The sequence below is a fragment of the Leopardus geoffroyi genome, chromosome B4, assembly GCF_018350155.1.
Source record: "Leopardus geoffroyi isolate Oge1 chromosome B4, O.geoffroyi_Oge1_pat1.0, whole genome shotgun sequence".
In the NCBI taxonomy this organism is placed as follows: Eukaryota; Metazoa; Chordata; class Mammalia; order Carnivora; family Felidae; genus Leopardus; species Leopardus geoffroyi.
In genome coordinates, this window is record NC_059341.1 from 44839621 (window position 1) to 44983799 (window position 144179).

The 144179-nt window shown below is 38.4% G+C and overlaps 2 protein-coding genes across 3 annotated transcripts in view; both read right to left on the minus strand.

Annotated features, from left to right (window-relative positions):
- Window positions 1–5687: 5687 nt before the first annotated feature.
- Window positions 5688–70469, minus strand: LOC123591787 (NKG2-D type II integral membrane protein-like). The gene is made up of 7 exons (XM_045466459.1): window positions 70165–70469; window positions 68283–68423; window positions 67922–68005; window positions 20023–20130; window positions 17531–17688; window positions 8272–8381; window positions 5688–5814 (listed from the first exon to the last, which is right to left on the minus strand). The coding sequence occupies exons 2-7, from the start codon at window positions 68314–68316 to the stop codon at window positions 5688–5690; spliced, it is 621 nt and encodes a 206-aa protein (XP_045322415.1). The 5' UTR covers window positions 68317–68423; window positions 70165–70469.
- A 60133-nt stretch (window positions 70470–130602) lies between these two features.
- The window catches only part of LOC123590716 (killer cell lectin-like receptor 2), a 16522-nt gene continuing 2945 nt past the window's right edge, over window positions 130603–144179 (minus strand). The window contains exons 1-8 of one of the 2 annotated variants that reach the window (XM_045464150.1): window positions 142382–144179; window positions 141909–141945; window positions 140721–140837; window positions 139060–139149; window positions 137688–137894; window positions 135620–135762; window positions 133436–133542; window positions 130603–130777 (exon numbers count right to left, since the gene is read on the minus strand). The exon at window positions 142382–144179 is cut by the window's right edge and continues 2945 nt beyond it. In XM_045464150.1, the coding sequence (XP_045320106.1) occupies window positions 130618–130777; window positions 133436–133542; window positions 135620–135762; window positions 137688–137894; window positions 139060–139149; window positions 140721–140835 (822 nt within the window). In that variant the 5' untranslated portion in view covers window positions 140836–140837; window positions 141909–141945; window positions 142382–144179 and the 3' untranslated portion in view covers window positions 130603–130617. The remainder of the gene's footprint in view (window positions 130778–133435; window positions 133543–135619; window positions 135763–137687; window positions 137895–139059; window positions 139150–140720; window positions 140838–141908; window positions 141946–142381) is intronic. The other variant, XM_045464149.1, reaches the window with a different exon arrangement.

The window sequence follows — 144179 nt, forward strand, 5'->3', positions numbered from 1 at the left end:
AAAAGCCATTTATGAAAAGCCCACAGCTAATATCATCCTCAATGGAAAAAAAACTGAGAGCTTTCCCCCTGAGGCCTAGGAACACGACAGGGACGTCCACTCTCCTCGCTGCTGTTTAACATAGTGTTGGAAGTGCTAGCATCAGCAATCAGACAACAAAAGGAAGTCAAAGGCATCAAAATTGGCAATGATGATGTCAAGCATTCACTTTTTTCAGATGACATGATATTATAGGTGGAAAACCCGATAGATTCCACCAAACGTCTGATAGAACTGATACATGAATTCAGCAAAGTCGCAGGATACAAAATCAATGTACAGACATCAGTTGCATTCTTATATACTAATAATGAAGCAACAGAAAGACAAAGAAACTGATCCCATTCACAATTGCACCAAGAAGCATAAAATACCTAGGAATAAACCTAACCAAGGATGTAAAAGATCTGTATGCTGAAAACTATAGAAAGCTTATGAAGGATATTGAAAAAGACATAAAGAAATGGAAAAACATTCCATGCTCATGGATTGGAAGCATAAATATTGTTAAAATGTTAATACTACCCAAAGCTATGTACACATTCCATGCAATCCCAATCAAAATTGCACCAGCATTCTTCTCGAAGCTAGAACAAGCAATCCTAAAATTTGTATGGAACCACAAAAGACCCCGAATAGCCAAAGCAATTTTGAAGAAGAAGACCAAAGCGGGAGGCATCACAGTCCCAGACTTTACCCTCTACTACAAAGCTGTATTCATCATGACTGCATGGTATTGGCACAAAAACAGACACATAGACCATAGGAATAGAATAGAAACCCCGGAATTAAACACACAAAAGTATAGCCAATTCATCTTTGACAAAACAAGAAAGAATATCCAATGGAAAAAAGACAGTGTCTTTAACAAATGATGCTGGGAGAACTGCACAGCAACATGCAGAAGATGAAACTAGACCACTTTCTTACACCATTCACAAGAACAAACTCAAAATGGATAAAGGACCTGAATGTGAAACAGGAAACCATCAAAACCCTGGAGGAGAAAGCAGGAAAAAACCTCTCCGACCTCAGCCACAGCAATTTCTTACTTGACACATCCCCAAAGGCAAGGGAATTAAAAGCAAAAAGGAACTACTGGGACCTCATGAAGATGAAAAGTTTCTGCACTGCCAAGGAAACAATCAACAAAACTAAAAGGCAACCAACGGAATGGCAATAGAGATTGGCAAATGACATATCGGACAAAGGGCTAGTATCCAAAATCTATAAAGAGCTCACCAAACTCCACACCCGAAAAAACAAATAATCCAATGAAGAAATGGGCAGAAAACATGAATAGACACTTCTCTAAAGAAGACATCCAGATGGCCAACAGGCACGGGAAAAGATGCTCAACGTCGCTCCTCATTAGGGAAATACAAATCAAAACCACACTCAGATATCCCTGCACGCCAGTCAGAGTGGCCAAAATGAACAAATCAGGAGACTATAGATGCTGGCGAGGATGTGGAGAAACGGGAACCCTCTGGCACTGTTGGTGGGAATGCAAACTGGTGTAGCCGCTCTGGAAACAGTGTGGAGGTTCCTCCAAAAATTAAAAATAGAATTACGCTATGACCCAGCAATAGCACTGCTAGGAATTTACCCATGGGATACGGGAGTACTGATGCATAGGGGCACTTGTACCCCAATGTTTAGAGCAGCACTTTCAACAATAGCCAAATTATGGAAAGAGCCTAAATGTCCATCAACTGAGGAATGGCTAAAGCAATTATGGTTTATATACACAATGGAATAGTACGTGACAATAAGAATGAAATATGGCCTTTTGTAGCAACGTGGATGGAACTGGAGGTGTTATGCTATGTGAAATAAGTCATAGAGAGAAAGACAGATACCATATGTTTCACTCTTATGTGGATCCTGAGAAACTTAACAGAAGACCATGGGGGAGGCGAAGGGAAAAAAGTTACAGAGAGGGAAGGAGGCAAACCATGTGAGACTCTTAAACACTGAGAACAAAAAACTGAGGTTTGATGGGGGGTGGCAGGGAGAGGAGAGTGGGTGATGAGTATTGAGGAGAGCACCTCTTGGGATAAGCACTGGGTGTTGTATGGAAACCAGTTTAACAATAAATTTCACATTAAATAAGGTAATAATAATAACAAGTTCTAGGCTCTCGGCTCCGAGCTGTCAGCAGAGAGCCCGACTCGGAGCTCGAACTCACAAACCATGAGATCACGACCTGAGCCGAAGTGGGACGCTCAACAGACTGAGCCACCCAGGTGCCCCTTCTTTTTTTTTGATATAGGATGAAAAAGAGGATCCACATCACCATAGGTGGAGGAGGGCCTGAGGTCACACATGCACCTCAAGGAAACAGGCCTCCACAACACCGTGTGTTGTGTAAATAAGGCTTATGATAAGGCTTGTGGTCCTCCTTGGGTCAAGATTTTAGAATTATAATGAGGTAAAGGTACCATCAATCACTCTAGAGGTCACTCCATGGTCCATCTGAGCAGGTGTGAGTCAGGATGACACTCAAACTGTCCCCGGAGGATCTGGGCAGGCTGAAGGTTTGGTCAAGACAGTCACTATTGTTTGAGGGATGCTATTGCTTTCCACTTGCCAGAGTTAGGAGAGACACTGGTAAGAGGATTTGCTTAAGGAAAAATGTGGGATGAAGGTGGGTGAGTATAAGTTCGTGGGCAGTAAAGGTCACATCTTGGGGTCTAGCAAGTGACAATACTAACGTAAATGGCATTTTTGTTCATTTCAATTTCCAATAGCTTACTTTTAGCATATAGACACATTACTAAATTTTAACATACTGTCCTTGATCTGGAACCAAATTAAACTCACATATTAGTGTTAGGAGGAATGAGGCGAAACCCTGGGATTTTCTATGTTGGCAATTATGTCCTTTGCAAATGGGTGTCGTTCCTTTTTGCATTCCAATCTGTATCCCTTTTTTATTTCTTGCGTATCGAACTGAAATGGCCTCCCTTGGGATGGTCAAGAGGGGTGATGAGTCCAGATATCTTTGCTTCTTTACCGGTGTTAAGGGAAAGCACTCAATCTTTCACTGCTCAGTAGATTCCTAACTGGAGGGTTTGTTTCTTTCTAATGTCATTATCATATTGAGGAAAATCTCATTCCTACTTTACTTATTCCTAGTTTACTGAGACGATTTATCATGAAATGATGGCGACTTTGGGGTGCTTTATCTGCATCCACTACGGCTATCATGTGGTTTTCCTTCCTCAGCCTATCATTCAGGTAAATCACCCTAATTCATTAATCTTGCACATGTGGAATAAACCCCACTCCATCATGATGTATAATCTTCTCAATAAATTGCTCTATGCAGTTCAATGTGCAACTATTTGTTAGGAATTTTTGCTTGTTTGGTGCACATGGGCTGTGGATTCTTGGCTATCTGGTTACACTATCCAAGTAACACTGGCCTCACAGAATAAGTTGGAACATTTTCAATTTTCTTCTGTCTCCTGGAACACTTTTTTTTTTCCTTTTTAAATTGTATTCTCTATTCAGTAAATATTTACCAGAATTCACCAGAGAACCCATCTGGGGTTCTCTCCAGAATGTTTTAACTACAAATTGAATAGCTCATCTTAGATGTACACTGAGTTCAAGTTATCAAATTCTTCTTAAGTGTGTTTTGAAAGATCAATTTTTTCCAGAAATCAATGTCTTTTAGGTTTTAGAATTCATTGGCAAAAAATTCTTCATCGTGTTCCCTTATAATCATCAGTAAATCCTTCAATGTCTGTAATAATGCTGCTCATTCATGCTTCAAATTGGCCATTTATGCCTATTCTTGATCGGTCCAGCCAGAGGTTTATCACTGTTGTCGGCCTTTGCAAAACTCACTGTTATATTTGTTTTATTATTTCTTTTATCTCCAACTTCACTGATTTCAGCTCTTCATTTTGTGATTTCCACCTTTATTTGATTTGGGTTTTATTTCTTTTCCTCATTCTACTTTCTCAAGGCAGAAGTTGTGATTCTTGATTGGAAAAGCTGCTTCCAATGTAAGCATTTTCCCTGTGAACACTGATCGAACTGCCTCCACATATTTTGATCTCTTGGTGATTTGCTTTCATCCAGTTCAAACTATGCCAAATTTATCCTTTAGAACAAACAACGGCAAAAATATTTTTTTTAATTTTCTTCATGACTTAATCTGAGGCGAGGAAGAATTTATTCCAACGGAGTAAACAAAAGAGTTTCAAAGGGAGCTTGACCTTGCCACCTCACTTTTAAACTTCTTGCCTCCACAACAATGAAAAAATGAATGTATGTTGTTCAAAGACACCCAGGTTGTGGTAGTTGTCATGGCAGCCCAAGGGATCACTACAACACCCTGTAACCAGCACCCAGATTGTTACACTCCATATTATCAGCACCTGAGATGCACCTTGGACATGGTTTCTTTCCAAGCATAACGTTGCACCATAGTAAAGACGAGTCATTTCCCATTACTATTCATTTTAAGAATAAATCCATATGGCAGGAAATTTTGTCCTCATTTCTAATAGCATAGGTTAGACTTACCTGGTGTAGAACCTTATAAATAACTGCAATGTTATAGGAGGAGTGATTTTGTGTCTGGGTTTTTTTCTTGCTCAAACTTAAGTTTGTGATATTAATCCACAAAGACACGGACAGAATGAAAAGAAATACCACAAACAGATGCTCAGAGACACAAATAACAGGACATCATAAATTGAAGTGAATCAAATAAACATTTTTTTTTAATTGGTGAAGATATTTTGGTGAAACCAAACAGACTGATAACACGTTGCGGTGGTAACCAAGATATGAAGCAGGAATTCTTGAATGCTGCTGACTGCAGATAGAGATGTAGAGCATCTATTGTAATATTCAACGTCTATGCAATATTAATGTGGACACATTTTGACACAGAAATGACACTGCTAGACATTTACCCTATATATACACTCTATGGCAAGTAATACAGTATTAAGTGCTTTCATTCACACAATTCTAAAATTCTGGGAGAAACTTAAACATCCATTGGAAATAAAACATTTATCAGTGCGACATTTGCGAAATTTATACAAAGTAATGCAGCTACCTATGTACTGATGTGGAACACACGCGTGGTACATTTTCAACAGAAACATAAAGGATCGTTACTGTCGTTTGTGGCACATAACATTTTGTTTAGCAGACGGCCTGTGTATACTTATACTTTACTAGAATACCTCTGGAATACTATATAAAACAGTTACATGTGTGCCTCTGAGGTGGCAACTAGGTGAATAGAGGACAAGATGGTTGGGAGCATGTGTTCATTGTTTAGGACCTCTTCTACTGTGAACATTGCAAATGTATTCACAACCTATTTGAATCAAGATCTTTTAGTTATATTTTAAATGCAAAATCTTACACTCAAACTTTTTTCACATTCTCTGATGGAATGGTTCTTGAAATTTCAAAAAAAAAAAGAAGCTTCATTTCTGGATGGTTGATTTTACTATTTCTAAAATTTACTCTTTTATCCATGCTGAGGGATGTGTGAAAGATCATAATCCTTCATACGCCAAGCACAGTTGACTAATTTGAGTCAATACCCTGTGTTTTTCCTTACAACTGTTAAAGAATGAAAATAGTGAACATTTGGCCACAGTGCTTCTTTAAATATCAGGGCCAGAGAACTCCTTTTCACAAATGTAACGGAAGCTTTTACTACAATCAGCACTATAAATATTTGATGGTTTCAGGTGTCCACATTTCACAGGAGATAAACTCTGTTGGAAATTCCTGCACCAGAAAATAAATTCATTTTAGAAAGACATTTCTCAGGCAAAATTTATCACAAATTGAAAACATACGGGCACTTATTTCAATGGCCATACAAATGTTGAGAGGGACATAGACCGTTAAGATCAGGAAGCATAATTGTATCTAAACCGAATGAAATGTTGCCAATGGACCATTGGAACTAGTGAAGAAGTACAAAGGGTAGTGTAGACTGCGAGGTAGAAGGAGTTATACATATACACTTGAAATATGCTCCTAAGACTCCTGACACGTCTGGGAAGTGATCAAATAAAGAATGTGTATGAAGAGATACACTGAAATTACATATAAACATATTTCCAAGTGCGTATAATTCAGATCGATGTGCCCAGAGCAAGCAATTCCACTGCTAGCCTCACTTTCAGCAAAAAAGGTGCTGATTTGCACTTAAAATAGTGTGCACTTTTTCTCCACTGAGCCTAAATTCCACACCAAACGAAGCATTAGACTTCGGTGAAATTGGACAATGAGAATAAGGAACCTGGATTTTAAATATGAAGTCTGGGCTACACTGCCCAGAAAAAAAAATGTTTCTTAGTTTTAATTTTCACCCAAATCCTCAGGAATCTGATGGCAAGTAACCATTTCAAGAAATAAAATGGAGGTGTCCCCAACTTTTTACATTCAGCTGTTGTTTCAGTAGAACTTCTTTGTAGGGGGTTCCATTGCCCTCGCTGCCCCTTCATGGGTTTCCTTCTGTCTCTTGAAGCACTTTTCTCGGTGATGTTTTCTGGTTATCCTCTTGTCCCCTTATCTTAACATGACCTTAAACATGAGGGTGTCCGAGGGCTCAGCCCTTCGATTCCCGAGCATCAACCCAGCCTCGCACTTGTCACACTGTCTATTCACTGCTGCACACAACATTTGCATCCCAGGCACAGACCTCTCACCTGATCGGCATGATCATCTATCACAAGGCCCATGCGACACCCCTGTACATACCTAAATGCTTAACAGTTTTACTAATATTGTATCCAAAACTGAATTCCAAATATGCCTTATTAGCATTAATGGGAACGTCATTCTTACCACTCCTGGACCAAAAACCTTGACACCATCCCTGACTTGTCCGTCTCACACACATCTGTGGAACAAGTGTAGGATCTGGCCACATGGCCATCTCAGCTCAACAGACTGTCCAGAGTGCGTCTCCAAAGCAGAAGCCAGCTTTTGTCTCTCCTCTGCTTAAAACCCTCTAATAGCTTCTCTTGACCCTCATGAACCAATCCAAGGTCTTACATTTTTCTGATCCCCACATGCTCTCATCGTCATTCCCTCTCTGACCTACTTCTCTCCCACCTCGTTCCCCTTGCTCCAGCATCCCAGGCCCTCTTGCTATTTCCTCAGGAATGCTAAGGACACTCCTACCTCTGAGTCTTGACCACAATTGTTGTTACTTCTGGGATGCATTTGTATCATCTAATCCACATGCCCTGCTCACTCAACATGCTGTACGAACTTCATTTCTCAAGGAGTCTGTCCTGACCACTCCACTGAAAGCAGTGAAATCTCTCCCTCTTTCCTTCATACACAAAAGACACTTTGCACTGTAGCAAAAAGGAAGAGATTTCACATTACTCCATAGCATGTATCACCCCCTAATGTGCCCTGTAATTCACTTGACACGTTGAGATTGTCGTCACTCATCACCAAGAGCTCCATCAAGCCTGCATTGGAATGTAGTATCCACAACGGCAGAAGACTGTAGCGTGTTTCATTCACCACTATAGCTTCAGTGGCTAGAAGGGTGCCTGGCACATTGTGGGCCATCCATAAACAGCCTGTTAAGTAGCCCATGTTTCCCATACTGTCCCCCATGTTACCTAGATTTAGTTACCTTGGATCACTTTTCTTCATTTTCTAAACTCATTTCGTAGACATCAACTGACAAACCCATGTGATTTATTAATGAAACAGGGCTACTAGAAATTCTTGTGGACTTGTGCTAGACAATGACATGTATGATATTAAACACCACATTAGAGCTGCAAGATTACTAAATGACTCCTTTGGAAAAAGCTCTTTGTTGTTGTTGTTCTCGAATGATACCAAGCAAACAGGTACAAATTTCATGTACAGAGGAGGCTGGCTGTAGCCACTTTTCTTTCCTCATTACCTTTTTACCATTTCCTGCAACCATATCTGTGGACGTGCTTGTATCATAACATACAAGATACAAAAGCAAAATGTCATTTCACTGGGTTTGGAAGGACCTTCATTAAAGACCATGGAATAAATCATGCTCTTTGGGTCTCTTGAGGTCTCAGATTTGCATTCAGTTGCTGATCTAAGAAGCGAGATCAAATGGAATGAACAATATTCCCTAAGTCACCAAGGATCTGTTCCTCTTCTTCACCAATAATCTACCAATCAGTTACTGAGCAGGAAAGGGAGCAAAGCCATGAAATGAAAACTTACAGCTTCTGAGATAAGGGTGAGCCATCCAGCCATTGCCAGGGATACCTGCCTTCTTGAACCCTAATTAATCCAATCCAATGATTATATTTTATTTTTGATTGAACAAGGACCTGTGAGAATATTGGAATTATTAGTATTATTCATAGCATCAGTGAAAACATCTTACCCACAGAGGACTCATAATTAAAATACTGGGCACTTTTATCTGCAAACACTTTTATGATAAATGAAACAGGCAGGTTCATTTCTGCATGGGAGGGGAAGACACAGGAATGGAAATGCTTCAGTGAAGCACTCACCCAAGTCTTTGTGACTGGATCCAAGATATCAGCAAAGGGGCAGGATGGACTTAGAAAAAACAAATCTCCCCATACGATCAAGTGGAGAGATAAATATGATGGCACTAAATCAGGAACTTTCTTCATCATAACACGCCTTAAAACATGTAAAAGACAAGCCTCAAGTCTGGAGATATATGCAATAATTTACAGATTAAATATGTATTTCTAGAAATAAACAAGGAAAGAACTATCCAATAAGAAAAAAAAATGGACAGGGGGATCCTGGGAAGATGGAGGGGTAGGAGGACGCTGGGCTCACTCGCGTCCTGCTGATCACTTAGATTCCACCTACACCTGCCTAAATAACCTAGAAACCCGCCAGAAGACTAGCAGAACGGAGTCTCCAGAGCCAAGTGCAGACGACAGGCCCACGGAAGAGGGTAGGAAGGGCGGAGAGGCGGTGCACGCTCCAGGGACTGGTGGGAGGGAGCCGGGGTGGAGGGGCGGCCCTCAGGCCAAGCAGAGCCCCCGAGTCTGGCTGGCAAAGCAGAGGGGCCTGACAGAGTGTGTTCCGACAGCAAGCGGGACCTGACATCAGGAAGGTTATAAGCTAACAGCTCTGCTCAGAGAATGGGAGGGCTGGAGGACAATGGGAGAGAGAGTTGTTGAGCCCCAGACGACAGAGCTCAGCGTGGCGGGGAACAAAGGCACTCGCCAGTGACATCTCCCTCGCCCATCCCCCAGCCAAAATCCCAAAGGGAACCAGTTCCTGCCAGGGAACTTGCTTCCACTGCGCAAACACCCAAAGCTGTGCTTCTGCAGATCCGTCCCTCGGGCGGGTCTGACACCCTCCTGGTGCCGCAGGGCCCCTCCCGAAGCATATCTCTGAAGAAAAGGTGAGCTGAGCCTGTCCACCGTGCCCCCGTGCACCTTGCCGATCCACTCCAGCTAATACACCAGATCCCCAGCACCACAAGCCTGGCAGTGTGCAAGTAGCCAAGATGGGCCATGCCACCCCACAGTGAGTCCCGCCACTAGGAGAGGGGAAGAGAAGGTACACACCAGTCTGACTGTGGCCCCAGCAGTGAGCTGGGGCACAAATCAGGTCTGACTGCGGCCCCGCCCACCAACACATGTTATTCAAGACAGCACAGGGGAAGTGCCCCGCAGTCCTGCACCACTCCAGGGAGTATCCAAAATGACGAAACGGAAGAATTCCCCTCAGAAAAACGTCCAGGACATAACAACAGCTAACGAACTGATCAAAAATGACTTAAACAATATAACAGAAAGTGAATTTAGAATAATAGTCATAAAATTAATTGCTGGGCTTGAAAACAGTATAAAGGACAGCAGAGAATCTCTTGCTACAGAGATCAAGGGACTAAGGAACAGCCAGGAGGAGCTAAAAAAGGCTATCAACAAGCTGCAAAATAAAATGGAGACAACTATGGCTCGGATTGAAGAGGCAGAGGAGAGAATAGGTGAACTAGAAGATAAAATTATGGAAAAAGAAGAAGCTGAGAAAAAGATTAAAAAAAATCCAGGAGTATGAGGGGAAAATTAGAGAACTAAGTGATGCACTAAAGAGAAATAATATACGCATAATTGGTATTCCAGAGGAGGAAGAGAGAGGGAAAGGTGCTGAAGGTGTACTTGAAGAAATAATAGCTGAGTACTACCTGGATCTGGGGAAAGAAAAAGGCATTGACATCCAAGAGGCACAGAGAACTCCCTTCAGACGGAACTTGAATCGATCTTCTGCAGGACATATCACAGTGAAACTGGCAAAATACAAGGATAAAGAGAAAATTCTGAAAGCAGCTAGAGATAAACGTGCTGTAACATATAAAGGGAGACCTATAAGACTCGTGACTGATCTCTGTACTGAAACTTGGCAGGCCAGAAAGAAATGGCAGGAGATCTTCAATGTGATCAACAGAAAAAATATGCAGCCGAGAATCCTTTATCCAGCAAGTCAGTCATTTAGAATACAAGGAGAGATAAAGGTCTTCCCAAACAAACAAAAACTGAAGGAATTCGTCACCACTACACCAGCCCTACAAGAGACCCTAAGGGGGATCCTGTGAGACAAAGTACCAGAGACATCGCTACAAGCATGAAACCTACAGACATCACAATGACTCTAAACCCGTATCTTTCTATGATAACACTGAATGTAAATGGACTAAATGCGCCAATCAAAAGACATAGGGTATCAGAATGGATAAAAAAACAAGACCCATCTATTCGCTGTCTACAAGAGACTCATTTTAGACCTGAGGACACCTTCAGATTGAGAGTAAAGGGATGGAGAACTATTTATCATGCCACTGGAAGTCAAAAGAAAGCTGGAGTAGCCATACTTCTATCAGACAAACGAGACTTTAAAGGCTGTAACAAGAGATGAAGAAGGGCATTGTATAATAATCACGGGGTCTACCCATCAGGAAGGGCTAACAATTATAAATGTCCATGTGCCGAATACAGGAGCCCCCAAATATATAAAACAATTACTCACAACCATAAGCAACCTTATTGATAAGAATGTGGTAATTGCAGGGGACTTTACCACTCCACTTACAGACGGATAGATCATCTAGACACACGGTCAATAAAGAAACAAGGTCCCTGAGTGATACATTGGATCAGGTGGACTTGACAAATATATTTAGAACTCTGCATCCCAAAGCAACAGTATATACTTTCTTCTGAGTGCACATGGAACATTCTCCAAGATAGGTCACATACTGGGTCACAAAACAGCCCTTCATAAGTATACAAGAATTGAAATCATACCAAGCATACTTTCAGACCACAATGCTATGAAGCTTGAAATCAACCAGAGGAAAAAGTCTGGAAAACCTCCAAAAGCGTGGAGGTTAAAGAACACCCTACTGAAGAATGAATGCGTGAACGAGGCAATTAGAGAAGAAATTAAAAAATATATGGAAACAAATGAAAATGAAAATACAACAGTCCAAACGCTTTGGGATGGAGTGAAGGCAGTCCTGAGAGGAAAATACATTGCAATCCAGGCCTATCTCAAGAAACATAAAAATCCTAAATACAAAATCTAAGAGCACACCTAAAGGCAGAACAGCAAACACAGCCTAAATCCAGCAGAAGAAGAGAAATAATAAAGATCAGAGCAGAAATAAGCAATATTGAATCTAAAAAAAAAAAAAACAGTAGAGCAGATCAACAAAACCAAGAGTTAGTTTTTTGAAAAAATAAACAAAATTGATCAACCTCTAGCCAGGATACTCAAAAAGAAAAGGGAGGTGACCCAAATAGATAAAATCATGAATGAAAGTGGAATTATTACAACCAATCCCTCAGAGATACAAGCAATTATCAGGGAATACTATGAAAAAGTATATGCCAAAACTGGACAACCTGGAAGAAATGGACAAATTCCTAAACACCCACACGCTTCCAAAATTCAATCAGGAGGAAATAGAAAGCTTGAACAGACCGATAACCAGCGAAGAAATTGAATCAGTCATCAAAAATCTCCCAACAAATACAAGTCCAGGACCAGATGGCTTCCCAGGGGAGTTCTACCAGACATTTAAAGCAGAGATAATACCTATCCTTCTCAAGCTATTCCAAAAAATAGAAAGGGAAATAAAACTTCCAGACTCATTCTATGAAGCCAGCATTACTTTGATTCCTAAACCAGACAGAGACCCAGTAAAAAAAAGAGAACAAGAGGCCAATATCCCTGATGAATATGGATGCAAAAATTCTCAATAAGATACTAGCAAATCGAATTCAACAGCATATAAAAAGAATTATTCACCATGATCAAGTGGGATTCATTCCTGGACTGCAGGGCTGGTTCAACATTCGCAAATCAATCAATGTGATACATCACATTAATAAAAGAAAAGATAAGAACCATATGATCCTGTCTATCGATGCAGAAAAGGCCTTTGACAAAATTCAGCAACCTTTCTTAATAAAACCCTCGAGAAAGTCGGGATAGAAGGAACATACTTAAAGATCATCAAAGCCACTTATGAAAAGCCCACAGCTAACATCATCCTCATTGGGGAAAACCTGAGAGCTTTTTCCCTGATATCAGGAACACGACAGGTGTGTCCACTCTCACCGCAATTGTTTAACATAGTGTTGGAAGCTCTAGCATCAGCAATCAGACAACAAAAGGAAATCAAAGGTATCAAAATTGGCAAAGATGAAGTTAAGCTTTCACTTTTTGCAGATGACATGATATTATACATGGAAAACCCGATAGACTCCACCAGAAGTCTGCTAGAACGGATACATGAATTTAGCAAAGTTGCAGGATACAAAATCAATGTACAGAAATCAGTTGCATTCTTATACACTAATAATGAAGCAGCAGAAAGACAAATAAAGAAACTGATCCCATTCACAATTGCACCAAGAAGCATAAAATACCTAGGAATAAATCTAACCGAAGATGTAAAAGATCTCTATGCTGAAAACTATAGAAAGCTTATGAAGGTAATTGAAGAAGATATAAAGAAATGGAAAAACATTCCGTGCCCATGGATTGGAAGAATAAATATTGTCAAAATGTCAATAATACCCAAAGCTATCTACACATTCCATGCAATCCCAATCAAAATTGCACCAGCATTCTTCTCGAAACTAGAACAAGCAATCCTAAAATTCATATGGAACCACAAAAGGCCCCGAATAGCCAAAGTAATTTTGAAGAAGAAGACCAAAGCAGGAAGCATCACAATCCCAGATTTTAGCCTCTACTACAAAGCGGTAATCATCAAGACAGCATGGTATTGGCACAAAAACAGACACATAGACCAATGGAATAGAATAGAAACCCCAGAACTAGACCCACAAACGTATGGCCAACTCATCTTTGACAAAGAAGGAAAGAACATCCAATGGAAAAAAGACAGTCTCTTTAACAAATGGTGCTGGGAGAACTGGAGAGCAACATGCAAAAGGTTGAAACTAGACCACTTTCTCACACCATTCACAAAAATAAACTCAAAATGGATAAAGGACCTGAATGTGAGACAGGAAACCATCAAAACCCTAGAGGAGAAAGCAGGAAAAGACCTCTCTGACCTCAGCCACAGCAATTTCTTACTTGACACATCCCTAAAGGCAAGGGAATTAAAAGCAAAAAGGAACTACTGGGACCCTATGAAGAAAAAAGCTTCTGCACAGCAAAGGAAACAACCAACAAAACTAAAAGGCAACCAACGGAATGGGAAAAGATATTTGCAGATGACATATCAGACAAAGGGCTAGTATCCAAAATCTATAAAGAGCTCACCAAACTCCACACCTAAAAAACAAATAACCCAGTGAAGAAATGGGCAGAAAACATGAAAAGACACTTCTCTAAAGAAGACATCCAGATGGCCAACAGGCACGGGAAAAGATGCTCAACGTCACTCCTCATCAGGGAAATACAAATCAAAACCACACTCAGGTATCACCTCACGCCAGTCAGAGTGGCCAAAATGAACAAATCAGGAGACTATAGATGCTGGCGAGGATGTGGAGAAATGGGAACCCTCTTGCACTGTAGGTGGGAATGCAAATTGGTGCAGCCACTCTGGAAAACAGTGTGGACGTTCCTCCAAAAATTAAAAATAGACCTACCCTATGACCCAGCAATAGCTCTGCTAGGAATTTACCCAAGGGGTACAGGAGTACTGATGCATAGGGGCACTTGTACCCCAATGTTTATAGCAGCACTCTCAACAATAGCCAAATTATGGAAAGAGCCTAAATGTCCATCAACTGAGGAATGGATAAAACAAATTGTGGTTTATATACGCAATGGAGTACTATGTGGCAATGAGAAAGAATGAAATATGGCCCTTTGTAACAACGTGGATGGAACTGGAGAGTGTGATGCTAAGTGAAATAAGCCATACAGAGAAAGACAGATACCATATGGTTTCACTCTTATGTGGATCCTGAGAAACTTAACAGAAACCCATGGGGGAGGGGAAGAAAAAAAAAAAGGTTAGAGTGGGAGAGAGCCAAAGCAGGAGACTCTTAAAAACTAAGAACAAACTGAGATTTGATGGGGGGTGGGAGGGAAGGAAGGATGGGTGATGGGTGTTGAGGAGGGCACCTTTTGGGATGAGCACTGGGTGTTGTATGGAAACCAATTTGACAATAACTTTCATATATTGAGAAAAAAACAAAAAAAAAACAGAAAAAAGAACAAAACAAAACAAAAACAAGGAAAAAAGGACAACAAATGAGAACATATTTCAAATAAATGGGGAGTATAGCCAAGAAATAGAGAAAGATGCCAAGCTCATTAGAGATCAGGAAAATTCAAGTCAAGGCCTCCAGGATATATTTTACTACTATGAACTGGCAGAAATTAAAAATAACAACACCAAGTTTGTGGGATGGTAGATATCACATCCATCTTTTAAAATGTTGCTAAAGTCGTATTGATATGTAACTTTAATTTATCGCATGAAAAGGGAACTTTAGGAACACTGTTCCCAATGATTTGTGGACGATTTGTGACCAAGAGAAGTGAGGACACACAAAACAGATTTGCACTGAGACACATCTAAGAATGATTAATGAAGGACTATTCCTAACCACAAAAGGTGGAAACAACCCACTTCCATCTACTAGAGATTCTTAGCCACACTGGGGAATATTATACAGTAGTGAAAATGAAGAGACTATAGCTACAAGCGGTAAAACACTGTATCCCATTAATTTGCTATACACACCTCAGGAAATAAAACTTCCTTGAGAATTTTCCTTCTGTATGCAGTGGATATCATACAGTCTGTTTTAACAGTGTGTGCACTGAATAATGCATACAGTGTCTAAAATATCTCTAACATAAAAATTCTGTAAGTTCTTTGTAATCATTATTCCAATTGGCATATTGAATGGAAAGTAACAAATTAATGTCCTTTGCTAGAACCAATGTAATTGAATCTCTCTCAGTCTCTCTCTCTCTCAAACACAAACGTACCCAAAAACACACACATGCAACAATATTTCTTCACAGTAATTACATTATATCAGACAAATTTGAAGAGTGTGTATTGAATGCCTAAGGAAAACAAATGGGAATTACAGAAGTGTGACAAAAATAGTTGTTATCATTTCTAAGTCTCTGAATAAACACTGATGTTCAATGTCCCTTGATTCTTTCACTCACATAATTTTGCTAGATGCTAGGGGTATGCATAGGTATCAAACCCAATTTCAGTTTGCAGTATCAATGGACTTATGCCACTGTGTCATTGCACTCCTGAGATTGGTAAAGCAGCAAAACATGGGAAATCCTAAACCACCAGTGTAAGAGTAATGCTGTTTGTAGCAAAGTCAATCTTCGGTTCAGAGAGTGTATCAGCAGCCCAGTTCAGATACTGACACCAAGCTCTCATCAAATGAGGTACTAGACTGTGAAACTCAGATTTTGCTGTAAACAATGACAAAAGTCTCAGGGAATTTCAAAGGCTCTAGATACTTCCTGGAAAAACGGGAAAACAAGTATAAGAAGTTTCTTGAAACTCTGAAGTCCATATACTTCAATGGCAGGATTGAAACTGAAGAAAACTGAATTGGAAATGACAGGGGAAATACGGATTAAAAATAAACTTAATTTGTGAAAGAAGCAAACTCCAACCATTTGGAAGTTGATTGATAACAGCTGAGGTTGAAATTAATGAAGGTACTTATAAGCGGTCTTGAATTTTTAAAATTTGTTTGAACCAATGTGCTAATTTGTACTTCATTTCTTTCTCATATTTACGAGTGAATCATTCATAATCATATCGTTATTTTAATAAGAATTTTATCAACAAGAAACACAGGGTTATTTTTTTTTTAGGTAAGCTTTACATGCAACATGGGATTGAACTCACAACCCCAATATCAGGAGGCACATGGCCCACCAACTGGGCCAACCACATGCCCCTGAGTATTGGCCTGCTTTGGGTTTTATTTTGTTTTCTTTTTTGAAAACATAGGGCTTTTAACTCATCCTTCACAAGACACTTATAGAAATATCAATGCTAGAACTAGATGATGTAACTAGAACTCAGTGCCTACATGGAACATTTATGGAATCAATAGAAGGAACCCCACAGAATCCATTCTACTCACTTTATATTCCCAAACATTAAAAGTAATGGCAAATGTGATCTACATTGTCTCTTCTAGAAAAGAGATGCTTTCTCTGTCATTCTGGATTACAAGCAAAAGAAAAAATTCATTTCCAAAGAATCATTCCAGGGTGCCTGGGTGACTCCATCGGTTGAGTGTCTGACTTTGACTCAGGTCATGATCACATGATATGTGAGTTCGAGCCCCGCGTCGGGCTCTGTGCTGACAGGTAAGAGCCTGGAGCCTGCTTCAGATTCTGTCTTCCTCTCTCTCTGCCCCTACCCCACTCACATTCTGTCTCTCTGTCTCTTAAAAAGTGAATAAATGTTAAAAAATAATTTAAAAAAAAAAGAATCATTCTAGCTACATTCAACCTCTTCATTTTTCAACCTCTTTTCCCATGGCCATGAAGGGAGAGATTCATCTTTCCTTTGAAGTTTAATCCCTCCCATATACTGAGGAAGGAACAACACAACTCAGCACAATGAGAAATTATCTCTTGAGAAGGCTCATACCCTTGAAGCAGTTGTTCTTTTGCCCTGTATTAGCCCTGAGAAGATAATGCTGAGCCGTCTGAAGCATACTAAGTGTTAAGATGCAATATATACAATACTAAAGACTGAAAATCATTGCATGGCATGCCCAGAATGGCTGTTTTTCTTGATTTAAATCAATGGTTCTTCTTGGTCACTGTTACACCTATGTGTCTTCCACAGAGAAATCTGCGCCAGTTAACAAAGTGCTTCAAAACAACATGCCAAATAATATTGCAGGAAAGTCCAAACAATTATCTGAACTCCAGACATGCTTTGCATACTCAAAGCGTTTACTCAGGTTTAGGAAAGTAGACATACCTGCTCCTCTTTAGTATCAATCTTCAGGAGACTAGCCTGCAGATCTTGGCATGACACCATGCTCCTCTCCCAAGTTTTCTCCTCTTCTGAAAAGTGGTAACAGCTTTTTCCACAGCAGTACCATTTTCCTTGAAATGTGTCATCGTCTTCATTCCGTGCTCATGGATTGGAAAACAAACATTGTTAAAATGTTGATACTACCCAAAGCAATCTACACATTCGATACAATTTCTATCAAAATAACACCAGCATTCTTCGCAGAGCTAGAACAACCCAAAATTTGTACGGAACCACAAAAGACACTGAATAGCCAAAGGAATGTTAAAAAAGAAAACCAAAGCTGGACACATCACAATCCTGGATCAAGCTGTTTTACAAAGCTGTTTTCATCAAAACGTATGGTATTGGTACAAAAGTAAACACACAGATCAATGGAACAGAACGGAGAACCCAGAAAGGGACCCACAAATGTGCGGCCAGCTAATCTTTGACCAAGCAGGAAACAATATCCAATGGAAAGAAGACAGTCTTTTCAGCAAATGGTGTTGGGAAAACTGGACAGCAACATATAGAATGAACCTTGACCACATTCTTACATCATACACAAAAACAACTCAAAATGGATGACAGACCTAAAAGTCAAAACCATCAAAATCCTAGAGTAGAAAACAGGCAACAACCTCTTTGACCTCACCTGCAAGACCTTCTTACTCAACATGTCTTCAGGGGCAAGGGAAACAAAAGCAAAAACGAACTATTGGGACCTCATCAAGATAAAAAGCTTCTACACCGCGAAGGAAACAATCAGCAAAACTAAAAGGCAACCAACGGAATGGAAGAAAATATTTGCAAATGAAATATCAGACAAAGGATTAGTATCCAAAATCTATAAATAACTTATGGAACTCAACACTCAAAAGGCAAATAATCCAGTGAAGAGATGGGCCAAAGGCATGAACAGACACTTTTCCAAAGAAGACATCCAGATGGCCTACAGACACATGAAAAGATGCTCCATATCACTCATCATCAGGGAAATACAAATCAAAACCACAATGAGATACTACCTCACACCTGCCAGAATGGCTAAAATGAACAATTTGGGCAAGAACAGATGTTGGCAAGGATGTGGAAAAGGGGGAACATTTTCGCACTGCTGGTGGGAATGCAACCTGGTCCAGTCACTCTGGAAAACAGCATGGCTGTTTCTCAAAAAATGAAACATAGAGCTACCCTATAATTAGAAACAATAATGGCACTACTAGGCATTTGGCCAAAGGACACACAAATGCTAATTTGAAGTGTCACATGCACCCCAATGTTTTTCACCAGTATCAATAATAGCTAAATCATGGAAGGAGCCCAAATGGCCATCACCGATGAATGGGTAAAGACGGTATATTCTACAATGGAATATCACTCAGCCACCAAAAGGAATGAAGTCTTGCATTTGCAACAATGTGGGTGCAAGTAGAGTATATCGTGCTAAGCAAAATCAGCCAGTCAGAGAAAGAGAAATATAAGATTTTACTCATATGTGGAATTTAAGAAACAAAATAGATAAACATAGGGGAAGATAAGGAAAAATAAGCTAAAAACATAAAGGGAGGCAAACCATAAGAGGCAAACCAGAAGAGACTCTTCAATACAGAGAACAAACTGAGGGTTGCTGGAGGGCTGTTGGGTGAGAGGAGGACCAAATGGGTGATTGGCATTAAGGAGGGCACTTGTTGGGATGAGCACTAGGTGTTGTATATAAGTGACGATTTCCTAAATTCTACTCCTGAATGAATTACCAGACTGTATGTTAACCAGCTGGGATTTAATAATTTTTTTTGAAAAAGTAATGCGTCATGGTCTTTATCTTGCAAACTAAAGCCACATGATCCTCAACCACAAGACCACTTAGAGACCTATGCTTTCTTTATGTATGTGTATATATATATATATATATATATATATATATACACACACACACACACACACATACATGTATGCATACATCTTTCTTACACCAGACTGAATGACTAAAAAATAGGTGGTTCTCCTGTATCCCAAAAGCCTCATGTTGAGAATAGCTTTGGGGTCAAATTGTGGAGCCAGAGACTGACAGACATCAGACCATCGTTAAGATGACACTGAGAAATCTTGACTTCCCAAGTACAGATAATCTGCTAAAATAGGAAGCAGTTCTCCCTTGTGGAGAAATCCACCTCAATGAATATAAGAGGATGGTATTAATTCCAAGAGAAATAGACTGGAGAAAATTCATCCACAAGCAGAAATTATCAAGTCAACATGACTTTGTGAAAGTCAAGAGTTCAATTAGCTAGAAGAAAGAAAATGGATTTAATTTTAAAAAGTGAGCAAAATTAAAGGACTTGACAAAATACAACGTAAAGTTTTAAAATGATACATTAAAATGGAACAGAATGAGATAATTCCATCCAGGAAACAACTGTAAACTATCAGTATAATCATTCAGTACATACCTGTAGTGGGTAGTAAAATTAAGTGATCTTCAACTTCTGCTAAGGAAGCATTCTTGTCTTCTAGTGTTTTCATATCTTGCCTGATTTCTCCAGAACACCTGTGAAAAACTTCAATTCATTTTATAAAATTAAGGTCTTGAACGCTTGCAATAGATCATTTTATTACAATCACTTACTCTAATTCTAAATGGCACAGTAAGTGGCGCTGACTAATTGAAAGTACGATCAGAGAAAATGCCAGGTTACAATATGTCGAAGTGTCAGAACATAAAACAGATTTTTAAATAAAATGATAACTTGCCATACATTATTTTGGACGTACGTGAGAGAGGAATCAACTTCTATAAAACAGAAATGTAAACAGGAAATGAAATATACTTTTAGTTTCTATGCCACCTACTCTCCAAATAATGATTACAAAGTTGGTGAAATGAAGTAGCCAGTATTTTATTTAGCATGTAGTATTTGCACAGGAAGCTAAACACCAGGGATTTGACTCTCCTCTAGTACAAGCTTATAATTAATTCACTGAGTATACATAGAGGAAGAGCACACATGGCGACTTCTAATTTGCAAAAAGTAAGTGAAAAATCTCTGAGCAATTTGGCAGTATCTTCTCCAAACTCACAAATGAAAAAGTGTAAAATCACGTAGTATATGGCTCTTTAAGTGTACAAACACGAAATGAAAGGTCCCTTAAGGATTTGTTAGGCAGCTAGGAATCGTCATTTCCAGCTCTCTACCACCCATCACTGAACCAAATGCAACATCCACCTGTAAAACTCCAACATCAATTGCACAGTCTCCTGATGTACTCCATTGCAATAAGTATAACTACTGCTCAACTCAGTCATCCATTCCAGTGTTCCTATACTGGATCTGAATTGAAAAGACACCTTAAGGGGCTCCTTGGAAGGCTCAGGTGGTTAAGCGTCTGACCTGGGCTCAAGTCATGATCTCACGGTTCATGAGTTGGACCCCGTGTCTGGATCACTGTTATCGGCACAGAGGCCACTTCGGATCCTCTGTCCCCCTCTCCCTGTGTCCCTGTGACCCCCCACCCCTCCTGTGCTCTATCTATCTCTTTCTCTCAACCATAAATAAAAACCATTTAAAAAACCACCCACATTAAGACCTCCTGTACCTAAATACTACCATTTCTTGGCACCAATCAATTCCCTTGTCCTTCCCTTTTTGTCCATCCAAGGACACGTAGTACAGAACCAATTTTGGCAGAACCACCAAGAAGCTTGCAGCATAGTCTTTACACACATCTAAAATAGCCAGCTTCACTGGGGCTCTTGGCTAACACTGCACTGAGCAAGCCACTCTTGATCTCAGGGTCGTGAGGTCAGACCCAACTTGGGTGGGGAGCCTCCTTGAAAATTTAAAAAAAAAATTTTTTTAATGTATAAAATGGCCAATTTTGGAGCACACTTGTCATTCACCATCTCATCTCCCCTCCAGGTTCTGAAACTCAAGTGAAAAAAAAAAGATCACAAAATTGTACACATACAAACTAATGCTGACCAATGCTTAGATTTTCTTCACCATTTCACCTCTCATTATAACACAGTTAGTTCTTGAATCACGCTCTTTTCTCAATTCAACTGCTATTTCAAGTATTTATACATTGCCTAAATTATCTGGAGCACCTCCTTGACTCTCCCTCTCAGAACATGGCCTCATCTGCTCCTTCGCATGGAAACCGTCACCAGCATGGATACGTTCTCCTCACCTTCCTGCACCTCCTCCTATAGATACACAGGTATCTCTCACTCTACCCCAGAAAAAAATGTGCTTTGCATTGAACAAGTGTGAAACTCTCACCCCTGCTCTGGATTTCATCCTATATCGAATCTTTGGTGATCTTGATCTCCTACTGTCAATTTCTCTCTTGAACCCTCCACAGTTTCCTTCTCATGGTTCCCTTCTCTTGCATATGATCATCTCAAGTCAGCTTTGCCACAAAGTTCCTGTCCTTTCTTTACATATTGTTTATAACAGAGTTCTTTTCTTTACTCTCAGATTGGGTGCTAACATAAGATTGTTCACATTCCTTCATTCATGAGACACTTACCACATTGCTCTCAGAACTGGTTTTTCTTCCTTAGTTAACAAGTTGTTAGCTACCCCAAATTGTAGCCAGGACCTTCACCATTACATTTATTTACTTTATAGTCATTTCATCTCATCTCCCTACTTCTCTCACATCCTATAACTAATGCACATTTCAATTACTCCCTTCATATATTTTATATAATGTGTTATTGCCTCTTTGTGTATTTCCTGAAATATTACTATTTATTGTATTTGTTTTGCACTGTTTCATCTTATAAAAGTGTATGGTGACATGCACAAACTTTTGTGCTCTTGCTTTCTTTTTCCATTTCATATGCTCTTGCTAAAATTCATGCCTATTGTTGGATACCATTGTCGTTGTCTTGACTGTCACATACATTCCATTGGCAAATCAATTGCAGAGATCTCAATTACTCTCCCATCAATGATCATTTGAGTAGTTGTGAGATGTTCGACGTTGTGAATGGCACTGCTACAAACTGTCCTGTAGAAGTTCATTTCTGTGTATGTGCAAGTATATCTGTTGGATATACACTTAGGGTGAGAATTACTGAATCATGTTGAGTTTTAGAAGATAGTACCAAACTGACAAAGTGCTTGTATCAGGTTATACTCCCTTTAACAATGTTCGAGATCGTATAGATCCACTAACTTACAAGGCTTGGTAAATGTTTCACTTAGTCATAATTGAAAAAATACTTTTCTGTATTCACTGTCTCTGCTTCCTAATGTTTGAATGAGTTTAGCGATTACAGTCAGGCTTTGACCATACCCACTATCCCACTGGAGCTACTCTAGAAAATATCCTTTCGGCCTCTCTCTTGCCAAATTTAATAAGCATATCTCTAGCCATTATAATACCTGATCCTCCAGTACTAGTTGGAGCCCTTGACTACCTCTGCCTTCTCTCCATGATACCATAATGTTTTGGACTCCCACCTACTTGTTTAACTAAGCATCATTGCTTGCCACTGTTGACTCATCTTCTACCTACTTCTAAATGTTGATTTACCCTGAGATCCCCCGCCTCACCCTTGTTCTTCTAGCATAATCTACTCTCCCTGGGTTCACAAGATAGAGCGTGGTATAGCTTCTGCTTTCCTCTGCTATCTTGTCCCAGACTTGTACAATAATCGGTGAATCCACAATTCATGTCTCTAATCTAGGCGTTCTCTTGATCTCCAGACTTCTAATTCTACCCTGTACATGCTGATGATCTGTGTCTTCCGCCAAAGCTCACTCTAACAGACACAGACCAATCTCATTCTTTCTGGTCATCTCCACTGATATGTCACAAGCACCTCACTCTTCACCATTATTCACATGCACGCACCCACACAGTCACACAAACACACACACACACACACACACACACACACACACACGCATACACATCCCAAATCACAGCCTTCTGTTCTTGTAATTTCTATAACATTTAATGGAATATATTTGCCAAGATGTATAAACTTCATGTCAATGGAATCACTGATTCACTTGTTTGCCTCACACACTCAATAAAATGTACATCTTAGCAATTCTACATTTTAAATATTTCTCAAGTGTGGTCCCTAACCCTTTATTACTTCTTTCATAGCACTAATTCAGTCATTCTAACTAACCCTTAATCCTGAAACATTCTCCTATTTTGTCCCCCCATGCACTTTCCAGTTGATTCAGATTGACCTTTCCCAAATCCCAAATCTTCCAAGTTTCTTTTGTTTTGAGAACAAATCTAATGTATCTTAACATGATATTAATATTATACAGCTTCCGGACAAATAAAAGAAGTAGCTAGAAATGGGTTTGACGGTCAAACCCATTTCTAGCTACTTCTTTTATTTGTCCGGAAGCTGTAATTTCCTGGCACATCAATATGTTCTGTGGTTCATGTTGTTTTCTGCCTGGATGAGACTTCTCTACCCTGAGTGTCCTGGTTAACTCCGCCTATCCTTTACCTCATATCAATTATTATCTCCTACAGGAAAGCTTTCTTGACCTCAGCATAGAATATGCCATCCACCTGATACCTTCACGCCAGTATCCCAGCACTAATAATATTTCATTTTAAAACTGCTTCTTATAAAAAAAAAAAGTCCCCTTTTAACTGATCTTATTAAGAGCTGACTTTTTAAAATCCCTGTTTCTTGCGCCAGAGAAGATAATCAAAATTGTTGCTCACAGAATGAAACAAAGAATAATAACCATCAGGAGACTCATATTAAAAACAAGTGTTGCATACACATTTGTTTAAAAATTGACAGGGAATATATAAAAACTGATAGAGAAAACAAATAAGCTTTTTATTCCTCTATATTTTAAGCAGTGTTGCACTATAAGGAATATAAAATTCAAATCAAGATTTTTCCAATTCTCTGTTCACATGGAAAAACTCCCCCAATACAAAATATAAGGAGGAAAATATATATAATATATGTAGGCCTCAAGGTACAAAATTTTGTGCCAACACAGCTATCACATACACTAGTTTGCGTGGTAGAAAGGTTAAGTGATAGCAAAATAATAAAATCACATCGCCAATATTATCATCAACAGCATCATGATTACTACCATTTCTATAGGACTCCATAGTTTCTAAAGTTTCTGTAGGCTTTCAGTAGTTACAGCATTTCCTTTATCAGTCTGGCTCATTGTTCTTGTGAAATGTGTGTGCCTGATACTCACACATATATCCTAAGCCTGTGATTCCCAGCAGGAGGAACAAACATAGAAATCCCAGGGTTAATGCAACGATATGCCATGGAAACCCTGTCCAAAATCAGAGAGCAAAATATATAGTAAGCATTGAGCACAGCAAAGGCCTCGGAATTAGAACAAAATGGAACCTCATTCTGGAATTTAAAATGAATAGCGCTATTTACGGTGGTCACAAATCCCATTGCTTATTACATTTAAGTACACCCACTGACATATTGAGCACCAGACAGAGAGTATCAAATATGTGCAGACACCATTATCACGATTTCACTATTTTTTACTTGACATCGTAGTGTTTTCAGATATCAGGAAAACAAACTAAAAACCTTTACCTCTCCTTTTAACCATTGGACGTCTTTTCTCCTGTTGCCTTGAATGGACTGATTTCAGATCTGTGTATGTTACTCCCTCCTCGCTCATTTCTGAGGGCTGCAGTCAAACGACACGGCTCGATTCCTACGCAATAGTCCATGAGGCACAAAAAATGACAGTATTCATCATGAAGTAACAGGGACAGCTACATGAATGGTAAGCATTTTCATCTGACATAAGCAAAGTAAATGTTTATCTGCGAATATTAGGAAAAACTTTATTTCAGTTTTTCTTTGTACTACCTTTAAACAGATGGTTAATAATGGTCCACTATGCTTACAAGCATGTTATGTTAAGCTCTTGCTGTGTTTAAAATAACTGAATTCATTGCCAAATTTTTAAAAAGGATATATTCCAGCCTCACCTAAAAATCTACATTTATATCATCATTTGAAAATTCATGTTTCACCACTTAGTGTCTAGGTTATGGCAATGCCTAATGGCAAGTATATTGACACCAAATAGACTAAGCTCCTGCTTAGTAAGGACACACACACACCAGTTGGACAAAAACCGTGCCTGCCACATTGCTTATGTCCGAGTCTGCTCATTCATTCACATTATCCCTTGAACTTCATAATCAGTGGTTCTTGATTCCTTTTTACAGTGTAAGGAAAATGTGGAGACCATAAGATTCAAGGAAACGGAGGTTAGGACTACATAAAATGAGGGAGGCATAACTCGTCCTTCTAACAACAGTGCTGCACAGTGATGCTCTTCTTTCTAGATGCGGAAAACTGAGGCTCTGGGAGCATAAACAGTATTCTCAAGGTCAGAAGGCTAGTAAATGGTACTCTTGAGATACAATAAATATATATAAGTAAATACTTATACAATATATTAAATGTAGTCTAGATCAAATATAGATAAAATATAACATATTATACATTATATTTAACTATACAATAAATATATATTTAGTTCAAGTATCTATATTACATGCAACTTATTTATATGGACCCAAATTATGATCCTTCACCTACCCTTTGCTTATATAAATCATACTTTCTAAAAAATACCTAATAATCTCTTTCTCCTAGAAAAATATTTATATACATAGGGATTACAAGTGAGAAAGCGTTTTTCCCAAAAGAATATTTTGATACATGTGTAAACAACCAGATAACTGTTCTTCCTAAATAGATCTGACTCTTGGGTTTTGAAAATATCTTAATATTTCCCCATTTAATTACTTTCAAATGTCAGTGAACCTGAACAATCATCAAATAATGATAAAATGTATAAACATATTGTCATTAGTTTTTCAGAAAAAGATTCTCTCTACCAAAGTGGCAACTTATAAGGGAAATCTTGTCATAAGGTCGTTTTCCAAGCTAACACATTTTTGTTTAATTGTATTTTAATTAAATATCTGTATAATAAAATAACAAGAAAATAAATTTATGAATAGAAACCTGGGTTTATTTTGATAGAAAAGTAATCATACTCTCAAAGCATTAAACTTTTTTATGACACTTAATGAAGAAGAGGGACTTGCCAATCAGTTTAGGAGATAAGAGAAAAAACCCCACAGATTTATATTGTCTGAAAAAGGATTAAATATTCTTTAAAACATCTAAGGATTAAAAAAGTCATATCAGCATAGGAAATATTTTGACCCAACTCATTCTCATCCACTCGTTTCTCACTTGCAGAATAAAGTTAACGTTCGATATGGATTAACACGGATCCAGGAGTCGGTTCTTGGGACAACAATGCAAAGCCCTCCCAACTTTGTCCACAGCTTTCCCATAGCAAATGCTACTTTATCCCTCTCTGCTGGACAATGTGACAGCACAGGCACGGGTCACCCAACCTCGCTGGCTGCAATACCTCATCGTACCTGGGATTTCACAGCCGGAAAAGAGCTTGGTCAGGATCACAGCTACGATCATGTGCTGGCTCTGGGGGCCTTTCGCCTCTGCTTTGACTCCACAAGGTACTAGTTGATGTGCTTGACTGACTCTCAGAGAGACCGTGTCAGGAGAAAGATAGCCGATGGCCATGTGACATTAGATACTCCCCCGCATGGTTTCCACTGGCCTCAGGGTCTCCTTTACTCCTGCACTCTGTGTCAGACAGGAGTCCTAGAGACCTCAAATGCTGAAGTTTTCAGACATTCTGTGGATCAGTACAAACCTGAGCTTTAGCAGTTACCTTGAAGCATAAAAACAAAAAGGCACTCTCAAAATCTCATGAGGTTAGGTAATGCTTAACAATAAAATTTAAAGATTATAAAAATAAAAGGGAAATATCCATATTCTACCTGGCATGATTTATACGTCTTCTTTTTATAGAATGAAGATACGTTCCCAATTATAAATATATATATATATGGCAAAATATATATTTATAGAATGAAGATAAGTTCCCAATTATAAATATATATATATACATATATACGCACACACACACACACACACACACACACACACACATATATATATGGCAAAAGTAGATAAATAGCAAAGTGTGCATAAATATTAGCCTGTTTTTTTTTTCAACAAAATCCTAAGGATATCCAGATTGCTTAATATATTACAAATCCTAAATACCTAAAAATTGAGATGAATGATTTGAAAAATATCACATTTCTACTTATTTCTGTGTTCTCTAAATTGCTTGAAGAAGCAAGCTCTTTGCATAAAAAAAAAACTTAGGACAAAACAAAGACACATGATTAAAATATTGAATACATTTGACCATACTCCTTTGAAAGCATCAAAGCCAAATTCATCTGTTCCACTATTTGTAGCAAATACTATCAGAACATGTTTGTTTTTTTAAATAATGAGTGTAAGCAATTATATTTATTGTATACAGGTAGAATTGACAAGATTAACATTAAGAATGTTGTCGAGGGGCGCCTGGGTGGCGCAGTCGGTTAAGCGTCCGACTTCAGCCAGGTCACGATCTCGCTGTCCGTGAGTTCGAGCCCCGCGTCGGGCTCTGGGCTGATGGCTCGGAGCCTGGAGCCTGTTTCCGATTCTGTGTCTCCCACTCTCTCTGCCCCTCCCCCGTTCGTGCTCTGTCTCTCTCTGTCCCAAAAAATAAATAAACGTTGAAAAAAAAAAAATTAAAAAAAAAAAAAAAGAATGTTGTCGAACTTCAACACTTGTAAGACAGTGGCAATATCTACCTTTTGTTACATTTATATGATTTTTAAGTACAAAAGTAAATATACACACACCGACACATACCCTAAAGCTGAGCAATGTGCTGTTTTTCAGATTGTTTATGAAATGCTTTTATTTTGTTTCTTAAATATAAAAATATATGGTTATAATATAAAAGTACACATTTATGCATATTATAAAATAGGTTTTATATATGAAAAATTGTATGTAATTTAAAGTTTATAACGTGGGTTACCTTGTATTATCCCTGTTGGATTGTATAGTCTGTTTATGCTGTTACACAACAAATACAGATATCTTACCCAGTGTGAGTTAGCCTGTTTGCTTGAAGGCAGCTCAAAGCAGCCATTTAGAATAGAGCAAAAAATAAACTCTCTGAAAGCAAGTTTTAAAATACATTATTTGTGGGGTGCCTGGGTGGCTCAGTCGGTTAAGCATCTGACTTCGGCTCAGGTCATGATCTCACAGTTTCTGAGTTCAAACCGCACGTCAGGCTCTGGGCTGACAGCTCAGAGCCTGGAGCCTGCTTCACATTCTGTCTCTCTCTCTCTCTCTCTGCTCTTCCCCTACTTGCTCTCTCTCTCTCACTTTCAAAAATAAATAAACAATAAAAGACATTATTTGTTTAATGCAGTGAGCAGCTCTATGCCCTGTTTAACCCTACAAGTAAGTGTTAGGCAGGAACAAAAGCAGGAACCATATGATACGGTTTTGTCATATCAACCACATTGATCTGTCCATCTGAAAGGCCCCCAATGCTGTGAAGCTTCAAGAGTCTTCTTAGAAATGTGCACTAATAACAATAAATCCACCTCGATGCCAGCCACACAGGGGAAGTCTTTTCAAAAGCACTGTCTCCTGGTTGGAGCTCCCTTTTCCATCACTCCCAAAGCACAACTGTCTCATCCTCTTCTAAATACTGGTGGGAACACATGTGAAGTCTCTAGCTTTCTTTTTTCTGGTTTGCCTTTGGCTCACGCTGTTTCTTTTTAAGATCTAGCTCATTGCTTTCAGGAAGTAGGTTTCTGACATAAATAGAGATAAGAAAGCATTCTACAAATTTCCCAGGCGACAGGGCTCTCTCTTAAAGGCAAACACGGTTTTCAAGCATGCCTATGGACTGTGATCTGCCAGGCCCGGGGTGTCATTCCTCTGCACGGCAGCCAGACATCTCTATCTATGGCTTATGTCAAATTCCCCAGTGCCAAACGACGTCATTTAACAGAAATGTATTTCATCATTTCTTTTGCTACCAACTATTATATACCTCACTGGTAAGGAATGATTAAGCCAGCACATAGACTTTGGACGTGTATTTTAGAGGGTGAAGAGTACGACCTCTAAACTCTCAGGGCAGCACTGTCTTCCGGGTTGTGGGGTGATAAGACCGGCTGCAGTTTATTCCCCGTGTGCTTCCGAAGCAGCAGCTGAGTGAAGTGACTGACTTTGGAAGTCCCATGCTCTTCAGCAGCATCCAGCAGACCTTCTATGCAAATGAGTCTGCTGGGAGATTGGGCTTCAGGATCAGAATCTATTAGGTGGTATTGAAAAACAGGTGTGTATGTCAGGAACCAAGCAGAAAATGGACTCTAAAAGTTAGCCCAGGTTCCAGGAATGTGTTGCCTCTGATCTTTTACAAAGCTGTAGAGATGACATTTATTTTTGTTTCATATTAACAAATCATCTGATACATCTATATCCCTAAAAATTTGGAACAAACATCCAATGAGAAGGAATTATTAGCAATTTTTGTTCTTAGGGCTTTTTTTTAATATATTTTTTTCGTTCATTTATTTATTTTTGAGAGACAGAGTGAGACAGAGCACTATTGGCGGAGGGGCAGAAGACGAGACACAGAATCTGAAGCAGTCTCCAGGCTTCATGCAAATGTTCAGCACAGAGCCCGACATGGGGCTCGAACCCACAAACAGTGAGATCATGACCTGAGCCAAAGTCAGTCACTTAACCGACGGCGCCACCCAGGCGCCCCAATTCTTAGGGCTTTTGAAATAAGATGCCAGCTTTATCATACCTAAAATAGATAGAATAGGTTCTAGAATACCTTTCAAACCATATAGCTTTAAATATTTTATCAATAGTATTACAGCAAGTAAAAAGATAAAGTATTATGGTCAGAATATACGTATATTACTATATTTTTAAGATTGACATTTTAATTTTCTATTTTGAGGGATGAGGCTATTTTTAATAACCTCATTATAAAGACATTATCCCCAAAGGCCTTTCTGTCTTTAAAACACCCACACACTTTTTTACCTCGATGTCAGAGTATTTTTAGTGCTTCTTAAAATGTTTCTTATACCTCTTTTCTACTTCGACTTTTATTTTTCCTATAAGGTTTCACTGAAACATCACTCATGCGCACTGTCTTTACATTCACCAAGCCTTGCCTGCATCAAAGAAAAGTACCTACAATAGTGGCATTGAGCAAAAAAGAATAAGGTAGTAGACACCACGATATAACTGCAAGATGAAATAATAAGTAAGTAAAATGAGAGGGAGAGAGAGAGAAAGGATGATGATAACATAAGTCAAGAGAACAAGCAGTGTGGTAGCAGAATCTAACTAAATTCAAGTGAAATTTATGATAAAGCAGGCAGACTGCATAAAATTTTAAAATAATTTGGGGCGCCTGGGTGGCTCAGTCGGTTGAGCATCCGTCTTCAGCTCAGGTCATGCTCTCACACTCCGTGAGTTCGAGCCCCAAGTCGGGCTCTGTGCTGACAGCTCAGAGCCTGGAGCCCGCTTCAGATTCTGTGTCCCCACCTCTCTCTGCCCCTCCCCTGCTCATGCTCTGTCTCTCTCTGTCTCAAAAATAAATAAATAAAAATTTTAAAAAAATATTTTGAAATAATATTCCAAGAGCAAAGGTGCAAGAGGAAACAGGTTTCCATTTTTATTTTTCAAAGTATGTGCTTCTTATATACTATTCTCACTTATTTCTTCTTGTATACTAAAATTGGTAAAGGTAAGAGGGATAGGAGTTTGTGTGAACAGAAATGAAAGGCATGAAGGGAGACAGTTTGCTTAGAGTATTTCCGTGTGTAATTGTCAATAACATACATTAGTGCATTAAATCTAAAATTATTTGGGAGAATTTCTTTTATACTTGTGCCTTTAGTAGCTAAAGATTTTTCCTTCTCCAGTCACTGCTTCTCTTGAAATTTTTTCTTACCTTAGTTTCAAGTACAGTGTCTAGTTCAGTAAACCGTCAATAGAAACAGAACTATCATTTTAAAAAAGCATGATTTCTGCTTAATGGGGTTTATGAGCAATGGGCAAAGAAGGAATTCTTGAGACACCTGTGATGCAAAAAGGCGATTTTATTAAAGCACGGGGACAGGACCTGTGGGCAGAGAGAGCTATCCTGGGATTGGGAGAAGTGGCTGATTATATATTTTTTAGTTAGTGGGGATTAAGGAGAGCGTAAGCCTCTAAGGAATTTGGAAGCAAGGTTTTCAGGGCCATGAGGAGCTAGCCACACTTAAGATAAGGTTAGTTTTAGTTTTTAAAAAGACAAAAACATGAAGGAAGGCAGCCATGAGTTCCTCAAGGAAGGTCACACTCTGCATGTCTCAGGCGTCTATCCGTGGGCTGCTAGCTGGAAGGAAATTTAATTTCGACTGTATTACCCCTGCCTTTGTTTCACTCTCATGCTTCCCATTTTTGCTGTTTCCTGTCATATAGCCTATTTCCAACAATTACGAAATAGTATTACGTTATGCTTTTTACAGGAAAGATCAAAGTAGACTCCCCGGTTACTAGTCACCTATCTTTAGTGCCATTTTAGTAGAGGCAGCAATGCAAACCAGACCTCTCTAAGAATTTGAGTTACCTAAAAATGTGAGAGGGACTGAGTTCATTATCACTTGAGATTTTTAACCAGAAGTAAGATGGAAGGCCAGAGGGGGAGCAAAGGTGGCGGCACAGTGCCAGGACTCTAGGCTTGTCTGGTCCCTGGAAAACACTAGAGGACTATAAAGTCATTCTGAATTCCCAAGAAATTGACCTGACAACTCACAGAACACCCTCCACCACTAGAGGGAGAGGAGAAACCACATCAAGGAAGGTAGGAAGTGCAGAAACGTGGTTTGGGGCAGAAGCCGGTCATGGATGCTGTGGAGGGGAGGGGCCCCGGGTACAGAGAGAGGCTAGAGAGAGAAGCACACAGGGGAATACACAGGAGACACTCCCCCAAAGCCATTACCTGGGAAGAGGAGAGGGACTGATTTTCCTGACTCTTTGGAACCAGCGGGACCTGAAGACTGGACTTCTAGAGGTCACTGGGCGTGGCTGCAATAGAGCCCAGAGGACACTGCCCACCACAGGTGGCATGATCTGGGGATCGCCTGGAGCACCCGGAGAAAGACAGTTCGCTCTTCTTGAAGCGCATCTGTGAGAGGTGACACGGGCAGAGTCGCCTCTCCAGGGACAAAGGGGCTGCCAGGTCCCATCTCCCTCCTGTTCCCCTCAGCACAGTCCCAGAGACACCTGATGAAGGCAGTCAACCCAGACACTGACTGCCCAGCCAGCTGGCTCCTAGCCCCACCCCACTATGCTCTGGTGCCACTGCCCTTCTGAAGAACACCCCGGGCACCTGCCCACACCAGGTCCCTAAGGCGCAGAGTTTTAAGTCAGCAGTCTCAGCTGGGATAGAGCCGGGAGGGCACTGCGCTGCTCCTGGAGAGAAGACAGGCAAACATCCTAGAGGCACACAGCTTGAAACTGTCTTGCCCGGGGTGGGGATTATTCGGTCTTCTCACAGTGCCTCCCTGAGATCAGCAAGCACAGAGACCCCTCTCTGGGGACAGGGGAGCTGGTGGCCATGCCCCACCTGCCCCTCAGCCCAAGCAGGGAAGCCCCTGCAGTGAACAGCAGAGCAGTGACGCTGGCTGGCTGACCTCCTGACACCAAACCCCACACCCTGTGCCCCCGCAGTGCTGCCCCATAGGGAAACCTCTTCATGCATATTTATAGCTTATGTGCTTTCCCAGGACAATATGAATATGACGCGGTAACCACATCTCTGGTGTCATCTTCAGAGACAAAAGACCAGCCAGTTTCCTCAGAAGCGAAAACTTACACTGCACCCGCCAACCCGACAAAGATAACAAAAAAATAGAATCATCTAAAGAAGAAGGTGAAGTGTACATAGAGGACCTAGGTCACCCGTTCTCCCCGTTCTCCCCTCGGATACCCTGTGTGTGCGTGAGTCAAGTAACTAAAACAGAAGCCACTGGCTCCAAACTGAGACAGTCAGTTTCATGAGGTTGCCTGATCTACACAAAAAGCAGTGTGAAAATCCAAATGCCCGTGGTTATTATACTCCAGAGAATTGAAGTCGTTTGGATGCTATCGTCATACTTTCGTAACTGATTCAAGTATAGAAATCGGTTCTTCTCAATTGGTTTGGAAACAGGATGCCTCCAGATGTACAACTGACTCCTTCTGTGACGCTTCCAGGAATAACACTTGATTGACACTATTTGATACATGTTTGGGGTTATAATTTCTTCTGTGTCATAGCTGTGCCTATCCTACTGCGGAAATCAGTAGTGAGGCTCCACTGAGAAAACTGTGGATGTTTGTACATGTATGAAACCATGTGATGTTGCAAACTCATAAATACCTTCTGACGGCCGGTCAAGAAAAGTGATTTGAACAGATACATTTTCAAAGCATGTTTACGTTCTTAAAACCAATTCCATATATCTAATATTCCACTTTGAATTCCTAAGTTATTGAGATAAATCAAGCAATTTTTTTGTATAAGTAGAATAAGACGTGGTAACAGACAAGGTAGTCGAACCCAGGCATGTAACTCTGGGTTCACTGTTGTTTCCAACTGATCAATGTTCTTCTCAATTTATAATTACCGGTTTGAAGACATTTAAGAGTTAGGGTCTTGAATTTGTGGGATAGTCCCGGTCAAAACACTGGTCTATTTTTTTATGGCTCTTTTTTTTTTTTTTAAGTTTATTCATTTATTTTGAGAGAGAGAAAGACAGAGAGGGAGAGGGGCAGAGAGAATCCTAGGCAGGCACAGGGTGAGTGCAGAGCACCACATAGGGCTCAAACCCACAAACCCTGAGGTCATGACCTGAACCAAAACCAAGAGTTGGAGGAGGCTTAACTGACTGAGCCACCCAGGTGTCCCAAAACTCTGCTCTTTAATTCAGTGTTTTCTCTGCTGACCTCTTCTGTGTCTCATTTTCTCCCTGGGCAGGGTTTTCAGTGCCATTTGCCTGGTGTTTCACTGTAGTGATTCTTGGAATCTTCTGTTTTCTTTCTCCTTAACAGCTAAAGTCTTGGGATTCACTGGTAAGTTAAACAAGATCTGTGCCCTGAAACATATATCTCCCTCTTTAGGGATTACCGTTTTCACTTGTCTTCCTTTTCTGCTAGTTCCAAGCTGTGATCTCTAGTTCTACCCAGGAAGCCATGCCACCTTCACCACTAATGTAATTACCTGACCATTTACAAAATTCCTCAGGCGTTTCTGATGTCTCCTGTACGTACAAAGCCAGGATCATATTTGAGGTTTTGGATGGTCCAATGAATTGGACCAGGAAAGGATGTATTTGAGGTTTTGTAGATGGTCAAGCATGCTGGGTACAGAATAAATTTCTCTCCCCTCTCTGACACCTCCTTTCAATAAATTGTCCTGTCCTCTTGGGTGTACCTCCATGACTCCATTCTGCAGCTCATATGAAGTTTTTAAATCGTTCATTCTCAGAAACATTTAATACAATCACCAATACTTTTTCTTCTGTACTATTTCAATCACCTCCTGAAGTCAACAGACTTTCAAACTCCTATTTGAATTGAATTGAACTTCTGCAAATATATCTCTGATCATGTGGCCAAATGCCAAGAAACCATTAATGGTTCTGCCTTCTTTCCTGCATCAAGGTAAAGTTCCACTACTTATATCTGTTTTCATGAATCATAATCTGATTCCAACCAAATAATTATAAGCTCAAGAGCCATGGCTCAAGGGCTATAGACTCTCACTGTGCTTATCAAGATCTAATACCTTTCCTTAAGTATATATTTCTTAATTTAAGATATGCCCTTAAGACAAGCTCCAAAGACTCTAAATGGTTGATTTTTTTTATAATAGTGGTTTTCTTTAGTTATAATTGTTTTACTGAGGAGCAGTTCTACAGAGATTATTATGTCACGATTCTGCAAGGAAGACTCCTATATGTGCATTTTAATATAGTCTTTCGAGGTGAAAACCTCTACATTCGCTAGCCATGATACTTTCTGGGAGTCTTACACATCATGGATGCTTATTTAGTCTTTTCTGGATTCAACTATAGCTTACATCTCAATCCTGCATCTGACAAATCATAGCAATGTGAGACAAGAAATTGTGCTATAATTGTGTGAGCTCAATTGTCTAACCTCAAACAGAGGAAGTTGAGGAATAACTTTAGGATGATTCAAGTTACATAATCAGAGTGCCTCACAATGCCCTAATCCAAGTGTTTTATTCCCTATTAATTAATTATTTTTTTCATTATTCTCTCTTCCCAGGCTCTGGGAGATGATTTTCATGTGAAGGTTTGTTTTATCTAGTTCTTATTTGCTTATTTAGTTACTTAGTTGTTGTTTTCCTTTCAAGTTTTTATCTAAATACCAGCTGTTAACGTATAGCGTAATTTTAGTTTCAGTAGCACAATTTTGTGATTCATCACTTACATACAACACCCAGTGCTCATCACAACAAGTGCTCTCCTTAATGCCCATCACCTATCTGACCCATCCCCCCGCCACCTTTTCTCTGGTAACCTTCAGTTCGTTCTCTATTGCTAAGAGACTGTTTCTTGGTTTGCCTCTCTTTTTTGTCCCAGTGTTTACTTGTTTTGCTTCCTAAATTTCACTAGGAAATTTGTCTGTCTTTCTCTGGCTGATTTCTTTCACTTAGTGTAATATGCTCTAACTCCTTGTCATTGCAAATGGCAAGGTTTCATTCATTTTATAGCTGAGTAGTATCTCATTATATGTATATATACCACTTCTTTATTAATTCATCAGTTGATAGACATTTGTGCTGCATCACAGGAGAGTTCTACTATTGACTTTGTGAGGAATCTCCATACTGTTTTCCAGATGGCTTGACCAGTTTGCATTCACACCAACAGTGCAAATCAGATCCCCTTTCTCTGCATCCTCGCTGACACCAGTTGTATCTCATGTTGATGATTTTAGCCATTCTGACAGGCGGGACGTGATATCTAACTGTAGTTTTGATTTGTATTTCCCTGATGATGAATGATGTTGAGCATCTTTCCATGTGTCTGTTGGCCATCTGTGACTTCTATGAACAATGTCTATTCATGTCTCCTGCCCATTTTTGATTGGATTTGATTGGATTATTCACTTTCTGGGTGTTCAGTTTTATAAGTTCTTTAAATATTTTTAATATTAACCCTTAGCAGATATGTCACTTGCAAATATGTCCTCCCGTTCCAAAGGTTGCCATTCAGTTTTTTTGAGGGTTTCCTTTACTGTGTAGAAGCCTTTTATTTTGATGAGGTCCCAATAGTTCACTTTTGCTTTTGTTTTCCTTGCCTCTGGAGACATGTCTAGTAAGAAGTTGTTACAGCCAATGTCAAAGAAGTTACTACCTGTGTTCTCTTCTAGGATTTTGTTGGTTTTCTGTCTTACATTTAAGTCTAATCAATCTTGAAATTGTTTTGTATGGTGTGAAAAAAGTGATCCAGTTTCATTCTTTTGCAAAAAATACCATTTGTTGAAGAGACATTCTTCTTACCATTGGATATTCTTTCCTGTTTTGTCGAAGATTCATTGACCACATACTTTTTGAGATCATTTCTGAGTTTCCAATGCTGTTCCGTTGATCGATGTGTCCATTTTGGTGCCAGTTACCACACTGTTTTAGTTACTTCAACTTTGTGATATAAGTTGAAGTCTGGAATAGTGATACCTCCAGTTCTTCTTTTCTTTTCCAAAGTTGCTTTGGAGTGTTTCATGGCTGTATACAAATTTTAGGATTCTTTCTTCTAGCTAACTCTGTGAAAAATGCTGTTGGTATTTTTTTTTTATTTGTTAAAATTTACAGCCAAATTAGTTAGCATACAGTGCAACAATGATTTTAGGAGTAGATTCCTTAATGACCCTTACCCATTTCACCCATCCCCCCTCCCACAACCCCTCCAGTAACTCTCTGTTTGTTCTCCATATTTAAGAGTCTCTTATGTTTTGTCCCCTTCCCTGTTTTTTTATTATTTTTGTTTCCCTTCCCTTATGTTTATCTGTTTTGTCTCTTAAAGTCCTCACATGAGTGAAGTCATATGATATTTATCTTTCTCCAACTAATTTCACTTAGCATAATACCCTCCAGTTCCATCCACTTAGTTGCAAATGGCAAGATTTCATTCTTTTTGATTGCCAAGCAATACTCCATTATGTGTGTGTGTGTGTGTGTGTGTGTGTGTGTGTGTGTGTGTGTATACCACATCTTCTTTATCCATTCATCAGTTGATGGACATTTGGGCTCTTCCCATACTTTGGCTATTGCTGATAGTGCTGCTATAAACATGGGAGTGTGGGTGTCCCTTCAAAACAGCACACCTGTATCCCTTGGATAAATGCCTAGTAGTGCAATTGCTGAGTCGTAGGGTAGTTCTATTTTAGTTTTGTGAGAAACCTCCATACTGTTTTCCAGAGTGGCTGCACCAACTTTCATTCCCACCAACAATGCAAAAGAGATCCTCTTTCTCCTCATCCTCGCCAACAATGTTGTTGCCTGAGATGTTAATGTTAGCTGTTCTGACAGGTATGAGGTGGTATTTCATTGTGGTTTTGGTTTTTATTTCCCTGATAATGAGTGATGTGGAGCATTTTTTCATGTGTCAGTTGGCCATCTGGATGTCTTCTTTGGAGAAGTGTCTATTCATGCCTTTTGCCCATTTCTTCACTGGATCATTTGTTTTTTGGGTGTTGAGTTTGATAAGTTCTTTGTAGATTTTGGATACTAGCCCTTTATATGATATGTCATTTGCAAATATCTTCTCCCATTCTGTCGGTTGCCTTTTAGTTTTGCTGATTGTTTCCTTCGCTGTGCAGAAGTTTTTATTTTGATGAGGTCCCAGTAGTTCATTTTTGCTTTTGTTTCCCTTGCCTCCAGAGATGTGTTGAGTAAGAAGTTGCTGCAGCCAAGATCAAAGAGGTTTTTGCCTGCTTTCCCCTCGAGAATTTTGATGGCTTCCTGTCTTATATTGAGCTCTTTCATCCACTTTGAGTTTATTTTTGTGTATGGTGTAAGACAGTGGTCCAGGTTCATTCTTCTGCATGTCACTGTCCAGTTTTCGCAGTACCACTTGCTTAAGAGACTGTCTTTATTCCCTTGGATATTCTTTCCTGCTTTGTCAAACATTAGTTGGCCATATGTTTGTGGGTCCATTTCTGGGTTCTCTATTCTATTCCACTGATCTGAGTGTCTGTTCTTATGCCAGTACCATACTGTCTTGATGATTACAGCTTTGTAGTATAGCTTGAAGTCTGGGATTGTGATGCCTCCGGCTTTGGTTTTCTTTTTCAAGATACTTTGGCCATTCGAGGTCTTTTCAGGTTCCGTACAAATTTTAGGATTATTTGTCCTAGCTCTGTGAAGAATGTTGGTGTTACTTTGATAGGGATTGCATTGAATATGTAGATTGCTTTGGGTAGTGTGGACATTTTAACAATGTTTGTTCTTCCTGTCCAGGAGCATGGAATCTTTTTCCATTTCTTTGTGTCTTCTTCCATTTCTTTAATAAGCTTTCTATAGTTTTCAGTGTAGAGATTTTTCACCTCTTTGCCTAGATTTATTCCTAGGTATTTTATGGGTTTTGGTGCAACTGTAAATGGGATTGATTCCATCATTTCTCCTTCTGTCGCTTCATTGTTGGTGTATAGGAATGCAACCAATTTCTGTGCATTGATGTTATATCCTGCAACTTTGCTGAATTCATGAATCAGTTCTAGAAGTTTTTTGGTGGGATCTTCTGGGTTTTCCATATACAGTATCATGTCATCTGTGAAGAGTGAAAAGTTGACCTCCTCCTGGCCGATTTGGATGCCTTTTATTTCTTTGTGTTGTCTGATTGCAGAGGCTAAGACTTCCAATACTACGGTGAATAACAGTGGTGAGAGTGGACATCCCTGTCTTGTTCCTGACCTTAGGGGGAAAGCTCTCCGATTTTCCCCATTGAGGATGATATTAGCATTGGGTCGCTCGTATATGGCTTTTATCATCTTGTGGTATGATCCTTCTATCCCTACTTTCTTGAGGGATTTTATCAAGAAAGGATGCTGTATTTTGTCAAATGCTTTCTCTGCATCTATTAAGAGGATCATATGATTCGTGTCCTTTCTTTTATTGATGTGATGAATCACGTTAATTATTTTGTAGATATAGAACCAGCCCTGCATCCCAGGTATAAATCCCACTTGGTCGTGGTGAATAATTTTTTTAATGTATTGTTGGAGTCGGTTGGCTAATATCTTGTTGAGGATTTTTGCATCCATGTTCATCAGGGAAATTGGTCTATAGTTCTCCTTTTTAGTGGGGTCTCTGTCTGGTTTCGGAATCAACGTAATGCTGGCTTCGTAGAAAGCGTTTGGAAGTTTTCCTTCCATTTCTATTTTTTGGAACAGTTTCAAGAGAATAGGTGTTAACTCTTCCTTAAATGTTTGGTAGAATTCCCCCTGGAAAGACATCTGGCCCTGGACTCTTGTTTTTTGGCAGATTTTTGATTACTAATTCAATTTCCTTACTGGTTATGGGTCTGTTCAAATTTTCTATTTCTTCCTGTTTCGGTTTTGGTAGTGTAAATGTTGCGAGGAATTTGTCTATTTCTTCCAGATTGCCCATTTTATTGACATATAATTGCTCATAATATTCTCTTATTATTGTTTTTGTTTCTGTTGTGTTGGTTGTAATTTCTCTTCTTTCATTCTTGATTTACTTATTTGGGTCCTTTCCTTTTTCTTCTTGATCAAACTGGCTAGTGGTTTATCAATTTTGTTAATTCTTTCAAAGAACCACCTTCTGGTTTCATTGATATGTTCTACTGTTTTGTTTTTTTTGTTTTTGTTTTTTTTTTTTTTTTTGGTTTCGATAGCATTAATTTCTGCTCTAATCTTTATTATTTCCTGTCTTCTGCTGGTTGTGGGTTTTATTTCTGTTCCTTTTCCAGCTCCTTAAGGTGTAAGGTTAGGTTGTGTATCTGAGATCTGTCTTCCTTCTTTAGGAAGGCCTGGATTGCTGTCTTTCCTCTTATGACTGCCTTTGCTGCGTCCCAGAGGTTTTGGGATGTGGTGTGATCATTTTCATTGACTTCCATATACTTTTTAATTTCTTCTTTAACTGCTTGATTAGCCCATTCATTCTTTAGTAGGATGTTTTTCAGTCTCCAAGTATTTGTTACCTTTCCAAATTTTTTCTTGTGGTTGATTTCAAGTTTCATAGCATTGTGGTCTGAAAATATGCATGGTATGATCTCAACCTTTTTGTACTTACTTAGGGCTGGTTTGTGTCCCAGTATATGGTCTATTCTGGAAAACGTTCCATGTGCACTAGAGAAGAATGTATATTCTGCTGCTTTAGGATGACATGTTCTGAATATATCTGTTAAGTCCATCTGGTCCAGTGTGTTGTTCAAAGCCATTGTTTCCTTGTTGAGTTTTTGATTAGATGATCTGTCCATTGTTATGAGTGGGGTTTTGAAGTCTCCTAGTATTATGGTATTACTATCGATGAGTTTCTTTATGTTTGTGATTAATTGATTTATATATTTGGGTGCTGCCACATTTGGCGCATAAATGTTTACAATTGTTAGGTCTTCTTGGTCTATAGACCCCTTGATTATGATATAATTCCCTTCTGCATCTCTTGATACGGTCTTTATTTTAAAGTCTAGATTCTCTGATATAAGTATGGCTACTCTGGCTTTCTTTTGTTGACCATTAGCATGATAGATGGTTCTCCATCCCCTTATTTTCAATCTGTAGGTGTCTTTAGGTCTAAAGTGGGTCTCTTGTAAACAGCATAGAGATGGGTCTTCTTTTCTTATCCATTCTGTTACCCTATGTCTTTTGATTGGAGCATTGAGTCCATTGATGTTTAGAATGAGTACTGAAAGATATGAATTCATTGCCATTATGATGCTTGTAGAGTTGGAGTTTCTGGTGGTGTTCTCTGGACCCTCATAATCTTTTGTTGCTTTTGGTATATACATATATATATTTTTTTTTTTCATCTTTTCTCCCCTAAGAGATTTCCCCTTAAAATTCCTTCCAGGGCTGGTTTAGCGGTCACAAAATCCTTTAATTTTTGTTTGTCTGGGAAACTTTTTATCTCTCCTTCTATTTTGAATGACAGTCTTGCTGGATAAAGAATTCTTGGCTGCATATTTTTCTGATTCAGCACATTGAATATATCCTGCCACTCCTTTCTGGCCTGCCAAGTTTCTGTGGATAGGTCTGTTGCAAACCTGATTTCTCTTCCCTTGTAGGTTAGGGACTTTTTTTCCTTGCTGCTTTCATGATTCTTTCTTTGCCTGAGTATTTTGTGATTTTGACTATGATATGCCTTGTTGATGGTCAGTTTTTGTTGAATCTAATGGGAGTCCTCTTTGCTTTCTGGGTTTCTATGTCTGTGTCTTTCCCCAGGTTAGGAAAGTTTTCTGCTATGATTTACTCACATAACCCTTCTACCCCTATTTCTCTCTCTTCTTCCTCTGGGACCCCTATGATTCTGATGTTGTTCCTTTTTAATGAGTCACTGATTTCTCTAATTCTTAAATCGTGCTCTTTTGCCTCAATCTCCCTCTTTTTTTTCTGCTTCGTTATTCTCTGTAAGTTTGTCCTCTGTATCGCTTATTCTCTGTTCTGCCTTATCCATCCTTGCCGCCGCTGCATCTATCCGTGATTGCAGCTCAGTTATAGTATTTTTAATTTCATTCTGGCTATTTTTTACTTCTTTTATATCTGCAGAAAGGGATTCTAATCTATTTTCGACTCCACCTAGTATTCTTATTATCGTGATTCTAAATTCTGGTTCAGACATCTTGCTTGTGTCTGTGTTGGTTAAATCCCTGGCTGTCATTTCTTCGTGTTCTTTCTTTTGGGGTGAATTCCTTTATTTTGTCATTTTGAAGGGAGAAAAGGAATTAGTGAGGTAGAAAAATTGAAATTAAAGAAATTAAACTTAAAAAAATATTACAATTAAAAATTAAAAAGACACACACAAAAATCGAATAGATGATGCTAGATCCTAGGTGTGTTTTGGTCTGGGTGTAGAAAGTGGTTTGACAGACTAGAGAAACAAACAAACAAACAAAAACAAAAACAAAAAAAGAAGGGGAAAGAGCAAAAAAAAAAAGGAAATCGTTTGAGAATTTGAAAAAATGAATACACTAAAGTAGACTAATATACACAAAAGTAGATAATATAGTAGAAAAAATTATAGAAAAATATTTTTAATAAAAATTAAAAAGAAATATGAAATTTTTTGTTTTTTGTATTTAAGAAAAAAGAAAAGAAATGAAAAAGAGAAAAAAATGTAAAAAAGAAAAGACAAAAAAATAAATCGTTTGAAAATTTGAAAAAGTGAATACACTATAGTAGACTGAAATAAAATGATGGGAGTAAGATAAAAATTTTTAAAATTTACATAAAAGCAAAAAATATAGTAATAAAAATTAAATAAAAATATTTTTAAAAGAAATTGAAAGTAAAAATGAAATTTTTCTGCATTCAAGAAAAAGAAAAGAAGTGAAAAAGAGAAAAAAGAAAAAGAAAAAAAGGAAATTGTTTGAAAATTTGAAAAGGTGAGTACACTGAAGTAGATTAAAATAAAATGATGGAAGTAAAGTAGAATTTGAAAAAATTTACACAAAAATAAAAAATATAGTAATAAAAATTAAAGACAGATATTTTTAATAAAAATTGAAAATAAAAATGAGTTTTTTCTCTTTCTGTATTCAAGGAAAAGAAAAGAATTGTAAAAGAGAAAAAGGAAAAAGAGAGGGAAAAAAAATTGAATAGATGCACCTAACAAATTGAAGTAGGACTGAAATTGCTTCGTTTTCCCCTAGAGGTGAGTCCATGTAGCTCTTTATAGTCCATAAATTAAGCCAGCGGTGAAATTTGTGTTCTTGAAGAGCGAAGTTGGCCCAGTTGGGCAGGGCTCGGTGTAACAGCTCCGCTCTCCACTAGATGGCACTGCTAGCCTACTGGGGTGGATTGTTGCGGTGCTCGTCAGTGCGCATGCGCATGACGGTGAAAATTGGCGCCACCCAGCCTGTTCTCCTGGATCAGCGATGGTGCACCTGCCCTCCGTCTTCAGCTCTCATCCACTCCCCGCTTTTCCACTCTCCGTGACCAGGCCCCAGGCAGTACCTCTCTCCCGAGTTTTGCCTCGGATGGGGCTGTTTTCCCAGGCCCCTTACTTCTGAAGGACTGCGGCTTTGACCCGCTCCGCCCCTCTGCGGGAGGGTCTCACCGAGCAATGGCCGAATTCCTGCACCCAGGAACTTCCGCTGGACCCTGCTACTGCCAGTGCCCCGAGACTGCGGCTAGGTGCCAGCCTGCCCCCAAAAAAGATGGCAAGACAGTGTAGCCTCAGCGTTTCAGGGACCATGGAAAATCGCAACACACATCTGGCACCAGGCTTCACCCTCAATGACCTTGTTCCAGCACCAGCGAATGTGGCCACCTTCCGGGGTCTGCTGGGACCAGGTGGCTTCAACAGTCTCTACCAAATGTCCTTCAAGCAGTGGAACTGCTTTTCCCCGCGTGGCCCGAGAGCCTCCCGGACCCCACTCTGCTCCTGGGGATTCACCTTTCCCACCAGAGCACCGCCAGGTATCGAGCTGCGGAGTTGCAGCCTTTGCACGCTCCTTATTTACAGTCTTAATGGAATGTAAACCCTCTTGTTTCTCCTTTCTCCCTGTTTAGTTTAGTCTGTGTGGCTGTTTCCAATTTTCCACTTTCTCTCCAGCTGCTTTTGGGGAGGGGTGCTTTTCCCGTATTCTCTGCACCCCCCCCCCGCCCAGTCTCCATCCTCTCTCCGCCCTCAAAGGGGTTCCCTACCTTTCGGGGCTCTTGCTCCCCAAGTTCAGCTCTTCGTGTCGCGTACCTGCTGAGTTCTGTGGTTCAGGTTGTGCAGACTGTTGTGTTCATCTTCCCATCAGTTTTCTAGGTGTGTAGGATGGTTTAGGGTTGGTCTGGCTGTATTTCATGGACGCGAGACACACAAAAAACTTCCATGCTGTTCCACAGTCTTGCCTCCTCCCCGACAATATTTTTTTTATAAAGAACCAGACTTCTTAAAGTCCTAGAGTCTTCCTCTCTCATTTCAGAATGTCCTTGCTTTTTTATGGGCTGTACCAATATGCCAGCCTCTGGCAGAGATGATGCTGGAATATTGGGTGCACCAGCGTGAGCAACATCAGACCCCTCACCTCTGCCCTTTCACGTGGAGACAGCCACGTTATGAGCACAGGTTGGTGGAGTAAGAGAGTACCAGCTCTCCAGATGAGGATTAAGAGGCAAACATCCCCACACTGTTTCTGCAACTCACATGGATTTAGGAAGACCTGAGTTAAGATCAAGAGTCACACTTAACTGACTGAGGCACCCAGGTGCCCAGCACTATCTTGATCATTGTGTCTTTGTATAAGTCTTCAAGTACGATCATGTGAGTTCTCCTACTTTGTCCTTTCTCAAATTTGTTTTGACAATTTTTTTTGAAATTCAGTTAGTGGCCATATTTTTATTAGAATTCCAATACCCGCTAAAGGGAATCTGGGCTCCTTGGAGAGATGGTTGATATTTAGTCTGGGGTAGGAAATACACAAGATGAGCCTGGAGCATGTGTACTGCTAGAAAATAGGGGAGTGCTTAAACTAATGGGGGTGTGTCCAAGGGATCGAGGGACCAGGTGAACGAATTCCCAATGGCTAAAGCAACAGCAATTTAAGCAACAAAATAAATGAAATACTACTGGACTATAAACCAAAATATAAAATAAATATCCATCAGTCCACAATAACATAAAATAATTGATCAAATAAATAAATGGGGGTAATGAGACAAACTTTTCATGCAGAAGAATTCCAAATATAATTCCAAGTATAATTTTACCCCCGCTTCAAGGAGAAGGGCCTAACTCATCGCTCTGTAAGTATGCATTGCACATAATGATTTCCTTCCAAAAAATCATTATAGAATCATATGGAAGGGAAAACAAAGAATAGCTTTACAATGGAAAACCTGACAAATACTACCACACTGAACAAAGTTATCAACAGTGACAGGCCATATTCATAGCATGCACTCTTGATACAATGTGATAAAAGTGGCTCTGGACCTGTGTCGGCTTCCACCCCAAACTTATGGCCCCAGTCTACTCATGAGAAAAATATCAGACTGAGGGATATTTTTTAAATACCCAGAAAGTCCTCCTCAAAACTTTCAATATTGTCAAGAACAAGGAAAATCTGTAACACCAAGGGGGAACTTAAGAAGACAGGGCAGCTAACTGGGATGTGGTAACCTGGATGGGATCCTGGAATAGAAAATCTGAGTAAATTATGCATTTTAAGTAATAAAAAGATATTAGTTTTTGTTTCTTAATTATAACTAATATACAATACTAATATAGCATGTAAATATAGATTGCGTGCAGAGTATTCGGGCACTCTGTACTATCTTTGCATTTTTTTCTGTACATTTAAAATGATTCTAAAAACAAAGTATTTTAAAAAGTAAAATCAGTATGTAAGTTTCTACCAAATAAAATCTTACTGGGTTTCTGATTTGGATTGACTTAAATCATAGATTAGTTTAGGGAGAAGTGAAGTTATAACCATATTGAGGCTTCCCATCTAGGAACATAGTATAGTTATCAATTTATTTATCGTCTTTTTTTTTAATGTTTTTAATGTTTATTTATTTTTGAGAGACAGAGACAGAGTGTGAGCAGGGAAGGGTCAGAGAGAGAGAGGGAGACACAGAATCCAAAGCAGGCTCCAGGGCTATCAGCACAGAGCCTGATGTGGGGCTTGAATTTACGGACTGAGAGATCATGACCTGAGCTGAAGTCAGACTCTTAACTGACTGAGCCACCCAGGTGCCTCTATTTGTCTTCTTTAATTTCTCTTATTGGTGTTTTATAATTTTCAGCATATAGATGGTACATATGTTTTGGTATATATGCACTTTACTTTATGTGATACTGTACCCAAACCAAAGTGAGTTTGCTCCTTGGTGAGTCACAGATAGAAACTACACCAAGTGAGTTGTCACACAAAGGAAACTTTATTTGCAGCAAATAAGGACATCATGGGGAGTAACTAAAGTCATGACACGCAAAGCAATGGAGAATAGGTTCCTTTTTTTTTAGAGCTAGGATGAGAAAGAGGATCCACATCACCATATGTAGAGAAGCACACGAGGTCACACATGCACCTTAAGGAAACAGGCCTCCACACACACTGTGTGTTACGTAAATAAGGCTTGTGCTCCTCCTTGGGGGAAGATTTTAGCATTATGAGGTACAGATATTATCAATCATTCTAGACGTCACTCCATGGTCCGTCTGAGCAGGCGTGAGTCGGGTTACACTCAAACCGGTCCAGGTGATCTAGGCAGACCGAAGGTTTTGTCAAGACAGTCGCTATTGCTTGGGGGGGGTGGTATTGCTTTCCACCTGCCAGAGTTAAGAGAGAAATTGGAAAGAAGATTTGCTTAGGGGAAATGTGGGACAAAGGTCGGGGAGTATAAGCTGATGGGCAGTAAAGGTCAGATCTTGGGGTCTAGCATGTGACAATACTATTGTAAATGGTATTTTTGTTTATTTCAATTTCCAATAGCTTAATTTTAGCATATGGAAACAAACTGATTTTACATACTGTCCTTGATCTGAAACTGGACTAAACCCACTTATTAGTTTTAGGGGGATATGGGCAAAACTTTAAGGTTTTCTATGTTGGCAATTATGTCATTTTGCATTCCAATCTGTATCCCTTTTTTATTTCTTGCTTTGAACTGAAATGGCCTCCCTTAGGATGGTGAAGAGGGGTGGTGAGTGCAGATATCTTTGCCTCATTACCAGTGTTAAGGGAAAGTACTTAATCTTTCACTGCTAAGTATAATATTACCTGGAGGGTTTGTTTTCTTAAATGTCATTATCATGTTAAGGAAAATCTCACTTATTCCTAGTTTACTGAGATGATGTATCATGAAATGATGGTGAATTTGTGGTGCTTTATCTGCATCTTCTAAGGTTATCCTGCAGTTTTCCTTCCTTAGCCTATCAATCAGGTAAATCACCCCAATTCGTTAATCTTGCGTATGTGGAGTAAATCTGACTCCATCACGATGCGTAATCTTTTAAATAAGTTGCTCTATGAGATTCAATGAACTATTTGTTAAGGATTTTTGCCTATGTTTTGTGCATACAGGCTGTGGATTCTTGTCTATTGGGTTTCACTATCCAAGTAACACTGGCCTCACATAATGAGTTGGAATATTTTCTAATTTTGTCTGTTTCCTGGAAGAGGTTTTTTTTTTCTTTTTAAATTTTATTTTTATTCCGTAAGTATTTCCTGGAATCCACCATTGAAGCCATCTGGGGTTCTCTCTGGAATGTTTTAACTACAAATTGAATAGCTCATTTTAGATATACAATGACATCCAGATTATCAAATTGTTCTTGAGTGTGTTTTGAAACATCAATTTTTTCAAGAAATCAATGTCTTTTAGGTTTTAGAATTTATTGGCAAAAGCTTCTGTATAATATTCCCCTATAATTGTCAGTGAATCCTTCAATGTCTGTAATAATGTTGCTCTTTTATTCCTCGTATTGGTGATTTATGCCTGTTCTTTCTCTTGATCAGCCTGGCTATGGGTTTATCAATGTTTTGGGCCTTTTCAAAGCTTACTGTACATTTGTTTTATTATTTCTTTTATTTCCGACTTCACTGATTCCTGCTCTTCATTTTATGACTTCTTCCCTTCACTTGATTTGGGTTTTATTTCCTTTTCTTATTCTAGGTTTTCAAGGCAGAAGTTGCAATTATTTATTTTTAATGTTTATTTATTCTTGAAAGACAGAGCATGAGCAGGGGAGGGGCAGAGAGAGAGGGAGACGCAGAATCTGAAGCAGGCTCCAGGCTCTGAGCTGTCAGCACAGAGTCCGATGCGGGGCCCAAATCTGCGAACCGCGAGATCAAGACCTGAGCCGAAGTGGGACGCTCAACCCACTGAACCACCCAGGTGCCCCCATAGAAGTTGTGATTATATTTGCAGCAACGAGGATGGAACTGGAGGGTATTATGCTAAGTGAAATAAGTCAGTCAGAGAAAGATATATGTTTTCACTTATATGTGGAACTTGAGGGACTTAACAGAAGACCATGGGGGAAGGGAAGGGGAAAAAAATAGTTAAAAACAGAGGGAGGGAGGAAAACCATGAAAGACTCTTAAATCCAGAGAACAAACTGAGGGTTGATGGGAGGGGCAGAGGAGAGGAGAAAATGGGTGATGGGCATTGAGGAGGGCACTTGCTGAGGTGAGCACTGGGTGTTGAATGCAAGGGATGAATCATGGGCATCTACCCCCAAAACCAAGAGCACACTGTATACACTATATATTAGCCAACTTGACAATAAATTATATTTTGAAAATAAAATAAAAGCACCTCAGTAAAAATTAAAAGAAGTTGCAATTATTGATTGATTAGAAAAATTACTTCAAATGTAAGCATTGAATGTTATACATTTCCCTGTAAACGTTGATTTCACTGCATCCCACATATTTTAATATCTTGTTGATTTCTTTTCATCCAATTCAAACTATTCAAAATGTTTCCTCTAAAACAAACAGAAAAGATATTGTTTAAATTTTCTTCATGATTTTGTCTGACCTATGCATTATTTCAAAAGGTATTGTTTAATTGTCAAACATTGTGAGACTTTTCAAATATTTTTCTGTTATTGGTTCTAGAATGAATCCACTGAGTGATCTCTAATCTGTGTGACTTCATTTTTTTTTTTAATTTGTTGAGACTACTATTAAGGACTAACCATGGTTTAAAAATATTTTAATGTTCTATGTGCTTTCAACAGAGTGTGCATTCTTCTATTGTTGACTGGAGAATTCCATAAATGCCATTCAGGTCAGTTTGGCAGATAACATTATCCAAGTCCTCACTATCCTTACTGGTTTTGTGAATGTAATTATTGAGTATTAAGAAAGGAGTCTTGGGGCGCCTAGGTGGCTCCGTCAGTTAAACATCTGACTTTGGCTCCAGTCATGATCTCCTGCTTCTTGAGTTTGCCCCACATAGGGCTCTGTGCTGACAGCTCAGAGCCGGGAGGCTTCTTTGGATTCTGTGTGTCCCTCTCTCCCTGCCCATCCTCTGCTCAAGCTCTGTCTGTCTCTCTCTCTCTCAAAAAAAAAAAAATAATAAACATTGAAAAACTTTAAAAAATAAATTTAATTTTTAATTATAGTTTCCAGCTATAATTGTAGATGTGTCTATTTTTCCTCTTAATTATATCAAGGTTATATTTTGTTACTTAAAACTATTTCTAACACAGAGAAGGCATAAAAAGCCATATAACAAACACAGGTACTAACTTTAAATGTGGAATAGATACTGTTATTGTTCCATGTGCTTTAGATCCAGATCTAGTGGGAAGGACCTTGAACTCATTCCCAAGCCCATTTCCCTACCTCTATAGGGAAAACCTGCTCTTGAAGTTTATGTGTATCCTTTGTCTTCTTTTTCAAGATTGTTTTGACTACTGATGGTCATACAGATTCTATATATTATCTTAGAGAAGTTCCATGTGCACTTGAGAAAAATATGGATTCTGTTGTGGGTAGACTGTTGTCTACAAGACTCCTAGGTGTGTTTGATCAAAGTGTTTTTCTTTTTTTTTTTTTTTCAACGTTTATTTATTTTTGGGACAGAGAGAGACAGAGCATGAACGGGGGAGGGGCAGAGAGAGAGGGAGACACAGAATCGGAAACAGGCTCCAGGCTCTGAGCCATCAGCCGAGAGCCTGACGTGGGGCTCGAACTCACGGACCGCGAGATCGTGACCTGGCTGAAGTCGGACGCTTAACCGACTGCGCCACCCAGGCACCCCAGATCGAAGTGTTTTTCAAGACTTCTGTTTTCTTTACTGATCTTCTGTCTGATTTCTCTGCAAGCCAAGTCTAGTAGTGAAGAACTCCCTTAGGTTTTGTTTGTATGGGAAAGTCTATCTCTCTCATTTCTTTTTTTTTTTTTTTTTAAGTTGATTTACTTACTTTGCTAGAGTGAGAGATCTCAAGTGGGAGAGAGAGGAGAAAGAGGGAGAGAGAGAGAATTCCAAGCAGACTTCACACTGTCAGCACAGAGCCTGATATGGGGCTTGAACCCACAAACCTTGACATCATGACCTGAGCAGATACCAAGAGACAGAGGCTTAACCTTTGTCTATGACAAAGGAAACATACAACAACAACCTCAAAAAGCCATGCACACATTCAGTGTAATCCCTATCGAATTTCTAATGGCATATTCACAGAGACAGAGAAGACAATCCTAAAATTTATTTGAAACAACAAAAGAACTTCAGTAGACAAAGCATTCCTGAGACGAAGAACAAAACTGGAGGCATCCCAATTCCTGATTTTAAACTATACTACAAAGCAATGATAATCAAAATAGCATGGTACTGGCATAAAAATAGACTAATGGAACAGAATCAAGGGCCCCAAAACAAACCCATGCATATAGACCCTACTGATATTGACAAGTAAGCCAAGAAAACTCAGTGGAAAAAGGATAATCTCTTCAGTAAATGGTGTTGGGAAAACTGGACAAACAAGCAGAACACTGAAACTGGACCCCTATCTTAAACTCAAAATTGACTCAAAATGAATTAAAGGCCAAAACATAAGACCTGACACTGTAAACTGCATGGAGAAAACCTAGAGTAAAAGCTCCTGGCCTTGGTCATGGTAATGACTTTTTTAGATAGGACACCAAAAGCACAAGAAACAAAGGTAAAAATAAATATGCTGAAATTCTAGTTCCCACTACCTGTGAGTATGACCTTATTTGGAAATAAGGTCTTTAGAGATGTAATCAAGTTAAAATGAGGTCATTAGGAAGGGGGCGAATCAAATATGGTGAGTCTCCTTATAAGGAGGAGGACATGTGAACAGTGACAGGGCAGAAGAATGCCCTGCAATGACAAGGGAAAGATGGGGTGACACAGAGACAAACCAAGAAACACCAAGGATCGCCCACAACCACCAGAAGCTGGGAAGAGGTGAGGAAGAATTTACTCCAATGGAGTAAAATAGTCTCAAATGGAGCTTGGCCCTGCCACTGCAATTCTAAACTTCTCACCTCCACAACAATGAAAAACTAAATGCACGTTGTTCAAAGACACCCAGATTGTGGTAGTTGTCATGGCAGCCCAAGGGATCACTACAACACCCTGTAACCAGCACCCAGATTATTACGCTCCATATTATCAGCACCTGAGAAATGCACCTTGGACATGGTTTCTTTCCAAGCATAACTCTGCACTATGGTAAAGATGAGTCATTCCCCCATTATTATTCTTCTTAGGAATAAATCCATACAGCGGGAATTTTGACCTCATTTCTTTCTTTTTATATATTTTTTAAATATTTATTTATTTTTGAGAGAGAAATGGAGTGTGAGTGGGGGATGGGACAGAGAGTGAGGGAGACACAGAATCGGAAGCAGGCTCCAAGCTCTGAGCTGTCAGCACAGAGCCGAATGCAGGGCTCGAACCCGTGAACCATGAGATCACGACCTGAGCTGAGGTTGGTTGTTTAACTGATGAAGCCACCCAGATGCCTCTGTCCTCATTTCTAATAACATAGATTAGATTTGCCTGGTGAGGAACCTTATGAAAAAAGTATAATTTTATAGGATGAACGATTTTATGTCTGGTTTCTTTGCTCAAACTTAGGTTTGTAATATTAATCCACAATGACATGGACAGATAGTTTAAATGAAAAAAATACCCTAAACATATGCTCAGCCTCACCAATACCAGGAAATTATAAATTGAAATGAGACAAATAAACCTTTTTTTCAATTAGTGAAGATTTTATTGGGAAAACCAAGCAGATTGATAACACACTATGGTGGGGAAGTGGGGAAGCAGGAATTCTTGGACGTTGCTGTCTGCAGATATAGACGTACAGCCTCTATTGAAATATGAAATGGTCTATTAAAATGTAATGTATCCACACTTCGATGCTGAAAGTACACTGCTAGACATTTACCCTACATTTACCCTATATCTATCCATGATGGTAAATGAGACTGTATTAAGTGCTATTCATTCCACCATTGTGTAACAACTGTAAACTTTTAGGACAAACCTCAATATCCATTGGAAACAACACTGGTAAATAAAGTGTTGGCACATCCATTTGGCGTATCATTTGCTGCAGCTTACAAAAAGTGAGGCACCTTCTTATGTACTGATACGAAATAAACCATGTGACATATTTTTAAGCAAAAACATAAAGAAGCAATACAACGGTTTGTAGTTGTGTAACATTTTGTTTCGCCGATAGCATGCCTTTGGTGGTACTTTTCTAGAATATCTCCAGAATACTATCAAAACTAGTTACATTTTTGCCTCTCAGATGGCAACTAGGTGCATAGGGGTCAAGATGGGGTGAGAGAATTTGTTCATCAGTTCGTACCTCTTATGTTTTCAACAATGTGAATGCATTAATCACCTATTTGAATCAAGATCTTTTATTTACTTTTTAAATGTAAAATCTTATACTCAATCAAAATGAATTTGTTTCATATTCTCTGATGGCTTGGTTCTTGAAATTTCAAAAAAAATGTATTTTTAAATGTATAATTTTGCTATTCTTGTATCCTTACTGAGGGATGTTTGAAACATCACAATCCTACATAAATCATACATAATTGACTAATCTGAGTGAAAACCCTTTGTTTTTTCTGAATACCTGTTAAAGAATGGAAATGTTAAAACTTTGATCACAGTACTTCCTTTAATTATCAGGGCCAGAGAACTCCTTTTCACAAATGTAACGGAAGAGTCTGCTACAATTAGTAGTAAAAATAATTGATGGCTTGAGGCATGCACATTTTACGGTCGGTCCACGGTGTTCTAAATTCCTGCACCAGAAAATAAATTTATTTTAGAAAGACATTTCTCAGGCAAAATTTATCACAAATTGAAAACATATGTGCAGTTTTTACAATGGCCATTCAAATGTTGAGAGGGACATACAGCCTTAAGATTATGAAGCGTAATTGTATCTAAACCTAATGAAATGTTGCCAATGGACCATTGGAACTAGTGAAGAATTACAAAGGGTAGTGTAGACTGCGAGGTAGAGGGAGTTATACATATACACTTGAAATATGCTCCTAAGACCCCTGACACATCTGGGAAGTGAACAGATAAAGAATGTGTATGAAGTGATACACTGCAATTACGTATAAACATATTTCTAAGTGCCTATAATTCAGATTGACGTGCCCAGAGCAAGCAATTCCACTGCTGGCCTCACTTTGAGCAAAAAAGGTGCTGATTTGCATTTAAAACAGAGTGCACTTTTTCTCCACTGAGCCTAATGTCTTCCACACCAAACGAAGCATTAGACTTCGGTGAAATTGGGCCATGAGCCTAAGGTACCTGGATTTTAAATGTGAAAGCTGGGCTACACTGTCCAGATAAAGACGTTTCTTAGTTTTAATTTTCACCCAAATCCTCAGGAATCTGATGGGAAGTAACCATTTCAAGAAATAAAATGGAGACGTCCCCAACTTTTTACATTTAGCTGTTGTTTCAGTAGAACTTCTTTGTAGGGGGTTCCATTGCCCTCCCTGCCCCTTCATGTTTTTCCTTCTGTCTCTTGAAGCACTTTTCTCTGTGATTTTTTCTGTTATCCTCTTGTCCCCTTATCTTAACATGAACTTAAACATGAGGGTGTCCAAGGGCTCAGCCCTTAGATTCCCAAGAATCAACCCAGCCTCGCAATTGTCACACTGTCTATTCACTGCTGCACACAACATTTGCATCCCAGGCACAGACCTCTCACCTGATCGGCATGATCATCTATCACCAGGCCCATGCGACACCCCCATACATACCTAAATGCTTAACAGTTTTACTACCATTGTATCTAAAACTGAATTCCAAATATGCCTTATTAATGTTAATGGGAACGTCATTCTTACCACTCTTGGACCAAAAACCTTGACACCATCCCTGATTTGTCCGTCTCACACACATCTGTGGAACAAGTGTAGAATCTGGCCACTTGGCCATCTCAGCTCAACAGACTGTCCAGAGTGCGTCTCCAAAGCAGGAGCCAGCTTTTGTCCCTCCTCCGCTTAAAACCCTCTAATATCTTCTCTTGACCCTCATGAAGAAATCCAAGATCTTACATTTTTCTGATCCCCACATGCTCTCACCGTCATTCCCTCTCTGACTTACTTTTCTCCCACCTCATTCCCCTTGCTCCAGCATCCCAGGCCCCCTTGCTATTTCCTCAGGAATGCTAAGGACACTCCTACCTCTGAGTCTTGACCACAGCTGTTGTTACTGCCGGGATGCATTTGTATCAACTAATCCACATGCCCTGCTCATTCAAGATACTGAACAACACAGGGGCGCCTGGGTGGCTCAGTGGGTTACGCATCTGACTCTTAGTTTTGGCTCAGGTCATGATTTCATGGTTTGTGAGTTTGAGCCCTGTGTTGGGCTCTGCACTGGCAGTGTGGAGTTGATTTGGGATTATTGCTCCCCTCTTTCTCTGCCCCTCCCCTGCTCACTCATGCACGCTCCCTCTCTCTCAAAAATAAAAATAAAAAATAAAAACAGATACTGTACAAACATCGGTTCTCAAGGAGTCTGTCTCTGACCACTGCATTTAAAGCAGTGAAATCTCTTCCTCTTAATTTCATAGACAAAAGATACCTTGTGATAGAGCTAAAAGTAAGACCTCACACCACCACGTAGCTTTTATCATCCTCTAATGTGCCATGTAATTTACTTGGCATATTGGGATTGTCGTCACTCATCACCAAGAGCACTATGATGTTTGCATTGGAATGTAATATCCATAAGGGCGGGACACTGTAGCGTGTTTCATTCACCACTATAGCTTCAGCGGCTAGAAGGGTGCCTCGCACATCGTGGGCCATCAATAAACAGCATGTCAAATAGCCTGTTTCTCATGGTGTCCCCATGCTACTTAGATTCAGTTAAAACAGATCACTTTTCTACATTTTCTGAACTCGTTTCCTGGACATCAACCAACAAATCTATGTGATTTACTAATGAGACAGGGCTTCCAGAAATTATGTGGACTTCTGCTAAATAATACCATTGAAGATTTTAATGACCACGTTAGAGTGCAACATTATTAGATGACTTATTGGGATAAGCTCTTTTTTTGTTGTTGTTCTTGAATGATACCAAAAAACAGGTACAGATGTCACTTCCAGAGAGAACTGGCTTTATAAATACAACTTTTCTTTCCTCGTTGTATTTTTAACATTTCCTGCAACCGTACATGTGTACCTGCTAGTACTGTAGAACATACAAGAGAAAGATACAAAAGCAAAATATCATTTTACTGTGTTTGGAAGGACCCTCCATTAAAGAACATGGAATAAATCATGCTCTTTGGGTCTACTGAGGTCTCAGATTTGCATTCAGTTGCCTATCTAAGAAGCGAGATCAAATGGAATTAAAGATATTCCCTAAGTCCCCAAGGATCTGTTCCTCTTGTTCACCAATAATCTACCAATCAGTTACTGAGCAGGAAAGAGGGCAGGAAGACAGTGAAATAAAAACTTACAGATTCTGAGATACGATTGAGCCATCCAGCCACTTTCGGGGATTCTTGGGTCCTACCTTTAATCCAATCCAATAATTGTATGTTATTTTTGATTGAATGAAGATCTGTGTGTAAACCAGAATAATTAGGATTATTCACAACATCAATGAAAATGCCTTACCCACAGAGGACTCCTAAAATACTGAGCATTTAGATCTCCAAATGCCACTATGATAAATGAAGGAGGCGGGCTAATTTCTCCATGGGGCAGAGAGACATTGAAATGCTTCAGTGAAGGAATCACTCAATTCTTGGTGACTGGATGAAAGATATACAGAAAGGGAGACAATGAACTTTAAAAATATCTCCATGTATGATGAAGTCGATAGGTAAATATGACTGCACTAAACCTGGAACTTCTCTTCATAAGACATCTTCTCTTCTCTTCTCTAAGACACCTTAGAGATTGTATAATACAAGCTTCAAATATGGAGATATCTGCAATAATTTAAAGAACAAATACATGTTTCTAGAAATCAACAAGAAAACAAAATTATCCAATAAGAAAAAATGGACAAAAAAATGAGAACATATTTCAAATAAATAAGGCATCATCTCAGTTGGTTGTGTCCAACTTTGGCTCAGGTCACGATCTCCCGGTTCCTGAGTTCAAGCCCCACCTTGGGCTCTGTGCTGACAGCTCAGAGCCTGGAGTTTGCTTTGAATTCTGTGTGTGTGTGTGCGTGTGTGTGTGTGTGTGTGTGTGTGTCTGCCCCTTCCCCACTCAAACTCTGTGTCTCTCAAAAATAAACTTAAAAAAAGTTGTTCAAGTAAATAAGGAATATAGCCATATGTATAGAAAGGTACCAAGCTCACTAGAGATCAGAAAAGTGCAAATCAGGGCACCTGAGTGGCTCAGCTGGTTAAGCATCCGGCTCTTGATTTCAGCTTAGGTCATAGTCTCATGATTTTTGAGATTGAGCCCCACATCAGGCTCTGCGCTGACAGTGCACAGCCTGCTTGAGATTCTCTCTCTCTGACCCTCTCTTAAGCTCTCTCTTTCTCTTTCTGTCTCTCAAAATAAGTAAACATTTTAAAAATGCAATTCAATTCCACAAGGATATATCTTACAACTATTCAAGTGGCAGAAATTAAAATTAACACCAAGTTTGTGTGATGATAGAGATCAAACATATCTTTTAAGCTGTTGCTCAAATCATATTGAAAAATAATTTGGAACTATCGTATAAAATTAAACTGTTACAAACGTTGCCCAGTGATTCCACTCCTAGGATGATATGATAAATAGAAGTGAGGACACACAGAACAATTTTTCACAGAAGGGTGCCTAAGCATGTTTAATGAAGGAATGTTCATAACAACAAAAGGTGGAAACAACCCAAATTCCCATCACCTAGAGAATGGATGAAGTATATCCACACTGTGGAATATTATATGGCAGTGAAAAATGAAGAAACTATACCTACATGTTAACACAGCATTTCCCACTTATTTGCTTTGTGCCCTTAAGCAAATAAAACTTCTTTGAACGTTTTCTTATCTATACAGTGGGAATCCCTATCTCTTTTAAGATTTTGTGGACTGGATAATGTATGCAGTCTCTAAAATATCTTTAACATAAAAATACTATAAGTTATTTGTAATCATTATTCCAATTGACATATTATATTTCCTTCAAATGTTTCCTATTGGTGCAAGTGTGAAGCAACAAATTAATGTTCTTTCCTAAAATGAATGTAATCTAATCATCCTCCCTCTTTCTCCTTCTCTCAAACACACACACACACACACACACACACACACACACACACGCATATGCATGCACACACACACCAATTTTTTTTTTCACTGTAACTGTGTAAGAAAAAATTTTAATACTGTATGTTTAAATGCCTAAGGAAAATGGATGAGTATTATATAAACATGACAAATACATGCTTTATCATTTCTAGGTCTCTGAAGAGACACTAAAACTAAATATTCTTTGATTCTTTTACTCACATAATTTTGCTAGATCTTAGGGGTACACAGAAATGTATCAAACGCAATCTCAGTTTTCAGTATCAAGGGATTTAAGCCACTGTTTTCATCACACTCTTAGGCTTTACAAAGCAGCAAAACACAGGAAATCCTAAACTATCATTGTAAGAGTAATGCCGTTCTACAGCAAAGTCTATCACAGGTCTGTATAGTATATCAGCAGTCCAGTTCAGACACTAAAAGCCTGGCTATCACAATGAGGTAATAGACTATGAAACTTAGATTTTGCTCTGATCAATGGCAAAAGTCTCAATAAATTTCAAAGGCTGTAGATTAGTTCATGGAAATGCAAGGAGAACAGGTATAAGAAGAAGCTTCAGTGAAACTCTGAAGTCCAGGGGTGCCTGGGTGGCTCAGTCGGTTAAGCCTTCAACTTTGGCTCAGGTCATGATCTCACGGTCTGTGAGTTAAAGCCCCGCGTCGGGCTCTGTGCTGACAGCTTAGAGCCCGGAGCCTGCTTCAGATTCTGTGTCTGTCTCTCTCTCTGACCCTTCCTCGCTTACACTCTATCTCTCTCTCTCCTTCAAAAATAAAACAGTGAAACTCTGAAGTCCAGAAACTTCAGTGGCAGGACTAAAACTAAAGAAAACTGGATTGGAAATTACAAGGGAAATATGGATAATAAATAAGTTAATTTCTGAGTGAAAAATCTCAAATCATTTAGGAATTGATAGAGAACAACTGAGGTTTAAATTAATCAAGGTACTTATAAGCTGTAGCTGGATTTTTTTAATTTGTTTGAATCCATATGCTGTTATCTAACTCGTTTCCAACAGTTAAAAGGTATTCATTCATATTATTATTTTAATAAGAGTTTTATAAATAAGAAAATATAGAAGTTTTTTTGTTTGTTTTGTTTTTTTTTGTTTGTTTGTTTTTAAGTAAGGCCTGGACGTGGGGCTTGAACTCACAACCCGAAGATTAAGAGTCAAATACCCTACCAACTGAGGCAGCCAGGCACTCCTGAGTGTTGTCTTTTCTTTAACATAGGGGTTTTAACTTATCCTTCACAAGATACTAATAGAAATAATATTGCTATGAATAATTAGTGTAACTGGACTCAGTGCCTAAATGGAATCATTAGAAGGAAATCATCAGAATCCATTCGATTGACTTTATATTCCCAAACTACATAAGGAATAGCAATGTGATCTAAATTTTTCTCTTCTAGAAAAGAGATGTTTCCTCTGTCATTCTGGATTATAAGTAAAGGAAAAGTACATTTTTTTTTAATTTTTTAACTTGTATTCATTTTTGAGGGAAAGAGAAAGAGTGTGAGTGGAGGAGGAACAGAGAGAGAGGGAGACACAGAATTTGAAGCAGGCTCCAGGCTCCAAGCTGTCAGCACAGAGCCCGATGCGAGGCTTGAACTCATGAACTGTGGGATCAAGACCTGAGCCAAAGTTGGCCACTTAACCAACTGAGCCATCCAGGCACCCCCCCCCCCAAAAAATATACGTTTTTAAATAATCATTGCAACTACATTCAATCTCTTTATTTTTCATCCTTTTTTCTCATGGCCACGAAAATGAGTCTCATCTTGCCTTAGAAGTCTCATCTTGCTGTGCCTGGGTGGCTCGATCGGTTAGCGTCTAGCTTCAGCTCAGGTCATGTTCTCTCACTTTGTGAGTTCGAGCCCGCGTCAGGCTCTGTGCTGACAGCGCAGAGCCTGGAGCCTGCTTCAAGTTCTGTGTGTCCCTGTCTCTGCCCCTCTCCCCACTCTTAAAAATAAATAAACATTAAAAAAAAGTTTAAGAAGTGTGATCAGTCCCGAGGCTCCTGGGTGGCTCAATCGGTTAAGCCGACTTCAGCTCAGGTTATAATCTCACACTTGTGAGTTTGAGCCCCTTGGGCTCTGCACCGATGCTGACAGCCTGCTTGGGATTCTCTCTCTCTGCCCCTCCCCCACTCACACCATCTCTCACTCAAAATAAATAAGCTTAAAAAAAAAAAAAAGAAGAAGTGTGATCAGTCCCAAATACTGATGAAGGAACAGAACCAAGTACAATACGAAATTGTCCCCTTCAGGCTGCTTTTTCTTTCGCCCTGTATGAGCTCTGAGAAGCTAAATACTGAACTCTCTGATGTATACTAAAATGGGAAGATGCGACACCTAGACTAAAAAGACTGAAAAACATCTCACGTCACCGTTTCCCTGGCTGAAAACGATGGTTCTTCCAGGTCTCTGTTACACCAGGTCTCTGTGTCTCCTCCTCGGCAGAGACATCTGCACCAGTTAACAAGTGCTTCCAAACAAAGTGGCCAAATTATACTGGAGGCAATTCTGACAATTATCCTAGCTCAAGACGTACAAATTTCCCAGAAAGCATTTACTCAGGTTTAGTAGAGTAGACATACTTGCTCCTCTTTAGTATCAATCTTCACGAGACTAGACTGCAGATCTTGGCATGCCACCTTGCTCCTCTCCCAAGTTTCCTCTTCTTTTGAAAAGTGGTAACAGCTTTTTCGACAACAGTACCATTTTCCTTGAAATGTGTTATTATCTTCATTCCATAATCGTGGGTTAGAAAACAACATTGTTAAAATGCCGGTACTACCCAAAGCAATCTACATATTCAATGCAATCCCTATCAAAATAACACCAGCATTCTTCACAGAGAGAGAACAAACAATCCTAACATTTGTATGGAACCCGAAAAGACCCAGAATAGTCAAAGGAATGTTTAAAAAGAAAACCAAAGCTGGAGGCATCATAATTCCAGACTTCATGCTGTATTACAAAGTTGTTTTCATCAAACAGTACGGTACTGACACAAAAACAGACACATAGATCAATGGAACGGAACAGAGAACCCAGAAATGGACCCACAAATGTATGACCAACTCATCTTGGACAAAGCAGGCATAGAAACTACAGTGGAAAAAGACAGTCTCATCAGCAAATGGTGTTGGGAAAACTGGACAGCGACATGCAGAATGAATCTGGACCTCTTTTTGACACCATACATAAAAATGAACTCAAATGGATGAGATGCCTAAGACAGGAAACCATCAAAATCCTCGAGGAGAAAACAGGCAACAACCTCTCTGACTTCGGCCATAGAAACTTCTTACTAGACATGTCTCCAGAAGCAAGGGAAATAAAAGCAAAAATGCACTATTGGGACCTCATCAAGGTAAAAAGATTCTGCACAGTGAAGGAAAGCATCCACAAAACGAAAAGGCAACCGACAGAATGGGAGAAGATATTGGCAAATGACATATCAGATAAAGGGCTAGTATCCAAAGTCTATAAAGAACTTATCAAACTCAACACCCAAAAAAAACAAATAATCCAGTGAAGAAATGGACAAAAGATATGAACACACACTTTTCCAAAGAAGACATCAGATGACTGACAGTCACATGAAAAGATGCCCCACATCACTCATCATCAGGGAAATACAAATCAAAACCACAATGAAATACCACCTCACACCTGTCAGAATGGCTAAAATGAGCAATTCAGGCAACAACAGATGTTGGCAATAATGTGGAAAAAGGGGAACCCTTTTGCACTGCTGGTGGGAATGCACACTGGGGCAGCCACTGGAGAACAGTATGGAGGTTCCTCAAAAAAAATTAAAAATAGAACTACCCTATGACCCAGCAACTGCACTACTAGGTGTTTATCCGAAGAAAACAAAAATGCTGAAGGGGAACGTGCACCCATTGTTTATAGCAGCACTATCAACAATAGCCAAACTGTGGAAATGGACCAAATGTCCATCGATGAATGGATAAAGATGTGGTGTATATCTATCTATCTATCTATCTATCTATCTATCTATATGTATGTATATAGATAGATATACACACACATATATAATGAAATATTAACCATCAAAAAGAATTAAATCTTGCTATTTGCAGCAATGTGGGTGGAACTAGAGTGTATTATGCTAAGCAAAATAAGTCAATCAAAGACAAGTATCATATGATTTCACTCAATGTGGAATTTAAGAAACACAACAGATGAACATAGAGGAAGAGAAGAAAAATAAGATAAAAACAGAGAGGGAGGCAAACCATAAGAGATATTTCAATGCAGAGAACAAACTGAGGGTCACTGGAGGGGTTTGGGTGGGGAGATGGGCTAAATTGGTGAATGGCATTAAGGAGGGCACTTAGGATGTGCACTGGGTGTTACATATGTACATGATGAATCACTAAATTCTGTTCCTGAAACCATTATTACACTGTATGTTAACTAGCTTGGATTTAAATAAAAGAAAAAAGAAAACAAAACAAAAAAAAAGGAATGCATCATGGTCTTTATCTTGAAACAAAAGCCGCATGATCCTCAACCACGAGACAACTTAGAGACCTTTCCTTTCCCTGTATTTCTTCCTTACTTCACACTGAATGATGAAAAAATAGGTGGTTTTCCTGTATCCCAAAAGTGCGTTGGGAATAGCTTTTGAGCAAACTGTGGGGCCAGAGATCATGTCTCAGACCTCAGACCATTGCTCGGATTACACTGAGAAATCATGACTTCCCAACTACAGATACACTGCTCCAATACGAAGCAGTTCTCCCTTCAGGAGAAATCCACCAAAGTCAATATAAGAGAATGGTATTAATTCCAAGAGATCTATATATTGGAGAAAATTCATCACAGGCATAAATCACTCAATCAAATCAAAATGACTTCGTGAAAGGCAACAGTTCAATTAGCTATAATAAAGAAAATGGATTTGATTTTAAAAAGGCTCAGCAAAATTAAAGAACCTAACTAAGTTCAATGTGAAGTTTTAAAGTTATATATCAAAATGGGATCATTTTGACATATGGGGTCATTCCATGGAAAAAAAAAATCTGTAAACTACTAGTGTAATTATTCAGTACCTACCTGTACTGAATTGATTACAGTGAATTGAGTGATCTCCAACTTCTGCTAAGGAAGCATTTTTTTCTTCTGCTTTTTTCATATCTTGCCTGGTGGCACCAGAATACCTATGAAAAACTTCAATTCATATTATAAAATTAAAGTCTTGAATGCTTGTAATAGATCACTTTATTATAATCACTCTAATTCTAAATGGCATAGTGAATGTTGCTGATTAAATGAAAGTACAATCAGAGAAAATGTTAGGTTAAAATATGTTGAAGTGTCAATGGGGCTCCTGGGTGGCTCAGTCGGTTAAGTGTCCAACTTCGGCTCAGGTCATGATCTCACAATCCATGAGTTCGAGCCCCGCGTCGGGCTCTGTGCTGACAGCCCGAAGCCTTCTTTGGATCCTCTTGCCCCCCCCCTCCTTCTGCCCACCCCCACTCTCCTGTGTTCTCTCTATCTCTCTCTCAAAAATACATTAAAGACATTCAAAAAAAAAAAAAGAGCGAGAGAGAGAGAGAGAGGTTAAGACCTCAAGTACCTAAATACTACCATTTCTTGTGACTAACCAATTCCCTTGTCCTTTCCTTTTTGTCTATCCAAGGACACATGGTATAGAACTAATTTTGGCAGGACCTCTAAGAAGATTGCAACATGGTATTTATGCGCCTCTAAAAATAGTCAACTTCACTGGGGCTCCTGGCTGGCTCAGTCCATAGAGCAAGCCACTCTTGATCTCAGGGTCATGGGGGTTGGGTGTGGGGCCTCCTTGAAAAATAAAAACAAAAATTTTAAATATACAGAAATGGCCAATTTTGGAACACAAGTTTCTGCAACTCAAATGATAAAATATCACGAAACTGTACACATACAAACTAATGCTGGCCAACGCTTACGGTTTTCTTCACCATTTCACCACTCAATATTACTCAGTATAGTTCCTGAGTCACACTCTTTTCTCAATTCAACAGCTATTTCAAGTATTTGTCTTGAAATTATCTGGTGCACCTCCTTGCCCCTTCCTCTCAGAACATGGACTCATCTGCTCCTTTGCATGGAAACCGTCACCAGCATGGATACCTTCTCCTCACCTTCCTGCACCTCCTCCTATAGACACACAGGTATCTCTCACTCTACCCCAGAAAAAAATGTGCTTTGCATTGAACACGTATGAAACTGTCACCCCTGCTCTGGATTTCATCCCCTATTGAATCTTTGGTGATCTTGATCTCCTACTGTCATTTTCTCTCTTGAACCCTCCACAGTTTCCTTCTCATGGCTCCCTTCTCTTGCATATGATCATCTCAAGTCAGCTTTCCCACAAAGTTCCTGTCCTTTCTTTTTCATATTTTTTGTAACAGAGTTCTTTACTGTCAGATTGGGTGTTAGCATAAGATTATTCACATTCCTCCATTCATGAGACATTTACCACATTGCTCTCAGAACTGGTTTTTCTTCCTTAGTTAGCAAGTTGTTAGCTACCACAAATTGTTGCCAGGACCTTCACCATTACATTTATTTACTTTATAGTCATTTCATCTCATCTCCCTACTTCTCTCACATGCTGTAACTAAGGCACATTTCAATTACTCCCTTCATACATTTTACATACAGTGTTATTCCTTCTTTATGTATTGATTCATTTTTAACTATTTCAGCTGATAAAAATGTATCAGGACATACACACATGTTTGTGCTCTTGCCTTTTTTTTTCCATTTCATATGCTCTTGCTAAAATTCATGCATATTGTTGGATACCATTGTCGTTGTTTTGTGAATATTTTTTTTTTAATTTTTTTTAACGTTTATTTATTTTTGAGACAGAGAGAGACAGAGCGTGAACGGGGGAGGGTCAGAGAGAGAGGGAGACACAGAATCAGAGGCAGGCTCCAGGCTCTGAGCCATTAGCACAGAGCCTGAGGCGGGGCTTGAACTCACGAACCACGAGATCATGACCTGAGCGAAGTCAGACGCTTAACCCACTGAGCCACCCAGGCACCCCCCCGTTGTTGTTGTTTTGACTGTCACCTAAATTCCATTGGTAAATCAATTGCAGAGATCTCATTTACTCTCCCATTAATGATCTTTTTAGTAGTTGTGAGATGTTCGATGTTGTGAATGGCACTGCTACAAACTGTCCTATAGAAGTTCATTTCTGTGTATGTGCAAGTATATCTGTTGGATATACACTTAGGGTGAGAATTACTGAATCATGTTGAGTTTTAGAAGATAGTACCAAACTGACAAAGTGCTTGTATCAGGTTATACTCCCTTTAACAATGTTCGAGATCGTATAGATCCACTTATTTACAAGGCTTGGTAAATGTTTCACTTAGTCATAATTGAAAAAATACTTTTCTGTATTCACTGTCTCTGCTTCCTAATGTTTGAATGAGTTTAGCGATTACAGTCTGGCTTTGACCATACCCACTATCCCACTGGAGCTAGTCTAGAAAATATCATTTTGGCCTCTCTCTTGCCAAATTCAATAAGCTTACTTCTAGCCATTATAATACCTGATCCTCCTGTACTATTTGGAACCCTTGACTATCTTTGCCTTCTCTCCATGATAGCATAATGTTTTGGACTCCCACCTACTTGTTTAACCAAGCATCATGGTTTTTCACTGTTTTTACTCATCTTTTACCTCCAGCTAAATGTTGATTTATCCTACGATCCCCCGCCTCACCCTTGTTCTTCTAGCCTAATCTACTCTCCCTGGTTTCACAAGGTAGAGCATGGTCCAGCTTCTGCTTTCCTCTATGATATCTTCCAGTATCTTTCATCCAGGCATCTTCCTTGATCTCCAGACTTTTAATACTACCGTGTACGTGCTGATGGTCTGTGTCTGCTGTTAAAACCCACTCTAACAGACACAGACCAATCTCATTCTTTCTGGTCATCTCCACTGATATATCCAAGCACCTCACTCCTTACCGTTATTAGCACACCTACGCAAACACCAAACCATACTTTGTGTTCTTCTTGTGTTCTCTGTAATATTTAGTATTATTTAGTAATATTTAGTAATATTTAATTTTAGTAATTAAAATTTAGTAATATTTAATATTTGGAAGACATTCACCAAGGTGTGTAAGCCTCATGTCAAATGGTATCACTGATTCAATTGTCTGCCTCACGCACTCGTATTCTAGCAATTCTTCTTATTAAAGATTTCTCATAAATGGTGCCTACCCTTCATTACTTCTTCATAACACTAATTCAGTCATTCTAACTAACACTGATTCCTGAAACATCCTGTTATCTTTCCCTTCCACCCACTTGCCGGATGTTGAGATTGACCTTTCCCAAATCCCTATCGCCTCATGGGACAGGAGTCATGTTTTTCCCTCACATAAAACCTTTCAGTGGTTTCTTTTGTTTTTAGAACAAATCTAAAATTTCTTAAGATATTAAAATTATCAAAACATGCATACCTAGGCAAACCTATTTATAGCTACTTCTTAATTCTCCTAAAGCCTCCATTGCTTTGGTTCTTGTTTTCTATGCCTGGATAAGTAGTCTCTCTACCCCAAGCTTCCTGATTGAGTCCTACCTATCCTTTACATCATATCAATTATTATCTTCTGGAGGAAAATATTCTGGACCTCAGCATGAAATATTCTATTCAGCTGATATCTTGAATCCATTACCCCAGCACTAATATTATTTTATTTTAAAAACTGCTTTGTTTACGGGGCACCTGGATGGCTGTCAGTTGAGTGTCTGACTTCGGCTCAGGTCTTGATCTTAGGGTTCATGACTTCCAGCTGCTCATCAGGCTCCCTGCTGTCAGCACAGAGCCCACTTAGGATCTTCTGCCTTCTTCTCTTTCTGCCCCCGACCCCAGCTCATGCTCTCTCTCTCTCTCTCTCTCTCTCAAAAATAACTAAGACATTAAAAATAAATAGGAGTGCCTGGGTGGCTCAGTCAGTTAAGCATATGACTTCTGCTCAGGTCACGATCTCATGGTTGATGAGTTTGAGCTCAGCACCGGGTTTTGCACTGGTGGTGAGGAGCCTGCTTGGGATTTTCTCTCTCCCCATCTCTCTCTGCCCCTCTCCCATTTGCATGCTCCCTCTCTCTCTCAAAAGTAAATAAATAAATAAATAAATAAATAAATAAATAAACCTCATCTTTAAAAAATATATAACTGTTTCATTTAAAAAAAATCTTCCCCTTTAAACTGAGCTCATTAAGTGCTGACTTTTTAAAATTGTTGTACCTTTAGTATCTATCATATATAGGCCCTGACCAGAAAGATCCTTGGAATTGTTGCTGAATTCATGAGCCAAAGGATTAAAAAATCAGGAAGAAGATATTTAAAAAGCATTGTATATAAATTTTTAACAATCGATGTGAAAAATATAAAAAGTGATATAAAAATAGATCAACCTTATATTCCTCTGTGATTTAAGCAGTATTGCAGTATGATAAGGAGTGTAATACTCAAAGAAAGATTTTTCCAATTCTCTGCTCATATGGAAAACTTCCTCCTTCACAAAATATAAAGATGAATATATATGTAAACCTCACTGTACATTTCAGCAAAATTTTGTGCCATTACAGCCATGACATACACTATTTCATGTGGTATAAAAGCTAAGTGATGGCAAAATAGCAAAATCATCGTCATCGATATTATAAACACCATCATGATTACTAACATTTCTATAGGACTCTATAGTTTACAAAGGCTCAGCAGAAGTTCAGTTATGGTATTTCATTTTTCACTCTAGCTCATTGTTCTCATAAAAAAAAATGTGTGTGCCCAATACTCACGCATATATCTCAAGCCTGTGTTTGCCAGCAGGAGGAAAAAACATGTAACTCCCAGGGTTAATGCAACCTTACGCCGTGGAAATTCTGTACAGATTCAGAAAGCAAAATATATAGTAAGCATTGAGCTTGGGAAAGCCCTCAGAGTTGGAACAAAATGGAAATTCATTCTGGAATTGGAAATGAATATCCCTTTTTACTGTGATTACAAATATCCTTGAATTTTACATTTACATATACCCCTTGATCTATGAAGAACCGGACAAATAACGTCAAATATACAGAAACCCAATTATCATGATTTCACTTCTTCTTACTTGAAATCATATTTTCACAAAATAAGAAAGCAAACAAAAAACTTTACCTCTCCTTTCATCCACTGAACATCTTTCGTCCATCTGTCTCCTTGAATAGGGTGATATCAGATTCGTGCACGTTGCTCTCTACTCCCTCAGTTTTGAGGACTGGAGGCAAAGAACACAGTTCGAATCCTGTGCAATGTGGCCTGAGGCATTAAAATGGCAATATTTCTCATAACGTAACAGGGACAGCTAAATGAATGATAAGCATGATCATCTGAAATAAACAGGTTAAAGCAAATATCTGGGAATATTAGGGAAAATTTTTTTTCATCTTTGTAATGCCTTACAACAGAGATTCTACACAATTAAATAATGGTCCATGACCATTTTGTGGGCATGTTATGTTAAGCATTCACTTCTTTCAAAATCATTGAATTCATGGCCAAAATTTAATAATTGATATATTCCATACTCACCTAAACCTCTAGGCTTATATCACCTTTTGAAAATTATGTTTGATCACTTAGTGCCTGTGTTATGCCCAAATGGCAATTATATTGACACCAAATAGAGTAAGCCCTTCTTACTAAGGACACACACACACCAATTTGGCCAACACTGCGCCTGCTACATTGCTTATGTCAGACCCCGCTCATTCATTCATATTATACCTTGAACTTTAGAGTCAGTGGATCATACCTCCTTTTTCAAGTATGAGGAAAATATGAAAATCATGAGATTCAAGGAAAGGGAGTTTAGGAAGTAACATTAAATGAGGGAAGCATGACTTATAATTCTAACAGTGGTGATTGATTTCTTTTCTGTTTGTGGATGAGGAAAACTGAGCTTAAAGGAATATATATAGTATTCCCAATGTCAGACTGTAAATGATACTCTTTAGTTAAAATAAACTTATATTATAAATATATATAAATAAACATGCATAAAATATATTAAATGATAGTCTAGTTCAAGTAAATATATGTCAAAATATTATGTTATATTTAAAAGGGAAATATATACTCAGTTCAAGTATATATGTCATAAAAATAGCTTATTTATATTTATCCAAAAATATGATCCTTCACCTACACTTGGCTTATAGAAAATATTATCTTTCTCCCCTAGAAATAAAATACACAGTGATTAAAGAGGAGAAAACATTTTCCCCAAAAGAATATTTTTGGTAACTGTAGAAAGAATCAGATAACTGTTTTTCCTCAATAGATATAGTTTTTGGATTTTTAAAATACCTTAATATTTCACCATTTAATTACATTATGCTGTCAGGAAACCTGAACAATCATCAAATAATGATAAAATGTATATACACACTGTCATTTGTTTTTCAATAAATATTCCCTCTACAAAAGTGCCAAATTATATATCTTGTCTTAAGGTCATGTATTCCTAGCTAACCGGTTTTTGTTTAGTTGTATTTTAATTGACTATCTGTATAACAAAATAATAAGAAACTAAATTTGGAAATATAAAGCTGGATTTATTTTGCTAGAAAAATACTCCTATAGTCAAAGCATCAAACTTTTTTATTACACTTAACTGAAAGAAGAGAGAATTCAACCTTTGGATAGTTCATTGCTAACTGGTTAGGTAGCACCCATAGAGATAAGAGGGGAAAAATCACAGATTTATACTGTCTAAAAAAGAATCACATACTCCTTAAAACACCTCAGGATTAAAAAAATCATATTCTGCATCAGAAATATTCTGATCCATTCCTTTCCTCATTTGCAGAATAAAGTTAACATTCAATATGGATTAACACAGATCCAGGAATCAGTTCTTGGGGCAACAACGCAAAGCCCTCCCAACTTTGTCCACAGCTTTCCCATAGCAAATGCAACTTTATCCCTCTCTGCTGGACAATGTGACAGCACAGGCACGGGTCACCCAACCTTGCTGGCTGCAATACCTCATCCGTACCTGGGATTTCACAGCCAGAAAAGAGCTTGGTCAGGATCACAGCTACGATGATGTGCTGGCTCTGGGGGCCTTTCACCTCTGCCCTGACTCCAGAAGGTACTAGCTGACTTGCTTGACTGACTCTCAGAGAGACCATGTCAGGAGAAAGATAGCCAATGGCCATGTGACATTAGATACTCCCCCGCATCGTTTCCACTGGTGTCAGGGTCTCCTTTACTCCTGCACTCTGTGTCAGACAGGAGTCCTAGAGACCTCAAATGCTGAAGTTTTCAGACATTCTGTGGATTAGTACAAACCTGAGCTTTAGCAGTTACCTTGAAGCATAAAAAAAAGGCATTCTCAAAATCTCATGAGGTTAGGAAATGCTTAACAATAAATGTAAAAATTTATAAAAATAAAAAGGGAAATATCCACATTCAACTTGACATGATTTTTTCTTTTTACAAAATGAAGGTAAATTACCAATTACTTTATTTTTACTATATATATATAAATAAATATTATAAATTGTGTATACATTGGACTCTGTTTTTAACAAACATCCTAAGGATAGCCATATTGCTTAATATATTATAGTAAATCTAAATACATAAAAATTGAGATAAATGATTTGAATATAGCACATACTTATTTGAATAATAGTACTTACTTGTTGTGTCCTTTTTAAACTGCCTGAAGAAACAGAGTCTTTACATAATAAAAATTAGGACAGAAAGAAAGAGACATGTTTAAAACACTAAATAGGTTTGATTGTGCTCCTTTTAAAGCATTAAAGTCAAATTCATCTATTCGACCTCTTGTAGCAAAAACTATCAAAGCAATTTTAAAACTATATTATGTGTTTAATTCATTGAGCAGCTCTATGCCCTTTTTAACCCTACAAGGAAGTGTTAGGCAGGAACAAAAGCAAGAGCCTTATGGTACGGTTTTTTCATATCAACCACATTGATCTGTCCATCTGAAAGGCCCCCAATGCTGTGAAGCTTCAAGAGTCTTCTTAGAAATGTGCAGTAATAACAATAAATACACTTCGATGCCAGCCACACCAGAGGAAGTCTTTTCAAAAGCACTGTCTCCTGGTTGGAGCTCCCTTTTCCATCACTCCCAAAGCACAACTGTCTCATCCTCTTGTAAATACTGGTGGGAACACATGTGAAGTCTCTAGCTTTCTTTTTTCTGGTTTGCCTCTGGCTCACGCTGTTTCTTTTTAAGATCTAGCTCATTGCTTTCAGGAAGTAGGTTTCTGACAGGAATAGAGATAATGAAGAAAGCATTCTACAAATTTCCCAGGCGACAGGGCTCTCTCTTAAAGGCAAACACGGTTTTCAAGCATGCCTATGGACTGTGATCTGCCAGGCCCGGGGTGTCATTGCTCTGCACGGCAGCCAGACATCTCTATCTATGGCTTATGTCAATTTCCCCCGTGCCAAACGACGTCATTTAACAGAAATGTATTTCATCATTTCTTTTGCTACCAACTATTATATACCTCACTGGTAAGGAATGATTAAGCCAGCACATAGACTTTGGACGTGTATTTTAGAGGGTGAAGAGTACGACCTCTAAACTCTCAGGGCAGCGCTGTCTTCTGGGTTGTGGGGTGATAAGACCAACTTCAGTTTATACTTGTGTGCTTCCGAAGCAGCAGCTGAGTGAAGTGACTGACTTTGGAAGTCCCGTCCTGTTCAGCAGCCATCTAGAATATGTTCAGTGCAAATGAAGAGATTGGGCTTTATTAGGCATTATTGAATAACGTTTGTGTATGTAAGGAACCAAGTGGAAAATGGACTCTAAAAGTTAGCATAGGTTGGGGTGCCTGGGCGGCTGACACATAAGCACCCAACTTCGGCTCAAGGTCATCAACTCATGGTTTGTGGGTTCCGGCCCTGCCTCTGACTCTGTGCTGTTAGCTCAGAGCCTGGAGCCTGCTTGGGATTCTGTGTCTCCCTCTCTCTCTGCTCCTTGGCCTTCATGCTCTGTCTCTCTCCCTCTCTCAAAAATAAATAAACATCAAAAAAATTTTTTTAAGGTTTAAGTTATCATAAGTTTATAGGAATGCATTGCCTCTTTTTTAATCTTTTTAAAAACTATATTATTTTTTTAATTCAGTAAGCCGCTCTATGCCCTATTTGACCTAGAAGTTAAGTGTTAGGCAGAAACAAAAGCAATTTTGTTTTGTTTTTTCATATCAACCACATTAATCTGTCCTTTTTAAAAGTTGTATAGATTACTTATCATTGTTTAATATTAACAGATCAATTGATACATATGTATTTCTAAAAATTTGGGGCAAACAACCAATGAAAAGCAATTATTATTTCTTTATTTTTTTTCTTTGTTTCTTTGTTACTTTATTTCTTTTTTTTTTAAGTTTGTTTATGTATTTTGAGAGAGAGAGAGACCACAAATGGGGAAGGACAGAAGAGAAAGAGGTAGAGAGAGAGAGAATTTCAAGTGGGGCTCAAACTCTCAAACTGTGAGATCATGACCTGAGCCAAAGTCGGATGCTTAACCAACTGAGCCACCCAGATACCTCAGCAATTTTAGTTCTTGGGGCCTTAAATAAGATCCCAGATTTATCATAACTAAAATAGATAAAATAGGTTCTAGAAAAGCTATCAAACTATATAGCTTTAATATTTTATCAACAATATTTACAATAAATAAAAATGTAAAGTATTATTGTCAGACTATGGGTGTATGGCTATTTTTTAGGATTTACTTTTAATTTTTCTAACTATTTGAGGAATGAAGCTATCATTAATTAGCCAATTATAAAGACATTATCCACAAAGATCTCTCTGTCCTTAAAACCTTCACACACTTTTGTACCCCAATGACAATGTATTTTTCGTGCTTTTTAAAATATTCCTTGTACCTCTTTTCTACTTCATCATTTATCTATCCTGTAAGGTTCCAGTAAAATATTACTCATGTTCACTATTTTTACATTCACCAAGTCTCGCCTGTGTCAAAGAAAAGTAAAAACTCTAATGATATTAGGTGAAAAGAATGATAAGGTAGTAGAAACCAAGATTTAATACCAAGATGAGGGGTGCCTCGGTGGCTCAGTCAGTTAAGTAACCGACTTCAGCTCAGGTCATGATCTCAGTTTCTGAGTTCGAGCCCCGCGTCTGGCTCTGTGCCGACAGCTCAGAGCCTGGAGCCTGCTTTGGATTCTGTGTCTCCCTCTCTCTCTGCCCCCCCTCCACTCATGCTCTGTCTCTGTCTCTCAAAATAAATAAATAAATAAATAAATAAATAAATAAATAAATATTAAAAAAAAATACCCAAGATGAAATCATAAATAAATACAATGAGAAAGAGAGATCTTCCTGATGACATAGTAGGACAGAACAAAGCAGAATAGTAGCAGGGTCTATAACTAAATTTCTGTGAACTTAATAATAAAGCAGGCAGACTGCATAAAATTTGGTGATAATATTCCAAAAGCAAAGGTCCATAGAAAATAGGTTTTCATCTTTATTTTTTATATTATTTTTCTTATATATTCTTTCCACTTCTTTGTTTTTATAATAAAAATGATAAAAGTTAAGTGAGTGTGAAGAAATTATGAATCCAAAATTCTTGGTAATGTTACCAGGTGAGGAATAAGGACATGTGATTTATCTCGAAAACAAATAGCTTATGTGAACAGGAATGAAAATGATGAAGGGAGACAGTTTGCTTTATTTGTGATCCTTAGACTATTTCCATGTGTAATTTTTGTTCAATAACATACATTGGTACATTAAATCTCACATTATTTGGAGCATTTCTGTTACACTTTTGCCTTTAGTAGCTAAAGATTTAGGCCTTGATTTGCCCTCTCCAGTCACAACTTCTCTTGCATTCTTCTTACCTTAGTTTCAAAAAGAGTCATTAAAGCTCTTCATTAAAGACTTCAGCATTCACTAAATCTGTCAGCAGAAACAGAACTACCATAAAATAAGAGTTGTTTCCTCTCATGCATTCCATTTTTTCTTGTTTCCCCATTATATACCCTATCTCAAACAAAAATTATGAAATAATATTCAGTTGAATTGTGTTTTTATAGAAATGTCAAGATAGACTCTCTTGTTTTCTAAGTCACCTATCTTTAATGCCATTTTGGTACAGGCAACAATGCAAAACAAACCTTTCTAAAATTTGAGTTGCCCAAAAGTGTGAAAGATACTGAGTTCATTATCACTTGAGATTTTAAACAGAAGATCGCCATAGTTTAAAATCTTGTGGAAGGAACATCCACACTAATGGTATTTTCCATTCATAATGTACAAAACTTTATTACATAGAATGGAAAACTCTCTTTGAACCTATTTTGTAAGAATAAGATAAATGGTTATAGTGTATATATATATATATATATATATATATAGAATATATATATGGAATATATATATATATGGAATATATATATATGGAATATATATATATGGAATATATATATATAGAATATATATATATGGAATATATATATATGGAATATATATATATGGAATATATATATATGGAATATATATATATGGAATATATATATATGGAATATATATATATGGAATATATATATATGGAATATATATATATGGAATATATATATATGGAATATATATATATGGAATATATATATATGGAATATATATATATGGAATATATATATGGAATATATATATATGGAATATATATATGGAATATATATATATGGAATATATATATATAAATGGAATTTATATAAGAAGATAATATTAACTAGATCTGGCTGTCAAAGTTGGCTTAAAAGAGCTGTTGGTAAAATGGATCTTTGAGAAGATCAATAATATTGACAAACACTTAGCTAGACTGATATGAAAAAAAAAGAAAAGACACAAATTATCAAATCAAGAATGAAATTACCTCATTAATGATTCTACAATATTAAAAGATAAGAGAATATTATGAACCATTTGATACCAATAAATTTCACCAATTAAGTGAAATAGGCAAAAATCTTTAGAAGTCACAAACCACCAAAGGTCAATCAAAAAAAAGTAGATAACCTAAATAATCTCTATGTCTATTTAAAAATATGATATTCTACTTAAAAACTCTTACATACACTCACACACACACACACACATACACTCCAAGACTAGACAGATTCACCAGAGAATTCTACTAAACATTAAAAGAAGAAATATTACCAGTTTTACACAAAGTCTTCCAGAAAATTTTAAAATAAATAAAACATTTCCCAATTCATTCTATGACTTAAGAATAATCAATAACCTCAGATGGGAGGTGGGAGCAGGGAGGATGAGTTAAATAAGTGATGGGATTAAGGAAAGCACTTGTGATGAGCACAGGGTGATGTATGGAAATGTTGAGTCACTATGTGTATACCTGAAACTAATACCATGCTGTGTTTTAACTAATTAGAATTTAAATTAAAAAACTTAAAAAAAAAAAATCAGTAACCTGAAAAAAAAAAAACACAGTAAAACACTATTAAAAAATAAAATGACATGGGGCGCCTGGGTGGCTCAGTCGGTTAAGCGTCCGACTTCGGCTCAGGTCATGATCTCACAGTTCGTGAGTTTGAGCCCCGCGTCGAGCCCCGCGTCAGGCTCTGTGTTGACAGCTCAGAGCCTGGAGCCTGCTTCACATTCTGTGTCTCCCTCTCTCTCTGCCCCTTCCCTGTTCATGCTCTGTCTCTCTCTGTCTCAAAAATAAATAAACATTTAAAAAAAATAAAAATAAAATGACACTCCTTGTACCCAATAGGATGTCTACTACACAAAATAATAAATGTTTGCAAGGAGGTGAAGAATTTGCATTTTTTGTGCACTATTGATGGAAATGTGTAATGGTGCAGCTATTTTATTATTTATGCAGGTCATAAATAACCTGACAGTCTCTGTGTCCCCAGAAGGAGACCCTAACATCCTGCAGCCACAAGACTGTGGTTTGCTGAAAACCAAATGCAGAATCTCATCCTGCTTCTAGTTGGTCACAAGGCAAATTGAACCCTCCACCTCATGGGGTATCTAGTGTTAAAGTGAGGGCATTGATTAGAAGAGAATGAGATCCTGTGTGTTGGAATGGAGTGGAGTGGAAACATACAGGAAGAACCCTATGAAGCTGAAGACACTGAACACAGAAATCCTGATGAAGCGTCCCCTCTCCAGGATAAGTGTCCTCTCTGATCCCACGGTAGTACCTTCTCCACTTTCACTGATAACAGCTTGTCCATCCCTGTCTGAGAGGATCAACCCTGTGCTACCTCAGTATAATATAATGGCCTACCCTGGAGCAGTAGCCATGCAAGACAAGATTGATTCCCCTCAGGACACATCCCCAAAACCCCCCTTTGCTTCCACATCTATAACTATACTCGTGTCCCAGTGGGCCCTTCAAGGTGTAAGTAAGACAGAAAGCCTGTACTCCAAAAGAATACCTGAGTATTTATATGCACACAAATGTGTATACACAGAAATCCGGAAAACATATGTGAGAATGGATATTAAGATTGTGGAACAATGGTGGAAGGAATATAAAGTTGGATGAAGCGGATTACAAACCTTCTTCAACTCATAATGGGGGTATGTTCTGATAAATCCATTGTAAGTTGAAAATATCTCAAGTCCGAAATGCATTTAATACACCTAACCTCCCCCATATCCTTTTACCTAGCCTAATTTAAAAATGCTCAGAACTTTTAATTAGCCTACACTTGGGCAAAATCATCTAACACAAAACCTGTTTTATATAAATGCTGGCTGTTTCATGTAATGTGATGACCCTGCACTGACAGTGAAAAACAGAGTAGTTTTATGGGTACAGAAGAGTTCTCTAAGTATATTGGTTGTTTACCCTTGTGATTGTGTGGCTCACTGGGACCTATAGCTCACTGCCACTGCCTGGCATCTTGAGAGATTATCATGTCACAAAGCATTAGCCCAGAAAAAGATCAAAGTTCAAAATTTAAAGTATGGTTTCTACTGAATATGCATTGTTTTTGCACCATTGCAGAGTGGAAAAATCAAAAGTCAAGTTTTCTGAGTTAGGGACCATCTGCATAATGATAGGAGCTCACAAAGAATATCACAATTAAGTGATATTCTTCACTTAATGTTACTGATCAGGGAGTTAGGAGTAATGCTAACAATTTGATTAGTTGGTTGGCTGAAGCATGAGCCAAAAGGTGGCCCATAGTGAGAAGATTAGACATGCTACACCTTCCTTGATTTAATGTAGAGGAAGACATTCAAAGGCCTATGGAAATTGGAATGTTAGAGTGGATTTGTCATTGAAGACATACTCAAACACACAGAGAGGGTAGAAAAGACACACCTTTTACCAAGTAATTGGATCCCAAGGTGCAAAGGACAAGTGGTGGCCATCAGTGGCCAAATGCAAGGTGGGTGCAGTTCCCATAATGGAGAGCAGAGTCAAAGCAGCAGTCAGAATAATCTGGCTTGTGCAGATCTATGGCATTGGCTGGTAGATCTAGGGTGTTCCTAGAAGTGAAATAGAGGGAAAGCCTAAAACATTCTTACTTGATTTGTATAAATAGAAAAGCTCTAGGTCAAGTGAACAAATGTCTAACCTGGATAATAAAAACAGACACTTATGGCTGCTCAATCAATTCCCAGATTTGAGCCAGTTTATAGACCCAAGTCCCTGAATAAAGAAGAGACCAAATCCTCTTGAGGAATTACCCTGGAACACCACCTTTTAGGAGGGAAACTGCATTGAAGAAAAGAAAATAATCACACCTTTTGGGAACTACTGGACATTGGTTCTGAACTGACACTTAAATTCTAGAAGAACCCAAATATCATGATGGTCCAGAAGTCAGACTAGGGCCTTTATAGAGGTCATGTGATGGATACAGTTTTAGCTAAGGTTTGTCTCAATGTGAGCCCAGAAGGCCCCTCAACCCATCAGCTTCAGAATGTATGATTGGAATAGATACACTCATCAATAGAATTGCCATATTGGTTCCTTGAACTATAGAGTGGGAACTATAGAGTGGGTCCCTTTCCCACTATGATGGGAAAGACCAAGTGAAAACCACTAAAACTACCTCTACCTAAGAAAATAGTAACACAAAAACAGTACTACATCCCTGGAAGAATTGCAAAGGTTAACGCCACCATCAAGGACTTGAAGGATACAGAGGTGATGATTCCCACCACATCCTCATTCAACGTGCCTATTTGGCCTGTGCAGAAGATGGGTGGATCTTGGAGACTGAAAGAATTATTGTACATTTAATTGGGTGGTAACTACAGTTGTAAATACTGTACCAGATACTATTTCATCACTTGAGCAATGGCCCTCTTTTCTAAATACCACTGGTTCTTTAACTGTTGATTACATCTAACATAGGTTTTGTGTGTGTGGATTCACTAGGATTTTCCATATATAAGACCATGTAATCAACAAATAGAGACATTAGTACTTCTTTTCCAATTCTGATGTTATTTCTTTTTCTTGCCTGATTGATCCGGCTAGGACTACCAGTATTCTGTTGAATAAGGAGTGGTGAAAGTGGACACTCTTGTCTTCTTCCTGATCTTAGAGGAAAACCTCTCAATCTTTTATCTTGAGATGCTGGTGGCTAGTGTTTGTAAATATATGGTCTTGATTATGTTCCAATATGTTCCTTCTGTATCCAGTATGCTGTGAGTTTTTACTGTAAAAGTATGTTGTTAAATGCTTTTTTTTTTGCATCTTTATGATGATCATGTGATTTTTACCTTTCACTGTATTCATGTGATGAACACGTTTATTGACTTGTGTATGTTGGCTCATCCTTATATCTTGGATATAACTCACATTTGATCGTGGGGTATAATCTTTTTAGGTGCTATTGAATTTGCTTTGCTAATATTTTGTGGAGAATTTTCCCATCTGTATTTGTCATGGATATTGACCTGTAGTTTTCCTTTCTTGTGGGATCTTTATGTGGCTTTGGGAATGGGGTTATCCTGGCCTTGTAAAATTAGCTTCAGAGTGTTTCTTCCTCTTCGTTTTTTTGGAAGAGTTGAGGATGGACATTAATTCTTTAAATCTTTGACAGAATTCACCAATGAAATCACCTGGTCCTGGACTTTTCTTCATTTTGATCACTGATTCGATTTCCTTACATGTTATCGGTCTGTTCAAATTTATTTTTCTTTATAATTCAATCTTGGTAGGTTTTATATTTCTAATAATGTGTCCATTTCTCTAGGTCATTCAGTTTGTTGGCATGTACTTGTTCATAGTATTCTCTTATGTCCATTGTATTTCTGTGACATCACTTGCGATGTCTCCATTTTTATTTTTAATATTTCTATTGGGTTCTCTCTTTCATGGTTGGCCTAACTAAAGGTTTGTCAGTTTTATCTCTTTTCAAAGAACCAACTTTTAATTTTGTTAATTTTTCTATTGTTTACCTGTTCTCTATTTCATTTGTTTCTGATCTAATCTTTATTATTTCCTTCCTTCTGCTAACTTTGACTTATTTTTTATTCCTTTTCTAGTTCCTTGAGGTCTAAAGTCAGGTTGTTTATTTGGGAACTATCTTTTTTCTTGATCTATGCTTTCATCACTATGAACCTCCCTCTTACAAGTGCTTTTGCTGTACCATATAAGTTTCAAGATTTTGTATTTCCATTTTTGTTTGTATTATACATTTTTTTAGTTCCTTTTTGATTTTGTGTTCCATTGATCGTTCAGCAGTGTGATATTTGATTTCTACGTATCTTTCCTTATTGATTTCCAGTTAACCTCCTGTTTTTGGTTTGCACTTTTTTACCATGGTTGTCAGAAGATAATTGGTATGATTTCAAGCTTTTTCAAATTTCCTAAGAACCGTTTGTGGCCTACCATATGGTCTATCCTAGAAATTTTTCTATGTGCACTTGAGAGAAATGTGTATCATGATGTTGGACGGAATGCTTTGTATATATTTATTAGATCCATTTGGTCTATGATATTGTCAAATCTAGTTTTCCTTTTTTTTATAGTTTATTTATTTATTTTGAGAGAGAGACGATGGGAGGGGCAGAGAGAGAGAGAATCCCAAGCAAGCTCCACACTGTCCACACAGAGCCTGATACAAGACTCGAACTCACAAACCGTGAGATCATGACCTGAGCCAAAATCAGGAGTTGGTCACTTAACCAACTGAGCCATCTGGGCACCCCTTTATTGATTCTCTTCAGAGACGACCTATCAATTGTTAACAGTGGGGCATTAAGGAATCCAAGTTTAATTGTATTGCTGATTATTTACCCTTTTAGTTCTGTTAGTATTTGCATTATATAGTTATGTGTTCTAATACTGAGTGCACAAATATATATAATTGTATCATCTTGATGGGTTGGCCCATTTCTCATTATAAGATCTTCTTTATCTGTTTTGGCCATTCTTAACTTAAAGTCTATTTAGTTTGATAAATGTATGTCTACTTTTCGGGTTTTTAGTTCCAATATGCTTGAAATAAACTTTTTCATCCTTTTACTCAGTGTATGTGTATCTTTAAACCTAAAGTGAGTCTCTTGTAGACAGCATATTGTTGGAAATTGTTTTTCATCCACTCACTCAAGCTATGTCTTTTGATTGGAGAATTCCATCCACTTACATTCGTAGCAATTATTCATAGGGAAGGGCTTACTGTTGCCATTTGTTCACTGTTTTCTGACTATTTTGTAGGTCCTTAGTTACTAGATTATCTTACTGCTCATTTGTGATTTGATAACTTTGTAGAGTGATATGCTTTGACTTTTTTATCATAATCTTTTGCGTATCTACTAAAGGTTTTCCCTTTGTAATTACCACTATGCTTAGATAAAATTTATTTATAACATCCTACTTTAGGCTGATAACAACTTAATTTCAACAGCATACAGAAAATTTGCACTTTTATTTTTCCCCACCCATCACATTTTAGGTTACTGATGTTACAGCTTTTATCCATTTAAAAATTATTAGAGTTATGGTTATTTTTAATACGTTTGTTTTTTAACTTCAACCTAGAGTCATAAGCGAATCATGAATTACCATTACTAGCTTTTTAGAAAACTGACTTTGACTATACAGTCATTACCAGTGAGTTTTACACATACATTCATATGCCTTTGGGATACTAATTAGCATCTTTTTATTTCCCTTGGAAGATGCCTTTTAGCATTTCTTGTAAGGCAGAGCTAGTCTTTAATCTTCTCTTTGTCCAAGACTGTCTTTACCTCTCCTCAGTTTCTGTAAGACGACTTTGCCATGCATAGTATTCTTGGTGGACTGAGGGGTTTTGTTCAATATTTTGAATCTATCATCCCGCTCTTTCCTGGCCTGTAATGTTTCTGTTGAGAAATCTGCCTATAGTCTTATAGGAAGGGGTGTTCTTTGTATGCGATGTGTTGGTTTTTCTTGCTTCTTTCAAAATTCTCTCTTTATCTTTGACTTTTGACAATTTAATTACAATGTGTCTTGGTGTACCTTTTTCAGGTTCAACTTATTTGGGGTCTTTTGGTCATCCTAAATATGGATATCCCCCATATATAGATGTGGGGAATAAGTTTAGGAATTCCCTGAGCTTGCACCAATGGGTTAACAAGGCATAAAGAATTAGAAAGCCACAGGATGTACATCCCCAAGTTTGGGTAAACAAGATTAGGTAAACAAGATTAGGTAAATGGGCAAAGACCCCCACAGTATAGGACAAAGGTGTAGGAATAGGGGAATCTCAGGATGAAAATATCCAAGATGAGGTAAACAAGATTGGGTATTTGGGGCGGAAATGCCCCCCCCCAACTTAGTACAATAGCAGAAAGCTGCTTTCACAGGAAGGAAGAACCAAATTAGGTAAAAAGGTAAATAGGTCTATAGACTGAAGCAGGGTGAAGTTGCCGAGAGCAGAGCTGATTAGCAAAAGAAAGGTGCCTTTTGACCCTGAGGTAGCATGCTCTGTCTTTCTTGTCCCCTAGACTAGTTTAGGCAAACAGAGGTGTCCGTCCGTCCAATGTAAACAACCTTCTGCCCGGTTCCAGGATTTTGTTCTGTACTGACCCAAACCCCTAACACCGTGTATCTTCAAAACCCCCTTTGCCTCATGCCCATGAGTTAACATTCATGATTTCATCATCTCTTTGTGCACATCCATCACATTTGTAAGCCTTCTGATCCTAGTAAAAATAGAACAAGGACCCTTACTTGGGGCTCTTATCTCCTCCTGGACATTAGCCTCTCTCTCATTTTTAATCCCATGTCTCTCTTTCTTGCTGGACAAGAAGGACTCCAGACCCAGAGTCTATGACATATAAAGATCTTCTGTCTATATATATCTACAGATCTAACTATCTATAGATATCTTCTATCTATCTATCTATCTATCTATCTATATCTTCTTTATCCGCTATTAGTTGATGGTTTGGAATCTCTGTAATTTGACTATTGTTGATAATGCTGCTTTAAACATTGGGGTGCATGTTTCCTTCAAGTCAGTATTTTTGTATCTTATAGGTAAATACCTACTAGTGCAATTGCTGGGTCATAGAGTAGTTCTATTTTTAACTTTTTGAGGAACCTCCATACTATTCTCCACAATGGCTGTACTAGTTTGCATTCCCACCAATAGTGTAAAAGGGTTCCCCTTTCTCTGCATCATCACCAACATCTGTTGTGTCCTATGTGGTTCATTTTAGCCATTCAGACAGTCGTGAGGTGGTATCTCATTGCAGTTTTGGTTTATATTTCCCTGATATAAGTGATGTTGAGCATCTTTTCATGTGTCTGTTAGCTATTTGGATATCTTTGGGAAAATGTCTGTTCATGTTTTCTGCCCATTTCTTAACTGGATTATTTATTTCTTGGTGTTGAGTTTGATAATTTTTTTATAGATTTTTGATACAAACCCCTTATCAGATAAGTCATTTACGATTATCTTCTCCCATTCCATGGGCTGCCTTTTAGTTTTATTGGTTGTTTCCTTCACTGTGAGGAAGATTTTCACCTTGATGAAGTCCCAATAGTTCCTTTTGCTTTTATTGCCCTTGTATCTGGAAATGTATGTAGTAAGAAGTTGCTGTGGCTAAAGTCAGAGAGGTTGCTTCCTGTTTTCTCCTCTAGGATTTTGATGGTTTCCTGTCTAACATTTAGTTCTTTTATCCATTTTTGAATTTATTTTTATGTATGGTATAACAAAGTGGTCCAGGTTCATTGTTCTGCATATCACTGACCAATTTTCCCAACACCATCTGCTGAAGACTGTTTTCCATTGCATATTCTTTCTGGCTTTGTTGAAGATGAGTTTACCGTATAGTCATGGGTCCATTTCTGGGTTTTCTATATGTCCAGTTTGTCTATGTGACTGTTTTTGTGCCAGTACCATACTATCTTGATGACTACAGATTTGTAATGTAGCTTGAAGTCTAGAATTGTGATACCTCCAGCTTTACTGTTTTGTTTTGTTTTTCAGGATTGCTTTGGCTATTGAGTGTCTTTTGTGGTTCCATACAGAGTTTAGGATGGTTTTTTCTAGCTCTGTGAAAAATGCTAGTGGTATTTTGATAGGGATTGCATTAGATGTGTAGATTCCTTTGGGTAGGATAGACATTTTAACTATATTTGTTATTTAAATCTATGAACATGGAATGTTTTTCCATTTCTTTGTGGCATATTCACTTCATCCATAAGCGTTTTATATTTTTCAGAGAACAGAATTTTACTTCTTTGACTAGGTTTATTCCTAGGTATCTTATGGTTTTGGTACAATTGTAAATGGGATCAACTGCTTGATTTCTTTTTCTGCTGTTTCATTATTGGTGTGTAGAAATGCAACATCTTTCAGTATGTTGATTTTATATTTACAACTTTGCCGAGCTCATATTTCAGTTACAGCAATTTTTTTGGTTGAGTCTTTTGGGTTTTCTACAGAGTATCATGTCTGCAAATAGTGAAAGCTTAACTTCTTCCTTGTCAATTTGTTTGTCTTTTATTTCTTTTTGTTGTCTGACTGCTGAGGCTAGGACTTCCAGTACTATGTTAACAATGATGAGAGTGGACATCCCTGTCTTATTCCTGACCTTAGAGGAAAAGCTCTCAGTTTTTCTGCAGTGAGGATAATATTAGCTGTGGGTCTTTCATATATGGACTTTTGAAATTGAGGTATGTTCCCTCTATCCTTACTTTATTGAGGGTTTTTATCAAGAATAGATGCTGTATTTTGTCAAATGCTTATTCTGCATCTATTCAGAAAACCATATGTTCTTATCCTTTCTTTTATTAATGTAGTGTATGTATCACATTGTTTGATTTGTGGATATTGAACCAGCCCTGTAGCACATGAATAAATCTCACTTTATCATGGTGAATAATTCTTTCAATTACTGTTGGATTCGATTTACTAGTGTCTCGTTGACAATTTGTGCATCCATGTTCATTGGGGATATTGGCCTGTAATTCTCCTTTTTAGTGTACTCTGGCTTGTTTTGGAATCAAAGTAATGCTAGCCTCAGAATGAGTTTGGAAGTTCTCCTTCCATTTCTATTTTTTGGCACATTTTGAGAATATGTATTAACTATTTGAATGTTTGGTAGAATTCCCCTGGGAAGCCATCTGGCCCTGGACTTTTGTTTGTTGGAAGATTTTGACCACTGATTCAGTTTCTTTGCTAGTTATGGGTCAGTTCAAATTTTCTATTTCTTCCTATTTTAGTTTTGGTAGTTTATATGTTTCTAGGAACTTATCCATTTCTTCCAGATAGTCCAGTTTGTTGACATATAATTTTTCTTAATATTCTCTTATAATTGTTTGTATTTCTGCAGTATTGGTTATGATCTATCCTCTTTTATTACTGGTTTTATTTATTTTGGTTCTCTCTCTCTCTCTCTCTCTCTCTCTCTCTCTTTTATATGTCTGGCTAGGAATTTATCAATTTTATTAATTCTTTCAAAGAACCAGTTCTTAATTTCATTGATATACTGGGTTTTTGGTTTGTTTCTATATCATATATTTCCCTTCTAATATTTATTATTTCCCGTCCTCTGCTGGCTTTGGGCTTTATTGGCTGTTTTTTGTTTGTTTGTTTGTTTGTTTAGTTCTTTTAGGTATAAGGTTAGGTTAGTATTTGAGACTTTTCTTGCTTGTTATTGTAGACCTGTATTACTATATAGTTTCTTCTTAGAATCGCTTTTGCTGCATCCCAAAGTCTTGCACTATCATGTTTTCATTTTCATTTGCTCCCATGTATTTTTTTTAATTTCTTCTTTAATTTCCAGGTTAATTCATGCATTCTTTAGTAGAATGTTCTTTAACCTCCATGTAGCTGTGGTCTTTCCAAATTTTTTCTTGTGGTTAACTTCAGGTTTCGTAGCATTGTGGTCAGGAAGTACGAACGATATGATCTCAGTCTTTTTGTACTTGTTGAGGGCTGATTTGTAACCCAGTATGTGATCTGTTTTGGAGACTGTTCCCTGTGCACTTGAAAATAATGTATATTCTCCTGATTTAGGTTCAAATGTTCTGAATATATTTGTTAAGTCTATCTGGTCCAGTGTGTCATTCAAAACCATTGTTTTCTTGTTGACTTTCTGCTTAGATGGTCTGTCCATTGCCGTAAGTGGGGTTTTAAAGTCTTTTACTAATATTGTATTGTTATCAATGAATTTCTTTATGTTTGTTTTTAATTGATTTATATGTTTGGGTTCTTTCAAGTTGGGGGCATAAATATTTACATTTGTTATGTCTTCTTGTTAGATAGACCTCTTTAATATGATATAGTGCTTTTCTTCATTTCTTGTTACAATCTTTGGCTTAAAATCTAGTTTCTCTGATATAAGTATGGCTTCTCTTTCTTTTGACCTCTGTTAGAATGATATATGGTTCTCTATCCCTTCACTTTCAATCTGCTGGTGTCTTTAGGTCTGAAATGAGTCTCTTGTAGGAAGCAATAGATGGGACTTTTTTTTTTTTAATCCATTCTGATATCCTATGTCTTTTGATTGGAGAATTTGGTCCATTTACATCCAGAGTGATTATTGATATATATGAATGTAGTGCCATTGTATTACCTGTAAAGTTGGTGTTTCTGGAGATTTTCTCTGTTCCTGTCTAGTCTTTGTTGCTTTGATCCTTCTTTCCCACCCAAAAAGCCCCTTTTAATATTTCTTGCTGGGCTGGTTTAGTGGTCACAAACTCCTTTAGTTTTTGTTTTTCTGGGAAACTCTTCACCTCTCCTTTATTCTGAATGACAGCCTTGTTGGATAAAGGATTCTTGGCTGATTCAGCATGTTGAATACATCCTGCCCTCCCTTCTGGCCTGCCAATTTTCTGTGGACAGATCTCCTGCAAACCTGATCTATCTTCAATCCTAGGTTAAGGACTTTTTTCCCTTGCTGCTTGCCAGGATTCTTTCCTTATCTCTGTACTTTGCAAGTTTTACTACAATATGGCTTGGTATTGGCCTGTTTGTGTAGATTTTGATGGGAGTTCTCTGTGCCTCCTGGATTTGGATGTCTGTTTCCTTCCAAATATTAAAGATGTTCACGGCTATAATTTGCTTAAATAAACTTTCTGCTGGGGGTGGAGTCAACATGGTGGAGAAATAAGGAGACCAGAAGTTCCTTTGTCCCTCAAACACAGAAGTATTGAAGCCAGAAGACTTGGAATTCCAGGAATCTGGGTTACAGAGTGACATAAATATCTCCAGGGGCCCACAGGAACAACTTGGTAGGCCATAGGTTCATGGCTGTGAACTGGGAGAGATAAAACAGGTGGCATAGGCATGAAGGGGGATCCCCTTCTGTTGAGAGGAAAAGGAGAGGAAAAGGAAGAGAAAGAGAGGCTGTGGAAGTGTAGGATAGAATTTGGACAAGAGAAAAGCCATGAACCAGGGAACAGAAAAAAAATGGAGAAAGAACCAATTTCTTCCTCATTCTAGGATTGCACGGCTTTCTCTAAACTGGGGCTTCCTTGTGTGCACACCTGGAGACCAGGGGAGCCAGCACCCGGCTCAGTAGCCAGCTCAGAAGTGCAGTCAGAATAAGAAATCCTCTCCTTTGAGTGCTGCGGGAAGAAGGCAAATAGTTTCCAAAGACAAAAGACTTTGCAGGTGCCTGCCAGCCAGAGGCCCTTTGTCCACTAGCTAGTGGGGTCATTCTACCCCGGAACTGAGACACGTGAAGCAGGATCCTTTAAGGATTGGGGTGGCGTGGAAGACTGTGGAGTGGGACAAATCAGCACACTTATGCCCATGCAGCACTGTGACAAGCCAGAGGGCCTTTGTGGGCTGACTGGGTGGAGTGACACTTCCCTGGAATCAAAACCAGGGTGTGCCGAGTGGGATCCTTTAAGACATCCAACACACCAGCCTCTCATGCCCTCTTGGCACTGTGAGGATCCAGAGACTCTTTGTCAGCTGGTTGGGCAGAGTGGCACTTCCCCAGAACTGTGGCACACAGAGGGGGGCCCTTTAAGACATCAGGGTTTGACTCCCAGCCTAGAACCTGGAAGGTGCAGGGGACTGTGGAACTGAACAAACCAGCGCACTTGCACTGTGCAGGGCACTGTGAGCATGGCTTGACCAGAGTGGTTTGGGATACCTGGTCTGGATGGGAGAGACTAGGGTGTTGCCATTTTTCTCCCCATCACCAACATGGTGGGACTTCAGGGAACAGTCAAAGGGCCCAGAGTGGAGGCGGGACCCGCCTACACCAAACCAGGACCCTCCACACTTGGTAACTGCATATCTACCGGATCAAGATTGACACTGGCAGAACCAGACAGCCCCTCCTCCAGACCAGGACAACCACCAGTTCCAAAGCACCATCAGATATCAGTCTAGCAGTTTTACATTTTCTGACTTGATTCTTCATCAATTCTTATTAAATATATGTATATATATATTAAATATATATATATATTTCTTCTTCTTCTTCTTCTTCTTCTTCTTCTTCTTCTTCTTCTTTCTTCCTTTTCTTCTGCTTATTCCTTCCCTTCTCTAGTCTGGCTATCCTGGTTGTTGGTTTGTTTAAGCAGACATTTTTAATCCATTCTTTTTACACCTCTTCTGTATCTCCCTCGTCTTCATTTTCCTCTCTGTCTGGATTAAACCATATCGTTTCTCTGATTCTCTGCTTGGTCATTTTTTTTTTTTCATTTCTTTTTCCTCATGCCTGTCATGTCTCTCTTTGTAGGGGATAAGGCTTCTTCCACCACCACCACCCTTTTATTAAAATTTTTCCAGGATTACGTCAATGAACAAATCAAAGCACACCTGGTGGAAGGCCCAAACCACCAATACGAGGAAGGAAATAAAGCAACCAGGGTCACAACAACCAGAGACCACACAACACACGCCAAAAACACTTCCTGAAGGTCCATACCCTGGACAGTGTATGACCCCCTTTTAATATAATAGTGCTCACAGGTGCAGGACCCATAATAAGCTATTAAAACACATAAGGAACACAAAATTAGCCAAAATGATGAAATGGAAGAATTCTCCTCAAAATAAATTCCAAGAAGAAATGACAGCTAGAGAATTGCTCAAAACAGATATCAGCAATATAACGGAACACGAATTTGGGATAATAGTCATAAGATTAATAGCTGGGCTTGAAAAAAAGCAGAGAAGACAGGAGACAATCTATTGCTGCAGAGATCAAGGAACTAAGAAATAGTAACAATGAATTAAGAAATGTTGTAAATGAGGTGCAAAATAAACTAGATGTAGTGACAGCAAGGATGGAGAGGGCAGAGGGGAGATTAAGTGAAATAGAAAATATATGGAAGCAAAGGAAAATGAAAACATGACAGTCCAAACCCTTTGGGATGCAGCAAAGGCAGTTCTAAAAGGAAAATACATTGCAATCCAGGCCTATCTCCAGAAACAAGAAAAATCCCAAAGTCAAAACCTAATTGCACACCTAAAGGAACTAGAATCCGAACAGCAAAGAAATCCTAAAGCCAGCAGAAGAGAAATAATAAAGATTAAAGCATAAATATACAATATAGAATCAAAAAAAAAAGCCAGTAGAACAGATCAATGAATCTAAGAGCTGGTTTTCTTTAAAAAAATTAACACAACGCATAAACCCTTAGTCAGACGTCTCAAAAAGAAAAGGGAGAGATATGAAAAATTATGTGCCAACAAACTGGACAACCTAGAAGAAATGGACAAATTCCTAGACACCCATACACTACCAAAACTGAAACAGGAATAACAGACCCACAACCAGTGAAGAAATTGAATCAGCTATCAAATATCTAGAAAAAAATAAGAGTCCTGGGCCAAATTCTATCAGACATTTAAGGCAGAGTTAATACCTATCTTACTCAAGCTGTTCCAAAAAATTGAAACGGAAGGAAAGCTTCCAGACTCATTCTATGAAGGCAGCGTTACCTTGATTCCCAAACCAGACAGAGACCCCACAAAAAAGGAGAATTATAGGCCAATATCTCTGATAAACATGGATGCAAAAATTCTCAACGAGATACTAGCAGATTAAATTCAACAGTATATTAAAAGAATTATTCACCATGATCAAGTGGGATTCATTCCTGGGCTGCAGGGATGGTTTAATATTTCTAAATCAATCACTATGATACATCACGTTAATAGAAGAAAGGATAAGAACCATTTGATCCTGTCAATAGAAGCAGGAAAAGCATGTGACAAAATACAGCATCCTTTCTTAATTAAAACCCTCAAGAAAGTCAGGATAGAAGGAACATACCTTACCATCATAGAAGCCATATATGAAAGGCCCATAGCTATTATATCCTCAATGGGGGAGAACTGAGAGCTTTCCCCCTGAGATCAGGAGGTGTTCTGACAGGAACAGGGATGCCCACTATTGTTTAACATAGTGTTGGAAGTACTAGTCTCAGCAATAAGACAATAAAATGAAATAAAAGGCATCCAAATTGGCAAAGAGGAAGTCAAATTTTCATTTTTTGCAGATGACCTGATACTCTACATGAAAACCCGAAATACTCCACCAAAAAGCTGCTAGAACTGACACATAAATTCAGCAAAACCAATTTACAGAAAATGGTTGCAGTTGTATACACAAATAATGAAGCAACAGAAAGAGAAATCGAGAAATTGATCCCAAATACCGAAAACCATAAAATACCTAGGAATAAACCTAACCTAAGATGTAAAATATCTGTATATTGAAAACTAGAGAAAACTTATGAAAGAAATTGAAAAAGACACAAAGAAATGGAAAAATATCCCATGCTTATGGATTGGAAGAACAATTATTGTTAAAATGTCAATACTTCCCAAAGTGATCTATATGTTCAATGCAATCCCAGTCCAAATTGCACTGGCATTCTTCTCAAAGCTAGAACAAACAATCCTAAAATTTGTATGGAACCACAAAAGACTCCGAATAGCCAAAGTAATGTTGAAAAAGAAAACCAAAGTGAGAGGCATCACAATCCCGGACTTTAGCCTCTACTAAAAAACTGTAATCATCAGGACAATATGGTATTGGCACAAAAACAGACACATAGACTAATGGAATAGAATAGAGAACCCAGAACTGGACCCAAAAATGTATGGCCAACTAATCTTTGACAAGGCAGGAAAGAAAAAAAGCAGCCTTTTTAGCAAATGATGCTGGGAGAACTGTACAGCAACATGCAGAAGGAAACTGGACCACTTTCTTCCACCATACACAAAAATAAACTCAAAATGGATGAAAGACCTGAATGTGAGATAGGAAACCATCAAAACCCCAGAGGAGAACAGGCAACAACCTCTTTGGCCTCACCCGCAGGAACTTCTTACTAGACATGTCCCTAGGGGCAAGGGAAACGAAAGCAAAAAACAAAAAAAAACACAACTATTGGGACCTTGTCAAGATAAAAAGCTTCCGCAGTGCAAAAGAAACAATCAACAAAACTAAAAGGCAACCTATGGGATGGGAGAAGTTATTTGCAAATGACATACTTGATAAAGGGTTAGTATCGAAAATCTATAAAGAACTGACCAAACTCAACACCTGAAAAACAAATAATCCAGTGAAGAAATGGGCAGAAGACATGAATAGACATTTTTCCAAAGAAGACCTCCAAATGGCTAACAGACACATGAAAAGATGCTCAACTTTGCTCATCATCAGGGAAATACAAATCAAACCCACATTGAGATACCACCTCACACTGGTCAGAGTGGCTAAAATTAACAACTCAGGCAACAATAGATGTGGACGAGGATGTGGAGAAAGAGGAACCCTCTTGCACTGTTGGTGGGAATGCAAACTGGTGCAGCCACTCTGGAAAACAGTGTGGAGGTTCCTCAAAAAATTTTAAAATAGAACTACCCTATTACCCAGCAATAGCACTACTAGGAATTAATCCAAAGGATAAAGGATACAGGAGTGCTGATTCATAAGTGCACTTGTACCCCAATGTTTATAGCAGCACTTTCAACAATAGCCAAATTATGGAAAGACCCCAAATATCCATCAACTGATGAATGGATAAAGAAGATGTGGTTTATATATATGTACATACAGTGGAATACTACTTAACAATGAGAAAGAATGAAATCCGTCATTTGCAACAACATGGATGGAACTAAGGGTATTTTGCTAAGTGAAATAATTCAGTCAGAGAAAGACAGATATCACATGTTTTCACTCATATGTGAAACTTGAGAAACTTAACAGAAGACCATGGGAGAAAGGAAAGAGAAAAAAATAGTTTCAGAGAGGGAGGCAAACCCATAATAGACTCTTAAGTACAGAGAACAAGCTGAAGGCTGTTGGGAGTGTGGGATTGGGGGAGTGGGGAAAATGGGTGATGGGCTTTGAAGAGGGCACTTCTTGGGATGAGCGCTGGATATTGTATGTAAGCAATAAATTGTGGGAATCTACCCCCAAAACCAAGAGCTCACTGTATACACTGTATGTTAGCTAACTTGACGATAAATTATATTTTTTAAAAAAATTAAGGAAGAGGGAAAGAAAGAAAGAAAGAAAGAAAGAAAGAAAGAAAGAAAGAAAAAGAAAAGAAGGAAGGAAGGAAGGAAGGAAGGAAGGAAGAAAGAAAAAGAAAGGAAGGAAGAAAGGAAGAAAGAAAGAAAGGAAGAACGGAAGGAAGAAAGAAAAAAAATTATTTTAAATACCTCAAAAAATAAATAAATAAACCTTCTGTTCCTTTTTCCCCTCTCTTCTGATACTCCTATAATATGAATGTTATCATACTTTATGGGCTGCTGAGTTCCCCAAGTCTACATTCATGATTCAATATTTTTCTTTCCCTCTACTTTTCGGCTCCTTATTTTCCATAATTTTATCTTATAAATTGCTTATTCATTCCCCTGTTTCTTCCATCCTTGTAATCATTATGTAAATTCAGTCAGTTTGGCTTCCCAGCTATAGCATTTTTTTCTTTTTATTTCTGCCTGACTAGTTTTTAGGTCTTTTATCTCTGTGGTAAGGGACTCTCGGGGATCATCTATGCTTTTCTCAGGCCCAACTAGTATCCTTATGATTGTTGTTTTAAATTCTGGTCCAGGCATACTACTTATACCCAGCCATGAACTTATTTTGAGATGAACTCCTCCATCTTGGCATTTTGTCTAGGTCTCTGTCTTCTCTGTGTTAGGAAATACTGTTATGTATTCTGCTCCTGAGAGTAATGGTTATATTAAGAAGAACTCATCTACCGTCCAGGGCTGGCACTTCGGCAAGTGTTTCTGGTCTAACCTGTGTGCACTCTGCTGTTTTGTTTTGTCTGCTCTTTTCCTCAGATCAGTCCTTTGCAGAGTCTCTCCTTGCCTGCGGTGGGGAGTGTTGGGACTTAGTCTATTGTGTGGAGAGTTTTAACTAAATGTGCTTTGGCCTGCTTGCTAGAAGAAGCTAGATCCTATATCCGCTTGAGCTGAAGCTTTGCTGCCCTCTGTGGTCAGTGGACTTGGTGCATGGGAGGGTTTGTGCTGGTCCTTCTGGGAGAGGGGCCTGCTTCTACCCTGACTCTCAGGCACACTTGCCCTAGTCAAAAAGCACCTGCAGTACACAGTGGGGCAGAGCTTGGCGTAAGCGGCTCAAGCCTCCACTCTGGGCCCCGTTTTGTTCACTGAAGTCTGTGCTGATGAGGAGGGGTAAAAATGGTGTCATCTGGCTCTTTCAGCCCCAGAGAGGGGAGTTCAAGCCCACTGCTATTCAGGATGCCTTCACAGAAGAGCGAACAATCAATCTCCTTTTGTTTGTCTCAGGCTTCCCTCAGATCCCTGCCTTCACCTTGTCTGTGTCCCAGCCGTCTGCCCACCTGGCGGTGCAGCGCTCCTGTGTTTTATTTCAGGTGAACTGGATGGGTTTCAGGACTCCAAATTTTAGGGACCCGGCATGACACAGACCTGCCCTGATACGCTGGGAGATGGTCTCGCTGTGTCAGGGCCGGTGCAGGTTTGTCCCAGAAGGGCACCAACATGCAGGAGCTTGGAGTTTATGGTGAAGTGTGGCCAAAAGCCAGCACCCAGGTTAGCTGCCCTCAGCCGGTGTCTCTACTTTATGCTAATGAACAGGGTAGTTCAACTGTCTCTCTGTCTCCCTCAGTGGGACCCAGGGGATCCTCAGAACACGCTGTCTGCTCCTGGGCCTCTGCCCTCTTCTCCACAGGAGCAACTCTATGCCCACCATGCTGCAATCCAGTGATGACATCAACTTCTAAACTTCAGACTTTCCGTTTTGCTGCTTGTAAAAACTTGTTATTATCAGCCCCTCTCATTTTCCCTGTCAATGGTTTTGGAGAAGTGTTTTTTCTTATGCAATGCCCTGTGCCCTGCTCTCTCTCTCTCTCTCTCTCTCTCTTTCTCTCTCTCTCTCCTTGATCAAGGTTCACTCCCCTCTGCAGCACTGGCAATTCTTTTCTCCCCCCAAATCATGTCTCCACACCTCCTACCTTCCACAACGTGGCCTCTTTTCTCCCCCTAGTTGTGCAGTTTGTTCTCTCAATCCTTAGATCAATTTTCTGGGTGTTCAGAATGATTTGATAATTATTTAGCTTTAGCTTTGTTTGAGGGATGAGGCAAGCATAGGGTCCTACAACTGCACCGTCTTAACTCCCAATCCCATCCAAATCCATATTTAGATTAAATTCAATTCCTATCAGGGTTCCAATGATACTCTTCACAGAAATAGGATAAACAATCTTAAAACATTTATAGAGCCACAAAAGACCCTAAAGAGTCAGAGAAATCCTGGGAAAGAAAAAAAGCTGGAAGCAACACACTTTCTGATTTCAAACCACATTACACAACTGTAGTAATCAAAACAGTGTGGTGTTGGCATAAAAACAGATACATAGATCAATGGAAGAGAACAGAGAGCCCAGAAACGAACTCACACATATACGATCAATTAACCTGAAAAGTCACTGAAAACACACAGAAGGGAAATCATAGTCTCTTCAACAAATGGTGCTGGGAAAACTGATATCCACATGCAAAGAACAAAATTGAACCCCTATCTTACACACAAAACTCACAAAAACTAATTTGAAAGGGGTGGAAGACTTGGGCGCCTGGGTGACTCAATCGGTTAAACATCTGACTCTTGATTTCCATTGAGGTCATAATCTCACAGTCATGAGATCCAACCCTGCATCAGGCTCTGCTCTAAGGGTGGATCCTGCTTGGGATTCTCTCTCCCTCTCTCTCTCTGACCCTACCCCACTCACGCTCTCTCTATCAAAATACATTAAATGAAATTAAATAATAAGAAATGGATGAAAGACTTAAATGTAAGATCTGAAATCATAAAATTCCTCAAAGACAACATAGGGGAAAGCTCCTTGACATTATCTTGGCAATGATTTGTTTTTAGATATGACAACAAAGCACAGGGGAAAAAAAGGAAACTAAAATAAACAATGCACCTCACACTACAAAGCTTTAGCACCATAAAAGAAACAACAAAATGAAAAGGAAGCCTAAGAATGGGAGAAAGTAATTGAAAACCATATATCTTTTAAGGGGTCAATATCCAAAATATATAGGAATTCATATAACTCAACATCAATATAATAATAATAATAATAATCCCATTCAAAAATGAGCAAAGGACTTGAATAGACATTTTTCAAAAGAAGATATTCAAATGACCCACAGGTACCTGAAAATATGGTCAACATCATTTATCATCTTGCAAATGCCAGTCAAAACCATGAGATATCACTTCACCTGTGTTATTATGGCTATCATCAAAAAGGCAGGAAATAAGAAAACAGAGAAAGCCAAATGCTATTTGGTATCACCTACATGTAGCATCTTTAGATGAATGAATGAATGAATGAATGAATGAATGAATGAATGAATAAATAAAATAGCCAAACTCATAGAAACGGAAAGTACAATGCTGGTTGCCATAGGTTGGGGGAGGTAGGGGAAATAAGGATGTTGGTCAAAGGGTACAAACTTTCAGTTTCACGATGAATACATTCTGAGCATCTAATGTAGAGCGTGGTGGCTACAGCAAATAACACTAATACTGTATTGTATTTTTGAAATTTGCTAACAGAATAGATCTTAAGCCTTCTCACCTCCTCCGCCTGCCAAAAAAGTAACTATGTGACGTAATGGATGTGTTAATTAACTATTTCACAATTTATATGTCTATAAAATCATCACATTGTACATTTTAAATATATACAATTTTGTCAGTTATATTGAATAAAGCTGAGACATATTTTTTAAAAAGTTAAAATAAATTAAAACACCCTTAAAAGGGTAAAAGTCTAACAATTTCAACACACTTTTAAAATAATGTTTTCTCTTAACCATAACAAATAAAATCTAGGAAATAATGTCTTATTTTGAGGAAGTAATCATTTTAAGTAGTATTCTTTAGTTTAATTTTCAATCTGTTATTTTCTGAGATCTTGCTAAAATAAAATGTAATACTGTTTTAAAATTCAAGCAAGTAGAGTGATCTTATTTTACTAAAAACACTTGTATCTTCTATGCATCTACCCACTTATCTACCTATATATCCTACTGTTATATGTTTACAAAGTGTATACGCACAATGATTATTCTAGGTGATATAAAATATTTTGTATTTTTTAAGACGTTCTTCTTTGTACTTATGTGAAATTTTAAGCATCTGTGAATATTGGGGAATAATAAAAAGATGTGCCCTGACTTCACTGGCTCATGAGATGGACCCAAGCACTCAGAGGCTCTTCACCCCATTCCTTGTCCTTGGAATGTGGGTTCTGCTTGCCTTTCCTGCTCCCAGGGGCTGTGCCAAGGCCACAGCTTTGAGCTTTGAGCTTTGAGCTAGTGATGTGATATTGAGAACACCTATACCAGTTAAGGCCTCTTTTTAAACTTTTAAGATTTAGCAGGTGGGTGCAGGAATGCATCCACTTTGCTGCTGCCCAAGACAAGCCTCGTAAGTTCCCTTTGCTTATTAAACTTGCCACCTACCAATCTGGAGTGGCCTGCTTCTTTCTTGGATCTCACTCTGACCTCTGAGTACAGGTGCCAATTTCATATCACACCAGGAAAATTCCAGAGAGGGCTGCAAACCAGCAGTAAAGAATATATATATAAAGAACTATTAAACTATTATGAGTTGACCACACAAGAAAACAAACAATGACTAGAAGGGAGTTTAAACAAATTTTGAGTGATTATTGATGGTGAAATTTTTGTCCTTTGTAATTTTATGCAGTATACCAATTTCTAAAAACTTTTAACTCTGTCATCCCAGATGTTTTAGCTGCATAATTTCCTGTATTTAAGAATGTTGGGCCAAATTTTTTAATTTCACATGTCATATTTGTGATCATGTAGACACAATAGAGAAACATTTACAAAAGCTGGAAAATATCAAGAAGCTACAGAAATGTAGTCATTAAGTATAGCAAAAATATATATTTTTTAACTCTTGATGATTAGGAGATAAACAAGAACTGTACATGTGTCCCGAAGATCACCAATTCTGTATCATATTTGATTATAGCTTAAAAATAAAGTCTATGACACATATATGTTAAACACACTTGACAGACATATATTAAAATGGTATACATTTAAATATATGTTTCATTTGTATATACATCCTTAACATTTTTTAAATTTATGCCATTTTAATTAATTAGAAAATGACATATGGGGAGGGGAACTAATGTCTTAAAAAGTGGTGGTTAGCATTAAGTGAAGTCACACAGAACTCATATTTGCTGAACGAAGGAAAAATATGTGACTGAACTGATGTATACATGAATGAATATATAAATACAGAGAGACAGAATTGCAAGGCTATTCCCCTAGCTGTTTTCTTGTTCTCTGAGTTTTTCCCTCCCTGTCACTCATACCCTGAAAGCCACTCTTTCTCACCCAGCCTGGGACAAAGCTGAAACTAATTTACAAAGAAAGTACTCTAAGAGAAGGAAGAAGTGCACTTGTTGAAACTGATGTTTTCCCACAGGCACTTGGGAAGGGAAAGGCAGAAAGAATAGCACAAGATGATGGGGAGATGGATGCCAACAAGAGAACTTTCGAACGTAATGGGACAGAAAGCAAGAAATAACCCAGTTGCCCTGGATCATGCATTTTCTACCACCTCTCTGTCATCTTTGGGTGATTTACTATCTCAACAGTTCTGGACACTTTCAAGCTCTCCTCAACAGAAGGTAGGAAACTTGAACGTTCTATTGAGGGTGGGGGCAGGGGGGTTGGAACCACAAAGGGATAATCTTGGCCGCTGACCAAAATAGAACTGAACTGAACTTATTCATAAATGGGATTCCCTTAAGAACAAGCAAAGCAGAGACCTTCTGCTACAGAAAGGAGGAGTGAACCTTAACAAGGTAAAAATGTAAACCTTCATTCTGAGAGCAGATTCTATTGGGGAGATAATATTTAAGCAGAAAATATGGCTCTGAAATGGCAACGCTAATTGAGAATGTTTGAAGAAATCAATAGCAGTTTATCTTGTCAGAGAAAGCCATTTCAAGGAAGAAATTCTGATTCAGCATATGGTATTAGGAAACATAAGAAATGCTTTCATTGTGAAATGATGAAAAATAAACAAGATCAGAAGGTCTGGAAGTGTGGTCCTGGGACCCAGAGCATAAGCATTACCTGAGAACTATTTAAAACACATTCTTGGGATATAGCTTGAAATCTGGAATGTCATGCCTCCAGATTTGCTTTTTCTTTGTCAAGAGTGCTTTGGTTATTCAGGGATTTTTTGTGGTTCCATAAAAAAATCTATGATTTCTTGTTCCAGTTTTGTGAAAAATGCTAATGGTATTTTGATAGGGGTTGCATTAAATGTGTAGATTGCTTTAAGTAGTATAAACATTTTAACATTATTTGTTCTTTCAATCCATGAGCATGAAATGTTTTTCCATGTCTTTGTGTCTTCTTCAATTTCTTTCATAAGTGTTTTATAGTTTTCAGAGAACAGATTTTTTGCTTCATTGGTTAGATTTATTCCTGGGTATCTTATGGTTTTGGTGCAATTGTAAATGGGATCAACTCCTTAATTTCTCTTTCTGCTGCTTCATTATCGGTGTATGGAAATGCAACATATGGAAAAGCTTTCCATGTGTTGATTTTATATCCTGTGACTTTGCTGAATTCATGTTTCAGTTCTAGCAATATTTTGGTGGAGTCTTTCAGGTTTCCTACACAGAGAACCTTGTCGCCTGCATATAGTGAAAGTTTGACTTTGTCCTTGCCAATTTGTATGCCTTTTATTTCTTTTTGTTGTCTGAATGCTGAGGCTAGGACTTCCAGTACTATGTTGAACAACAGTGGTGAGAGTGGACATCCCTGTCATGTTCCCGACCTTAGGGGGAAAGCTCTCAGTTTTTCCCCACTGAGGATGATATTAGCTGTGGGTCTTTCTTATATGCCCTTCATGATATTGAGTTATGTTCCCTCTACCCTTATTTTGTTGAGCGTTATTATCAAGAATGGATGCCGTATTTTGCCAAATGCTTTTTCGGCATCTATTTAGAAGATCATATGGCTCTTATCCTTTCTTTTATTAATGTGGTGTATCACGCTGATTGATTTACAGATATTAAACCACCCCTACAGCCCACTTGATTGTGGTGAATAATTCTTTTAATGTACTGTTGGATTCAATGTGCTAGTATCTTATTGAGAATTTTTGCATCCATGTTCATCTGGGCCATTGGCCTATAATTCTCCTTTTTAGCGGGGTCTTTCTCTCATTTTGGAACCAAGGTAATGCTGTAGTCATCAAGATAATATGGTATTGGCACAAAAACAGACACATAGACCAATGGAACAGAACAGAGAACCCAGAAATGGACCACAACTATATAGTTAACTCATCTTCAACAAAGCAGGAAAGAATATCCAATAGAAACCAGACAGCCTTTTCAACAAATGGTGCTGGGAAAACTGGACAACAACATGCAGAAGAATGAAACTGACCACTTTCTTACACCATACATAAACCTAAATCCGAAATAATGCAAGACCTAAATGTGAGACAGGACATCGTCAAAATCTTAGAGGAGAAAACAGGCAGCAACCTCTCTGACCTTACCCAGAGCAACTTCTTACTAAACCCATCTCCAGACACGAGGACAACAAAAGCAAAAAATGAACTATTGGGACTCCATCAAGGTGAAACGCTTCTGCACAGTGAAGGAAACAATCAACAAAACTAAAAAGCAGCCTATGGAATGGGAGAAGATATTTGTAAATGACATATCTGATGAAGGGTTTGTATCCAAAATCAGTGAAGAACTTACCAAACTCAACACCCAAAACCTAAATAATCCAGTTAAGAAATGGGCAGAAGACATGAATAGGCATTTTTCCCAAAGAAGATATCCAGATGATCTGACAGACACATGAACAGATGATCCACATCAATCATCAGCAGGGAAATACAAATCAAAACCGCAAGGAAATACCACCTCACACCTGTCTGCATGGCTAAAGTGAACAACACAGGAAATAACAGGTGTTTGTGAGGATGTAGAGAAAGAGGAACCCTCTTACACTGTTCGTGGGAATGCAAAGTGGTGCAGCCACTCTGGAGGTTGCTCCAAAACTTAAAACTAGAACTACCCTAAGCCCCAGCAAGTGCACTACTAGGTGTTTACCCAAAGGATACAATACTGATTTGAAGGAACACACGCATCCCAATGTTTATAGCATTATCAACAATAGCCGCGTTACAGAAAGAGAGCCAATGCCAATCAACTGATGAATGGATAAAGAAAATGTTATATATATATATATATATATATATATATATATATATATATATGGGTTCAATTCAAACCTACACAGAGATATATAGCTCTGAACTCAACTTTCAGTGTTACATCTCAAAGACTTCTCCACTTAGTGGATTTACACTTGTGTTTTTTCATGCTCACCTAGTTTCCTACCAGCACCTCACCTTCTTAATCCACCTTCACTAATTACCGGTTGGTTAAAGCTCAGAAAAATATCATCATTTGATATTGCTTTGCCAAAGTGTACCCAAACCAATAGTAAAATATGAAATATAGTTAAGTGACACATAAATGCGTGTTAGATCACCTACTTTTCTATGCCAACTCCACCACCCATCATCATGAAGATAACTGGAAGTCCATTATCAAAGATACTATACAATACCCTATGAAAATAAAACATAAAAATAGACTCAGACACTTCCTGAGAGGTTACCAACATATCTAGCCCAGCAACTGGAGCTAAAACCACACAGGAAGTCTCAAACTCAAGGAGCTCACTGTGTACCTCAAAGCGCTGTGCAGGAACATTTCACTGTGTGAGACAAGGTGACCCCAACAAGGGCCTCCTATCTTCCCTCATTTTCATACAAGGTCTAGAAACAAGGTAAAAGGTAGATTTTTTAAATAACATTGATTCAAAATTTACATTTGAAATCTTGGCTTAGTTTAAATTTAGCCTCTTCAGTACGGATCCTTCCAGTATGGTCTGTAACGAACTTTCACATGAGAATCTGATATTGTATTAAAGTGGCTACTGCTTGAAATTGTAGTGTTTGGTCCTAGAAGTTGCTTTTTCCTTGTTGTTGTTGTTGTTGCTGTTCCGGTATTTTTTGTTCCTCTTCAAACATGAGTAAGAATGAGCTAATTCTGTGTGCTGCCATCTGTATTTCATTGGTTACCAGCTGAAGAAAATGAACTTTTAGGTAATTTTTGTGCCGGCCATATTGTTTTTTTTAGGTTTAGGGAGATTTGTGTTTATATTTCAGTTCTGCATAAATCACCTCAGCTAATCCTTACACATATACTATGTTGTGTTAAAACACCGAGTTCCAGAGAAGAGGGAAAATCTTGTAGAAATCTGTATCAGAAAACCTAATTTCAGTCTCACAATGAAAATGTTGGTAAACTCAAACAACCAAGACTTTTCAGTAACAGTGTTCTATGTTGTAATCTACCTGAGGGACAGTATCAATAATGTATTTCTCACAGGCAGATAATATCTCTTCCAGTAGATAAATACTTGCAAAGATTATTTACTCATGCATCCTGTCTGCTCTTGGAAACCTTTGAACAATGAAAACTTTATACAAAGTTCAGTATGTCACACTCATAAATTGAATATTTGACAGTCCAAATTCAGAGAATTGAGACTATAAGATGAGATAAAGAAAACCCATTATTAGTCTTTAACACTGCATCTATCACATAGCTTTCAGAATATCTGCTTCTCTCTCTCTCTCTCTCTCTCTCTCTCTCGACCACGTGTTCACTAAGGGCAGAAACTGTCTTACACACAGTGCAATATCTGGCACATAAAAAACACTAGATAATTATTGAGTAAATGAACCTTTAAAATTTTTTAAACATTGATTCATTTTTGAGAAACAGAAAGAGACAGCGCGTGAGTGGGGGAGGGGAAGAGAACGAGGGAGGCACAGAATCCGAACCTGGCTCCAGCCCAGAGCCCCACGCGGGGCTCGAACTCACAAACCACGAGATCATGACCTGAGCCGAAGTCGGAGGCTTAACTGACTGAGCCACTCAGGTGCCCCGAATAAATGAATTGTTTATGGCTTAACATAGTAGAGGACAAAGAATCTTAAATTGTGGTAAGTACAAAAAACTTCTATTCCATTGCTTTGTTGTCCTCACACTGACTTCTTAATGACATACAATGCTATTTCTAGCTAGTCATTGTCAAAAAGCAGAGCAATAAGGAAAATATGAAGGAAAAAACCTTAAAATTGCCTTATAAAATTATGTCAATATATTTCTGTCCCATATTCTCTATCTTGTACACGATACGGACCTCACATTATTTTACAATCCAATTGTTTTCAATTAACATTATGTCAGAAGCATTTATCATATCATGGAATATTTCATCAAAATCATTTTAAAGTTTTCATAGCTTTCAACTGGATGGTGGCATCATATATATTCGACCTTCCCCCTATTGTCGGACATGTGATCTTCCCTGGAATTTGGCAATTCAAATAGCGCTGAGGTAAAAAATCTAAGCGTGCGGCAGTTTGTTGCAGATGGAGTTTTGCAAGTAGAGTCATGAGGTCAAAAAGTACTACCAGTTTTAACACTCAAATATATTTTGCTAAGTTTACTTGCAGTAGTGGTTTCCTAACATTCCCGATAGCAGTTTATGAGAATATACATTACTTCATTCTTAAGAGCAAGATCTCTCTAAATTTAGGAGCCTTGATTTTAGAGCTTCGTCGGTGTGGTGATGCCATCTGGTGGTGATAGTAGAAAATTACAAAATCAGAAATGAAAAAGATCGTTTAAAAACTGTAGCAAGCAGAATCGAATTTATAAAGTGGCGGCAGACAGTACAGGTCTTACAAGTTTTCAAAAAGAATTCTTGCCATTTGGATTTTTAAAAATAATCAGTAACCATATAAAATAAAGCTTACACGAAATTAGAGAAAGACAAATATCATATGACTTCACTCATATGAGAACCTTAAGAGACAAAACATAAGGGAAGGGAAGCAAAAATAATATAAAAACAGGGAGGGGGACAAAACATAAGAGACTCTTAAATATGGAGAACAAACAGAGGCTTACTGGAGGGGGTGTGGGAGGGGAGGTGGGCTAAACGGGTAAGGGGCATTGAGGAATCTACTCCTGAAATCGTTGTTGCAGTACATGCTAATTAATGTAGATGTAAACGAAAAAATAATTTAAAGAAAAATTTTTAAAAAACAGAAAGTAAAATAAAGCTTACCAACTGTTTCAAATGGTACTCCTTAATTCAGCCTGAATGTCTGCGGCACCGCTCACAAGGTGGCTACTCTATCAAGTGCTAAAGAAGACATGAGCCACAATGCATGACCTCGAAGAGTTTACAGTTTAATCAGGATACGTGAAAGCAAACTGACCATTACAAACTTGATCCTAGGCATTTGCAGACAGAAGATAATATTTATATTTTGAATTGTATAAAATGGCCCCCAAATCACCTCCCCTACCTCCTACTACTCACGCCATCGCCTAATCCTTTCCTCAGGAGTGTGAGCTGGTTTCCATAACTCTCCCCCCATCTCCTCCCCACCTCCACAAGAGCAAACTGCTATCCTGTGAGTAGCCCTACGGAGGGACCCATGGAGCAAGAAATTGGGGTCTCCAGGCAGTAGCCAGGAGGGTCCGAAGGAGGCCAGCCAACAGCCATGTCCGTGAGCTCAGAAGAAGCTCCTTCCTAATCAAGCCTCCAGTTGAGACCCCAACTGTGGCCCACACCCTGGGGGGTAGTTTTGTGAGCCATGCCTCGCTGCTGGTGCACGAGAACTGGGAGATCAGTTGTAAGGTGATGTATTACACAGAAATACCTAATTCACTAATGGAGGGAGTTTGAAACCTGTTTCAATATTTAAACATTAATTTCAATTTAGTTACTGAAGTCCTATACAAAATGTAAAATGCAGTTAAAGAATCTAACTCTAAAACAATAAATAAATAAATAATAAAAATAAGCAAAGAGTCGAACTTTCTGAACACCCGAAATGCCTTATGTAGCAAACGTACTCAAATAAGACTGTTTCAAAACCTATTGTTCTTCTTATTCTTAAGCTCAACCTGAAACATAGCAGTAGTTTTAAAGCTTCATTTTGCTTATTATTCCTTTAATTTTTTTATACTTTTCCAAGGCTATAATTGTACTTTCCAGTAGGTGCGTTACTATGTCCTCTGATACCTTCCTGGTCTTACGGTAATCTCCCTAGGTCATAAAAGCCAAAGTATTGCAGGAAATGTTTTATCAAATAACTGATTTTTAGCCAGGGTTTGGGACCTGTTTCCTTTTCCCACTGTGATCTAACTGAAACTACAGACCGTTAAGTTACTTCTTGTTTTAGAGATAAACGTCATTTGTTACAAAAACAGCACATTTTAATTTCTTACCTTGCACACGGGTTTTGGATTTTTACGGCCTGTGTTATAAAATCTTTACTATCAATGATATAACTTTCATGTCTCATTTAGCCAACATTCCCTTGATATTATGATATGATATGATATATGATATGATATGATATGATATTATGATATTATTGATATTATGTGTAACACTATTACAAATTATGTCCAGGCATACCTCAGAGATATTGTGGGTACAGTTGCAGACCACCTCAAGAAAGCAAAGATCATAAGAAAGCAAGTAAATGAATATTTTGGTTTCCCAGCACATAGAAAAGTTATGTTTAAACTATACTGCAACCTATTAAGTGTCTAATAGCATCATGTCTTTTAAAAAATGTGCATACTTTTTTTTAGTAAATTTTACTTAATTATTTTGAGAGAGGGAGAGAGAGAGGGAGGGGCAGAGAGAGGGGGAAAAAGAGAATCCCAAGCAGGCTCCACACTGTCACTGCAGAGCCCAACACAGGGCTAGAACTCATGAAACTCGAGATCGTGACCTGACACAAATCAAGAGTCAGACACTTAACCCACTGAGCCACCCAGGTGCCCCTATAAAGTGCATACGTTAATTTAAAAATAGCTTGTTGCTGGGGCGCCTGGGTGGCTCAGTTGGTTAAGCATCCAACTTCAGCTCAGGTCATGATCTCGCAGGTCAGTTCAAGCCCCGTGTGGGGCTCTGTGCTCACAGCTCGGAGGCTGGAACCTGCTTCAGATTCTGTGTCTCCCTCTCTGCCCCTCCCCTGCTTGCACGCGCTCTCTCTCTCTCTCTCTCAAAACAAAATGAATAAACATTAAAAAAAAAATACTTTGTTGCTTGCTAAACAGTGTTAATCATTATGTGAGCTTTCAATGAGTCATCATCTTTTTGCTGGTGGAGGGTCTCACCCCGATGTTGATGATTGCTGACTGACCAGGGTGGCGGTTGCTGAAGGCTGGGGTGGCCGTGGCAACTTCTCAAACTAAGACAATGGAGTTTGCTGTGTAAGTTAACTTTTCCTTTCACTGGAACTCAAATCTCTGATATTAGTATTCATCTCCCTAAATGATTAAAAAAAAAAAACCCTTAAATAGCAAACATACGCTGACCCAATGTCAAATAAAAGAAGATAATCTTTCCTGAATTTTCTAGGAGCGGTTAAAGTCTGTGATTGACTCTTGGGGAAAAAGGAGTTAGATTTCCCCGGAGGTGTTCGAACATGGTAGATGACCACTTAGCAGGGACTTTTAGACGTAAAGACCCTGTTCAAACTTTATGATTCTGTTAAAAATAAATGCTCACTAGAATCATATTTCCTGTCAGAAGTTCTGGGTTGTATTTTCTTCCTTTTGCCATGAGATTTCACATTATGTAAATATCCCCCTCGGTCATTTCTGGGAGGAGAGAAACCTATTGTCAGGAGATTTCACATTATGTAAATATCCTCCTGGTTCAAGAAAAAAAAAAATCGTTACGTACAATTCATACATCCCATATGACATATGGGATTTAGTTGTCAGTAAAAAAGTAATATATGAGGGGGCACCTGGGTGGCTCAGTCCGTTGAGCATCCGACTTTTGATTTTGGCTCAGGTCATGGTCCCAGGGTAGTGTGTTTGAATCCCACATTGAGCTCTGTGTAGACAGTGCACAGCCTGCTTGGGATTCATTCTCTCCCTCTCTCCCCTTCTCTCTCTCTCTCTCCCCCTCTCCCCTTCTCTCTCTCTCTCTCCAGATAAATAAATAAACTTTAAAAAAATAATATATGAGTAGCTTTTCTTCCTTTTTATGACTGTTCCTTTGAACTTTGCATTTCTAAATAAAGCTTATCTTGGGTTTTCCCATTTGCGATCTTCTGTAGTTTGAGAGATGCTGCTGTGTGAATGAAGGATGGAGAAATTGTTAAATCTGAGGGAGGCAAAACTATCAGGTGTTAAGACATTTTGAAGAGGCTCCCTTCTTACTATAATCAGAAAAATAAAATAACAGGTCAGGGAATAACATACATAAAGGCAGAGCTGTCAGAGAAAAGGCAGCTTGGACTGCCTGTGAGAATTAAGGTCCTTTTATTTTCAAAAACTTTTTTTAATGTTTATTTATTTTTTTTTTTTTTTTGAGAGACAGAGTGCAAGCAGGGGAGGGGCAGAGAGAGAGGGAGACCCAGAAACCGAAGCAGGCTCCAGGCTCCGAGCTGTCAGCACTGAACCCGATGCGGGGCTTGAACCCACAAACCCTGAGATCACGACCTGAGCTGAAGTCACAGGCTTAACCGACTGAGCCACCCCGGTGCCCCATAAGGCCCTTTGATTTTTAAACCACGAATCACAAGGAGTTTCCATGTGCTTCGCCTTGTTTTGTTTTTAATCTTAAACCATCTTGTTTGATAGCACAGCACATCCTATGTGTACTGTAATATCAGATGATAAGAACACAGCTTATTGCTACAGTAATAACAAATACAGAATCGTTCTGATTCCTCCATCTTGTTTTCCCCATTTGTCAAACCATCTGTTTATATTTTTAATTCAGGGTGAGTTCCTCTCCTGTGTGATGAGGAACCAACTGAAATTGACAACCGTGGACAGGTGGTTCTTAGACATACATCTGGACACATATAACAAAGAAATCTAGAGATCAAGCGACTGAGCACTGGTCCAACAGCTCAACAACATCACCAATGCCACCGGCTCTCAAAATCTTTCTAATCTGTCTTTGCATTTGTTGACAACCTCATTGCTACAATATAGCTGCCACGGCTCCAGGTAACTGTCAGTGTTCTGGCAAACAAAAGAGAATAGAGGCAATGCAAGCCATTCCAGAAATCTTCTAGCGAAATTTGCCTTAAGTTTTAATGGCCAAATGTGAGCTGCATGGCCACTGTCACTGCATGGGGAGCCAGGAAAGTGAGTAACTTGTGGGACTAGCAGGGGAAAAGGTGATTTGGAATGACTCATGGGTTGGCCAACAGTCTCTGTCACCCTAGGCTAAGGCTAACACAAGATTTAACCAGATGTCAACAAATTTTTGAGGAGTTACTACTTATATCCCCAAATAAGGGTAGGAGTAATGAGCCACGAGGGCATTTTTACTTCTCAGAAAAAAGAACCGGGAACTATATGCCACGTACTACAGTGAGTAAAAAAAAAATCTTGTACTGTGTTACTTGTTTGGTATTGTTATCCTCTGCTAGTTTGTCTGTAGAAATCATCAGTGAAAATAAGCAAACTGATAAGGGAATGAATAAACAAATCTTAAAAGCAAAGGAATCTAAAGAATTGCCTTTGAGGAAATCAACACAATAGACTTAGAAACCTTCCGCCCGAAGTATGTGTCCAAGTTGGTGGTGATACTAAATCCCATAGGTAGTGAAACCTTTAATGCAAAGGAAAGAGAGATGAGTTTCTGGGACCTGCATCAAAGAAGAAAAGAGAAACAGTTTGGGCCTCAGCAGGAATCTTCAGACACTTTTCGATGTCTCTTTAATAGTCCTTCTCACATCCATGAATAGCTGCCCCTTATTTGCCTGCTCTGGCTGAACACCATACCGGTTTGTCCCAATTCACAGCTTCTCTCCAGCAATGTCCTATATCCTACCTTTCAGCAGTTCAACAGTCATGGAAAGCTGTGCATTTGGCCTGTAAATCACTCTGAGTGAAATGCCATTCTCCTGTCTTGTCCACCTGGCAAAATACATAGTTGTCTTGGAAAAACAATTGAATGGATTTCTTTGAAGAAGTCCTCTCTGTGCCTGAGCGGAGTTAATTCTATCCTCCCTATGAGTTCTCAGAGCACCTTAATTATGACCCAATTACTCATGCTTTCACATTGAGTTTCAATTATTTGTGGAGATTTCTCCCTGAGGAGGTTTGAGCACTCTAAGGGGAAGGTCTGTGATTTAATTACCATTATTATTTCAGTATTAAGGACAATGCCTTACACATAGTCAGTGTTAAACAACTTTTCGGGGTGCCTGGGTGGCTAAGTCAAGCCTCCCGACTCTTGATTTCAGCTAAAGTCATGATCTCATGGTCCTGAGATCAGGTCCTGAGTCGGGCTCTGAGCTGGGCATGGTGCCTGCTTGAGATTCTCTCTCTCTCTCTCTCTCTCTCTCTCTCCCTCCCTCCCTCCCTCCCTCCCTCTGCCCTATCCTTCTTGCACGCATGTGCGCATGTGCACTAGCTCTCTCTCTATTAAAAATAAAGTCAAACAAATTTTTGAAACAAGTGAATAAAGGAACAAATGAATGCCCTTTTAGGAGAGACAATTATAAACAAATCTAAAAAGAAGGAGCCATTGGTTCTGTTTTCTGGTATCTAAGAAAGAATAATTTGATGCTCTCAAATGGGTTTGTTTCAATTAAAACGCAAAGGGCTCATATCCAAAAAGTTTTCAATGTATAAGGAAAAAAGAAATCTCATATAGTTGTCTACATGCCTCCAGAGAACACAACATGCCCTATCTGGATTATCGTTTATAACTAAGAATTAAGGCTAACTAAAAAAGATGATTAAAAAAATTTACAAAAATAGTATTTCTAAAGAAGGAGGAAAGTAAACTTCTATCTTCACTTTTCTCAGTCTTTGAAATTCACTTCCGAAAGAAACTCTGGAGGACCCAGCACTGTTCCGTTACCAGAATACCAATTTTTCTACTCAATGATCTTCTTTTAATTTAATCCAATTCTACCTGAAAACCCAGGAGGTGTACTCCCCTTCCCCAAAGTTTTATTGTTATGAGTTTATTCTCCTGTTGTTTTTGAATTTCAAATATCAATCTCCATCAGACAGAATTAAGGATATTAACACGATATCTAGAAACAGTAGCTGATAACATCTTTGACCTTACTGGAATGTGCCATTTACAGCTTGGTCAGATACAGAGGTGACAGGGGATCACCTTCCCTAACACAGGCTGAACAGAAAGAAAAGACCTGATGGGCAGAACAACTGAAAATATTCCCAGCACTGGAAGAAGGGATCTTGACCTTTCAGACACATTCTGAAAGTTTCTGTTCTGGTCATAATTCTTACATATGTTTGCATTTTTCTTGAAAGACGTTTGCTCCTCTCATCACCCAGAGGAGAGAGCCCAAAACAAGTATCTGCAAAGTAACTATTTTTGACCGATGAGTGGAGGAAAAAATAACATAGATGACTAATGAAAGAAAGGAAGGGAGGAAAGAATGGAGAGAGAGAAAAAAAAGAAAAGAGAGGGAAATGGGAAATAATTTGGTCAAAATTGTGAGCTAGTTAGCTAAACTCTGTAATCATTTTGCATGTAGTTTCCATACAGGGCTCTCATCTTTCCCTGATGTTTGCATGATGGCAGAGGAAATCCAAGAAGAACTAGGAGAGGATACAGAATGTTCTGTCTGATAGCACCTCCCACATCAGGGCAGACAGAGCAAAAGAAGAAAATACACAAGAGAATTCTCCGCTTAGAAAAATACTACAAATTCAAGCTGTGGGAAAATGGGAGAGAAGAAAAGTGATCTCTTAATTAGCCAGAGGAAAGATTACAAATAATGAAATATTGTCATTTTCTAATTGCTCTTATGTTTTACTTTGTTAAACTGTTGGCTAGAAAACAGCACAACCTTCTTTTCTTCCAAGGAAAGAATAAAAGAATAATGGTCAAATATTTAAATTATATTATAAGGTATGTATTATATTATACATATATATTATACATATACATTATATTATACATATACATATATAATGTATATTATACATATGTTACCACCACGTGTGGAAACATAAGCAAAGTTGTATAATAGTGGTTTGCTTCTAGCACAAATATGACACTACTTGATATGTTCACCGTGTGGTTCCTCGTCAGCAATGTATTATGCAAAATGGGAATCAGTGCAACACATTAATGTAACATTGACATCAGTCCCTAAACATGTTTCTGTGAAGAGTTGCCTCTGATTCTCAGTGTATACACCCGCACCGTTAGCAAACCCCGTAAGGAATCAAGTGGGTTAATGTGGAAAACGTAAGAGCAAATAGTATCTATATTCCCAGGCTTTAGCACCCCTGTACTTAATATATGTTATTTATCGGCTGAATCTTTCCCTAGTTACAATATTTGTTTCTCATTAATAAGTTATTTGCTGTCATAGATACTTGTCTTTTAATTAATAATCACTTTGCCATCAGCCTAGATGTTAGGCAATGGCCATGCCCGTATGCACTTTGAATATCTAGTACTTACCACAGTTTTCTATACACAGTAGTTGCTTAATTAACATTTCTCGACTGAAACTGAACTCTAAACACGTCCTTATTATTTAGCTTTGAAGTGCATTTTGCCTGTTGGACCCTTAAAGTACACACTGTCCTCCAGAGCCTTATCTCTCCCGACAGTGTTACCATGATAAATATTCTAAGAGATTTTTCAAACGAGGTGTTAGAGCTATACCACTACTCAGCTTATACTTTCGGCCCCTGGAAAATAGTTTTCTTCATATTCAACCAAAGAAATTTCTTCTACTTTTCTTTTAAATGCTTGCTTCTCTTTTAAGATATCTCTAGGAAAGCCACTGATGTGTTTTGTTTTTGTATTGCTTTCATGACAAAAGCAAACTGCTACTAAGTGAGGAAAGAAACTTGTTTAAAATTAACAGAGGGGGCGGCTGGGTGGCTCAGTCGGTTAAGCCTCCCACTTCGGCTCAGGTCATGATCTCGAGGTCAACGAGTTCGAGCCCCGCGTCGGGCTCTGTGCTGACAGCTCAGAGCCTGGAGCCTGCTTCGGATTCTGTGTCTCCCTCTCTCTCTCTGCCCCTCCCCCACTTGCGCTCGGTCTCTCTCAAAAAATAAACATAAAAAAATAATGAAATAAATAAACATTAAAAATTAAATCAAATTAAATTAATAGAAATCACAAAACGTTAAAAAAAATCCTTCCCAACGCAATTATGAACAAACATTTACTCAATGTAATCCGAAATGACATCATAGAAGACAAGAGCTTCCTAGAGCAGGAAAGTGGCAGTTAATTCTGACTGCGCTGAAACGTGAGCAACTGTACAAAGGTCCCATCTGAGCTGATTCCTGAGAGAAAACTGGGAAGGGAACAAGCACACGAGGCCAAATGAAACTCAGGCCCAGAGCAAGTAGGGGTGATACGACCAGCATTAAGCATAGAGAGTTCAAAGTACAATAACCACTTGAGGGACACCTGGGTGGCTCAGTCGGTTGGACAGCCAACTCTTGATTTTGGCTTAGGTCATGTTCTCACCGTTTGTGGGATCGAGCCCTGCATCGGGCTCCACATTGGGCTTGAAGTCTGCTTGGGATCTCTCTCTTCTTCTCCCTCACCTTCTGCCCCTCCCCAGCTCTCACTCTCAAAAGAAAAGACAAGAAAAGAAAAAAAAGAAAAAGGAAAAAAAAAAAAAGACAAAGAACAATAACCACTTAAGATGCCTAAATTACCTTAGGGATTTTGGGGTAGAATATCTAGATTCTACTTTGAGATGCTAGCAAACACATGGCAGATAAAATCAAAGAAGGAAAAAATTGAAAACAGCTCTATTCCACACTTGATTTCCTATATTCTTCTCTTTACATCATGAGTCAGCATCTACCAAGGGAACTTAGTATCACGTTCAACTGTTGTTTTTGTTTTGTTTTTTATGTTTTGTTTTGTTTTCTTTTATCAGATCCAATTTGTATCTATACTTGGTCTTACTGCTACTGTCACAGACTGAAAGGCCTATTTTATTTATGTATTTTTTATTTTTTTATTTTGTTAAATTTACATCCAAATTAGTTAGCATACAGTGCAACAATGATTTCAGGAGTAGATTCCTCAATGCCCTTTGCCCATTTAGCCCACCACCGCCTCACAACCCCTTCAGTAACCCTCTGTTTGTTCTCCATATTTAAGAGTCTCTTCTGTTTTGTCCCCCTCCCTGTTTTTATATTATTTTTGTTTCCCTTCCCTTATGTTCATCTGTTTCGTATCTTAAAGTCCTCATATGAGTGAAGTCATATGATTTTTGTCTTTCTCTGACTAATTTCACTTAGCATAATACCCTCCAGTTCCATCCACATAGTTACAAATGGCAAGATTTCATTCTTTTTGACTGCCGAATAATACTCCATTGTGTGTGTGTGTGTGTGTGTGTGTGTGTGTGTGTGTGTGTGTGTGTGTATATATATATATATATATATATATATATATACCACATCTTCTTTATCCACTCATCCATTGATGGACATTTGGGCTTTTTCCATACTTTGGCTATTGTTGATCGTGCTACTATAAACATGGGGGTGCGTGTGTCCCTTCGAAAACAGCACACCTGTATCCCTTGGATAAATGCCTAGTAGTGCAACTGCTGGGTCATAAGGTAGTTCTATTTTTAGTTTTTTGAGGAACCTCCATACTGTTTTCCAGAGTGGCTGCACCAGCTTGCATTCCCACTGAAAGGCCTATTTTAAATAATTGGCATAATAACTTGCCTGAAAGCATTGCACCTACCATTTTTAAATGCCAATGAGAACATACACATCTGCCTTTGTACCCAAGAAAATATCCTTTACTATCATTAATTATTTTTGTCAATCATTATTCTCAGCCTATTAAGATAATACAAAGATATCCAAGCTAAAGATGAAGATCAGAGCTATATCATTGTCAGAGTGGAGGCAAGCAGCCAGGGTTCAAAGACCCAATTCCAACTATTAATCAGTTGACGAATCTTCCTAATCTTCAGTTTCCCCACCTATAAAATGGGTATTATTTTATAATAATACAGTAATACAATAATACAATAATATAATAAAACACAGGATTATTACAATGGTAAAATGAGAAAATATAAGTGGGTCCGCAAGAGTTAGCAAAGGAAATAGAAACATCTCTGAGTATCGAAAGCGAAGGTAATTTCATTCAGGGAATTAAGACAGTGGCGAATATGCTCAGAAACCAGCCAGGAATCAATAAGGAAACTCAGAGTTTAACACTACCTGGAAGCCATTACCACCGGTAAACTAGGGACAAAAGAAGGCGGTGGCTGGGTCATTTGGCGGAAGCGAGAAGCACAGACGAGGTGTCCAACCAGAGGTAGAAAAACATAAATGTAATGCAGCTGTGGATAGAGGTGCAACTTCAAGGAGAGAAGGCTTAAAACCACCCTGCCTCCTCCCTTGCTCCTATCCCCCAACTTCCTATCAACATCCCCTCTTGACAAACCCCACCTTGAATCCTGGAGCCTGGTTGTACAAAGCGCATCTTACGTACCTTCTCAGATTCTCAGCCTCAGCTTCGGACGTCTCTCAGGGTCTTAGCCCCTACTTTTACACAGTTGCCCCTGCAATGATCACCTATAAGTGAGGCCTATAGGTCTCTACTGTCTGAAGTCAACAAGTGAACTGTCTAGCTCTGAATGCCATTTCCAGGCTCTGATAAGCACCACACCACAGGATATAAGAGCTGGCTTCACCAGCAGCTGTATGTACCACGAGTGCAGGTTGCTTGTTTTTGCTTGGGATGAACTACAATCAATGATAGATGAGATGGAAAGGAACTGACACATAAATTCTCTCTCCACTCCTCCCTTCTGTGGACTGTTTACACATACGATGTTCTGTGCGGCCACGTTCCCCATGGTCAAGTGGCCAGCTTTGTTTCTTCATGAAACTGTGGCCAGCTCAGTGATGTGTCCCCTTGTACATGATTCCCATCCTCTCTCTCCCCACTTCTCTTTTCCCTCATTTCCACTACCCTGTAAAGCAGTGGAGCACTGAAATTTTGCCCCAGGCTTTGCTTGGTTAAGACACTGGGACATGCAGTCCAGAGGGGTTAGTTCCCCTGCAGTGCAAAGCTGAGTAGGAGAGAGGCAAAGAGTAGATCTGAGTGCAAACAGGCCCAGAAGTCATTGGCATCATTATATTCATATTTAAATCTTATTTAACAATTTCATGCTTCAACCTAAGATGAGGCGACTCTCTGCTATGCCAATAAAGAGCCTCTCGCCCTCTCCCTAGTCTCCCTAGAGACACAAAACCCCATTAGGCATCGCGTCCACCTCAAACATCGTGTCTCCGAATGACATGCAGTCCTCCCCATCAGCTCTAGATGTGGCCCCTCATAATTCAGAAATCTGTGTTCCATTGATAAATTCTATCAACACTTCCTATACAAAATGGCAGTGGAAAGGAAAGAAAAAAATATACAATTGCTTATCACATAGGCATGACAAAAATAGCTACCAACGTCCTCATTTCTGTAATAGGTCATGAAGCCATAGTTGATAGTTACCACTTTCTACCCCCACCACTCATTCATTTTCCTTATGAGGCTAATGCCTCAACTAGTTGGATTCTTTATCTAGTGTAATGGCCCCTCTCAACTCTTCCTCTCCTATTCTACATACAAGTTTTATTTGATTGGACTGTCTCCATTATGTCCTCCTTTACCTTGGACTCTCTGGGTTATGGCATTAATAAAATTACCCATTAACTAATCCTGCCATAGCAGATACTCTAGGGATTTAGGACTCAGCTGCACTGAGGAACATCCCCAACACAGATGTTCCGTCTCTGTGCCACTCCTCCATCTTATGCCTTCTTCACGATTTAGTTTAGGAGGTCATTTGTGAGACTTAGCCCCTTAGCTTGAGACAACGGTCAATGACCAGGCTTCTTGACCTGACCTTGACTTTATCTCTTTCCCTTATATAAAAAACATTGTCGTTTACATCTTCTAGACATCCAGTATCTATTCACAGTAGAGAGGATCTGCCTTCTATGTTCATCTGATGGTTATATATTGATGTGGGAAACAAAGGCAGAAAATAATGTAGATAAAATTAAATGTCCTTATGACCTGCAGCCTATTAACAAATAGGAAAAATAGGCCATCCCTAATGAAGGGGACACTGACTCTCTCACTCTTCCTTCTTCTCATAGATGTGGGAGTTTCTCTCTCATTCATTTCCTGGATTAATGGCTAAAATTGGAGTTAACTATGGTTAATCTACCTCAGGATGGGGACTTTAAAGAATATTCCCAAGCAGCTGCCAAAACTCCCTTTGTTTCAGGGAAATTCCCTATCTTCTCCGGCCCAACACAGACTGCGTTTTTCCACTTTGGTGGGGAAAACAAAAACAAAAACAAAAACAAAAACATGGTGGCTGCTCATCAGCCCAGCTAATGAGGTTTAGAACCAGGAACTTTCTTTCTCTGCCTTCTAACAGGACCTCACCTCTTCTGCCTCCACCTGCCTCTCCTCCTGTTTCTGTGCCACTTTGAGTGCAGCCTGTATAGACCATCCTCAGTGTCTCCAGCATCCTGGGGTCCTCCTCCTACCTTCACTGTCAAGAAGCAAAGAGCGCCCTGTTAAGTTTGTTGGTTTAATTAAGATAGACATGCCTCTAGAGTTATCAGCATTAAATATGAAACTTTTATTCTATCTAGGTTTGCTGGAGGTCAAATAAGCTCATGTTCTCTCTGCTGTCATTTAGCAGCCAAAAGATGACTTAAAATGATGGTTAATTTTGTCTGTCTCGACCTTTTCATGGGTAACTGTTAAGATAGCTTTCACTTTGGTAACCTGGAACTTTAAAGTTTTGCTTGCATGATAAATGAGATTGAATCCATTGGACATATAAGTCTTTCTCAACTGAGATAAAATGCTAAAGCATTGATTGCTCAATGTGGGTTTGTGCTTTGACTTCTTATTGCAGAGAAACTAAGAATACTTGGGTCTATTGGAACACATGTTTTGTACTTAACTGATTCATGAATTTACCATCTAAAGAACTCTGGGGTAACATTTTACAATTGGCTTCTACTTAGTTTTCACTGGAGACTAAGGTTTCTAAGAGTTAAAATTCTGCTAAATGTAATTAAGACTAATGGAAATAAGAGAAGGAATTCTGAATTTAAAAAGCTGTTGCAGGGGCACCTGGGTGGCTCAGTCTGTGAAGCATTCAACTCTTGATTTTGGCTCAGGTCATGATCTCGAGATTCATGGGATCCAGCCTGACATCAGGCTCTGCACTGACAGCACGGAGGCTTCTTGGGATTCTCTTTCTCCCTCTCTCTCTGCCCCTCCCCCTGCTCGCTCTCTCTCTCTCTCTCTCTCTCAATAAATAAGCTTTAAAAATTTTTTAAGTTGTTGCAGAAGGTTTATGAAGGGAAATCTTTGGAAAGGAATTTTATATGTGGTCAGGCAGACTAAAGTTGAAATGAATGGGTTTTTAAAGCATACTGATAGAAGATTGAAATTCTGCTTTCTTTTCTGTTTAAAAAAATAAAGGTTTTCTTAAATTGTTGGTATGTTCTTGATAAGAAAATATAAACAAAGGTTTTTTTTCTCTTTTATCTACCTGGAAAACCAAAGCTTATGCTTTGTCTTTGTCAGGTTTTTGATTACTTAATTAACACTTCTCAATATTAAAGGAACTAAGTTTTGCTAACAACTATATAACCTTACATGTTTACCTTTGGAATCTCTTATTGTTACCTTGGTTAAATAAATAATCAAGTTTTATAATGATCTGTAATCCTATTTAGACATGTGTTTTATAACTTTCTGAGATTTTTAAACAAACTTCTCAAGATTTAAATTGTAGATGAAACCTTTTTGACCAACTAGGCTTGTTTGTTTGGTATGTTAAGTTACTCTGGTGGGGCATCTGGGTGGCTCAGTCAGTTAAGCGTCCAACTTTGGCTCAGGTCATGATCTCAGAGTTCATGTGTTCAAGTCCCAGGTCAGGCTCTGTGCTGACAGCTCAGATTCTGAGATCTGAATCAGCTTCGGATTCTGTGTCTCCCTCTCTCTCTGCCCCTCCCCAACTTGTGCTCTCTCTCTGTCTCTCTCAAAAATAAATATTCAAAAATATTTTTTTAATTACTCTGGAAGCTCTGTTAAACAAATAATAAGGTTACATTTGGATAAATGGTATAACTATTCTAAGGATACGCTACGCAATTCCTAACATTTTAATATGTTCTGGTATAAGGTCATCACTTGATATTCTGATTATTGAAGTGTTGTGTGTCACAGAAATAACCAGATTTCCTTGCCAGCTACATTATAATGAAATCTCATCAGATCTTTAACCATGTCCACTTTTGAGTCTTTTGTTATTTATACTAATTGTTCTTATTCTCTTACAAAACGTATTTCATCTTCAAGAAGATTTACAAGAAGGACATTTAGAACAAATACAGGTACTATATCTTTAAGATCATAAAACTGAAATGGGTAAAAATTTTCAGAACTCACTAAAAAGCTATTTTCAAACTCTTGAGAAGTAAGGGAGATGATTCATTTTCAGAAGTGCCAAACAAAAGCTGTGCTGTCTAGTTAACAGTACATTTACAACCTATTGGAAATATGTATGAACTCCCCACCACAATGGAGTCCCAAACCCTCAGACACTTCACTTCCTGGTTCTTCTTCCTCTCTCCATTTCTCAGGCTTATTTTCCCGGGCTTTGCAATGAGCATGCGCCAAAGAACAGGGGGAAGAGGGACCGAAAGTCTCTGGGTCACCTCAGGGAATGTACGTTTGCTCCAGCCAGACTATTTTTTGCCTTACATGGGCATAGGCAGTATCCAGGTAAGGCCATAACCTCTGTAGTACTCAGCCAGTGAGGAACCAGGGGAGGGACTTGCATGCTAGAAACTAAATTGTCTGCTGTAACTGCCCCAAGTGTGCCTGTCCATCAGACACCCGCTCTTACAATAATTTTAATTAAAGCCTCGCTTCACTGTGCTGCGAGTCTCTGCATCCCTCCTTTCATTGGGTCGATGCGCTTATTCCTCACCAACTGAACAAAATTAGTAACATGGGACTAAATGAACTGAAGGTGATTATAGTTTTTGGAACTCTTGCTTGAAATACTGCTGGTTCTCTAATGTTTGCTTTTCCAGATTAAAGAAACTGTAAGATATCCATGATATACAAAAGTAAGATAAAATACTCCTTTGTGAACAAATTGAAGCATTTGACTTTTCCCTCTCCCTGAACCCTCTGAAGTTCAGAAACTCTCAAAGTATTCTTTCTTTCATGACAATCATAGTTATTTGCATAAATCCAGTAAGATTCCATTCTCCTTAGGGGCGCCTGGGCAGCTCAGTCGGTTAAGTGTCCGACTTCGGCTCAGGTCATGATCTCATGGCTCGTGGGTTGGAGCCCCATATTGGGCTCTGTGCTGACAGCTCAGGGCCTGGAGCCTGCTTCAGATTCTGTCTCCCTCTCTCTCTCTGCCCCTCCCCTGCTTGTGCTCTCTCTCTCTCTCTCTCTCTCTCTCTGTCTGTGTCTCTGTCTGTCTGTCTCTCTCTCCCTCTCTCAAAAATAAATAAACTTAAAAAATTATTTAAAAAATAAAAAGATTCCACTCTCCTTGTAATAGGACACCATTGGAAACACCAGTTATCTTACCAAGCCTCTGACTAGAATGTCATAGCTGAGAGAGATATGTATAGACACAGATATGACCAGACAGCGTTAAGAAACTAAGGTTGACTTTATGAAGCGGGAAGCCAATAAAGCCCCTTGGAAATGTTGGCCTGATACCTTGCTTACAGAGTTCCCAGCAGCCTTATCAGATGAATAAAGAATGTCAATTCCTGGCAGGTGGCAAGAGCCGCAGGATATTTGGGGGATGTTGAGAAGAAGAATTCACCCCAATCTACAGGTATTGCAGGCATATCTGATGGCAAGCACTTGTCTTGGCTTCTGGCCTGGAGAAACTTCTAAAAGTTCAATCAAGATTCCTTATAAAAAGTTCCAGCAAAGCAAATTTTTAAAGATCTATATAAACAGTCACTATTGTTTCTGAGTTTATGTAAATAATTAGGCCAAGTCTGTTAATACTGGACTTGTTTTACAAACGAATTAATCTTGATTGGCTATCTTTAGAAATGAGGGTTATGATAGAGAAAATTATGTTTCAAGGACACATCTTTGTAGATAAGATTTAAGCACTTGAGACTTAAGACACTGGGTTTCTAATTTGCTCCAACCATTAACCTAGATTTTTTTTTGCTTCCATAAATGTGCCTCTTCTTAATTACCTGATTGGTTGCTAAACCAAACAGAATACATGGTAGCTAACACCACTTGTTATCTAATTAAGGCCTTGAATGTCTCTCAAAATGGCATGCAATGTTTTAACGGCTGCACAAGGTGAAACACGCTAGCATAAAAACAGAATGTTGGAGATATATTGCAGATAACACAAAACAGTAGCAGGATTGCTAAAAGATATAAATATTCTCACCTGCACTTTAAATGATCTCTCTTTCCTTTAGTTGGTTACATGGTTGGTTACATTGGTTACATGCCTGGACGGGAGGAAAATTTTGGTCATCTATCAAAGGTCTTTTATTCAGACCTCTCTTTCTCATAATAACATTAAGCTTACTTTGTTGTCTTTTCTGATGTCTGATTTTCTGGTGCCAAGACTCCACTGCCATAACTTCCAGCTGACAAACGATCCTTTCTACTCCAGGAGGTTCATATATGTTGTCTACCTTGGGCTGGATGTCTCTGCCTTTGGTAAATCCTATATATAAAGTTCCCCAATTGACCAATGTTGACTCATAAGGAGGGACATCTCTACGCCCCTATTCAATAGACAGAATTTACAGAAGACCTTCCCCCCTCAGCAACCCTAAAGATTTAAGGGTCAAAACTGTTCAGAGAGAATGATATAGGGAGCGAAGGCAGAGAGAGATGTAGATAAAATTAAATCTCCTTATAACCTGCAGCCCATTGACAAATACTTGAGGCAGGCAGAGCGTGACATTCTTTCAGGAACTCCCAACTGTCTTAATGATAATGCTTTGCTAGAAGTAAAAACATCCTTAGCTTGACAACAGCTAGGACTCCAGGATCCAGTGAGTCTTATTTAACAAATGAAAGTCCTTTTGGAAACTTCCCCTTATCTTTACTGCCCCCAACTCCCAAGTATATAATCAGTCCCTCCTCGCAATCTCAGTGTAGCTCTTTCTGCTGATGGTCCTGTACCCCTGCTTTAATTAAGCCACCTTTTTGCACTGAAGACGTCTCAAGAATTCCTTCTTGGCTGTCGGCTCCAAACCCCAACATTTTCTACATCACATATTGTCTCAGCCTTTGAGTCTGGAGTTCTCTCTTGTCCAACAAGAGAGCAGATGCAGAATTAAATGTGAGAGAGGCTAATGTCCAGGAGGAGACAAGAGCCCTGTTTGTAGGAGCCTTTGCTCCATTTTTATTAGGATCCAAAGGCTTACAAACATGATGGATGTGCAACGAGTGACAATGAAATGGTGAACATTAATTCATGTGTGTGAGAGAAAGGGGGGTTCAAAGATATGCGGTGTTAGGGGTTTGGGTCAATACAAAACAAAATCGCAGCATCAAGCAGGTGCCCCATCTGATTATCTTAGCTTGCCTAGGGGATAAGACAGATAGAGCATGCTACCTCAGGGTCCACAAGGCACCTTTCTTTTGCTAATTGCTCTGCCCTGGGCAATTTCACCCTGCTGCGGAGGTCTATAACCCTGTTTACTTGTTTACCTATTCTGGACCTTCCTTCCTCTGAAAGCAGCTTTCTAGTTTCCTACTATGTTGGGGGCACTTCCACCTTACTTATCTAATCTTGGATGTTTTCATCCTGTGGCTTCCTATTCCTATGCCTTTGTTCTATACAGGAGGCGCTTTTGCCCTGTTTACCTCATCTTGGACGCTTTCATCCTAAGCCTTTGTTAACCCATTGGTGCAAGCTCAGGGAATTCCTCAACTTATTCCCCACAACATATTCTTTGTATTTCTGCATTCTATAGGTTTTTCGTACATAATTTTCAATCATTCATGATTAAAATTAACCCTCCTGAATCACCTGATAAGTCAATGGTAGCAGTACAAACAACTAAAAATTTTGTGGAGAAGGGATTGGAATTCTCATTTCCAAAGCAGGTATAAGACAACATGAAGCCAGCTGTTCCTGTATCTCCTCTCTAAGTATGGTTTGGATCCTAATAAAAGGATCAAAGATAATATAGAATTCCCCTCTCTCTTATATTGTAAACATGAGAGCCTTTCTCACTGGCTAATGATATATTTACTTATTTAGAGAAGGCTTATTTTGTGTGAACCAAATCCCGGTTGCAAACTCCCCTGCATGGCTACGACCGTGCCTTTCATTAGCCCAGGGTTGTTGGAAAACAGAGCCTGAGGCAAGCATTATGTGAAAACACCTAATGGAGGAAGGGGTGAAATCCAAAGAAAGCAAGCCTGAGAGGCAAAAGGAAAGGGAAATGAGTCAGGGAAGAAGGAAAATGGAATCACACGATGGTACACTTTCAGACTGGCCATAGCTTCACAGAAAAAAAAAAAAAAAACAAACAGGTTTTTACTTATGCACATGGAACATCTCTGAAAAGCCCTTACACAAACATTGCATCTCTAAACAGTCCTTCACATTGGGTGGAAGAGGCTAGCAATTCATCAGCTGCTTCTTTCCTGTCTCCTGTCTTTTTCTGTGGAAATTTGTCATATAAGATCTTATATTCTTGCATTTCTGGATTGTGTTAACTGAACCCTTTGGACAGCTTCTGGATACCCATAGCCTCTGAGGGATCTGGTCAATCTGGGCATTGGATCTGCTTTAGATCATGCCAAGATGGACACGATGGAGGCCATGCCAAAGTCTAGTTACTATACAGGTTACTGGTCTTATATTTTATATTTTATTATATATTATATAATATTTTATAAAATATTATATTAATATTAATATAATTAATATAAATAACCTAGGTGTAGGTTGTTTGAAAAACAAAATCAATAAATTAAAAAAACCTCTAACCGGATTTGTGAGGAAAAAAAGAGAAAGGGCTCAAATACATAAAATTACAAATAAGAGAGGAGAAATAACACCCAACATCACAGAAATACAAACAATTAGAAGAGAATATTACGAAAAACTCTATGTCCACAAATGGACAACCTAGAAGAAATGGAAAAATACCTAGAAATGTATAAAACCACCAAAACTTAAACAGGAAGAAATAGAAAACTTGAACGGAGCAAGAACCAGCAAAGAAATTGAGTCAGTAATCAAAACACTCCCAACAAACAGAAGTCCAAGACCAGGTGGCTTCACAGGCAAACTCTACCAAACATTTAAGGCAAAATTAATATTTATTCTTCTTAAATTATCCCAAAAATAGAAAAGGAAGGAAAACTTCCAAATTTATGCTATGAGACCAGCATCATCCTGATACCAAAACCAGACAAAGCCACCACTAAAAAAGGGAACAGGTCAATATCCCTGTTGAAGAAACATGCAAAAATTCTCAACAAAACACTAGCATACCGAATTCAATAGTACATGTTACAAAATCCTTCAACTTTGAATTAGCACTGTTGTATTCTTTGGGTAAATACCTACTGGTGTAATTGTTGGATCATAGGGTAGTTCTGTTTCTAACCTTTTTGAGGAACCTCCATGCTGTATTCCAGAGTGGCTGCACCAACTTGCATTCCCACCAACAGTGCAAAGGGGTCCCCTTTTCTCCACATCCTCACCAACACCTGCTATTTCTTGTGTGTTGTTGATGTTAGCCATTCTGACAGGTGTGAGGTAATATCTCATTGTAGTTTCATTTGTATTTTCCTAATGATCAGTCATGTTGAGGATCTTTTCATGAGTCTGTTGGCCATTTGTATGTCTTCTGTGGGAAAATATCTATTCATGCTTTCTGTCCAATTTTAAACTGGATTATTCATTTTGGGGGTGTTGAGTTATAGAAGTTCTTTAAGTATTTTGGATACAAACCTTTATCAGATATGTCATTTGCAAATATCGCTCCCATTCCATAGATTGTCTTTTAGTTTTGCTGATTCTTTCCTTCGCTGTGTAGAAACTTTTTATTTTTATATAGTCACAATAATATTTATTGAAAGGGATACATGCATCCTGATGTTTATAGCAACAGTATATACAATAGCCAAATTATGGAAACAGTCCAAGTGTCCATATTGGACAAGTGGAATATTACTCAGCCATAAAAAGAATGAAATCTTACCATTTGAAATGACATGGGTGGAGCTACAGAGTATTATGCTAAGTGAAATATATCAGTCAGAGAAAGACAAATACTGTATTTCACATATGGTAAAATCATATGTAGAATTTAAGAAACAAAAAAACATTTGAGCAAAGGGAAAAAAGAGAGAGAGGCAAGCCAAGAAACAGACTCTTTTTTTTTTAAGGAAGTTTATTTTCTTTTTTTTTTAATGTTTATTTATTTGAGAGACAGAACATGAGCAGGGGAGGGGCAGAGAGAGAGGCAGACACAGAATCCAAAGCAGGCTCCAAGCTCTGAGCCGTTGGCACAGAGCCTGACACAGGGCTCAAAATCATGAACTGTGAGATCATGACTTGAGTAAAGTCGGTCGCCTAACAGACTGAGCCACCCAGGCGCCCCGAAACAGACTCTTAATTATAGAGAACAAAACTGATGGTTACTAGAACAGAGGTGGGTGGGGAATGGGTGAAATAGGTGATAGGGATTAAGGAGGGCACTTGCTGTAATGAGCACTGAGTGACGTATGGAAGTGTGAATCACTATATTGTACACCTGGAAAAAAAGACATGCATTTAAGTCTTGAAAAAAAGCATTCACTGGGGCACTTGGGTGGCTCAGTTGGTTAAGTGTCCAACTTTGGCTCAGGTCATGATCTTGCGGTTGGTGACAGCTCAAAGCCCGGAGTCTACTTCAGATTCTGTGTTTCCCTCTCTCTCAGCTCCTCCCCTGCTCGCACTCTGTTTCTCTCTCAAAAAAAAATAAACATTTAAAAAAATCATTCACCATGATCAAGTATTCCTGGGATGCAAGGGCGGTTCAATATTCACAAATCAATCAGTGTGATCAATAAGACAAAGGATAAGAATCATATGATCATTTCAATAGATGCAGAAAAAGCATTTGACAAAATACAACACCTATTCATGATGAAAACCTCAACATAGGTTTAGAAGGAACATACCTCAACATAAGAAAGGCCATTTATGAAAAACTAGCACCTATCATCATCTTTAATGGGAAAAAACTGAGATCTTTTCCCCTAAGCTCAGGAACAAGACAAGGATGTCCACAATCACCACTTTTATTCAACATAGTACTGGAAGTCCTAGCCACAGCAATCAGACAATGAGGAGAAATAAAAGGCTTCCAAATTGGCAAGGAAGAAGTAAAACTCATTATATGCAGGTGACATGACACTATGTATAGAAAACCCAAAAGACTCCACCAAAAAACTGCTAGGACTGATCAACGAATTCGATACAGGTCCATGTTCCAAATCAGTGTACAGAAATCTATTGTTCTTCTATACACCAATAATGAAACAGAAGAAAGAGAAACTAAAAAAACAATCCCATTTATAATTGCACCCAAAATAACAAGATACCTAGGAATCAACCTAACCAAAGAGACGAAAGACCTATAGATGAAAACTATAAAACATTGATGAAAGAAATTCAAGACAACACAAAGAAATGGAAAAGACATTCCATTCTCATGGATTATAAGAACAAATATTGGTAAACTACCTATACTACTCAAAACAATCTACACATTTAATGTAATCCCTATCAAAATAACACTAGCATTTACCACAGAACTAGAACAGTCAGTCCTAAAATTTGTATGGAACCACAAAAGAGCACGAATAGCCAAAGTAATCTTGAAGAAGAAAAGCAAAACTGGAGGCCGTCACAATACCGGACTTTAACCTGTATTACAAAGCTGTAATCATCAAGACGGTATGGTAGTGGCACAAAAACAGACACATAGAGCAATACAACAGAATAGAAAATCTGGAAATAAACCCACAATTATATGGTCTATTAATCTTCAACAAAGCAGGAAAGAATATCCAGTGGCAAAAGACAGTCTCTTCAACAAATGATGTTGGGAAAACTGGACAGCAACATACAAAAGAATGAAACCGGATCACTTTCTTACACCATACACAAATATAAATTCAAAATGGATGAAAAACCTAAATGTGAGACATGAAACCATAAAAATCCCAGAGAACACAGGCAGTAACTTCTCTGACATCAGCCATACCATATTTTCTCTAGAAAGGTCTCCTGATGGAAGGGAAATGAAAGCAAAAATGAACTACTGGGACCTTGTCAAAATAAAAAGTTTCTACACAGAGAAGGAAACAATCAACAAAACTAAGGGCAAACTACAGAATGGGAGATGATATTTGCAAATGGCATATCTGATAAAGGTTTGTATCCAAAATACTTAAAGAACTTCTATAACTCAACACCCCCAAAATGAATAACCCAGTTTAAAATTGGACAGAAAGCATGAATAGACATTTTCCCACAGAAGATATACAAATGGCCAACAGACTCATGAAAAGATCCTCAACATGACTGATCATCAGGAAAATACAAATGAAAACTACAATGAGATATTACCTCACACCTGTCAGAATGGCTAACATCTACAACACACAAGAAATAGCAGGTGTTGGCGAGGATGTGGAGAAAAGGGAACCCGTTTGCGCTGTTGGTGGGAATGCAAGTTGGTGCAGCCACTCTGGAATACATCATGGAAGTTCCTCAAAAAGGAACTACCCTACGACCCAGCAATTGCACTACTGGGTATTTACCCAAAGAGTACAAGAACACTAATCCAAAGGCGTACACACACCTCTATGTTTATAGCAACATTATTTACAATAGCTAAATTATGGAAGCAGCTCAAGTGTCCATTGATGATGAATGGAAAGATAAGAGTTGAGATGATGATGATGATAGATGATAGATAGATAGATAGATAGATAGATAATAGGTAGGTAGATAGGTAGGTAGGTAGGTAGGTAGATAGATAGATAGATAATGGAATACTACTTTCACAGTCATAAAAAAAAGAATGAAATCTTGCTATTTGCAATGGTTCGGATGGAGCTAGAGTGCATCATGCTAAGCAAAATAATAACAGTCAGAGAAAGACCAAAACCATATGATTTCACTCATATGTGGAATTTAAGAAACAAAACAAAAATGCAAAGGGAAAATATAAGGGAGGGAGAGATAGATCAAGAAAGAGCCTCTTAATGATAGAGAAGAAACTGATTAGCAGGGGGAAGGAAGGTGTGGGAATGGGTTAAATAAGTGATGGGGATTAAGGAGTTCACATCTTGTGAGGAGCAGAGTGTTGTACAGAAGTGTTGCATTACTATATTGTATACCTGAAACTAATGCAACACTATATGTGAACTAACGAGAATTAAAATAAAAACAACAACAATAATAATAAGCCTCAACCCTTTCTCACACCCAAAAATTAACTTGAAATGAGTACAGACTAAACATATAAATCAAAACTATAAAGCTTCTAGCAGAAAACATTGGAGAAAAATCTCTGTGACTTTAACGTAGGCAAAGATTTCTTAGATAAGGCATAAAAAGCACCAAAAAAGAAAAAAAAAAAAAAAAAAAACACATTAGGCTTCATCGAAAATGTAAGACTTTTGCTTCTGGGAAGACACCATTAAGAAAATGAAAAGAGGGGTCCCTGGGTGGCTCAGTCGGTTGAGCATCCCACTTCGGCTCAGGTCATGATCTCACGGTTTGTGGGTTCGTCCCCACATCAGGCTCTGTGCTGACAGCTCAGAGCCTGGAGCCTGCTTTAGATTGTGTCTCCTTCTCTCACTCTCTCTCTCTCTCTCTCTCTCTCTGCCCCTCCCCCACTCGCATTCTGTCTCTCTCTCTCTCTCAAAAATAAATAAACATTTAAAAAAAAAGAAAATGAAAAGAGAAGACAGACTGAGAGAAAGTATTGCAATACATATATCTAACAAATAATCTGTATGCAAATTACATAAAGAACACTCATAACTCCAACTTAAAACAAGACTTAACGGACACTTCAATGGGCTAAAAACTAAACAGACACTTCACAAAAGAAGATCTACAAATGGCCAAAAAACACATGAGAAGATGCTCAATGTTATTAGTCTTCAGGGAAATGCAAATTAAAAAATACAGTGAGATACCATTACACATCTACCATAATGGCTAAATTTTATTTTTTTTTAATTTTTTTTTAACGTTTATAGGGAAATGCAAATTAAAAAATACAGTGAGATACCATTACACATCTACCATAATGGCTAAATTTTATTTTTTTTTAACGTTTATTTATTTTCGGGACAGAGAGAGACAGAGCATGAACGGGGGAGGGGCAGAGAGAGAGGGAGACACAGAACTGGAAGCAGGCTCCAGGCTCTGAGCCATCAGCCCAGAGCCCGACGCGGGGCTCGAACTCACGGACCGCGAGATCGTGACCTGAGCTGAAGTCGGACGCCCAACCGACTGAGCCACCCAGGCGCCCCATAATGGCTAAATTTTAAAAGACTTATAGTATCAAGTACTGGCAATGATCTGGAGCAACTGGGACTCTCATATGTTGCTACTGGGAAAGTAAAATGTTGCAACCACACTGGAAAACAAACTAGAAGTTTCTTATGAAATTAAACATGCACTTACCATAGGACTCAACTATCAAACTCCTAGGTATTTAATAATTTTAAAAAATGATCTCAAAATTGGGGTGCCTGGGTGGCTCAGTCGGTTGAGCATCTGACTTCAGCTCAGGTCATGATCTCATGGTTTGTGAGTTCGAGCCCCACGTCCGGCTCTGTGCTGACAGCTCGGAGCCTGGAGCCTGCTTCAGAATCTGTGTCTCCCTCTCTCTCCCTGCTCACACTCTGTCTCTGTCTCTGTCTCAAAAATAAACAAGCACTTAAAAATTTTTTAAAAATCTCAAAATAAATAAATGAACTTAAAAGGGGGGAGGGGGGCACCTGGGTGGCTCAGTAGATTGAACATTCGTTTCAGATCAGGTCATAATCTCATTGTTCATGAGGTGGAGCCCTGCCTCAGGCTCTATGCTGTAAGCACAGTTTAGGATTCTCTCTCTCCTCTCTCTGCCTCTCTCCCACTAGTACGTGCAGATGCTCTCTCTCTCTCTCTCTCTCTCAAAATGAATAAAAAAACTTTAAAAAATGAAAACACATGTCCACACAGAAACTTATACAAAAGTATTCATGACAGGTTTATTCGTAATAGACAAAAATAGGAACTACATCAAATATCCATAGGTGGGTGAATAAACTCTGGTACATTGGTACAATGGAATACTATTCAGAAAAAAAAAAAAAAAAAGAATGAACTACTGATACATGAAAGAGTACATGATTATGAAATTCTCTCACAGTCAAAACTAATCCTTTAGTGACAGAATGTGTAACTGGTTGTCTGGGAACCAGTGGGTAGTGAGAGGGAAGAAAGGAACTTTTGCAGGTGATAGAAATGTTCTATGTCTTGACCCAATGGTGTTTAAGAGATGTATACATTTGTTAAAAACCCACTGACCTCATGACTTAAAATGGATGCGTTTTATTGCATGAAAGAATAACTCATGGGGCGCCTGGGTGGCGCAGTCGGTTAAGCGTCCGACTTCAGCCAGGTCACGATCTCGCGGTCCGGGAGTTCGAGCCCCACGTCAGGCTCTGGGCTGACGGCTCAGAGTCTGGAGCCTGTTTCCGATTCTGTGTCTCCCTCTCTCTCTGCCCCTCCCCCATCCATGCTCTGTGTCTCTCTGTCCCAAAAATAAATAAATGTTGAAAAAAAAAATTTAAAAAAAAAAAAAAAAGAAAAAGAAAAAGAATAACTCAATAAAGTTGTATTTTAAAATGTCAAGGTCAAGGAAAACAAAGAACCCTGAGGAATTCTCCCAGATGAAAGAAACATCACAACTGGGGCACCTGAGAGGGAGGTTCAGTCAGTTAAGCAACTGACTCTTGATTTTGGCTCAGGTCGTGATTCCAGGGTCGTGAGATCGTCTTGCATTGGGCTCAGCACTGAGCATGGAGCCTGCTCTCTCTCCCTCTGGCTCTCCCCCTCTCACGCTCTCTCTCTCTCTCTCTCTAAAATAAAATGTAAAAAAAAAAAAAAAAACAAAAAGATACATCACAACTAAATGTATCATATGACCCTGAAACGTGCAGGAAAAATGCCTATACATGATATAATCAGGATAGTTGACAAATTTGAATATGGGTTATAGATGAAAACACAGCACTCTGTCAATGCTAAATTTCTTGGTTTTGATAATTTTACTATGGTTATACAAGACAAAGTACTAGTTCTAATAAAACATTTAGGAAAGGGACATAATGACCCCGATTTATTATCAAACAGGTGAGCAGGGTGGGGGGAGGGGAGAGAGGGAAGGACTATAAAGTACAGATAGAACAAAATATTAACAAATGGTAAATGTGCAAAGACTATATGAAAGGGCTTTTTTTCATTTTTTTAATGTTTACTTATTTTTGAGAAAGAGAAAGACAGAGTGTGAGCAGGAGAGGGGCAGAGAGAGAGAGAGAGAGGGAGATACAGAATCTGAAGCAGGCTCCAGGCCCTGAGCTGTCAGCACAGAGCCTGACGCCGGGCTCAAACTCACAAACCACGAGATCATGACCTAAGCCAAGGTCGGATGCTTAACCAACTTAGCCACCCAGGTGCCCCATGAGAGTTTCTATACTGTTGTTTCAACTATTCAGGAAGTATAAAATTATAGCAAAAGAAAAACATTTTAATGAGAGGTGATTATCTAGATGGGAGAGGGGAGGCTAGATAACTATTTTTTAGTTCTTAATCGTGCCATCCCTCAAAGCCGAGGCTATTTAAATGATTCATCCTATTAATAAGGAAAGACCCAGCCTTTAATAGCCTAAAAGACCCAGCCTATTAATAAGGAAAAGACTAGACTATCAGAGATGTCTAATTGCTTCAGGGAAATAGAAAGAGAGAATTTCTCAGGGCCACTAAAGAGAGGGGAAATTGCTCTCCAAAGACAAAACCTTGCCCTCTTCCTCAAGAAAAGATCAGGTATCTGATTTCTTAAATCATAGTCCAAAAAGAACATTTTCTTCCTTCTCTAACTCATCTCCGTTTCCACAGTAAACTAAGTCCTGCTATCAAAAACATTAGTTTGTAAATAATCACAAATTATCACAGCAACAAACAAAAAAAATTACAAAATTCTATCTCATCTTTTCTTATAATTATTGAAGAAGGGAAAGAAAATATCACCAATTGTCTTCTCACAGATACAATTGTACATCTGAGAGCACTCAGCACTTGTTATTCTTGTTGAAGATAAAAATGCACATTGTCCTCTCCCAGAAATATTCATGAATGCATAGTGCCTGTAGAACAGAAAGCATACACGCTCAGCTGTTTAATTCTGAAGCTGACAATAACATAAATTATAATTTTTTAAGCCCATTGCCTAAATATCTAGAAAATGGAAATATTATAACTTCATCAGTAAAAGATTTTCTTTTGGTCTTAGCCTATTAAACAGAATATCAACCTTTTGATCCCATAATAATCTCTCATTTTATTTTACACTGGGAATTTTTGTTAGAAGGCAAAATTACCTTGCAATAGTGCTATGGAGTCACGATATAGTAAGCCTGCTTTCCATCCCTCATATAATTTGTATTTGCTATGTATTTGAATATCCAAATCTCTTACAGAAAGAAAAGAAAGAAAGAAAGAAAGAAGGAAGGAAGGAAGGAAGGAAGGAAGGAAGGAAGGAAGGAAGGAAAGGAAATAAATGAAACTATCTTGTGAGGCATGGGCAGAAAGCATAAGATGTATTAAATATATATGGATAAGTAAGTCAGTAACCTTGGAGACATGCCAGGTATATATACAGTAAATAGAGCATAGGAAAGGAAGAAAGAACCAAGCAGCACTAAATGTCTCACTCAAAATATACACTATGAACAGAGATACTCAACATCCATGAGGTCTTAAACTCACCTCCCACTGGTGACATGCATACTGGCCCTCTGCCTAAAAAACTCAAATAAAATCCATACCTGCTCAGCAGGTTCACTGAAAAGCTGCAGTTGTGGCCGGGCTTACGTGTTCCTGCCTCTCCCCAATAGAGAAAATGTGTATGCTGGCCATAGAGCCTTCTGTTTGGTGGGCCCTCTTAGTCAAAACTCAAGTGATGTCCTAGAAACCACACCATTATCAGGAAAGTGGTGCAGAAGAATCAGGCCATATGAAGATTACTTAAACCAGGATTCGAGTGATCCTTTTACCCACTGGCACCCTATCCTGAGTTTGACAATTAATCCCATTCCAGCCCACTGTGAAAAGCTATCCCATTTCTTTCCCCTTGCATAGTGCTATTTGTTTTAAATTGATTTGATTAACTGTACAATTTAGGCATCTTAATTTGGCCCATGAGCCTTTCTGTTCTATGCTTCTGAGGTCTTTGCCTAGAAGTGTACTCACTATGACTATATTGAAGTAATTTCCTTCATGACATCTCTTGTAAGTTTGCAGCCCAAAATCACACTACTTGTAGGACCTAAATTTAGAATTAAAAGTGGCCCAGATACACCATACCCCAAGGTATCCAAAAACAGCTAATTATTCCTTGAAAAAGCAACCTTCATCTCAGTCCCCAAATAATTTCCACAGCAGCTCAAAAAGAAAAGCAAAAATCACTAAACACTACAAAGGAAATGACACCATGAACAAAAGCAAGCAGAAACAATAGAGTAGACCCACAGACTTCAAATATTAGAATTATCGGATACCAAATATAAACAAGTATGTTTGATATCTTTCCAAAGACAGTTTGAAAATATGAGTAACTAGCAAGATTTGAAAACTTAAAACAGAACCCCTAGAAATCAAAAGTGTAACAATTAAGATTTTTTAAAAATCATTGAGCAATTTAAAAGAAGATTATAACTAAATATTAACCCAAGCGTTTACAAAACACTGCACTTCAAAATAAAACTTTAAGGGTGCCTAGCTGACTCAGTTGGAAAAGCATGCGACCAGGGCCATGAGGTTGAGCCCCGTATTGGGTATAGAGATCACTTACTTACTCACTTACTTGCATAAAGAAACAAATTCAAAATAAAACCATAGTGAAGGTATATGTATGCATGTGTGTGTGTATACTCATGTATATTTATGTCTATAAATAATATAACTAACAATATACAGATCATATGACGTGATAATATTTCACACGTATCGAAAATATCCTAAGTTAAAAATGCATTTAATACACCTAACCTACTAGGTTAGCCTAGCATGCCTTAAATATGATCAGAACACCGATGTTAGCCTTTAGTTAGGCAAAACCATCTAACACAAAGCCTATTTTATACTCAAGTGTTGAGTATCTCCAGTGATTTGTTGAATCCGATAGTGAAAGTGAAAACCAGAATGGTTGGATGGGTACAGGATGGTTGTAAGTGTCCCGGTTGGTGATCTTGTGATCACGTGGCTGACTGGGATCACATGGCTGAGAACCGCAGCTCCCAGCATCACAAGAGATTATACTGCACATCACCAGCCCAGAAAAAGGTCATATGAAATATTCAAAGTACAAATTCTACTGCATATTGCTTTCACATTATTGTAAAGTAGAAAAATTATAAGTCAAACCATTATAACTCAGGGACCATCTACAAAGGTGTGTCAGATGAATTTGGGGTATCCTCAAAATACTCATCTGTCATTGTGGGAGGGATCACTATAATTCAGTCAGAATGAGGTACTTTATAATTTTGGTTTATTTTGTGTGCCTCATAACACATACGTCTGAGCATGTGCCTAGGATCATAATTTTGTTAATAATCTGCATGACATTTCACTTCCTTTTTAATTATACTTCCTAAAACATTTTCTTAATCATCCTACTTGTTCTTACCAATGACCTCTGTGGGAAAACTGTGGGAAACAAGACAAGATTCTTTTTAGATACAGATACATCCTGATTCCAACACCAATGTTGGAGTTTGAATGCGTTCATTCCAGAGACTTACATCCCCAAAAGTGGGTCACTGTCAATCCATTTCCATTTTCTTTCTCCTCGATTATATGATAATCCAATCCAGTAGTAATTCCTATAAGTTTGGGTTTGAATGAAGGTCTGTAAAGGAAACAAAACATATCATGTGACTAGCTCCCATCGGTTAGATAAATAAAAAAACCAGATAAAGGTCCCAGCTATTTCTATGGCTGGTACTCTGCTATGTTCCATACCATCCTTCATCTCTACTTCCTAGAAAACCCTCTCTTCCCGTCCATCCCTATGCTTTTATCTTCTGAAGTAATTTTTTATCATAGATTATTTACTTAGTATTAAAAATGGCTGCCAAGGGGTTCCTGGGTGGTTCAGTCAGTTAAGCATCCAACTCTTGATTTCAGTTCAGGTCATGATCTCACTGTCATAAGATTGAGCCCCAAGTTGGGCTCCATGCTGGGCATGGGGCCTGCTTAAGATTCTCTCTCCCTTTCTCTCTGTTTCTCCCCTGCTCATGCTCTCTCTCTCTCTCAAATAAAATTAAAATTAAAATTAAAATTAAAGTTAAAATTAAATGGAGAACTCCTGGGGTGCCTGGGTGGCTCAGTCGGTTAAGCATCTGACTGTCGGTTTCAGCTCAAGTCATGATCTTGTGGTTTCATGAGTTCAAGCCCCGCATCAGTCTCCGAGCCTGCTTGGGATTCTCTCTGTCCCTCTCTGCCCCTTCCCCACTCACGCTGTGTCTGTGTCTCTCAAATAAATAAGTAAACTTAAAAATAAAAAAAAAAAAAATGGAGCACTCCTTTAAAAAAATTTTTTAATAGAATAAAAAACAAAAATGGCTGCCAGTCTCATGAATTATTTAAAATACGAAAAAAATGTAAATTTAAGTATCTAACAATAGACTTGTTAAATAATTTATGACACTATGAAACTACTCAAAATCATGCTCCAGAAAAAATATTTAAGGATACTGACAGTGATCATTACATATTCTTAGATGAAGAAAGGAATTTTCAAAACAAATTTATTAAAATAAGAAGTATATATAAGAAGTTGTGCATCAGAGCTGAGAAAGGCTTGCTATAGTTTAGTAGTTAGAAAGGGTGAAGGGAAAAGGGGTAGTATTTGGAAATATTTGCTATGTCAAAAAATGTAATATATCAAAGTGACATATAATGTCTGATCAAATGTGTGAGTGTATTTTAAAATATAGGTTTAAATTTAAGTGGGTTTTACTGCAACAAACAAAAATAATTTTATGACTTCATATCATAAATTTTTTTTATGTTGTGATTTAAAACATCTATTAGATTTGCATATAAATTCTGTGTTGTTTTCCTAAGTGATAAGTAGACGTTTCAGACTGATCTTTGAAAACATTTCTCAGTAAAAAACATTCTGTGTATGTGGATAGTTTTTATTGGTAATTAATTTAAAAGATAATTTTGATATTGTCACTTTATTTTCTCTTTTTACAATTCATTTTAAAAATATATACATCGATACAATATATTAGAATATTGATCAAATAAATGTTATGTACAGATGCAATGAAAATCACCATTAGGCTAATTTGTAAAACTGTTATCACTTTTACGTTACTCATTATTATCTCCATTTTGCAGCTGGAAAAACTGAGACCCAGACGCTAAGTAATTCACCCAAGGTCACTTAGCTAGAAAGTGGCAGAACTGGATTTTGCCTGATACCAGGCAGTCTGGCTCCTGGATTCCTAATAGTACCTACTGGATTAGATTGCCTCCAGGTACTTAGTTGCCACCTTGGAAGGATAAATAACCACTGTTTCCAGGCTGCAAATACCAAAGGGTTAAGAGCTCCATTGAAGGAGAGCCATGCTTTTCAGGGAGCTGTTCTGAAGATGCCTTAGGAAAGGAAATGAATGCAAAACCCCGAAGTGAATCTTCAAGGGGGTTTTCCATTTTGGAAATATTAATGGTCATCATGAATAGATAATATAGGAATGCTTAGTAAGTGGCAGCATCATATATGCCCATCAGTAGGCAGGGTTTTCCAGAACCCTTAACCTTCTTAACTACACAACTTGTGCTCACTCAACAGATACAACCCAGAGGATAACTGAAGGTCCCTCTGTCTGGATTGCCACATCCTCATTATCTTGGGTCCACGGGTAAGAGACCTGGTGCAAGAAAATAAAAGTGAACGTAACAGTCCATGTTACCAGTTCATCTTGATCATTTATCTTCAGAAGAAATGAATTATAGCTTTGGCATGTCTGTTTACATCCCTTCCAGTTTTTATATTCAGGAATAAAATAGTAACACTTTATTCCACAACAGGACCAGTGGCTTTCGTAGAGTTTGCCTGCAACATATAAGGTGAAACATTACCTGCTATTCCATCAAGCAGAGCCATATATTTATCAGCCCTCCATAACTAAGTAAACTCTTAGTATCATCAATAATGACAATATTACGTTCATCAAGATTCTGGAATGCAAAGAGATAGCTCTCATATTCCTTGCAGCACTATTCACGACAGCCAAGATATGAAAACAACGAGTGTCCCTCAATGGATGAATGGATAAAGAAAATGCGATATATACAATCAATAGAATACTCTTCAGCCTTTAGGAAAAGGAAATCCTGCATAGGCAACAGCATGGATTAACCTTGAGGATATTATGCTCAATGAAATAAGCCAATCACAGAAGTACAAATACTCCATGATTCGACTTATATGAGATACAAAAAATAGTCAAATTCAGAGAAACAGAAAGTGGAAGATGGTTGCCAGTGGCTACAGGAGGGGGAAGTAAGGAGTTTTTTGTTCAATGGGTATACAGTTTTTCAGTTGTGCAAGATGATTAAGTTCTAAAGATCTGTGGTACAACAAAATGCCTTTGGTTAACAATACTGAAGTGTGCACTGAAAAACTTGTTAAAAGGGTGAATCTTGTGTGTTCTTACCCACTCCCAAAAAGAGAGACATGAGAAAACTTTTGGAGGTAATGGATATGTCTATCACCCTGATTATGGATGATTTTACAGATATATGCATATGTCCAAACTTGTCAAATGATATACAGTAAGTATGTGCAACTTTTGCATGTTAATAATACCTCAAGAAAGCTGTTTTTAAAACAATAAAAGTAAGTTTTTAAACAGATTCTGGGGGCGCCTGGGTGGCTCAGTCGGTTAAGCGTCCGACTTCGGCTCAGGTCATGATCTCACGGTTCGTGAGTTCGAGCCCCTCTTCTGGCTCTGTGCTGACAGCTCAGAGCCCAGAGCCTGTTTCAGAATCTGTGTCTCCCTCTCCCTCTGCCCCTCCCCCACTCGCGCTCTGTCTCTCTCTGTCTCAAAAATAAATAAACATTAAAAAAAATAATAATAATAAAATTAAAAAAAATAATAATAATAAAATTAAAAAAAAATAAAAAGATTCTGGAATGTCTTCTAAGTAAAAGAAACATTCTTTGGGATTTTTTTCTTTTCCTCATATATTTTATAATGTATCAAATTTTTGAAATAGCATTGATTCTTTAATAACAGAGAAGATAAATTCCTACAACCTACCATATTGAAATGATATCAAATATGCAAAATCTTTGTAAACTCCAAATCCTAAACAAATATTTAATAGTTGTTAATTAACCAGGTCAGTTCATTCCACCATTATACATGATAACAGAGTTTATTATGTGAGATTTAATATTCTTATCTCTTGGATGTTTTTAATGGTATTATCACACCGAGTTGCACAAACATCAACACTTAGGCAAAACTTGCAGGAGCACTGCAGAGAACATACAGGCCAAATATCTCAACTCAAGGCAGAATGGGAACACACGCACACAATCATCTTTCCAAGAGCATACAAATGAAAGGCATTGTGCCCATTTTAGCTGAAGTACATTTTTACTTATAGCCTCCATATTTCATGTCAGCAACAAAGCAGAGTGCCTAATTTGCCCACAGGTCCAAAATGATCCAAGTTTTCAGGGAAGCTGACACACGATTTCACCTTCTGGGAGCAGTAGAAATGCAGGGCTTGTCATTGAGTTTGGGGGAAATATAGAGCCCTACTAATCCAAATGGCTCCTGGGGTCTCAGTCTCATATTTGATACAGGCAAACCCAAACACTCATATTACATCTCAGAAGTAGAAATAAAAAGTTGCCTGGTAAACCTAGATCACTAGCATAGATCGTAAACCTGTCTATTTAGCCTCAAACCTTCTGGGAGGGGAAGAAATAAAAGAAAATCATGCAATCTTCCCTTCCCTCCATACCTATATTTTTTCTCTGGCATGTCCTTTCTATAAAATCCTGCTTCATTTTCTGCTGAAGACTTTCATTTTCACGACTGTTATATTCCAAAATCTTATTTGTCAAAAGTTGCTCCTTGAAGTAGCTGTCGTTTTGCACAATTTGGTACTCTTGACTCAAATTTCTTATCTTTTCCCTCTGCTGATGGTTTTCTTGAATATACTGAAAAACTAAAATTAATAGCATAGATATAATATAAAAGTACTCATACGGCTTAACTGTTAAAATGTAAGACAAAGGAAAGTCTCACTTTGATAACCAACCCATTTCATTACTTTAAATGAGTAATTTGACATTTAGAAAGTAACACCTCAATAAACTAACCATAGAAATGGAACCACCAAATTTCACACTGTTAGTAACCTGAGTGTAGAATAAATAAATAAAATTATGATGGTAACACCTTATAATTCGGTTTTGTTTCTTTTTAAAAGTTAGTGCATCATTTATAAATAGGTGCCAAAGTAAAAATCAGTCAATCAACTTTTAACAACACATCTGAGCATGAAAAACGGTGCTGAGACACATAAGGAAATAGCATCATTGTTATTGGAGGAGATAGAATATCCACAGAAGAAAAGGGAGAAAGATTTAAATATGTACATTTATCTGAGTGTAACATATTAGTAATTTTCTCAAAAAATGTCAAGAAATTCAAATAAAAGATAACAGTTGAATTTAAGGGGCACCTGGGTGGCTCAACTAGTTAAGCATCTGACTCTTTGTTTTGGCCTCAGGTCATGATCTTGCAGTTTCCTGGGTTCAAGACCCATGTGGGGCTCTGCATTGGCAGCTCGGAGCCTGCTTGGGATTCACTCTCTCCCTCTCTCCCTGCCCCTCCCCCACTCACGCTGTCTCTGTCTCTCTCAAAATAAATAAATAAACTAAAAAAAAACATTTAAAAAGTTGTATTCAAGATCATCTAATGTCCATGGACAGAATCACTCTTTCCACTAAACTATATCTTCATTCAGTACTTAAAAAAAAATCACAAGAAAGTCATAATTTCTTCTGAACAGCTATTTCTTGAAGAATGTTTAAGAATCACAGTGATCTAAACTCAGAAGTCAGAATATGACTAAGTCCTGTAACTGGAGGAATGTTATCATGTACTATACACAGTAAGACAACTCACTGAACCACAGAGTCACCGGAATAGGTAAGTAACATGAAAATAGCACTGTGACCTGTCTATGGAAAAAATCACCCAGAAAGAGCCACCTGGGACATTCCCTGATGGGAGTCGGGGAACAATTAATGGAGCACAATTAATATTTGCACAATTAGCGTTCCCTGCTATTACCCAGGCTTGAAGGATATATTTCAATTACTCACTCTTCGTCCCCAACACTGCAACTGTCACCGATAGTAGTAAACAGAGGATCCCAAGAATCACTGCAATGAGATGCCATGGCACTGAAAACTCTTTAAATAAAAAGAAAGATAATTATCAGGGGCAGAGCATGGCCCCTACTAACCTTAGCCTGGGATACCATTTGAAACAAAGAGACAATCTTCCCTAAAATTTTTACAAAAATATATCATACCAATGGATTTAAATTCATAACCTAATATTTACAGTTTTAAAGTCTCAGATTTCTGGGGTGCCTGGGTGGCTCAGTCGGTTGAGCATCTGATTCTTGATTTTGGCTCAGGTCATGATCCCAGTGTCATGGAATCCAGCCCTGTGTCAGGCTCAGCAAGGAGCCTGCTTGAGATTCTCTCTCTTTCTCTCTCTGCCCCTCTCCCCTTTTATGAAAAATAAAAATAAGGTCTCAGACTTCTGACTGATATACACCCACTGTAGAAATACTACACATAAGAACAGTCCAATAGGATTTTAAAAGTACTTCCCTTACTAAATAGAGAGCTGTCCAATGACTATGCTGTGCACTTGAAACTAAGGTACATTGCATGTCAACTATCCTTCAATTTAAAAAAATCTAACCAAGTTTTCAAAAAGAAGCACAGAAGGCAATAGACATAATACACATTTATAAGAATCCACACGGACATTGTATACTCTTTCCTGTGATCACAACTAATCATGAAGAGGAACAAAAAAGCAGTCAATATTCTTGAGGAATTGGTAGCCAACAGTGGATATTCTGAAGCTGGAAATGTGATTGGGATCTATCCTTAAACGAGTTTCTAGAAATAGGGGCGCCTGGGTGGCTCAGTTGGTTGAGCGTCCGACTTCAGCTCAGGTCATGATCTCACAATTTGTGAGTTCCAGCCCCGCATCGGGCTCTGTGCTGACAGCTCAGGGCCTGGAGCCTGCTTCGGATTCTGTGTCTCCCTCTCTCTACCCCTCTTCTGCTCGCATTCTGTCTGTCTCTCTCTCTCAAAAATAAATAAACATTAAAAAAAATTTTTTTTTAATTTCTAGAAATCAAATTTCCTTTCTTTTTCATCAATTCTATTTTTCCCTGGACAATATTATATTTAGCCTCCTATTTTTGAGGTCCTTGATCTGAAAACTGTATCTCTGTCACTAAATTAAAACAGTAAAAGTCATTCTCACTTTAGAGCTCGTGACAATATTTGAAGGTAGAACAGAAAAGAGAACAGAAAAAAAAATGAATGCTCCTTCTGTTTCTTCATTGCCATTAAGGTTTGGTAAATATTTAAGACACCTAAAACACCTTCTATCTGAATAAAAACATTGTTTCTAACAAATATTGTCATTTTTCAAGCAGTCTCTAAGACCTTTATTTCTCTAGGAAATGCAGTGTTTTCTTGAGACTGTAATCTGTCCTTCACTTTTAATGGCCTCAAAAATTCCTCTTGATCAGAAATTTGAATAAAAACATTTTATTGGCTTTATGAATCTAAAAGAATTCATCAATTTCTCCATTCTCACAAACTTAAAAAAAAAAAGACTTGCTCTGCTACCTACGCCATTATCGTTTCCTATCACCATTTGAGAACCTGAAGGACAGACAGGAGCTTTTTTTCAAACGTCAAAGTTTGAAAGAGATGCTTAAGACACATACCTTTGTCATCAGTTTTCCCAGGCCTTTGAGTCCCACCTGGCCTTATCCTATTTTGTGACTCTGAAGGAGACTGAAGAAACCTCAGGGTGGAATAAATCACTTTCTGATCGCTCATCTCTACAGGAAGAAGGGAAACGTGTTTTGCATTAAAACCTCACAACAGGATGATTTCTTTCAAAAGAAAAATTACAGTGTCAGTCTATAGAAATATACAAGAAACATACCTAGAGGTGTGTGTGTGTACCTGTATGTGTAAGGGGAGGTGTGTTTAACTCCTTCAAGTGCACAAAGCATGTGGACTGAGCCTGATATATATAGGAAAGCGAAAACCTTTCAATATTTCTGTTAAACTCATTTATACTTCTAGTGATTATTGCCATTATGATTAGAAATACAGAAAGGTGTTTTTTTTTTTTTAATCTACCAATACACTGAATAGGCTGAGTCATATTCACCCAGCCAATTTAACTCCAAATATTCAATGTACATATACAAATGTTGGGCAAATTTGAGGCACCATTGTAAATTACTGAGACCGTTTTAAAACTATCAATTCAAAAAACAAAAATTCTGTTTCTGAAGTTCTGAAAAAATATAAGTATCTTGCCTTAAAAAGCCTTAATATACACATTCAGATCTATATATAAATATTACAAAGTTCTTGCATTCTTTTCAGTTATGACATGACTCTACTAGAGTGTTTCCCAAAATACATCCCATAAACCATCTGCAAAACAATTATTAAGGGTTAACATCACAGATTGCTCAATAATCTGATTCCAGTGCCCCATGCAAGGTGTGTGGAATAAAAATCTCTTAGGGGTGCCTGGGTGGCTCAGTTGGTTGAGCATTCGATTCTTGATTTTGGCTCAGGTCAGAATCCCAGGTAGCCCCATGTCGGGCTCTGTTTTGAGCATCCAGCCTACTTAAGATTCTCTCTCTCTCTCTCTCTCTCTCTGCCCCACTCCCCCACTTGCACATGCTCTCTCAAAACAAAAATAAATTAATTAAAAAATAACGATTAAAAAAATCTCTTAGTTGGAGCCAAGACTCCTGTATTTTTAATCCCAAATTATTCCATGTATATTTGAATTTTAGAAATAATTTAGTTAATATCCATAAAGGATTTGATCTATATTAATATCAATATAACAAGAAATTATTAAATAGTAAACGTCTAAAATTTACCTTGGTTCTTATATTAATCAGTGTGAAGAGATGATATCTAAGGAGCAGAAAACGTGGAAAACAAATTGCACATGTAACTATATCCTTTTTCAATTTTTTAATTAATTTCTAAAATTTTCTAACTTCTTCACATTTTCCCTAATTTCCTAAGGAACAGGAGTGTTTTCACTTATTCAGTCCTTTAAGATGGATAGTATGTAAGTAACTCAACATAAAGCAAAACACGCAGCATATTGAGAAAAAGAAAATAGCTTCCCATGAATGCTGCAGTAGTTTTCACATCCTTTAGAGTTCACGCAGTTCTGATGTGATCATTAGAAAATTCTTTTCTAGCAATCCCGTATTCATGCCAAGCCACTTGTAATAAAATGCCATATTCCTAGCATCTTTGTTCCTGAGAATTTTTTCTTTATAAGTGGGACTGGTAGGATACTCAGATAACAAAGATATGAGAAAGCAAAAGCAAATGTTACCTGTGTCTATGCCAGGCAGTGATGCAGGTGGAGAACACTGATCCCGAAATGCGGTGGAAGAAGCTGGCCTTTCCAATCCTGGATTCCTTGTGTGCGTCACGACTATAAGACAGAAGGCAGAAATGAATTGTCTCTGAATGGTACTCACACTACAAAAATTAGTGCCCCTCCTCTTGACCAAAGTGGTGAAAGGAAACTATATCAAAAGGCTGATGTTGAGGTATATCTTCCTCCATTTCAACTAACCAACCACTTCGAACTCTTTGCAAAATAACAGTCAAAATCAATTATTTGAGGACTGAACATATAAATGAACACAGTTTTGTTCTAAATTCTAAGTAACTAAATTCTTTAACTCTTAAATAGCCTGTTAGAAACTTTATCTTCCATGTTGCTATTTGAAAAAAAATGTATTATTTCTTTTTTCCATTTATGTGTACTACAGATAAATGTATTTTAGAAATTGTTTTTACATGTCCATAATTCCACTACAAAAATTTTGGCGTATATTCTTCTAGTTTTTCTATCCACACACTGGGTTTATTATCAAAGTTGGAATCGTTCCATACATGATGTTTTTGATTATTTCCTAATAAATGTTTCCTCATTTAAAAAATATTCATCTACAATGTGATTTTAAAAACCATATATAGTCATTACCCAGACAGATTATATCACAATTTATTCAGGCAATCCCCTACGGTTGGGCATCTGGGTGGTTTCCATGTTTTTTGCTAACATAAAAAATATTTGGCCTTATTTTTGAATACTGTCTTAGGAAAAATGTTTAAACATAAAATTATGGGATCGATACGTTAAAGAACTTTGCTACATATTGCCAAATGCCTTCCAGTGAAGTTGCTCCCATTTATACATCACTAGGTGTGTGAGAAAATGCTCACATTTGATCTTTTAAGAAGAGATACTATTGAAGTATTCCTCCACTCGAGTTTTGTGCGTGAACCTTACTTCGTGAAGATCTTCAACCTTCCAGCTAAAGGAAATTCATCTCTACAACTGTTTCTATGAGTCAGACCTTACCAGAATACACCCAAATCTCCCTGAAGTTCATTGTCATGTAATACAGTCCTTGTCAGTCTTCTGACATACAGCTCTATGAAACCAACTGACGTTGCCCTTCACATCACATGATTATGGTTAACGTGGGGTGTGGCAGAGAGGAGTGAGGTGGGATGAGAAACAGAAATTGGTTATGCAGAGACAACTCACCCTTATTTCACCCGACTCTGACCAAATTCCTTGCTTATTCTTTTTTTCCCTTACCACGTCGAGCCACAACCAAAACATTGTCCTTTAGAAGGATTTCTCATTCTTCAGTTTGCTCATGCTGCCCACCTCACTTCCATGCTACTTTACAAACACAGCTACTGACTGTTCTGACCTCTAGGACCACCATGTCTAGGTTATGTTGCTGGTGTTTGGCCCCATGTCTGTCCCCAAAGCGGTCCTGAATCTCTGAATCACCACTTGTCATCACGTGCAGGCACTCAGCTGAAATACCTCCCAGAGACTAATTTAATTCAATAAGACAAAGCAAAGTTGCATGGGTAGGTTCTGGACACTTCAAGAATACATGCTGCTGGGCATTTTCTTGTCTTTACCCCACTCCTGGTTCGGCTTTGTTCATCTCCAAACAGAGAAAGATCTTAGCCTTCTATCCTAGCGCCAAAAATAAATAAATAAATAAATAAATAAATAAATAAATAAAACCAGTTCTGCTGAGAGAACATTGGGAGCAGGGCTGGGAGAAGTATTCATGGTCATCACAAAGGTGGCA

Bases quoted from the DNA above. Each gene is read 5' to 3' on its own strand.
- LOC123591787 (XM_045466459.1), bottom strand. From the start codon at position 68,316: ATGGACGAAAGATGTTCAGTGGATGAAAGGAGAG. The intron at 68,006-68,282 runs GTAAAGTTTTTT...GAATCTGTACAG, and splicing joins TTCAGTGGATGAAAGGAGAG to AATTTCCACGGCGTAAGGTT. The intron at 20,131-67,921 runs GTGAGTATTGGG...AATGAATTGAAG, and splicing joins CACAGGCTTGAGATATATGC to TTTTTCACAGGTGTTCTGGA.